We start from the raw sequence: 105,376 nt of genomic DNA, 5'->3' as shown, positions 1-105,376 counted from the left end.
GTTTAAATATTTAAAGAAGTGAGATTTAAACACTAATTTGAAATTAGTTATTGACTGTGTGCAATTTAAAGTTAATTGACTGTTCTAAAATAGCTGTAGTTTAAGTGCTAGAGATTCAATGTTAATGTTGAATTGTTTAGTCAAATTCAACTGTTGACATTTTTGTATTGTTTATTGAAGGTTTTCACCTAATGAAGAAAGGTTTCCACATTGCTCAAATAAAAGAAAAAAAGGCACGGCCTCCCAAAGTCTGTATCAGTTCGTCAACGATTCAGCACATTCCTGCTTGTCGTTTGTCCTTGACCGATCACCACTTCTGACCCAGCCTGTCCTGCTTGACCCGATTACGCCAGATCTTCAGCCTGACCTAAACGACCTGACTGCACCATCTCTCTAGTTCCTGTCCATTTTCACTGCCTGCCAACACGATGAAATAAAACCTGTTTTGTTTCGAACCTGACATTCGCATTTTTTTCTGTACTAGACGGAAATATATGCATTCATGGAGTGTAAAGTCATTTTCCCAAATAATGTTAAAATGCAGTATATCGTTAAAAATGCAGCATACTGCAGCTCCTCACTTGCCTGCTCTTTACTGTGAATTATGGTGATACAGGAATATACAGTTTTTCCTGGATTACAGACTATTAAATATTTTTACATTACCAAGACTGTAAAATAAGTCTGGTAATGGCAATCCTGCTGACGGACTTTTATTGTATTTTCTATAAATACAGGAATCAACAGTTTTTCTGGATTAGGGACTATTACTGTGAAACATTTTTACATTACCAAGACTGTAGAAGAACAGTATATAAATGGCAACCCTGCTGCCAGCTCTTTACCGTTATTTTACGCTGACATTTTTTACAGTGTATATTATTTTATCCCTGATGTCCTTACACAGCTCTTTGGTCTTGGCCATTATGGAGAGGTTGGAGTTTGTTTGTTTGAGCATGTGAACAGGTGTCTTTTATACAGGTAACAAGTTCTAACAGGTGCAGTTACTTCCGGTAATGAGTGGAGAACAGGAGGGGTTCTTAAAAAAGAACTAAGAGCTGAAATATTTACTAGTTGGTAATGTATCAAATGCTTATTTCATGCAGTTAAATACAAATTTATGATTTAAAAATTATACAATGTGATTTTCTGGATTTTTGGATTAGATTCCGTCCCTCACAGTTGAAGAGAACTTATGATACAAATTACAGACCTCTACATGGCTTGCAAGTGGGAAAACCAACATCGGCAGTGTATCAAATACTTATTCTCCCCACTGCATATTTTTAAATTCGGTGTTAAATACAGTCCTTGGTTAGACATGTGTTTGTAGGGCATATAGAAGTTCAGTCTTGAACGATGCTGACAAAGAACGTTACACAGAATCTCGTCGAGACTACATATCCCATCTAGCCTTGCGGGCGGCTCGGAATAGACCACCCTTTTCAGGGCACGGGTGTGGAAAATTATGCATGTGGTAAATAACATTCGAATACGATTAAAAATACGTACAGATATACAAATCGTTAGACGTATAAGTAAATTCATGAGTATATATATTGATTTAATTACTATCTCGAAATAAGTCTCGCAAAGGCTTTCATTGAAGCCTCCGAAAGAAATAGATGGTTGCGTCTGTAACGTGCACATGTTGCTGCTTTGCTTTTGCTTTCTGAAATAGTGAGGGGGGAAATCGCTTCAGCAACCACCGGGCATTCAAGCCGTCCAGCGAAAAACTCGCGCACGCAGAGCCCGCCACCGTGACACTTTCCTCGTTACCATCAACATCGGCGTCATCTTGTCACGCGGTTCGTTCGGACGATTCCTTTGGTACAGGCTGATTTTTAACACTACGGGCCAGGCAGAGTAATATCGGATGTGGTAAGTTGTGCACAGTTGTGTAAGCTTATCTTCTCGTGATAGCTAGCCCAAGCTAAGGGGCTAATGTTAGCACGCTGGGAAAAGTCATTGGGTGGCTAAATAGCTTCAAAAGCTAGGTGCACGCACGCTAACAACTACGCAGTCGTCTTATCTGCGTTCTTGCTTGAACACTGCACTAGTTAGGTTCATCGCTACGACAAAATCGCCTAGGCTAAAGTGTCTGTCGGGTGAACAACCAGGTATTCCCTGTATTTATTTATTCCTTGTGAAGGGTTCTTCTTGGTGGCTGGGAAACAGTTTGCTGGGCACATTAGATGTGGTACAAGTTATGCCCGTGCTAATTGCCGTCTGCATGGAGAACTGTCTTGTCGAAATGGCCCAGATAGCTGGTTCAGCGTTTAATTAGCACGTCGCGGCGTAAATCGAATCGCGACAGAATGCAGAGCATCTTCTAATGTAGACCTTGCCAACTTGGGCATGCCTGTGCCGTGTATGCCATTTCCTACCGATCCTTGAAATGACTGCTTTATCACGTCGCGGTGAAAAGAAGACCGGACCCTTGTCGACATGTGTACCCGAGAATGTGCGGCCCACACGTTCGTGAGCCTTTGTCATTCAGCAGGCAAGCAAGCAGGAACCCCCTCCCCCAATGCTCTTCTTCAGCTTGGAACGCTCACCCTTAACCTTTTATTAGGCCGATTTTCGGAATGCCCGGCATCCCTTGGCACAAATCAATTGTGATTGAGGAGCATTGTTTGCTGGAACTCGTTGCAAGTTTTAGTCCAAGGATGAAATATGCAGACAGCACAAGCAGGCATTGATGGCGTGGTTTATAGCTCTTTCAGTGCCACTGACTATGATTGACGTCCGATGGTGTCTCCTTTCATTCTACTGCTGGGAAGTGAAATTAGTTTGTCACTAGTAGACGTCCAATTCATTTGAACGGGGGAGGGTTGGCAGCGAAGGAACAGTGGGCTATCCCAGGCCCTTAGTTAAATGAATTGGACGTCAATGATACCCAATGAGATGACTTTACCGGAGAATAGATCTTTTTTTGGAACACTTGCGGTGAGTGGCGTGACAAATTGGCGTTGCAGTTGAATGTATTGTACAGTAGAGTCCAAGTACCACTTTCCACGCGGCCGTGTCAGAAGGGGCGGGATGAGCAAGTGCGCGCAGCCAATGGCGTGACAGCCTGCCTGAAGAGTCCGCTTTCCTGTAGAATATTTGGGCCGTGCGTCACGCCTCCTCCGCCCCTTTCTCTCCATCTGCCATTTTGGTTTTGTTCCCGTCTGCAGTCGTAAAGCCAGCCCAGCCGCTATTGCACTGGAGAGCCATCGAATTGCAAGCACATAGTGACTCGACATTCTAGCGCGAGCAGGCCAATCTTTCACGAAGCTGTTTTTTTCTTCCCCTCGTCTGTCCCGCCCGTCGACATATTTCCGATTGCTGACATCGGAACGGAGCGGGTTCGCGTCGGAAAGGCCCCCCGGAAGGATTATTGGTAAGAAATGAGAAATCAATGGGGCGCGAGTGAAGCGGTTAGAGTCGAGTTAGTGCACGTTTGACGCCCATTGTGCTCTCAACGCGAACATAGAGCCGCATCCGTTCGGCCAAAAAAAGTGATTTGCTTGCCGACCGATCAGCGCTTGGTGTCGTTGGCTGGCAGGCAGGAAGCTAGCTCCGGTAGCGAGCTGGTCACATCGGGATTCGAAGGGAGCCGACCGAGGCCTATAGGCCGAGGCTGTCTTTCCAATGGCGTTGGCTTGCTTCTTAACTTATTCATGTTGCCACTCCGTCCACTTGCCAAACCGAACGACTTAAGTGATTAGTGACACGCAGCCGGTCTCCACTCGCCGGCCTGCACGAATCCTGACGCGCTTTCTGGGGCGTTGTATTAAAGCCTTTGAAAAGGCTTCTTCACGGGCTTTTATCGCGTTGCGCAAATGAGCCAGCGTCAAGGAGTGTACAGTCGTGCGGCACACTTTCGTTTTCAGCTGACATCCACTGTAATGCTCAGCCGAACTGTGAATTTTGTACTGTATGCCAACTGGCTGCTACTTTTCCGGATCGTAAGAGGGTTCCAAAAATTGCTGAACACGGTAAAACTGCCTTCGCCCTCATTGTATAGTGGCGATGATTCCGACATACTGCGGACATAAGTTTCTCTCCCGGGCGATCGGTCAGGCGGAATCCTTTACGTACCCGGTGGCATTTGAACTGGCCACGAGCCCCAATGAACTCGTCGTTTGATTGTTGATGCTTCCTGCTCACAGCCACACCTGCTAGTTATATTGTCAAGTGTTAAGCGCAGTGAAGTTTCAATGATTCAGCGCTTTTTACTAAAACAGTGTCGCAGTTCCTCTTCCAAATCCAGGTCTCATACACTACACAATAGACCACCGTTAAACAGGGGAGACCTGTCTGAGTATGAAAGCAGCACATAATGCTGCTATTCATAGCTCTCCCTAGGTTCAATGTGTTGTCTAGCAGATTTGTTGTTGGCTGAAAGCCAGCCCAGCTGCTCTCAGGATGAGAAATCCTTTCTCACCAGAATGACTTGAAGCATTTAGGTGTCCACCATAATTATGGAATCGCACTGTTTGTGACTTGGTTGTCATTTACTACATAATTTTTCTGCAATGAAAATGATCAAAATTGCCAGTCAAATTTTTCTGCATTGAAAATGATTTAAAATTCTATTTTTGGTCACCGGCAGATGTCCAGCTCGCCGCTGTCCAAGAAACGTCGCTTGTCAGGAACAGAGACGAAGACGGGATCCCACTGCTCCTCTTCAAACTCCGTCAAAACTGATCTGTCCCACACACCCGCCAACGTAAGCTTATTCTCATACTGCCCTGCTAATATTTCCAACTTATGTTGGTTTCTGTACTAGCAACACCAATACCAAAACACAGCAAATCCAGCAAGGTTGGAGTTGTTGTGTTTTGGTAATAGTCTCGCTTGTAGAGTTTAGAGTTGTGACAAAAAAACTATTCGCCTGGTACTCATTCGTTAGGACAGGAAACACTAACGTATCAATAGCAAGCTCAGTTGATACAAAATCCGCCAGTAATCTAGAGATACATCGATTTTTGTGCTGTGCATTGGATATCGCTTGGCTAGAAATCTTTTATCCGAGGCTTCACAATGTTTTCTTTTTTGAAACACCTTAAACGCTTGCATAGTGTATTCCTTTTAAAAAGAACCGTGAATGCTCATGTAACAAGTAGTGGAATGACTGCAGTCACTGACCAGTTTCAAAATAAAAGCCTGATAAAGGACTGCCTCATGTTACACATAATTATTGTGCTTCTATTTTGAAGCTGGCCAGCTTGTTTCTGAGACCTTGTGGCGGCATGTTTGACCCCCCCCCCCCCCCCCCCAAAAAAAAACAAAACAAAACCAACAACTCTTCTTATAGGCAATAATATTTAAGATATTTTTTGTGATCGTAAAAATACTTACATGATTTTGTTGTTTTAAAAAGAAAAACTAGGCAATTTTCAGACCAGTACATTTGTTACCCATTTCCCCCATCTAGCAAAGCACCAGGCTATAATTTGGCTGAAATTGTGCACTTTTGTAGCAGATCAAATATGACTGTATTGTATTTATTTTTGTTTCCTACAGGGTCATAAAGAAACAATAAATTACCTTGGTTTAGGAATGTATTTATTTAAAGAATTGGTTTCTTCATGATTGTCTTGAAAAATCTTTTTGTCTAAATTGTCTAAAAAGTAGCTCTTTTTTTCCCCACTCAATGTTGTACCGATTTGTTTCCCTGAATCAAATACAATTCCAAACTAAACTAAATCGTGATTGAACCGTTATGTCTTTTTAAAGATCATATCGCAAGAAGCGTATCGAATCAGCCTCATGCCAAAGCTTCACAACCTTAGAAACCAGCATTTGCTGTATTTCCTGGCAGGGTAATTGCTAGTAAAAAAACAAAAAAACAACAAAAAAAAACATGTATTTTCATAATCTTTTGGGCCTTTCCCCACAGGGCATGGCAAAGAATGGCAATGATGCTGAGATTGATGAAGGCCTGTACTCCAGACAACTGTAAGTCTTCCCCATTCTCCTTCTTGTTTTGTTATTAAGAGTTATGAGATACCTCAGTCAATATCGCCATAATTTGCCAAGACCTCCCCATTCCATTTACAATAATACCAATAAAAAGAAAATGTTAGATTACGTACGTAAGTTTGCATCTTCTCTCCAAGCTGCTGTCTTTGCAGTTGAATAAAAAAAAAAAGTCATTATAAAATGATCAATTACTTTGTGGGACATCATTGTACAAATGGTAGGTCCACAATCTTTCGACCAGTTTTCATGTCAGAATTTCACTATCTTACTACATTTAAAAGAGTCATTTTGATGGACACCAAAGGCACTTCATGGTAGCAGTGACCCACATATTCCCTCTCTAGGTACGTGTTGGGCCATGCTGCAATGAAGCGCATGCAAAACTCCAATGTCCTCATCTCTGGTATGAGAGGTCTTGGAGTGGAGATCGCCAAGAACGTCATTTTAGGAGGAGTTCGAAGTGTCACTGTGCACGACCAAGGAGTCGCAGAATGGCGAGACCTCTCTTCCCAGGTGAGTGGACTCATGCATGCCGAGTCTTCTTTAGTTAGTTGCTTTACATGTTGAACTGCAATGTGAATTTATTTGGGAACTATATGAGAAAATCTATAAATATACAGCAAGCCCATAATGATATGCATAGCGAGGTCACAAAATTCCCGAGTCACGAGTTGGCACTTGGGACAATGCTTTATCAAGTTTAACCAATAATTACATTTAAATGACTGAGCCCTTTTTTTAAATTCATGACTAGACTTTGCACTGCTTAATTAAAAACAAAGCCGCTACTACAGACGTTTCAATTACTGTGAAAGACTGACCTAGCTTTATCTGTGGGTGGCCTCCGCTTGAATCCTAATCACACTAGGTCTCAGGCCAGTTTTAGGACATCAAAAGAGGCTTTCTCTTTCTTTTGAATCACAAGCAACTCCCCAGTTAGAAGTTAAATTTTGATTTTTCTTTTTTTTAACTTTGTAGTTGGTACAGCTAATATTCTACGTCTTTAGAAGAACAGCATGCATTTGGTGTCTTGTTAAATTTATCATGATTGTGTTTGTTTTTGCATTGTTAGTTTTATATTCGAGAGGAGGATTTGGGGAAGAACAGAGCAGAAGTTAGCCAGTCCCGTTTGGCTGAACTCAACAACTATGTCCCTGTGGCTGCATATGCGGGTGCGCTCACAGAAGACTTCCTGGCAAAGTTCCAGGTATAGGCCTTGTTGAGAACTCAAGGGTAAGGAATGGACACATCAGAGTGTTAATGTTCATCCTTTCGTAACTCAGGTTGTAGTGTTGACCAACTCCACTCTCGATGAGCAGCAGAAAGTTGGCGAGTTCTGCCACAGTAAAGGCATCAAGATGATCATTGCAGACACTCGAGGTCTTTTTGGGTATGAGCCTTCATATCCTTCATTATTGACTTCATTGAGATGTTTGGTGCTGTCTGACACATCTATCCATTTGCAGTCAGCTTTTTTGCGACTTTGGCGAAGAGATGATTGTGTATGACACTAATGGAGAGCAGCCTCTGAGTGCCATGATTTCCATGATCACAAAGGTTTGTCTATTAAATCTGCTTCGTTGATCCAATGCTTATTCATTTTTGTAATAATATCAATGCAAATTGAATTGCCAAAATAATATTTGCTGTAGGACAATCCAGGTGTTGTGACTTGCCTGGATGAGGCACGGCACGGTTTTGAAAGTGGAGACTTTGTGACCTTCTCAGAGGTTCAGGGAATGACCGAACTTAATGGCTGCCAACCGGTTGAAATCAAAGTTCTTGGTATAGCCCATTTCTATTAGTGATATTGGATTATGAAAAACATCACTTCACTGACATGGTCTATCTCTGTCCAGGTCCCTATACATTCAGCATTTGTGACACAACAGGATTTACAGATTATGTGAGAGGAGGAATTGTTTCCCAGGTCAAGATGCCCAAGAAATTCACTTTTGTAAGTAAATTTGATAATAAATCTATAACAATGGAGCTGTTCATTAACATTGCTGATACAATTAGTTTTTTTTTGTACTCAAGTAGTTAAAACGGTTACGTCAAAGTGAAATGGAAATATCTTTGTGGGTGTAGAAGTCCATTTCCTCTTCCATGGCTGAACCAGAGTTCCTAATGACAGACTTTGCCAAGTTTGAGCGTCCAGGACAACTACATTTGGGCTTTCAAGCCATCCACGCCTTCCAGAAAAAACACAGCCGCCTGCCTTCACCTTGGAACCAGGTAATTTACTTGTTTGTAGTAGTCACATAAGGACTCCAAAGCATTAGTAATATTTGTAAAGTGTAGTATTTGTAAAGACCTTTTTGCTAAGCCTTTTTCGCTTAATTTATTTTGAGTGATTCTACTGGCTCTGCATTTCAGGCTGATGGTGAAGAAATGTTAACATTGGCCAAGGAGCTGAACGCTTCTCAGTCTGGATCAGCTAAAATAGAACAGCTTGATGAGGCGCTCATCAAAAAACTGTGCTATGTCTCTGCTGGTGACCTGGCTCCTCTCAATGCCTTTATCGGTGGTCTGGCGGCACAGGAAGTTATGAAGGTTAGTTGGGAGTGGTTGTCTTCTTTGAAGTCTTAATGAAATATAGTCATCCGCATTGTATTTAGGGTTTTCATTGTGGACTTTTTTCTTTCAGGCATGCACAGGGAAATTTATGCCCATTATGCAGTGGTTGTACTTTGATGCATTGGAGTGCCTGTCAGAAGAGGAAGGAGTTGTACTCACCGAGGAAGAGTGTGCTCCTGTAGGTATTATTAAATCTCACACAAATTTGGATTCCAACTGTAGTGTAATTCTAACTAAGAATTTTTGGTAGAGGAACAGTCGATACGATGGACAGATTGCAGTATTTGGCACCAAGCTGCAGGATTTGCTTGCCAAGCAACGCTACTTCCTGGTGAGTCTGCCATCCGTTAAGATTCAGTCTACTGCCATTAATGGCTTCCTGTTGCTAAAGGGCAAAAAATAGGTAGTTGAATATAAGTAAGGAAGACGGTGTACCTCTAAATTTGTTAGTTTACACATGTATGTTTTGTGACTTGAAAAATGCTTTTGGGTTGTACTGAATTATATTGATGCGACTGAATTAATGATTACAAGGAGATGAAGATAAAATGACTAGACGACTTATACATGTAACCCAAAAATTGTTAGATATTATCTTTTTGGCTGTTTTCTAGAACTGGACTTTTAATTTTTAGTTCAATAGCACCGTATCCTGCAATTAACGCAGTTAAACTTTTCAGGTTGGAGCCGGTGCCATTGGTTGTGAGCTCTTGAAAAACTTTGCCATGATTGGATTGGCAAGTGGTGAGGGTGAGGTCATTGTGACAGATATGGACACTATAGAGAAGTCTAACCTAAACAGACAGTTCCTCTTCAGACAATCAGATGTTACGGTAAGCAACTGGTTTTGTATGACAGTTCATTCCTCTTTTAAATGTGAATTCTACATACAAGTTTACTGTGCTTTGTTTCAGTTCAATTTCGGAAGGTTTTGTATCAGTGTAAAAGCATGATAAAATTGTTCTCTGTGCTGTAAATAGAAAATGAAAAGTGACACAGCTGCAGCAGCAGTCAAACAGATGAACCCTTCTATCAAGATCACTGGTCACCAGAACAGGGTGGGCCCAGACACCGAGAGAGTCTACGACGACGACTTCTTTGAAAGCCTTGATGGAGTAGCCAATGCACTGGACAATGTTGATGCACGTAAGTAACAGAGCTCTTTCACGTTAGACCAAGAGGATCGGGGTCTTGATTGGGGAGCTACCTTGCAACAACACTTACAAATGACTTGCTGAATAGCTTCAGTATTCACACTGTGCCAAACCAACTTTCCGAACAGCATCACGTGGGCGAAAGGCGCACTCATTGATTGGACAAATTCAGAAGAAGAAATGCATCCTTCAGAGGGGAAAGGGGGGAGCGTGGTGTGACGCTGCACGTAATGTAGTATAAGCGCACCCTGCTCCGCTTGCATTCACAAGCGAAACAGGATGCACTTAAAGCGGACAGAGACCCACAATTGAGTGGACCAGAGTCTGTTTGGTCCGAGCTAGCATTCAGATGTATGTTCACATTTACAAAACGAAGTGGACTATCTGAGAAAAAGAACTTAGAAGGACCAAACAGTGGTAGTGTGAAAGCACCTAAAGTTATTTCTTCCTTCCCTTCCATTATTTCATATGCCTTTTTCTATTTTGCACAGGTTTGTACATGGATAGGAGGTGTGTGTACTATCGTAAACCCTTACTGGAGTCTGGTACTCTGGGTACCAAGGGAAATGTCCAGGTCGTGATCCCCTTCCTCACAGAGTCGTACAGCTCTAGCCAGGATCCACCTGAGAAGTCCATCCCCATCTGTACTCTAAAGAATTTTCCAAATGCCATCGAGCACACACTGCAAGTGAGTAAACTTTCTCAACAGTAGTTCCTGAAACAGTTTGTGTTAATTGATCTGGTCCCCACTTGTTCTATTTAGTGGGCCCGCGATGAGTTTGAGGGCCTCTTCAAGCAGCCACAAGAGAACTCCATGCAGTATCTAACGTAAGTCTGTTTCTCTGGCATTACACACTAAGTGCTGCAGGGTGTTTTGAGTTTGCACACCTTCTGCTAAAGTGTGTGGTCATGTAGTAAATGAACCTGGGAGTCTTTTGCACAGAACCTGCCTCTTGAAGATCCCAAATGATGAGTAAATGGATTTTAATGGCAGACTTCAAGTAAAAACAGGTGCTGTGGGATTTGCACTTGTATCAGCTCAAGTTCTGTTTTACCGTGGTTTGAAAAGGTCTGGGGGAAACCCCTGGCAATTTGTTTTCATTTATAAATCATTGGATTTTTTTATCAGCAATTTTATTGAGATGTATCAACGTACTAATGGAGAGTAATATTTCAAAATGGAAACTAGGTTTATCACTAGGTTTATGGGACTAATTGAAGATGTGCAGCATGAATCTAACCAAAATTGCACAAGTGCAGCCATTTGGACACCCTTGTCATTTTGTTGATTGGAATACCAGTAATTTAATATCAGTTTAATTGGAAATCCAAATTAGCATGTGATCTTATCAAGACTTAAACCTCATAGAAAGAAAATGTATTTAAGGTGGCCGTTTGCCCGTTGTTTATCTTTGTATCTCCAGCACCATATCGTTCAAGATTGTGATTTAAGCAAGGCTACGGAAAGCTTTCTGACATTTCAGCTGTCAGTTTCAACTGTAAGGACCATAATGAAAAATGGAGGACCACAAATACAATTCTAATCAAGTCGAGAATTGGCAGGCCAAAAAAAATATCGGATGCCAAGCCGATGGATAGTATAAATGTTCAAAGCCAACCTAGAGACAACAACCAAAATGCTGCAGATGGGGTCATTGTTCTGTGTCACTGGCACGGTGGTGCGAAAAGAAGCCTTTTTCGCACATATGTCCGCAAACAGATTCGCTTGAGGTATGCAAAAGCACGTTAGGATAAGCCAGCTTCATTTTGGAACCAGGTACTCTGGAGTGATTAAAGAAATAGTTTTTTGTGGGTTAATAAGGGGTAACAAGTTACAACAACATAATAAGTTATGCATGGTGATGAAAGAACATTTTTGCACTTGCTGCCCACAGTAAAGTTTGGTGGTGGATCCATCATGCTGTTGGGCCTGTGTGGCCAGTTATTGTGCTGGGAAACCTGTTAAAAACGAGGGTTGCATGGATACCACTCAATATCAACAAATAATGAAAATGTTTAACAAGTTAGGCCGAAGCTAGATCTTTCAACAACACAATGACTTATTTCTGGAAAAAGTACAGTGGTAGTCTTCCAAAGGCGCAAGTACAATGTTCTGACTTCTAAGAGGGCCATCCCAGTCCACAGGCCTTAATATCGTTGAAAATGAATGTGATGATCTCGAGCAAGCTTTCACTGCTTGGCAACTATCAAACTTAATGACTTTAGTGGAGATGTTTTGTAAGGAATAATGGTCCAACTTGCCTCTTTACAGAATCCATAAACTCATTAGAAATCATAAGAGACGTTTAGAAACTTATTTTGGCAAAAGGAAGATCTACTGAACACCCCAATCACCCTTTGGTTTGCCGCTGCATAATCTTTTATGCAAATTGCATACCTAAGAGTTTATAAACTTGGTTTCACTTCTGAAATACTACCGTCAGTTTTTTGATATGCAAAAATTAAGTTGCTGAGCCGAACGCCCAATGATTTATACATTAAAATAAATCCCCGGCACCCAAAGTTTTTCGTACCATTAATTTACACGCATCTGTATGTTTTGCATACTATACTGAGAACCAGGTCACATTCATGTTGGAGAAAGACTGAAAGGGTGCGCAAACTTTGAAGCTAAGTGGAGTCGATCAAAGCATGGCCACCTGGTTCAAGTCCTTAGATTTCATTCTGAAAACTGCCTTGACTATGAAAAGTGTGGGGTGGGGGGGGGGGGGGGTAAATGTTAAATGTTTTTTAACCCTTTAAGGTCTGGGCCTATTTTGTCTGATTTTGCATGCCTTTGAAGTTGCCTTTATATTTCAAAGAAAGAATTGTTTACGATGGCCTGGTTTGGTCCCTTTTTTTGTGACACCTTGAACTTCATGTCCAAACTGTTGTTTCCTTCACTGACCAATTATAAATCATCATTTTGGGCCCAAAAAGACCAAAAATTCCAAAATCGTTTTGTCAAAATTTTTAATATTGATGTCCAATTGACAACCAAACTTGCGTAACGAACAGTTTTGAAACTTTGTAATATTTATTCAACATGTTAGGATGAACATTCAACCAAAAAAATTTAGAATAAATAGTCTTATATTTGACAATTCAACATAAACAAAAGGTATAGCCATAGGCGTTTTCTGCCTTTATACATGCTCTAGTCAAAACAGGTTATATACAGCAGACCAAACAGTGAAGAACAGTGAAAAAATATATACCATCTAACACAAGTGTTTAGAGGCCATCTCTTTATGAGTTTAGGTATTGCGGCCCATCACTTGATGAAAACTATGTACACACAATCAAGCTTCTTGAACACACATGTATATACATAAATTGAGAAGACTGATTGTGGGGGGGGGGAAATATATATATTTAACATTGGGGGGAAAAGTATTTTCAAAAATATTTACAATAAACAAGTTAAATTTTTTTCAGGCATGCCACTCCGAAAAGCAGTTTCGTCCTGGAATTAGACACAGGGCTACTACATCAGACAGCCCATACTTCGGTCCTCTTTCCACCCTTCCATTTTCATTTCACTTTGCTTTCATTGTCACTATAAATGTACATGAAGAAAAAGTCAGTATTTCAAGTATAAAATAAAAATATATACAGTAATAAATAATAATGGAAATCTATATGTATGACAATAGAAAGAATACCATAGCTGAATATGTGCTACATCCCTAATCTTCATATAGAAAGAAGAACACCACAAATTATAAATTCCTGCCTGGCATACACACAGTGCATGTACGACTTTGATCTGATATGCACATTTTATTATTATATACACAAACACACACTTATATTGCATCAAAATTAACTTTGTCTTGCAATATCAAAAGAAACTTTCAAAAGAAACTTTTTCAGCATTTAAAAAAAAAAAGTGAGTTGGCTTACCTCTGCTCGTCGATGGCGTCACCCACGTGTTCAAATCCGTCACTATCTTCTCTCGAGGACTCTTCCGAAGAAGACGATGATGACTAATTTGGACCATCCTCTTCCTCAAGTTGATCAAAAAGCACAATTGCTTGCGCTAAATTTAGTTTTCCGTTCATTCTCAAAGTCACACAAAGTCGCTGCTTGATCCAAACGGCCGTCGCTCGCCACCTCGCTGCTTCAGAGCACTCCTCCCTCTCGTTCGGTGGAACCTCGCACGGCAGTTATATTTATTTAAAAAAAAACGCATTTTGTGCTTCCACTGTGACTTCGAAAGGGTTCGTTTGATTTGCGTTTTTTTCATGGAGCTTCCGTTTTGAAAAAGGACAAGAAATGATCGAAATATAGACATAAACAAATGATCCATGCAGCGTTTTAATGTTTTTTTGAGAGGACAACAAAACTATAAAACTTAAATGACAATATCTCACGTTTTAGTTGGTCGATTGACTTCAAATAATGAGAGTAAACCGCAACTTCCGCACTTTAAAACGAGACCAACCAACGGCATGTGGGTGACGTAATTAAAACGTGAGGGCGCTTCAAAGACGACGTGCGCTGAGGACGCGCCGGCGCGTCCTTCGACTCTCAAGGGTTAATATTGCTGCTCAATATGGTATTTTCTAATACAATAGAATACAAATTCTAATCAAAACCAGAAAACTTCTTTTACAAGTTCTTTTTGACATGTTTTTTTCCTGATGTATTGCCTGATTGTTTTTGCAGAGATCCTAAATTCATGGAGCGCACCCTGAAACTTCCAGGTGGTCAATCCGCTGAGTTGCTGGAGGCTGTTTACAAGAGCCTGGTGACAGACTGCCCCCACAGTTTTGCCGACTGTGTATCCTGGGCACGCAACCACTGGCAGTGCCAATACAGCAACAACATCCGACAGCTATTGCACAACTTCCCTCCAGATCAGGTTTTCATCTTTGCACTTCTCTTGAACATTTGTCAGATGATGCAAACAATTTGAATATGATAATACACGATGTCATCTTTTACATTATTTCACTTTATTTGCTTTCAGCTAACAAGCTCAGGTGCCCCCTTCTGGTCCGGTCCAAAGAGATGTCCTCATCCCCTTGAATTCAGCACTAGCAATGTTAGAATGCATTCATTTACTCTGCCACCTTGAATGCGTCCCTTCTTTTCAAGCAGCAGTCCAAAATAAAATGGGGATTTTGGGATTTGTCTTGCAGGACCTGCACATAGATTATGTAATGGCTGCAGCTAACTTGTTTGCCCAAACGTACGGAATAGAAAGCTGCAGCGATCGTGCAGCCATTATCAAGATGTCACAAGAAGTAAAGGTGCCCGTTTTTACACCACGTTCAGGGGTAAAAATCCACGTCTCTGATCAGGAGCTACAGAATAGCAATTCTTCTGTTGGTAAGTAGGCATGATTGGAAATATTAAGATTGTTGGAAGGGTGTCTTTTAAATTTTTTTTTTTTTTTTTTTTTGCTGTAACAGATGACTCAAGACTAGAGGAGCTGAAGGTGCTCCTGCCTCCACCTGAGTCTTCTCAGTTCAAACTCTGTGCCATTGACTTTGAAAAGGTACCCTTTCTGTCCTTTGTTTTACAGCCGACCTAAGATGTTTTTGTTGGTTTTTGAAGCTGTTGATTTGTGGTCCAAATTAATAGGATGATGATACCAACTTCCACATGGACTTTATAGTGGCGGCATCCAACCTGAGAGCAGAAAATTATGACATCCCCCCTACTGACAGACATAATGTGGGTGCCCGTCTCGCAGAAAGAGACATACCTTTTCTAATTTTAGACTGGGTTATGTGTGATTGTACATATCCTTTCATTATCCAGAGCAAACTTATAGCTGGCAAAATTATACCTGCCATTGCCACTACCACATCTGCTGTGGTGGGTCTGGTCTGTCTCGAGCTCCTCAAGATTGTCCAAGGGCACAAAAAGCTGGAGTCATATAAGAATGGTTTCATGAATCTGTCCCTGCCGTTCTTTGCCTCTTCTGAGCCCATCGCTGCTCCCAGACATAAGGTAGGATTTCTGCATGAATTAATTTGGCATTTGTAGCTCGTATGAAAAATGTCCACCGATAATTGGCTCCAGTGATGATTCAGCCATGCTAATACTGATGCACCAGACAGGTGTAATTCATGTCTGGATGCAAGTGAGTTCGACACAACTTCTCACACTGATGGTTTCAGTGTGTGCTGAGGAGACTATTTACCTGCCTACTGTTGGGTGTGTGGCCAAACGTGGTGACTAATTATCCCATTATGCCTTTTTTTTCCCTTAACAGTACTATGAAACTGAATGGACATTATGGGACCGTTTCGAGGTCAGTGGCCTGCAGCCCAATGGAGAAGAGATGACACTGCGGCAGTTTTTGGACTATTTCAAAGTAAGGTTTGCTATAGGGCGTTAGTGTCTACTTGTTTGATTGCATAAAACTAAACTGTTTTCGTTTTATAGAATGACCATAAGTTGGAGATCACCATGCTTTCTCAGGGAGTGTCCATGCTCTACTCTTTCTTCATGCCTGCTGCCAAACTCCGAGAGAGACTTGATCTACCGTGAGTGGAATGTCATTTAATCAAGGGTGGATGTTGGACCTCCCACAGTTAATCTAGTCACAGCGAATACTCATATGATTAAAAAAAAAAAAAAAAAAAAGCTTGTGCAAAAAGTCTGCCTCAAATATTTATTGATAATTTTTCCACATGAACTTTGACTAGCAACACATCTTGGTGTAGAATTAAAAGCCATAAGCCTGTTAAAGGCAGAATTGCAAACAAATGCTATGAAACTCGTACAATCTGAACCACAATAACACATGTCACCAACACAAGGTGCCTATATCTAGTATAAGACGATAAAGAATAGCATTTCTAGTTAAAATGTATTGTAGTGGTACCTTGACCACAAGTCACATTTGTGTACAAGCTGCCAATGGCCAACCTCAGTCACTCAATAAACAGCCCCTCCGGTCCACAGTGTTTGACAGTGCCCACATCATTCACCATGCACACTCTCAAATACTACAGCAGAATGTGGATGATGACCCAATTTTCTCAGAGTAACTGCACCTCACTTTTTTCATAATTATTCGATATTTATTCTGCTGCTGCTATCTGATTAATAAATGTAATAACTGGTAGTCCCTTTAACTGATTGGTTGCCGTTGGTGGCAAACAAAATTGGTTTTGACGTTGACTTTCAGCATCCCAGGTAAAGTGGATTTGACATCGACGCCAGCCAATGACTTAAATGTAAACATATTGTACAGTGACAGCCTCAGTGATCCTCTCTTATGTGTCCTGTAGGATGACTGAGATTGTGACCAAGGTGTCTAAGAAGAAGTTGGGCAAACACGTCAAAGCTCTGGTGTTCGAGTTGTGCTGCAATGACGTGTCGGACGAAGACGTGGAAGTGCCGTACGTCAGATACACTATTCGCTGACTTCCACTTTTGGACTCACCTATGGGAGGATGGGGTTTACTGGAGGGAGATGGTGTTTGTTATGAGGGGTTGAGGTAATTTTGGGGACGGGAGAATTGGGTGGTTCAGGATTTCTCTATAGGATGAATCTTTTTTGTTTTCATGGCCTGTGGTTTGTGTGAACCTGTGCCTCAGTGTACATAGCCCCATTGAGCTGACTCGCTGGTAACTGCGTGTCAGGTATCCACTTGTCCTCAGTACTTGGAGACAGGGCTATTGCAGGAGGCAGGAAGCCTGCATATATACTGGACGTCCTGATATCTGAAGGCTCAGTCAAAGCCTGAGTGAAGTTGATACTCAGCAGTCGATTACATGTCGCGACTGTCTCCCTTTTACATGTCTAAAAGAACCCCATCCACTTCTATCCCCCAAAATAAAAATAAATTTAAAGTGGTACATGTATTTTATTCATTTGATTGCACCACCTGTAATTCTATAACACGTCATTTTTATTTTGTGACCGCCAGATTATCCAATGTCACCTCATTTGCTTCCCTAGCACAAAGCTATCCCCCTCGTCAAGTTGAATTGATAGTAGGGGAGTTCAGGCATTTCACCTCAGTCAGCACTCCTTGCAGTTTGTGGAGCGCTCTTGCACATGGAATCAGATTTCTCTATTTCATGTCTTTTTTTTTTTTTTTTTTTTTTTTTTGTATTTTACGTTAATTCTCGGGGCTGATTAGAGCTCGGACAACATGTAGATGATAAACATCTCTCTACCATGTACACTTAATGGCATTACAGTGTAAAAGCAAGGTAATGTATCTTTATGGGAGCACTTAGCTTGATAGTAAATAAATGTCAAATCAACATTCTACCTGTGCGTGTTTTTTGAACCCTCATTATGAAGTGATGACTATTTGACCCGTGTTTCAACATTGACTTCTTTTGCATTGCACATTAGCTTGATCAAGGTTCCAGATAACCCTGCCTGTTTCAAAAGAACATTTTGAAATTCATAGCATTTCAAAATGTTCAGTCAAAATATGGCAACCAGTGTTGTTGGGTGCTTATTTAACCTTCAACTGCAATCTTTAAAAGTAGGCAAATTAAGGCTTTCAGACACGAGTTGCCTGAATTCCTGCAGTACAGCCGCCCTAAAATGTCTTTTCAGTTTATTTGATGAGGTGCTGTTGACCTTGATGCCCATCTACACTATCAGGTGCATACACTTCTAAAGACTTGACATAGTATTTGCTGCATTCTCATGTCTGTCAAATCATAGAGCTGCCACAATATTGCTGACACAGGTGATAGTTTTCTACATATCACAGTGACTAACCAGACCACATTGTACTTGTTTATCGGGGTAAAGATACAAACCTGGGCTCCCATTATTGGCCTGTTGAAGAGTCAAGAGAATTAAGAGGGGGGTAGGGGCCTTGAGTAGAATACCTTTTTTTTTTGGAGAGCTGCATCCTTAATTACTAGCAGTAAATAACTTATCGAAAATCGACTCTCACTTCCCTTCACAAATCAGTCATCCATTTGTCAGATTCAAGTAATGTGTGTCAGATTTAAGCAAATTACTTACCCTGCCTGAGCAGAGCGGATACATTGTTAAGTACAGCCCAAAAGGATGTGGTTGAGTGAGATCGCGTAGCGAAGGAGTTGCACTTCTTTCTGCGGAACTGCGCAGTGTTAGGTTCACTTTTTATTTTTAAGTAGAAAACTCTCTGGTATGAGCTTGGGCATACCTCTTTTTTATTTATTTATTTTTAATTATTTTTTTGTGAACGTGATGGATTTGTGAAAAGGATTTGATGTCAAAGAAGATGGAAATGGAAGACGGCTATGAGACCAAGACATCTTGGTATGATTTGCATGTTTTTGTTTCACATAAATTACCGTGTCTTCTAACCTTGTCAGTAAATGGATAAACCTAAGGAGAATGTAAGAACAAGTACTGTATATTCTTGGTTTTACTCCAAGACATTAATTTAGGAATATAATTTAAGGTCACAAAGAGAAATGCCGTCCACCCCTACCATATGTGACCATGCAGGAGTAAGTCCATTGTTGCCCGAGCACCTCAATGTACCGTCCCATAAAAACAATAAACTGTGATTATTGTCTGGTTTTAGAAGAAGAGAAAACAAGGTTTGACCCCTGACCCTGTGATCAGAATTATAGAGGTGAGTTAACTGTTTGACCCCTTTGCTACTAGAAAATGTCAACGACATTTGTCAACTTCATTGGTTACCACAGAGTAAAGGAGTGGACAAAAACTGTCAATACCGCTGATTTTTTTTGCTTGTTTCTTTAGTGAATTACCGTTAAATGGGTACAACGCCATTTTAGATCCATTGGATTTCTGCATATACACCAGAAGCGAGCATTGCTCTTGTATTTTACTACACAGGCTCACTTTCAACACTCTTCCTCTTTGAAAGAGTCACACAGGAAATGAGAGGGCTGTTCTGCGCAACAGATCTTGTTCCACTTTTCTGAGCTGTCATGACTCTGCTGAGTGCCCCATTTAGTTTGTAGGTTGAAAGTAAATACAAACTAAAAGCTCACCATTCCAGTGTTAGATTTTTGGGATACTGTATATAATATTTCAAAATTGTTTTTTGGATCTTTAACCTGTATATAGTAACACTATTTTGGGGTGTGGTTTAGTTAAATGAGATAGTGTAGTTCAACAAGTGAGCATGCCCATTTATAGAGTGGGTTGATAAAAGAGCACTTAGTTTTTATACCTTTAGGAATAATGGCTGAAAAGGTCTCATCTGAACAAACATTTCTCACATGGTTTGGGAGATTTTTGGTATTGGTTCAATGACATCACATCAATCTTATTGTCATATTTTCAGAAGTGTATTAGGCTCCAACATAACAAAAAAAAAAAAGATAAACACTCAAGGGCATTATGGAGCATTAAAAATAGCAGGGAGCACAGAACCTTCCAGTTCATGCTATAGGAAAAATTGTTTGATCAGAACAACAATTATCAAAAAGATTAGAGACTGAAGGCCTGTAAATCGAGGCTCATGTTGTTTTTGGGGTGTGGACACTATTTTCTTTAATTCATTCCTCCATTTGTTGCAAGCAGAGCACAATGAAATTTGGTATATTCATTCTAGAGGATGTATAATCATCTATCCTTGGAGCCTGATTTTGGATTTTTGTGTATCAGGGCTAATTACTTATTGTTGCCTTTAAGTGAAGAGTTAGAGGGCATGCGTGCTCTTTCTCACAGCCCTCAGTCTGCAGTAGCACATTAATTTTTTATATTTGAGGGTGTGGGGTCTATTGAATTGGAGGTCACATTAACTCATTCGTGGCACTTAATGATCCCTGCCAACCCTCTCAGTTGAAATGGATTGAATTTTTGTGGCCACTGGCCATCAATGGCAGTGAATGGCTGATAGAAAGTTTGGAACTAGTCAAAAAAAAAAAAAAAGCACAAATTTTGTCATTTGAAGCAGGGGTGTGTGGAGTCTGTGGACCATATCCACTGTATACATATGCCTTTTTTGACAGGATGAGGAGGAGGAGGAGCCGCAAGTACAGGATGAAATGCTGCCCCAGCTCATGAATGACTCAGAGGTGAATTTTCCACAGGGGTTGTTTGGCCCATTAAGCAGCCCTGATGAATTGCATGGGTGTTTTTTAATGGTTTAAACTCACGGAAGTCAAATATACAGTGTATGACAAAAGCGTACACACCTCGCATTTCTGCAGATATTTAATATCTTTTCATGGGACAACACTGACAAAACAAAACTTTAACACAATAAAATGTAGTCTGTGTGCAGCTTATATAATAGTTTATTTATTTTCCCCTCAAAATATAGACATTAATATCTAAACCCCTAGCAACAAAAGTGGGTACACCCCTATGAAAACATGCACATCCCTAAATGTCCAAATTGAGTACTGCTTGCCATTTTCCCTCCAAAATGTCATGTGACTAGTTACAGGAGTGCTGTCCGCATTCCTGCAGAGATTGAAGAGGTGGGGGGTCAGCCTGTTCTTATTTTGTGGGGAAAATAAATTAACTTTTATATAAGCTGCACACAGACTACTTTTCATTGTGTCAAAGTTTCATTTTGTCAGTCTTGTCCCATGAAAATATATGCTTAAATATCTGCAGAAATGCGAGGGGTGTTCTCACTTGTGTGTTACACTGTAGATTTAATTTGTCCTTGTAGGAGCCTAGCAACAAGCGGGTCAAACCTGTGGTCAAGTCAAACAGCCTAACAGGGGTCATCTCCCCGGTAAAGACGCCTGCTCTCAAACGCTTTGGCCAGTCCATTTCGGTAACTGCAGTAACACTCATTATAGGTTACTAGTCAGGTTGAACATAGGCAAGCGCTTATTTAAATGTTGCTGCTTCCAGCGCTCCATTAGTTTTCGTACAGAGGTGCGGCCCTTGCCCACGCCACCCTTGCGCTCTCGGACAAAGGGCACATCTTTTCCACGGAGACGCAACAGCCAGTGTTGGAGTGACACTGTAGAAAGTCACAACCTCACCGCCAAGGAGATCAAACGACAAGAGGTGAGGAGAGAGTTAGAAGCTAAATCAAGTTAAACGTGTCATGTTATTGATGGCTCTGTGAAGGATTGTGAAAGAGGATGTTAGCTGGAACCGCAGGCTCTACTTCCTCTGTTGAAGGGTCATCCTCAAGATCTTATGTTGGCCCATTTGTGCATGACATGTTATGCAAGTGTATGTGTGTTTCCACACCTAATCTGCAGGTGATCTATGAGCTGACTGAGGGGGAGCGACAACTCATTGAGGATCTTAGTCTTGTTAAGAAGGTACACAACTGCAACTGCTTACTCTTGAAAATGTAGTGTAGTTTTACGTCTTGGACAGACACACACCCAACCCAAAAACAAAAATTAAGTAACATTTCAGTCTTGAGTGCTCGATGAGGTTTTAGGAATAAATTTAAAATTGAGTTTTGAAACTGCAATTAAATGAAAAGTGCGTGTAAAATCTGTCTTTTATTGTCAAAACGTAAAAAGGAAGAATATCGATTCTGTAAAAAAGATAGCTGAATAGAAATACAGAAAAATAAATAAATCACCGGTACTACTACAACAAAATCTGTATTCATGTAAAATGAACATTGCCTTGCATTTAAATCTGTACACAGTCACACACTTTCACATTAATTGACCTTAGTCTCTGTGATTGTCACTAGGTGTATTATGAGCCCATGCTGAAGCTGGACATCATGTCCGAGAGCGAACTCAGGCAGATTTTTGGGACTCTAGACTCTCTCATTCCTCTCCATGAAGGTGATCATAATTTTTACATTGCATGCTTTTACACACACATATACATATACAGTATATACAGTGGGGAGAACAAGTATTTGATACAAGGCCGATTTTGCTGGTTTTCCCACTTGCAAAGCATGTAGAGGTGCAATTTGTATCATAAGTTCTCTTCAACTGTGAGGGACGGAATCTAATACAAAAAACCCCAGAAATGTTAGGAATCTCGGAATGGAGGGGATCTTTATGCAGACACAGGCATGGTGTGGCAATGAATAAAAGTGCTTTATTGTGTCCAACACCAAAAACAGTGGAACTTCCTGATCGGGGTAGTCGAGTGGGCGTGAGGCGATGAAGCTCGGGAAGGAGGCAGGCGTGAAATCCGACAAGGGGCGCGCAAAAAACAGGACCTGGGACAAGAGCAAAAAATGTCGTGAGCCGGTGAGCAGAGAAATAAGTAAAGAATGCGAGATACAACTGACTTAGCAAACAGACACGTTGATCGGGCGACGAGGTGGCGGCGTCCACTGCTTTTAAAGAGGGCTGATTATCATCACCATCACCTGTGGCCGCTCACCCCGTCTCGTGCAATCTGTAATCAAAATAAAAACAGGCACACCTGCAGGAGGTGGGCCAGGGCTCAGGAGGGAGGAGCAGGAGCCCTAACAGGACCCCCCCTCCTACGGGCGCCACCTGGCGCCCGACGAAGACTTCCAGGATGGGTGCGGTGGAAATCACGGATTAGCTCGCGGGACAACACCCACCGGGCTGGAATCCAGGATCGCTCTTCCGGGCCATAACCCTCCCAGTCCACCAGATACTGGAGCCCCCGGCCACGACGGCGGACATCGAGAAGCCGCTCCACACGGTAGGCAGGACCCCCATCGACCGAGAGAGGTGGCGGAGGCGGCTGAACAGGGGGGGCCAAGGGACTCGTGGAAACCGGCTTGACTTGGGAGACGTGGAAGGTAGGGTGGACTCTGAAATGGGCAGGGAGCTTAAGGCGCACAGCACTAGGGTTCACCAACTTTGTGATCTCAAAGGGGCCAACAAACCGGGGGGAAAGCTTAACCGACTCAGTTTTCAGTGGCAGGGACTTTGAAGACAGCCACACTCTTTGGCCGACGGCGTAGCTGGGTGCAGGTGTGCGGCGACGGTCAGCCTGGGCACGGGATTTCTCAGAGGCGCGGAGGAGTGCAGCGCGCGCTTGCTCCCAGACCCTGGAACAACGATCTATGTGTCCTTGGACCGATGGGACGGCGAGGTCACGTTCCTGTGAGGGGAACAACGGGGGTTGGTAACCCAAGGAACACAAGAATGGTGACATACCCGAGGAGGCATTTGGCAGGGAGTTGTGCGCGTATTCGACCCAGGGCAATTGATCGCTCCAGGTGCTGGGGTGAGCCTGAGTAGTGCAACGGAGGGCCGCTTCGAGCTGTTGGTTAGTCCGTTCGCACTGGCCATTGGTCTGTGGGTGGTAACCCGAGGAGAGGCTCACGCTCACGCCCAGGGCCGCACAGAAAGCCTTCCAAACTTGTGAGGTGAATTGTGGTCCGCGGTCAGAGACTATATCTGCCGGAATGCCGTGCAAACGGAATACATGGTCAGTGAGCAGGGTTGTGGTTTCTGTGGCTGACGGGAGCTTGCGAAGGGGGATGAAATGGGCGGCTTTGGAGAACCTGTCCACGACGGTGAGTATCACTGTGTGACCCTTGGAAGGAGGCAGACCGGTGACGAAATCTAGCGCTATATGAGACCAAGGGCGGCTCGGAATGGGTAACGGGCGGAGAAGTCCAGAGCTGGGCTTGGTGGTAGTTTTGCTGCGGGCGCAGACTGTACATGCCAAAACAAAGGATCTGGTGTCCTCCGACATTGACGGCCACCAGAACCGCTGGCGCAGCACAGCCATCGTTCTACGTATGCCGGGGTGGCAGAACAGCCGGGAGGAGTGAGCCCACTCCAGCACCTGGGAACGGAGAGCTTGGGGCACAAACAGGTCAGGTTGCGGGCCAGTTCGGGGGTCTGGGTGCTCACCATGGGAGTCCTTCACCTTCCGCTCAATCTCCCACTCCATTGAGGCGAGGAAGCAGGTTGGTGGAAGAATGGGGGCAGGTTCCTCCTTGGGTTCGGTGGTCTGGAACTGGCGTGACAGGGCGTCTGGTTTGGCGTTTTTGGAACCTGGAATGTATGAAAGGGTGAAGTCAAAGCGGCAGAAAAACATGGCCCACCTGGCTTGTCGTGGATTCAGTCTCCGGGCGGACTTGAGGTACTCCAGGTTTTTGTGGTCGGTGAGCACGACAAATGGCTGGGATGCCCCTTCCAGGAGGTGGCGCCATTCTTCCAAGGCCAGTTTTACCGCCAAGAGTTCCCTGTCCCCGATGCTATAATTGCGTTCAGCGGGAGAGAGCCTGCGGGAGAAAAAGGCACATGGATGTATCTTGCCGTCGGCGGGCTGGCGTTGGGATAGCACAGCACCCACGCCTATCTCCGAGGCGTCGACCTCTACCATGAACTGCAGCGACTGGTTGGGATGAGCTAGCACCGGGGCAGAGGTGAAACGGCTCTTGAGGTCGCTGAAGGCGGAGTCTGCAGTCTTGGACCAAAGAAACGGCTTGGCAGTGGAAGTGAGGGCCGTGAGTGGAGCCGCAATCCGGCTGTAATTACGGATAAAGCGACGGTAAAAATTGGCAAAACCGAGAAACCGCTGTAGCTGCTTTCGGTCAGAGGGGCGAGGCCAGTTCAGAACTGCAGTGACTTTTGCCGGGTCCATGCGTAGCTCCCCCTGCCCTACGACGTAGCCGAGAAACGTGGTCTCCGGGACATGAAACTCGCACTTTTCTGCCTTGACGTACAGTCGGTTCTCAAGGAGCCGCTGGAGCACTTGACGGACGTGGTTCTCGTGCTCTTGAGGTGTGCGGGAGAACACAAGGATGTCATCCAAGTAGACCACCACAAATTTGTTAATCATGTCCCCCAGGACGTCGTTAATGAGGTTCTGGAAAACCGCTGGAGCGTTTGTGAGTCCAAATGGCATTACTAAGTACTCATAATGGCCCATGGGTGTATTAAAGGCGGTCTTCCACTCGTCGCCCTGCCTAATACGGACAAGGTGGTAGGCGCTACGTAGGTCGAGTTTCGTGAAAATAGCAGCACCTTGGAGGGGGGTGAACGCGGAATCAAGAAGGGGAAGAGGGTACTTGTTTTTTACTGTTATCTCGTTCAGGCCTCGAAAGTCTATGCAGGGTCTCAGGCCACCGTCCTTCTTGCCTATGAAAAAGAATCCCGCACCTACAGGGGAAGACGACGGGCGAATGGCACCAGTTGCTAAGGACTCTGTAATGTATTTTTTCATCGCCTCCCTTTCTGGTAGTGAGATGTTAAAGAGGCGACCTTTGGGAAGAGCCGCGCCAGGAAGGAGGTCGATAGCACAATCATAAGGACGGTGCGGGGGGAGCGATGCTGCGCGGTCTTCATCGAACACCTGCCCCAGGTCGTGGTAGCATTTTGGTACCGCGGACAGGTCAGGTTGTCCCATGCTCTGGACAGGACGAGCAGGCACTAAAGTGGATTTCAAACAGTTAGCATGGCAGAAGTCACTCCACGCAGTTAGCTTGGGGTGTGTCCAGTCTATGGCAGGGTTGTGTGTTTTTAGCCATGGCAGGCCGAGGACCAACGGTGTGCCGGGACTATGGAAAACTAGAAAGGAGCTCACCTCTCTGTGGTTTCCGGACAAGATGACGTCGACGGCTTCTGTTTTATGACTCACACTAAAAAGGAGACGCCCATCGAGTGCTGTGGTTTTTAACGGGGCAGGAAGCGGATGCGTAACCAGCCCCAACTGCTCCACGAGGCCACGATCCATGAAGTTATCGTCAGAACCACAATCCACAAGGGCGGTCACTGTGCGGGACTGGTCCTTCCAGGTGAGTGTGGCTGTGAGCTGGAGCCGGCTTGAGGAATGATTGGACATGTGGCTCACGAGTAGTCCCCCTTTTCTGGGTGAGCCCAGACGCAGCGGGCAGCTGCAAATAAAGTGCCCACCTTGACCACAGTAAATACATAATTGTGCAAGATACCTGCGTGTACGCTCCTCCTGCGACAGCCTGGTGTTGCCAAACTGCATTGGCGCGGTCCTTTCAGCAGGGGGTGATGTCGTTGGCGCCGTGTCAGTGGCCAGGACAGGAAGCGGGGATGGACGCGGGAAGACTGTGAGGGGCAAATGCGGGTCGTCCGGCCGCACCCTGCGTTGTCTCTGGCGTTCACGCAGGCGATTGTCAATTTTGATAGAAAGGCTGATGAGATTGTCCAGGGAATCTGGCTCGTCCCGGGTGGCCAATTCGTCCTTGAGAGGCTCGTTCAATGCGCGGAGGAATACCTCTTGTAGGGCCGCGTCGTTAAAACGACTCTCAGCGGCCAACGTCCGGAACTCCACTGAGAATTCGGCGACGCTCCGAGACCCTTGGCGAGCCGACATGAGCCGTTTGGCTGCCTCTTTGCCGCGGACTGGGTGGTCAAATATTTTGCGCATTTCCTCTGTGAAGGACGCGTACGAGCGACACACGGGGGATCCCTGCTCCCAGACTGATGACGCCCAATCGAGAGCCACCCCGCTTAGGCAGCTAATAAGGTAGGCAATTTTCGCTCTATCTTCGTGGTATGTGTGTGGCTGTAGCTCGAAAACTATGCTACATTGCAACAGAAAGGCGCGACAAGTGCCGAGGTTGCCATTGTACGGCGCCGGAGCGGGGACATGAGGCTCTCGGCCCGTAGCAAATGACGCCGGGTTACTTGCTGGAACGCGGCTTGGTGAGGCGGCGGCGTGGCGAAGAGGTGACGGGGCTAGTTGTGCTTGTATGGCCCGGAGTGAGTGGGAAATGGCCGTTACCTTATGGAAGAGGAAGTCAATGGCTTGGTGTTGGTCCCGGAGTGACCTGGGAGAGCCGGAAGGATTGTCTGCTAGATCCATCGTGGCCCGATCAAACTGTTAGGAATCTCGGAATGGAGGGGATCTTTATGCAGACACAGGCATGGTGTGGCAATGAATAAAAGTGCTTTATTGTGTCCAACACCAAAAACAGTGGAACTTCCTGATCGGGGTAGTCGAGTGGGCGTGAGGCGATGAAGCTCGGGAAGGAGGCAGGCGTGAAATCCGACAAGGGGCGCGCAAAAAACAGGACCTGGGACAAGAGCAAAAAATGTCGTGAGCCGGTGAGCAGAGAAATAAGTAAAGAATGCGAGATACAACTGACTTAGCAAACAGACACGTTGATCGGGCGACGAGGTGGCGGCGTCCACTGCTTTTAAAGAGGGCTGATTATCATCACCATCACCTGTGGCCGCTCACCCCGTCTCGTGCAATCTGTAATCAAAATAAAAACAGGCACACCTGCAGGAGGTGGGCCAGGGCTCAGGAGGGAGGAGCAGGAGCCCTAACAAGAAAATCACGTATGATTTTTAAATAATAAATTTGCATTTAATTGCATAAAATAATATTTGATACATCACAAAAATCGAACTTAATATTCGGTACAGAAACCTTTGTTTGCTATTACAGATACCAAACGTTTCCTGTAGTCCTTGACAAGGTTTGCACACACTGCAGCAGGGATTTTGGCCCACCCCTCCATGCAGATCTTCTCCAGAGCCTTCAGGTTTCGGGGCTGCTGCCGGGCAACACTCTTTAGTTGCCTTGGCTGTGTGCTTTGGGTCGTTGTCATGCTGGAAGACCCAGCCACGACCCATCTTCAGGGCTCTCACTGAAGGAAGGAGGTTGTCAGCCAAGATCTGGCGATACATAGCCCCATCCATCCTCCCCTCAATACGGTGCAGTCGTCCTGTACCCTTGGCAGAGAAGCAGCCCCAAAAAATGATGTTTCCTCTTCCATGTTTCACGGTTGGGATGGTGTTCTTGGGGTTGTACTCATCCTTCTTTTTCCTCCAAACACGATGAGCCGAGTTTAGACCAAAAAGTTCAATTTTGGTCTCATCCGACCACATGACCTTCTCCCATTGCTCATCTGGATCATCCAGATGGTCAGTGGCAAACTTCAGACGTGTCTGGACATGCACTGGCTTTAGCAGCAGGACGTTGCGTACGCTGTAGGATTTTAATCCATGACGGTGTAATGTGTTTCCGATGGTTTTCTTCGAGACTGTGGTTCCAGCTCTCCTCAGGTCATTGACCAGGTCCTGCCGTGTAGTTCTGGGCTGATCCCTTACCTTCTTCATGATCAGTGATGCCCCACGAGGTGAGATCTTGCATGGAGCCCCAGAACGAGGCAGATTGACCGTCAACTTGAACTTCTTCCATTTTCTAATAATCGCTCCAACAGTTGTTACCTTCTCACCAAGCTGCTTGCTTATTTTCCTGTAGCCCATCCCAGCCTTGTGCAGGTCTATTATTTTATCCCTGATGTCCTTACACAGCTCTTTGGTCTTGGCCATTGTGGAGAGGTTGGAGTTTGTTCGTTTGAGCATGTGAACAGGTGTCTTTTATACAGGTAACAAGTTCAAACAGGTGCAGTTACTTCCGGTAATGAGTGGAGAACAGGAGGGATTTTTGGATTAGATTCCGTCCCTCACAGTTGAAGAGAATTTATGATACAGATTACAGACCTCTTACATGGCTTGCAAGTGGGAAAACCAGCTAAATCGGTTGTGTATCAAATACTTGTTCTCCCCACTGTATATATAACGGCGGAAAACACTCGAGTGACTTGAAGTTCCGCTCTGAGACCCCCAATTTGGCCAAATTTAATATTGTCCCATATGCATGTTTGATACATCATTGGAGAGCCTAAAATCTCAATTTTCTGGGGGAAGAGAAAATATGAACAGGAGGGCACTTTAAAAAAAATTGAAACCCCTAAACCCTAACTCAAGGTGAGAGCATGAGAGATCATAATTAAAGACACTATGATGTCAACGAGATACTATTGCATACTTACCTTTTTTTCGATCCAAAAACTACGTGTATCATGTCTCACTGAGTGTCAAAACACAGCAGTGAACGGCCACAGCCGGACTTTTGGGGGATTTTATGGGTGAAACGCTGTAATATAACATGGGTCGCAATGCAGAAATCGCAGACATCAAGGAGTCGTTGAGATTTTCTTTTCAAATATTTACCCTTTTAAACGTTTTTTTTTTTTTCCCAATTTTTCTTTGGAGCGATTATGATCTAAAAGTTCACGGAAAATGCGACAGTAACATACCTGTCAAGTTGTACGGTTTCGGCGTAATTTGTACAAGTGAGCACTGATTTTTAAATGTGTACGCCGTACGCTCAAAATCTGTACGTTTTTCGTGCATTACATTTTTTTTTTTCTCCGTTCGGATTTTGTAACCGTTTCGGCAAAGAGACAACGTGCAGTACTATGCATTACTACGTTGGTTGAATGACGCGAGAAAAGTCAGAGACACGGAGAGAGAAGAGTGTTTGTTGTGACGCTGTAGCAAACGCGATGCTAGGCTAGGTGGCTCCAGTATTTCCTGACTGTAGCCGGCAGCCTACAGTCTACACCTACAATAGATATCACATCCCTAAGTAACTAACCTAAGTAAATTTTTATCTAAAATACTCTTAAATCTGCAAAATCTTGATTTGAATCTATCTTTAAATTATGAAACAGTTTTAAATTTTTCCCATGTCAAAAGTAGACAGAAGGGAACTAATGCAAAAACGGGAGCAATTTTAACAACTTTAACAGTTGATTCACAACATTAAATAACTTCCAAACATAGCAAAGTTTACTATGTTGGGGGGGGGGGGGGACAAACATGAACGGTAACACCAGTTACTTTGCCAAGTAACTAATTACGCTTACATTCAGTTAACAGAGTTACTAACTCAATAACTTTATGGGAGAAGTAATTTGTAACCGTAATTAATTACTTTTTAAAAGTAAGATTAACAACACTGGTCATAAAGATGAATTCTGCAGAATGAAAAGTGCCGGAAACGGAGATTTTCTGCTGATCACTTCTCAGAATTCGCATAAGAAATGTTCCCTGACTCAAAGATTGCATCGGTAAGTTAATTTTAACAATTGACATTTTTTATTTATAATTGGACACTCTAATGAACTACAAGTCCAACTGAATTGCGAGCTGAAGTGCCATGAAGTGCAACCATCAAAAGATATGATAGAAATTGCCAAAAGTGCTACATACAATTATAACAAAAGTCAGTTAAATTTTAGTAATCATGATGTAGCTGAAGATACTGATTGTTCTTTGATTGCACCAGGTTGAATGTGACAATATTATCAATAAATTCATATTTTAAAAATTGAGTTTTATTTTTGTTTCATATTGCACGCCATATACAAAGTTGCAAGATTAGTCACCAATTTGTAAGGGCATACGTCACTATTTGTAAGATTGCGGCCTCGGGTTGACAGGTATGTAGTAACAAAAAGCAATAGTTATGAGGTAGTGTCTGTAAATAGGTCACTGATATCTATTTTTGTCATTGTGACATTTGTTTAAAAGTTTAAAATACGCGAGTGAAAAATTTTATAAAGTGTTTTTCTTTAAATATTAGACATTTATTAATGATGCTAAGCAAAAAATGATAAATATTTCGAATAATAAATATAATTACTTACCATCTTTTTATGGCTGCGTTGAAACAAAAGCGGTTGCGCGGTGTCTGTAAACAAGGGTCTCCAGGGTAAACCGGACAAATTAAAAATAGTTCGGGGGCTTAATGCGCCATGAAACTGCTATGGCAGCATATAGACATATTGTTCCTTCAAACACAACAGTTCTTTTGGCTTAAAATACAGCAGTTTCTTTTAAAGAGGAGTGCAAGAATAGAAACTGCTTTTTCAGCCTTGTATGTGTTTTCCGCCATATACATATATACACACACACACATTTGCTACACGCAAAAAATGCTGTTTGGATTTAACAGACATTCATTTCTGTTGTGTTGACATTTATTGTATAATGCTGAGCTGATTATCTTGCATCATGAGGGTGACATTTCACTTCATGTTTCTTCTAGATATGTATATCACAAAATTGGATGTTGTTTCTCCTTTTTCTGAATTGGGTTTGATGATGACTTTTAACAAACTTCTTTTTTAATATATATTAGACAATAGTTAAATGACCTATTTTCCATGACTTAACTACATATACAGTACATTTATGTGATATCAAGTTTAGAAGTCTAGAAAATTGAAGGCGTTTATGTACGCTTTGTTGTACTTTTCTATACTTGATTTTCACACTCAGCCACACCCTATTACTAGCAGCCCCATCATAAATTGATTTTGAGACCGCTGTGTTGTATTGTTTTGACACAACCAAAGGCTGTGGCTGGTGAGTGTATAAAAAAGCCTGCCTGCATGCATGCAACTTCCTGTCTGTTTGCAGTTATGTTGCTAAAATAGCTAACCACATTTAGAAACAGCTCATGGTTAAATGCTTTAAAATATGTATACATTGTTACAATGTAAAGCGCTTTGACCGCCTTGAAAGGTGGAAAAGCGCTATACAAGTATAACACCATTTATTGTAATACCACTTACACTGTGTGACTAAAACCTGAGCATTGCATCATATATATCCTTCATACTTCATGATACATTCTGCAAATGTGCTATTAGTATTTTAGACCATTGTTGAAATAAGAATTCACATAATTGACCAGCCTGCTTTTCCTCTGTAAAAGATCTGCTGAGCCGTCTTGAGCGTCTGAGGGGATCGAAAAAAACTGTGGGCGAAGTGGCTCCCACTCTCATGAATTGGGTTGGTACATGTTCTACTGTTTTTAGTTTATATGCTATGCACTCAACGTCTCAAAACAACAACCGCCATTCTGTTCCTTAACTTTTCGCTTCACCTCTTTACACTAAGCAGTTTCCTTGCCTGGAGGCCTACGTCACATACTGCTGTAACCAGGTAGAAGCTAAAGCCCTTCTGGACCACAAAAAACAAGAGAAGCGTGTGGAACAGTTCTTGCGCCTCTGCCAGGAGTCATCGTTTAGCAGGAAATTGGACCTTTGGAACTTCCTGGATCTCCCTCGAAGTCGTTTGGTGAAATACCCTCTTTTGCTCAAAGAGATTCAAAAGTGCACACCAGCTGAGCACCCAGATGAGTTCACGTTGCCTAATGCAGTGAGTAAATATAAAGATAGACTAAATGAAATACTAAATGGTATATACTAATTGGTTTAATGCTTTTACTGGACTGACTTCTGTGCAGGCAGTGTGGTTTAATTTCCCGCTAAGTGAGTGTGAACAGTCTTTGTACAGTATATACCAATGAATGACTGGCAACCAACACTGGGAGTGGTTAGCCTACAGACAGAAGTCACCTGAAATAGACTCCAACCTAGATGGGGAAAGCAATCTGGAAAATGGATGATATTGATCTCCATAAGACTTACAGTGCCTTGCAAAAGTATTCGGCCCCCTTAAGCCTTGCAACCTTTCGCCACATTTCAGGCTTCAAACATAAAGATATAAAATTTTAATTTTTTGTCAAGAATCAACAACAAGTGGGACACAATCGTGAAGTGGAACAAAATTTATTGGATAATTTAAACTTTTTTAACAAATAAAAAACTGAAAAGTGGGGCGTGCAATATTATTCGGCCCCCTTGCGTTAATACTTTGTAGCGCCACCTTTTGCTCCAATTACAGCTGCAAGTCGCTTGGGGTATGTTTCTATCAGTTTTGCACATCGAGAGACTGACATTCTTGCCCATTCTTCCTGGCAAAACAGCTCGAGCTCAGTGAGGTTGGATGGAGAGTGTTTGTGAACAGCAGTCTTCAGCTCTTTCCACAGATTCTTGATTGGATTCAGGTCTGGACTTTGACTTGGCCATTCTAACACCTGGATACGTTTATTTTTTAACCATTCCATTGCAGATTTGGCTTTATGTTTTGGATCATTGTCCTGTTGGAAGATAAATCTCCGTCCCAGTCTCAGGTCTTGTGCAGATACCAACAGGTTTTCTTCCAGAATGCTCCTGTATTTGGCTGCATCCATCTTCCCGTCAATTTTAACCATCTTCCCTGTCCCTGCTGAAGAAAAGCAGGCCCAAACCATGATGCTGCCACCACCATGTTTGACAGTGGGGATGGTGTGTTCAGGGTGATGAGCTGTGTTGCTTTTACGCCAAACATATCGTTTTGCCTTGTGGCCAAAAAGTTCAATTTTGGTTTCATCTGACCAGAGCACCTTCTTCCACATGTTTGGTGTGTCTCCCAGGTGTCTTGTGGCAAACTTTAAACGAGACTTTTTATGGATATTTCTGAGAAATGGCTTTCTTCTTGCCACTCTTCCATAAAGGCCAGATTTGTGCAGTGTACGACTGATTGTTGTCCTATGGACAGACTCTCCCACCTCAGCTGTAGATCTCTGCAGTTCATCCAGAGTGATCATGGGCCTCTTGGCTGCATCTCTGATCAGTTTTCTCCTTGTTTGAGAAGAAAGTTTGGAAGGACGGCCGGGTCTTGGTAGATTTGCAGTGGTATGATGCTCCTTCCATTTCAATATGATGGCTTGCACAGTGCTCCTTGAGAAGTTTAAAGCTTGGGAAATCTTTTTGTATCCAAATCCGGCTTTAAACTTCTCCACAACAGTATCTCAGACCTGCCTGGTGTGTTCCTTGGTTTTCATAATGCTCTCTGCACTTTAAACAGAACCCTGAGACTATCACAGAGCAGGTGCATTTATACGGAGACTTGATTACACACATTTGGATTCTATTTATCATCATCGGTCATTTAGGACAACATTGGATCATTCAGGGATCCTCACTGAACTTCTGGAGTGAGTTTGCTGCACTGAAAGTAAAGGGGCCGAATAATATTGCACGCCCCACTTTTCAGTTTTTTATTTGTTAAAAAAGTTTAAATTATCCAATAAATGTTGTTCCACTTCACGATTGTGTCCCACTTGTTGTTGATTCTTGACAAAAAAATTAAATTTCATATCTTTGTTTGAAGCCTGAAATGTGGCGAAAGGTTGCAAGATTCAAGGGGGCCGAATACTTTTGCAAGGCACTGTATATAGGGTTATAAAATCAAAAAGAAGTAGAGGTGATAATGATTTAATGTAATATATATATCGATCTCTATTCTGTATATACTGCTGGTCAAACGTATTGGCTCCCCTGCAATTCTGTCAGATAATGCTCAATTTCTCCCAGAAAATGATTGCAATTACAAATGCTTTGGTAGTAATATCTTCATTTATTTTGCTTGCATTGAAAACACATAAGACAATGAAAAATAAATAATACCATTATTATTTTACGCAAAACTCCAAAAATGTGCCAGACAAAAGTATTGGCACCCTCAGCCTAATACTTGGTAGCACAACCTTTAGACAAAATAACTGCAAACAACCGCTTCCGGTATCCATCAATGGGTTTCTCACAATGCTTTACTGGAATTTTTTACCATTATTCTTTGGCCAACTGCTCCAGGTTTCTGGGATTTGACGGGTGCCTTCTCCAAACTGCCATTTTCAGATCTCTCCACAGGTGTTCTATGGAATTCAGGTCTGGACTCATTGCTGGCCACTTTAGAAGTCTCCAGTGCCTTCTCTCAAATAATTTTCTAGTGATTTTTGAAGTGTGTTTTGGGTCATTGTCTTGCTGGAAGACCCATGAACTCTGAGGGAGACCCAGCTTTCTCACACAGGGCCCAACATAATGCAGCAAAATTTGTTGCTAGTCTTCAGACTTCATCATTCCATGCACACGGTCCAGCAGTCCAGTGCCAGAGGCAGCAAAGCAACTCTAAAACATCAGGGAACCTCCGCCATGTTTGACTGTGGGGACTTTGTTCTTTTCTTTGAAGGCCTCGTTTTTTTCCTGTAAACTCTGTTGGTGCCTTTTCCCCAAAAGCTCTACTTTTGTCTCATCTGACCAGAGAACATTCTTCCAAAACGTTTTTGGCTTTCTCAGATAAGTTTTGGCAAACTCCAGCCCGGCTTTTTTTTATTTCTCTGCGTCAGAAGTGGGGTCTTCCTGGGTATTCTAGCATACAGTCCCTTTTCATTCAGGCGCCGACGAATAGTCCGGGTTGACACTGTTGTACCCTCGGACTGCAGGACAGCTTGAACTTGTTCGGATGTTAGTCGAGGTTCTTTATTCACCATCCGCGCAATCTTTCCTCGAAATCTCATGTCAATTTTTCTTTTCCGTCCACACCTAAGGAGGTTAACCACAGTGCCATAGGCTTTACACTTATTGATGACACTGTGCATGGTAGACAGGAACATTCAGGTCTTTGGGGATGGATTGAGATTGTCCATGCTTCCTGACAATTTTGCTTCTCAAGTCCTCAGACAGTTCTTTGGTCTTCTTTCTTTTCTCCATGCTCTATGTGGAACACACAAGGACACAGGACAGAGGTTGAGTCAATGTTAATCCATTTTAACTGGCTGCAAGTTTGATTTATTTATTGCCACCACCTGTTATGTGCCACAGGTTAGTAAGAGGTGCTGTTAATTACACAAATTAAAGAAGCATCACATGATTTTTCAAAGTGTGCCAATACTTTTGTCTGGCCCATTTTGGGAGTTTTATGTAAAATGATAATGATTCCCCCCCCCATTCTCTTTTGTGTTTTTCATTGCAAGCAAAACAATGAAGATATTACCACAAATGCATTTGTAATTGCAATCATTTTCTGGGAGAAACTGAGCATTATCTGACAGAATTGCAGGGGTGCCAATTCGTTTGGCTGGCAGTGTAGCTATTTTATTTGTTTCCTGCCTTGTTAAATATTTCCTGATTATTATTACGACAAATCATTAACATGATCACTGTCTACTGTATTCACGTGTACAGTATTTGATAACTTGCAACAGATAATTATCAAGAACTTGTTTAAAAGGTCATTTGAGCAAATTTGTTATTTTGGGCGTGTGTATGTATTGAACTATGGGTGCCCTTCAAATTAGTAGGCACAAAGAAGTAGCTCTTCAGTTTCAAAAGGTTTGTGATCCCTGCTGTCGATAGTAATTGTGGCTAGTGTACATCATGCCTGCTCTTAAAATATTTGTGTTCCTTTAATTTTATTCTTAGTTGGAAGTGATCCACAGCATTGTGGCAGAAGTGAACAAGAAGACAGGCGAGGCCGAGTGTCAGTTTTACCGGCGTGGGCTTGCCTATCTCGAGGACTTTCAGAGACTTCCAGAGATCCAACTGTCACGCTTCCTCTATTGCCATGGGGAGCTCAGGAGCAATAAGGGCCTGGTAAAAATCTATTTCTAATTCATCTCATGGTTCATTAGCTCACTGTTTTCCAACCAACATTTAGAGAAATTTGTTTCAATCTACTCACAATGCCTCACCAGTGTAAGTCCTTTTCATTGAACACAAAATGTTGACTTTACAAGAATTTGTGATTTAAGAGGTATATATGAATTTGTGAACGTGTCAGAAATATAGCATGACTTTATCGGTAGCAAGACAAGAGTGCTATGACTGAGTAATGTGGTTCATTTATGGTATCATTAGAGTTTAAAGATGACACATAAATTGTGAGACACATACAATATTTGTCTCACCACTGTGCAGGAAGTGCACATCAGTTCGCCACCACTATTTTCTCAGTCAATAAGGATTGCCTTCAATATAAATGCCTAAAATATTAATCAACTTTTTGAAAACAGGGCTCAGAAGTGTGGCTACTTTACTTAAGTAGGGGAAACATTTACACATTCATTTAAAACAACGCTACATTTAAAAAATGCTAAATTTTATTTTTAAATCATTTTTATGTGTGTCGCCACCGTTAGAAATCCAAATTATTCAAAATATTACCCAAATAATCTGTGTGTGCCTATGTGTCTGTTTGTGTCAGCGGCTGCATGTATTCCTATTTGAGCTGGCTCTGGTGCTGACCAGACCGGGAGAAGACCGAGAAGGCGGTCATGTTTTCCAAGTCTACAGACAACCTCTCCCCAACGCCTCCCTAAACCTAGAGGTGATCCCAGATGGGGAGGGTGGTGGAGGGGGTTCGTTCAGAGGAGCGTTTACAGGGGGCAATGACAAAGGTGAGGCCACACATGTACGCGAACCGTTTACTTTTTGGCATGTTACACTATCCTTACCCACTCTGCCCTCTGCCCCTATAGTGAAGAACTGTTTTCGTGTGAGCAGCAGGGGGCGCTCCAAGGCCCACTCCTACAGTCTACAAGCCAATGATTCCTTCAGTAAGCAACAGTGGATCACGTGTCTACGCCAGGCCATGGTCCAGTCTCGAGACAGGAAGGCCCAGGGCAGACAGTTGTTGGTGTCTCCACACCCTGACCCCACCCTGTGTCACATAGCCGACCTCAGCCTCAGTTGTGATGCTGACATGGCGGACGTCACCAGCCGCTGAGTGATGAAAGCAGCCATTGCAGGGCCTCTTGGCTCTGTTATAGGCGCGCTCACTAGATCTTTGTTACCATTTTGAGAACCTCACTGAATGGCTGTATGTTGTATAGTTTTGGAACAATGTTACTGGATGTACATTAACCATGTGGGTATCGTTTTTAATAAATAAAATGGCACTTAAAAACCAAAACTTTGTTAAAGGACTATGTGTAGGTGTTGTGTTTAGCCTAAATATATCTGACAAGAAGGAGCGAGAAAAGATTAGAGATGATAATCCTCCCTCCCTCACTCCTCTTTCTCACTCTTCCCTTCTCTGCCTTCCTCTTTCTATTGACATCAGTGACAGGGCAGGACACAGAGGTAGACTTTCATTTCTAGCCTGCACACACACACAGTGAAACAGTAGACATCCCCCCATGCATTTTTAAAAGCTCAGCAGGTGATGGGAACAGTTAGGTCGGGACTGCTTGTTCGCAGATGAGCTCGGGCAAGTGCTCAGCAGGTGAGTCCAAAATGTTTATGAACTGAGACTAACAATATTTAGCCGGCGCTTATAACCTTATCGGATAAGAGCATCATGTATTACTGAGTGTTTGTCAAACGATTAAACAATACTTTGATTTTAGTCAGAGCCTGATTCAATTTGTTTTGTATGTTCTCTCATTATTGTGTATTGCAGTCACAAAGGGTGAGATGGATTTATTTGAGATAAAGACTCTTCAAGGGGATGCTCATTTATACCTAATCCTGTTTTTCAGCTGCATTTACACGGAAAGGGGATAATACCCTGCTATACTTCATTCATTAGAAAAGGGTGACTTTCTGCAGTGACTCATATTATCTACCACTATATTCCCATCACCTTTGCACTGCATGTGAAAGAACAACCCCCCTGCTTGAGAGCCTTGTTGGTGGACACAAAAACATGCCCGGAGCCGGCAGCGCCAACGAGGAGGGTTCCTGTAAGGCCTTGTGTCGAAACTTGGTGTCCCAGAATGGCTTGCAGAGAGAGGCGGCTGATATCTCGCAGTCTGTCCTCTATACATCCCTGATGGGGCTTCTGCTGGTCGCTGACAATGAGGTGTGTGCTAAGTATTAATGAATACTGGATAAGATCTTCCCTTTGCTCTTGTATATTAATTTCAATTCAACTACATGAAGCTATACTGCAAGGACTAAAGACCGCTGCACGCACGTGTTTAAGCACCTGTCAACACCCCGCGTTTCTAATTGGATGAATGTTTGCGACTGACCTCCTTTTAGACTTTCTTGTTTTGCTAATGAGATAAGAAAGTTAAATCTGCCATAGTGTGTACACAAATAGACTGACTGACACGCCTACGTTAAGACAAGATGCACAGGGGTCAAATAATGCGACACACAATTGAGACACAGGTTAGCATGATTGCTCATCATTCTTGTCGTTTATTTTAGAAGGAGCTCATTGCATTAGGAAGTGGAAGGGCTGGTCTTAAAAATATTGGAAACACCGTAAGTAATGATTTTTCTTCCTAAAGCATTATTTGGGGTCAAAATGTTCACTTTGCTTTCTGGCTGTAGTGTTTCTTAAATGCAATAGTCCAGTGTTTGTCTCACACTCGTGGCCTGCGAGACTACTGTCTCCTGAAGTCCTACAGACATGACAAATTTTCCAAGGAAGAGCCAAGACTTACAGAAGGTAAATCCTTCATTCATTCATCATTCCATATGTTGTTTTGTTGTGCCCTACTGTTTACTTATTGTGATTATCCTCCATTCTAAGCTTTCTCTCAGGTGTTGTCTGGACTTTGGGATAAAAAAGAAGAGGACACGGTTGTAAATCCACGACAATTTTACAATATTTTTAAAGATGCTGTGCCTTACTTCAGCGGTTACAGGTAACCATACTGTATTTTTTTCTAATGTCTTTCTCTTTTCTATTGAGATGTTAGGCAAACACAGAAAGTACTTAAAATTATGTGCAAAATTGTATTTTTTTCCCCCCAGTCTTTTCACAAACCCTCGATTTTATTTGAACTATAAAAGACACGTAGGTTACTAGGTATCATGAAAAATATTTGGTGCTGATCCAAAGTATGATTTTGTTGTTGTTGTTTTCTCTCTGTGTTATTTCCAGTCAACAGGATGCCCAGGAGTTTCTCAGGTTCCTTTTGGAAAAACTACACACTGAAATCAACCGCAAGCCCTACATTAGACGGCCATTGAAGGACCCAGAGCAAAAATATGCCAGATTTAGGTGTGTGTGTGTGTGGGGGGGGTTCTTTATAAAATATGTCTCTTGAATTATATCCTCCATTTTAAAATCCTGGACAGGATTTCTGAGGAGGCAGCTGTCACATGGAAAAAGTACTTGGATCATGATGACAGCAAGATAGTCGGTAAGACACACACTGGGGTCATGCTTTCGTAAATGTAAGCAATATCTATCTGCCTTCGATCTCCTGACAGATCTGTTCTCGGGCCAGTTGCGCAGCTCGCTACACTGCTCCATTTGCTCCCACTACTCCAACACATTTGATGTGTTCTGCGACCTGTCACTGCCCATTCCCAAACGATGCACTGCTGGAGAGGTGACGTTGAAGGAGTGCTTGGACCTCTTTTCTCAGGAGGAGAGATTGGACAAGGAGAATTCACCAGTGAGTAGGGATTATACTATAATGAGGAAAAACATTTTCCTTGCAAGCCAGTCTGATTTACGGCATGTACATTCACGACAAATCAGTCTAGTCTTCTGTGGTTTGGGCTGGATTTGAAGACCGATGGTAGATGTGGGGCTAAAAAGCACAGACTGAATCTGAAAGGTCCAATTACAAAAGGATGGATGCTACATAAACACAAAGCAACTCGTGCATTCGGTTGTAGTTAATTTGTAGTTTAAAAACAATCATGTTATGCAGTCAAATCGAATGAGCGTACCAGTGAACGATAATTCCCGTTTTTGTGAGAAGAATCTAAGAGTACATCATGCATTGTTGTGTACAGTACTTGTTTTTGCAAAGAAAACGGACACTAAAAGTCTATTCAAAACATTTGCGAAACTAGGATGGCCTGTGACTTGGTCTGACAGAAACTCAGAGTCGATGAGCAAAGATTGTTTTTGGAGTTCTCTCTTCAAGCAATGGCAGGATGCTGAAAAAAGTGTCATCGAGTCCCCTACAGCAGCCACTTTGTTGAAAAAACGGGAAAAAAGACGAGAACGCACAAGTCCACAGAGTGTAAAAAAGATTTGCTGTGCTGGGATTTGTCGGTCCAGATTGGATCAGGTTGGCAGTCCAATTGAAACCACAGCAGACCTGACTGATTTGCCATGTATCTTGTACCTGGCGAAGGTCAGGCTGGCTTGCCAGGCTGGCAAAAGATACTGTGTTTTCCAGACTATAAGTCACTATGGAGTATGAGTCGAACTACCGTAATTTCTGGACTATAAGGCGCACCTGACTATAAGCCGCCAGCCACAAAATTTGACATGAAAACGGCATTTGTTCATAGATAAGCCGCACTGGACTATAAGCCGCAGTTGTCCTCATTGTATTATGGGATATTTACACCAAAAGATATTAACTGGTAACACTTCATTTGACAATGGCACCGTAAGACTGTCATGAGACCAAATGAACCACCATTAAGCTTTGAAGCAATTGGCTGCAAAGCCTTATTGTCACTAAAAGCTTCATTTGGCCATCACTGCTTCCTTGGGGTAGACAGTCAACCTCTGCTGCCACCTGCTCTCAACACTGTCGTCATCCAACATTCCTCCTAGCATGCATGGAGGCGCTACAGATGTAAATAATAGTCATGTTCTGTGCTAATTATTTCTTCAGTTACTGTCCCAGTTGTTTCATTAATTGCTAGTTATGGTATTTGGTAACATTTTCTTGGATAGTGGTGCCATAATACTGTCATAAGACAGTCATAATTATTACATGACACTGTCATATGCATTACTGAATGCTTATAATAGATGTCAGTTAGTGTCATCCAGCAAATTATCTCACTTTTGAATGGACGTAAAAGATCTGAGCTGGACATAAATGGAGTTAGTGACATAATATGCCATATGACACATATTGACATCTGTCATAAGCATTCAGTAATGCCCATGATAGTGTCATGTCATAATTATGACGTTCTTATGACAGTCTTATGATGCCGCTGTCAAATAAAGTTTTACCTATTAACCCAAATAAATCATCAAATAAGCTGCACTGGACTATAAGCCGCAGAATTCAAAATGAGGGAAAAAAGTAGCGGCTTATAGTCCGAAAATTAGGGTAGTCAATGTAATGCGACAGTCAAATAAAAAAAGGCATTGAGTCACACCGGACCATTAATTGAATTTTGAGGGAGAAATGTACCTTATTTTGTCAGCCATTTGTTGGGAAGTAGCTCAAACCTTCACTATTATTACTTCAGCAACAAAGAACAATTCAAAAGAATGGAATAGTGCCAACTTGGCATCGAAAACACAGCTTGCAGCCACGTTGTACACTGATAACTGTGTGACTGCGAATGCTAATGTAAGATTCCTTTTCATTAATAAAATCAAACCGCTCCAAATCGATAATCCTGTTTAATCGATATTATACGGGAAAGAAATTGTCATCTCTCCATGTGAATGTTAATTCAGATGTGACCTTTGACCTCTCTAATAACGAAATTTAAAACCCCAATCAGTGTTTATAATGTATATTTAAGTGGTGGATTTTTTGTCTCACTCATTTGACGTAAAAGTTCACGGAGGTGTGTTGACACAATGCATGGAAGCCACATTGCTGAGGCATTCCTGCTTATTTCACCAAGACGATGCTAGCCCACATTCCACACGTGTTACTACAGCCTCCTTTCATAGGCTGGTTTACTAGACCTGGCAGACACTATCCCATTTACAATCCACACCCATTTCCCACTAGAAATATGAAAGCGAAGCTGTTGACTAATTGAGGATTTATACATGCAGTACAGTGCCTACATTGTACAGCTGATGAAGAGAAGTTCACTCTTTGCTTGTTTGCAACTTTCTTCCAAATGCTGTGTGTTTCAGATGTGTGAGAGGTGTAACAGGCATACAGAAAGTACCAAGAAGTTGTCCATCCAGAGGTTTCCCCATGTTATTGTAATACGTATCCTTAATCGTGATTCCAATTAAATAACCTGCTTGCATCTATGAACAATATTCCTATGATACTTAACTTGTTCAATTAGATCTGAACCGCTTCACTACGTCACGGTGGTCGATCAGTAAAAGTACCGCCTATGTGTCTTTTCCACTCACCAGTCTTGACCTCGGGCCTTACGGACCTGTTGATTGTGGTAAGACTTTTGTTACACTCATGCATGTCCAGGCTTGGTGTGATTGGCTGTCACTGATTTAATTTTGAGCAGAGATAAGTACAAAAATATTTTTTGCTATTTCCTTCACTTCCAATTCCAATCAATCATTTTTGTTGCGAGGATACCAGTGTATTCCTGATTAAACAAGAGAATAAGAATATATTACAAATTGAACAAATGGTACTATTCATTTAAACTCTCAATCAGTATTTATCTCAACTGAAGGAGGAATCATGTGTGTTTCTGTATGTCCCTGAAGGACCAATATTGTATGATTTATATGCAATATGTAACCACGTTGGAACTGTCAACATGGGTCACTACACAGCCTGTTGTTCTGATGACAATGGATGGTGTTACTTCAATGACTCCAGGTGAGACCGTTTTGTCAATATTTTGTTTAAGGCAATAACCTTTATGTTGCTGTTGGTTTAGCTCATTTTACTTATCATTATTACCATCTTACATGCATCTTTAATGACCGATATTTCTCTCAAAACAGCAACATGTTCTTATGGTTTCTCTCTTACTACCCACAGTGCGACACCAGTTTCTGAGACACAACTTCAGACCAATCAAGCCTACATATTATTCTACCAGCGCACCATTACTACAAGGAAATAGAGCCCTGCCAGCTGATCAGAGACACTTTTTCATTCAGTGACAACAGAAGCAGGAAAGCCATGATCGCATTTATGAACTTCTCAACCCTGAGGAAATGTGTGCTCCAAAAGGCAGAATAAGGAAATCAGGACCATAGCATGGTGAATTGGGAAGAGGTGATTTTTTTCAAGGACAAAAATCTGAGGAGAGTGTGATGAGACAGCTGACATGCCTTAATACCCAAAATGTCAGGCTTGACCATGAAAATTCAAGCAAAGATCTTAGGAATGACAAGATTTCTACTTAATCTACCCAACCACTATAGCTCAAGATCTCAAAGACATGGAACTATCTAACAATTGTTACATAACATTTGTTTATATTGTTTCCAATTTTTGTGCCACCATTTTGTGGATATTTGTGTAAATAGACAAAAGAATAAAGGTATGCTTTTTTAAAATAAATGTTCTGAAGTGCATGCACATGAATCACATTTTACTGCTTGTTCTATTAGGGTGACAGATAAACAGGAACTAAACCAGGCTGGTTTTGGATGAGAAGGGTGTACTTTTACTCAATTATAGACAACCATTCACATTCATACCTACACTTAAAAATCAACAAGATAGTTCAACTTAAAATGTTTACGCAAAGTATTTGTGATGCTCTATTGAATAAAGTAACTAAACTTGAGCATTAAAAATGTCAACACCTCTGAGGTATGGAATGGACATTTCCAAAACACCAAAAAGGAGGACACTTTAGTGAGAAACGAAAGATCGCAACATTCAATTCAATCCAATCCAAATCAAGCGAACTCTCCACAACAATACAATTTTATACATGATAAGAATGATATTATAATACAGTGATATATGCGGTTCATCACTAGACAATTTATATACCGATGTGAAACATAATAAGATTTTTATTTGTTTATGCGAGAAGTGCAGTGCCACAAAGCATAGCATTCCTAGCTTTAATTAAGCAAACAAAATTTGTATAAAAATAAATGAAAAATATGAAAAATACAAATCCCAGTTCTTAATTGAACTTTTATGTAAATGTTAAAAGGAGTTATACTCTTATAGCTTGTATGGTTATACTTGTATAGACAACTTTCCTGAGCGAAACATGGGCACTGTCATTTTTGATCATTTCTGCTCCAAACTTGTGGTTTAGACAGAACAACATGAAGTGCGGTTGAAGTAAGCAGTGAGTTGACAAAGTTAAAATTGCAAAATGAAACCAGAGGAACCCAAGGAATCAAAAAATTGATTCAGCATGACGTAAATGAGACTCCGACGCTTTCTGTGCTGTGCGTGAACTCCTGGAAGCGCCTATATATATGGATGGACGTGGAAAGTTTTGAACAGCTTCAAAGCGCCAGTGTGGATCTACCTCGCCATACGCCTTAAATCGAAACCAGCTGCAGACAATAAGTTAAGGATGTGCTCTAAACGTAAGGATCTACCTAAAAGATTGTACGTTTGCTCTTATCACTTTGTTGATCATTCGTGGACAAAATTATAACAACCTATGCAGCCTGTTTTAACGTGAGGTGTGGACTGATACACCGGCCACTTGAGTGACCAAAATTAGGGCAAATTACAAATACTACAGTTGCCGGATGCAGAAGGGCAGCCACGGATTTTGTTGTTACAAAGAAATACTAAAAGATATGTACATATAAACAAAATGTCATTCTTTTTTATTGTGGATATTCATCGCAATAAAACATTTAGACAACATGATTCCATTCCTTGTTTTATTTAAAACGATTTGTGCATTTGCAAAACAGATCGATAAATTACAATTTGTAAAATTAGAAAAATATTAACGAAGGTGGAGCATAAGTCAAGCCTTCCATCATCAAAAGAACTGACGTAGTCTCAATATATGTCCGTCTACGCACAGTAAGTTTTGTTGTGAGTGTAACCCTTCTACCCGTGTGACTGGGTTGTAAATTGTATAATTTTAGGGTTCGACTAATCTAGGTTCCATAGGAGATTGGCAGCGGCACTCAACAACATAAGACACACTGACAAAAGAACATGTAATGGAACACAACTGTATTTTTTGAACTTGAACAATTTATAAACAATAAATGCAATGAAAACTTTTTAAATTAAATAGTGACACCTAGAGTCAGTGAGGAAAAAAAAATAAAATTAAATTGCGATCGTTTGTTTTCCCCTTTAGTCTGGTGTCAGGCCTGACCCAAAAAAATGAAAAAAATCTGAGATCTCAAGAATAAAAAAAATCCAATGACTGCTGATGAATCCTTTTGTCCTACCGCCCTCAACGAACGTAGGCGGTCAAGGAACGTCAGTGTTCTCCTCTGTAAATTTTCCCCCTACGCCTCTGGTGGCGTTCGTTGTTGGGGTTCAGTCCAGGTCGTAGCAAGTAGTCTCTTCTCCACGAGTGAATCAATCCAAAAAAAAAACCAGCCAGGATAGTTTTGCTTCTATAACTTTTCTCTCGTTGGCTCAATATGTACCGTAGTCGTCTCCAACACGTGGAAACTTCGAGAAGCTTTCCTAACGACTAACGTTCCCGCTCTCTCTCTCGCAAAATGAGTGGGCAAGCAAGAGATGGCGTACATTTCGCCGTGGTGCATTCAGGTGCATTGGAAATAATTCGATTTTATAAAACATGAATTTCCTTGTTATTTAACACTGGGTTACACTCTCCCCCTCTGAACATCAAGGGTCCCTTCATGCACAGGTGACTCATTTGAACATTGTGAAAAGTGTGCTAAATCTCGAGAGAATGCAACCCCTAAGGCCTGAAAAAATGAACCAATGGCCAAAGACAGTGGCTCTCCCAGTTCATCATAAGTGAACCTTCTAGGAGGGCGTCTTTCTCTATTAGAGCGTCTCAATCCTACTGACTCTACAGTAACATCATCAGTTTCAACTTTATCTATGCTGGCCACAGATTCTAATGGAATGGAAGCTGTGTCAGGTAAGACAGGTGTAAATTCAGATTCAGGTATGTCAATAACAACATGGTCTGGAGAGTCAGCAGTTGCAGGTGGCAACTGATCTTTTTCTAATCTAGTGACATCATGTTGTATGATCATGTTAGAGCTGTCAAAGTCATGTGCTGATTTGTGTGAAACTGCTGTGGCAGGTGAGGGCAGATGAGGTTGAACATTTGGAAGCGATTGGAATACCGGTGAAAACTGGTCCGATTTGACATATGGGCCTTTTGTAACAATCTGCGGGTTCCAATTCCCAATGCAAAATTCCTCTTCTTCACTCATTTGATCCTCTTCACTGTCCAGTCCTTCAATTCGGCCATCAGACTCATTCCTTTTCTTTGTTTTACTTCTTGTCCTGATATCCACTCTGTTGTCATCTTGGGAATCTAATTCACTCTGATCTGCGACAGGTAAGAACCCACATGGGAGAAGCAAATCTCTGTGTAGGGTGCGTTGAGGACCCTCTCCAGTTTCTGGTTTAACAATATAAACAGGACTGTCTTGGATGCGTTTCACAACTGTGTGAATGGTTTGCTCCCATCGGTTTGCAAGTTTATGTTTCCCTCTGATGTTGACATTCCTTACTAGGACTCTATCGCCAACAAAGAGTTCAGCAGCTCTTATCTTTTTGTCAAACTGTTTTTTATTCTTCTGACCCATCTTTTTTGCGTGTTCTGAAGCAAGAGTGTAGCTTTCTTGGAGGTTAGAACGAAGCGTCTGAATGTAGTCCGAATAGGATAAGTGCCAAGGACCAGATCAATAGGCAATCTGGGTTGTCTGCCGAACATTAATTCATATGGGGAATATCCTGTCGTGTCATTTTTTGTACAATTGTAGGCATGTGTTAAGGGCTTGACAAAGTCTCGCCAATGGTACTTGTCTTTGTCCTCAAGTGTGCCTAGCATGCCCAACAACGTCCTATTGTATCGTTCTACTGGGTTCCCACGAGGATGATAGGGAGTCGTACGGATTTTTCTTGCCCCAATCAATCCACAAAGCTCCTTCACAATCTTGGATTCAAAGTCTCTTCCCTGGTCGCTCAGCAACCGACAAGGAAAACCATAGGGGATGATCAGATTATCCCAAAGAGCCTTAGCTATCGTTTTGGCTTTTTGATCTTTTGTAGGCACTGCGACAGCAAACTTTGTAAAATGATCTGTCAACACCAGCACATTTCTTGTGTCTCGACTATCTGGCTCAATGGACAAATAGTCCATGCAGACCAACTCAAGAGGATAAGTAGCCTGAATGTTTTCTAGTGGGGCAGCCCTTTGGGGAAGGCCCTTTCTCATGATACATCGAGGGCATTTTTGACATTTGTCTTTGATGGACTGAGTCATTCTTGGCCAATAGAACCTAGCTCGAGCAAGATGTAATGCATGCTCAAAGCCAAGGTGACCAACCTCATCATGCACACCTTGCAAAGCTCTTTCACGATACTGATGAGGCAGTACCAATTGGTGAACAAAAGAATCGTTGTCTCTTAACTTCCTATAGAGTACCCCATTACTCAACTCAAGCTTGTTCCATTGCTTTAGTAGAAGTTTAACATCAAGTGATTCAAGACTCGCTTCTTGGAATTTGGGTTTCACGCCTCTTTCCAACAAGGTTATGTCCCGCGCGATAGAGGGGTCAACCCTTTGTGCTCTGTGCCAATCAATATCTGTCATTGAGGGTAAGATATTTTCACCATACTCCCCAGGAATCGCTGTAAGGTCAATTGCAAGAGATTCCACGACAACAAGAGGCTCTGATAAAATTGAAACCGAATGGCGCAGACACAGTGCAGAAAATGTTTCAGGATCTACTTCATTTGGTGTATCACTGAGGCGTCTTTTCATGTCTTCAATACGGTCTCTTTCTTTTGCAAATACTTCATCTTCATGAGGTGGCTCTTGGGGTCGCCGAGACAACCCATCGGCATCTTTGTTTCTGTGACCGGCTCTGTACTTGATGGTGAAATGGTAAGTTGACAAGGCTGCCAACCACCTGTGTCCAGCCGCATCCAACTTGGCACTTGTTAGGACATATGTTAAAGGATTATTATCGGTCAGGACAACAAAAGAAGAACCATAAAGGTAATCACTGAATTTTTCACACACAGCCCACTTGAGGGCCAAGAACTCAAGTTTGTGTGTGGGATAGTTTTGTTCACTCTTGGAAAGTCCTCGACTAGGATATGCGATGGCCCTTAGGTTGCCTCCCTGCTCTTGATAGAGCGCAGCCCCCAACCCATCACGACAAGCATCTGTATGCAAAATATATGGAAGCTGTGGGTCTGCAAAAGCAAGAATTGGTGCTGAAGTTAGTTTCTCTATTATCGTCTGAAACGCTGTCTCACACTCGGGAGTCCACCGCTCGGCCAGAGACTGGTTGGAAGTGCAAGCTACTTGGGATGGCTCACGTTTGTAAATCTTCCCTCGTTTCTTTGGTGGGTGATAAATGACGGTGAGACAATTAAGGGGTTTCGTTATCTTAGAGAATCCCTCGACAAAACGTCGATAGTAACCCGCAAAGCCCAGGAAACACTTCAGGTCTTTGAGAGTAGATGGGCGTGGCCAAGTTTTCAAAGCTGAAACTCTATCCGGATCAGTATGAACTCCACGAGCATCCACAACATGACTCAAATATTTAACTGAGTCCCGGAAAAAACAACACTTTTCTGGTGATAGTTTAAGCCCGTAGTCTCTTAGACGTGTGAGAACTTTCATTAGTCTGTTTTCATGTTCTTCTAATGTGTCTGAAAAAACGATTAAGTCGTCTAAAAAGACAAGCACTTCGTTGAGATGGAGGTCACCCACACATCGCTCCATTAAGTGTTGGAAAGTGCCTGGGGCATTTGTGACACCTTGTGGCATCCTATTAAATTCATAAAATCCAAGGGGGCACACAAAAGCTGTCTTGGGTTTGTCCTCTTCGGCTACCTCAACTTGATAGTAGCCAGACTTTAGGTCCATAACGGAAAACCACTTTGCCCCGCTGAGAGCTGTAAATGTTTCTTCAATATTCGGTAGGGCATATGCATCTCTTATCGTTTTCGTATTTAATTTGCGATAGTCAATGCATAACCTGATTGAGCCGTTTTTTTTTCTTGACCAATACAACGGGTGAAGCATAAGGACTTTGAGACTCACGAATGATTCCGGCATCAAGTAGTTGTCGGAGATGCTCTTTCACTGCCTCTCTGTCACTTGGATGAATTGGCCTTGGCCTCTCTTTGAAAGGGGTTTCATCTTGTAATCGGATTTGATGTTTTACAGCTGTTGTGTGGCCATATGACATGTCATCAAGAGCAAAGACTTCAGGAATGGATTGCAACTTTTTTCGTATTCGCTCCTTCCATTCTTCAGAGAGAGGAGACTCATCAAGATTGAAGTTGACTCTTCCTGGTTCGATTCGGCTTGGCGAATTTTGGACTTGACCAGGTGCTAATGGGGAAACCTGCTGGGCTGCACAAGCTTGGGCAACAACAGTATTTGGACGCAATGTCACACTTTGTTCGCTCATGTTACGGACAATGATAGGAACTTTCGTATTGCCTTCATAGTTGATGTCCACCAAAAGTGACTTGACAAAGAGTCCCCCTGGTAACTTGTACTGCTCATGCTGTTCAAGAACAAAGCTTGTGTTCTGGTTCGTTCTTTTTATTCTTACATTCCCCATAAGACATAGCTTCTGCTTTGCAAGAAATTTGACTGGCTTCTTACTATGCAACATGACAGGATAGGCATGAGTGTCATTTCTTTGGCCCCGGGCAACGTGTTGGAGGATCATTGCAAACTGTTTAGAACGTAGCCCGTGAAAAAATTCAGGCCCATTTTGATCTGACAATTGTTCGTTAAGCTGTAAAAGTACATTGGTCCCAATCAACAGCGGAATCTTTCTGTTAAAGTGACATTCAGGAACGACAAGTGCTAGTGAAACCACTTGCTGTTCTTTTCCGGCCAGACTCTCGGGGAACGTAATATGTGTTTGAATATAGCCCAAGTACGGGACATTCTGTCCTCCAGCTCCCTCAATTTCAAGAAGTGTCTGTATAGGTTCTATAGGGAGATGAGAAAGGTGTGCTTTGTGGAAAGTCTCAGAAAGGGTTGTTACTTGCGAACCAGAGTCCACTATTGATTCACATGACATGTTCTCAACAAGTACAGTGGCTGCACACCGTGGCCCAACAAGACCTTGAGGCAAAATTGGAACAGGATTAAAAATGTCCATAGGCTGCATGGGCATATGTTTTGCTGTCTAACATCATAACTTTTGGGACCTTCAAAATCACTGTTGTCAGCTCCTGGATGTCCCACAGCAGGAGCTGTGATTAGTTTAAAGCAGGAGAAGTTGAAGCTTGTCGTGCTGAGAATTCTGCTTGTTTACTCCTCAAAATTACGTTCTTTTCTCTGACGAGAGTGGGGTTAGCCAAATTCGTGCAGTGGGCTGCTATGTGATTGTCTTCCCCACACTTAAAACAAAACCAGGCACGAGGCATGCCAGGGATTCTGGAAGAAGTCCGTGATTGTCTTGGTTTAACAGTTGCAGCACACTTGTGATCACTCTCATTTGATTTGAAAGAATAGGTTTGAACAAGCATTTGGACTTGTTTGGTCAACTCAGCTATTTGGTCAAACCCAGGCATGCTAAATATGGTATGGGCATGTGCAGCAGACTTTGTTGCACCCAAATGTTTTTTCATGCGGTCTAGTTAGGATGACCGTCGATCTTCCTCGGTCCTCAACATCAGGAGAAAATCAGGGAATGAGGGAGGAGAACTTCGTTTCCCTTCAAGCTGCAGACCAATAATTAAGCTCTGGTCCCAACATCCTCGAATGAATTGTTTCAGGAGTAATTCGTTTACATTTAAAGCAGAAGCTCCCCCTCTAGAAACGACTCTGGTGAGAAGGCTGTGGAGACGGCTCAAGAAGGCAGAAGGTTTTTCTTCATTGTTTTGGTTGGAGCCAAGAAATACAGTAAAAAGTTCTTCCCCATCTTCCACAACACCAAAAGCAGATTCAAGCTGAGCTACATAAGTGCTTGGTGATGCAGTGACCCCTAGAGGCTTTACAACTTCTAGAGCAGGACTAAGCAAGCTTTCAAGGATTTTTCTTACTTTGTGTGCATCAGTCAAAGAAGAGTCACTGAGTAACAGATCAACTTGAGTGCGCCAAGTCTCATAATCAACCTCACCATTGGGTCTGGGTAATCGCCCCGAGAAAGTGCGGATTTTTGCATGTGAAAGAGGCATGTTAGCTGACTGAGTGCGAATGATATGCTCAACTACCACTTTCTGTACATGAGAAGGGTTGTAAATATTGTCATCTATGTGAGGTGTGTGGGGGTGAAAAGCACTTGTGGGCTCAACTGGTTCACTTTGGTCACTTTGGTCAGTGTAGTGAGTGGCACTATCAACATTTTGATCATTATCTGGTTGTGTATCAGTCTGGGATGTGAGGCCTGCCTGTAGTTCACTTGAAATGAAGCTGAGGAAGCCTACTTTCCCATTACTTCCGAGAAACTCAAGTTCTTTCAGGTACCGGCGTGCAACTTCTCTGCCCATTTCCCCCTGAGCGACGTCTCTAACAGTTTTAGAAGACCAATTAACATTTGGGTCGAGAGGGCTCGCAAATTCACCTAAGGTTATGGGATCAATTTTCAAAATAGCCTGTTCTGATTCATAGATTACAAGTGTTCTGCCATGAGGCTGATGTGGCTCATCTGGAACTCTAATGATCTTAAATATTTTGCCATTCTTTACAAATACATAAAAAATGTCTTCATCAGTACAACTTTGTTCAACTCCTGTAACGTACAGGGTTTTCTGACCATCAACTTGAAAACGTGCACAAAGATCTATTTTTTTCCCCGAAATATCAAACAGTGTATCTTATGGTTGGAGGTAATAAAAGCCAATATACCAATCTCCTGGCTAGCTCGCCATAAATATGTAACCCTTCTACCCGTGTGACTGGGTTGTAAATTATTATTATGTAAATAATTTTAGGGTTCGACTAATCTAGGTTCCGTAGGAGACTCGCAGCGGCACTCAACAACATAAGACACACTGACAAAAGAACATGTAATGGAACACAACTGTATTTTTTGAATTTGAACCATTTATAAACAATAAATGCAATGAAAACTTTTTAAATTAAATAGTGACACGTAGAGTCAGTGAGGAAAAAAAATAAAATTAAATTGCGATCGTTTGTTTTCCCCTTTAGTCTGGTGTCAGGCCTGACCCCAAAAAATGAAAAAAAAAATCTGAGATCTCAAGAATAAAAAAAATCCAATGACTGCTGATGAATCCTTTTGTCCTACCGCCCTCAACGAACGTAGGTGGTCAAGGAATGTCAGTGTTCTCTCTGTAAATTTTCCCCCTACGCCTCTGGTGGCGTTCGTTGTTGGGGTTCAGTCCAGGTCGCAGCAAGTAGTCTCTTCTCCACGAGTGAATCAATCAAACAAAACCCCAGCCAGGATAGTTTTGCTTCTATAACTTTTCTCTCGTTGGCTCAATATGTACCGTAGTCGTCTCCAACACGTGGAAACTTCGAGAAGCTTTCCTAACGACTAACGTTCCCGCTCTCTCTCTCGCAAAATGAGTGGGCAAGCAAGAGATGGCGTACATTTCGCCGTGGTGCATTCAGGTGCATAGGAAATAATTCGATTTTATAAAACATGAATTTCCTTGTTATTTAACACTGGGTTACATGAGGCACATCAAAAACTTGTAACACTTGCATTTATGCTTTTACATAATTGTACCATCCTACACGTACTGATTAGCAACAGGCTAGCAGCAGATAGTATGTGTTGCAGCCATAGCAGTACGGTAGTTGTAGTAAATAATTTTAAACATCATCCTAATTACAGTCATCATCGTAATAACCAGTGTTGGGCACGTTACTTTAAAAACAGTAATTAGTTATAGTTACTCACTACTTCTTCCAAAAAGTAACTGACTTAGTAACTGAATTACTCGACACGAAAAGTAACTAGTTACCAGGGAAATAACTATTTCCGTTACTTTAAAAAGAAGTTGTTGTATGTCAAAGAATTTGAAATTTTCTGAGCAGTATTCGAGTCAGTTGAACTGAGAAGAACAGACAGGTAGTTGTGTTATAGAACCTTTAATATTTATTGCACCTCACTAGAAACAGATTTATACTACACTTGAAGTGCAACAAAAATAAACATTTGAATTGCTTACCAAAGATGTCGACAAAAGCTTTGCCCCGGGACGTAAATTACACTTTACTTGCACTTTCTTTCCTTTAATTTCGACCAACTTGAAATAGTGTTTATATCTCCACCTCGTAAAGGACAAATTTTCCTCTGAATGCTCTGCCATCATATCCCTCTGCATCTGTTTTGCGTGTGTGTGTTTGCCGCACGCACTGTTTCGGTGTTGTGCCGAAAAATAGCCGCCCCGCGTGAAATGTCCCCCCTGACGGGAACGCTTATTTAAAACGCTTTATTGATGTGAAAACATCAAATGTTTTCATGGACGCATTACAGTGATTGATTTACGACTGTAAAATCAGTTTTAAATAAAGTACACAAAAGTTACTAGTGTGTATTTTAGTAACAAATTGTGCACATAACCATCTTTGAACAGAAATGTATTAGTCTACAGGTTTTCACGACCATATCCCAATGACAATCACAGAGGTATGATATTTATTAGTTCAAGCAGAGTAAAATAATACATATTCACGGTACAAGAAAGTCGTTTCCATGTCCATCGATTGGTAAGAAAAAGCTTCTTCGTGCGAGTGACGTGTGGGCACTCAATAATAAAATAAATAAATAAAATAAAATAAACGCTCAAATAAGCATTTTAAATGAATGTTCCCGTCAGGGGGGACATTTCACGGGGGGCGGCTATTTTTCGGCACAACACCGGTTTGTGTGTGAAAACACCAGCTCTGAAGTATGTGCGCGATTAGGTTCGAGCGTTGACGTCACAGAATGGGGGATCACGTGAGATTTGACAACAACGCAGCCATATTGGAAGCAGGTCTGGCTCGCGGGACATTAAACTTTAACTTGCCAGTTCGATAAAGAGACAAACTCGTTACTAAGGCAAATAACAGATATGTGATCAAACTTAAGGATGTGAACAATGTTGACTCTTATGAGCAAGCCGAAGACAAATGAGTAAAGATGTCGACGTGCTTCCACAATTACGCGAAATGGACATTCTGCCGTATTTACTGTTTGGTGTATGTTACTAAACTCATCAGCGATTCTGAAATTACAAATCGCTACAAAGCTACGAACAGTTTTGCTGCGGATGGGTGCAGGACCTGCACATTATGGCAGTATCAAATGGCAACTCCATCGTTCTTGCAAAGGTAGGCTATGTGTGTTTACTATTTTCATTGCCATGAACCTTAACGCACCCCAAGTCTTGGATGACAAATAAACAGAGCAGAGTAGACTCACTATGGCTGGTAGTTTCTTCAATTTATTCGAAGTAAGTAACGCAACGCTTTTGACCGTCAGTAACGGTAACGGCACTGTAACGGCGGAAAAAATAATTAGATTGCCCCGTTACTGAAAAAAATAACGCTGTTATGTAACGGTGTTATTTATAACGGTGTTATTCCCAACACTGGTAAAAACAATATCAAAGACAACAAGTCGTTTCATGTGCAAGATTTTAGCTTTAGTATTTTTTGAGCACCGGACACATGAAAAAGCAGGGATATGAACAACATACCTTCCTTAATAGCAGCGGTTTGTGGTGGCACGGGCTTGGTTCCACATCTACCTTCATGAACATGTTGTCCTACCATGTCGTGATGATGGCAGATGGATGCGGTATTTCCAAATTGTCTTTTTTGAAGGATTTTGATGAGTGATGGCACTCCAGCTCCACTGTTGTTTTGGATGGAGATGAAAGTGAAAAACGGAACTTGCGAGCAGAAATGCGGAAGTAAAGCGGAAGTACCTCGGAAGGCAAGGCAAGGCAAGGCAAATTTATTTATATAGCACAATTCAACACAAGGCAATTCAAAGTGCTTTTCATCACATGAAGATCATAAAAATCACATTTAAATCAACACAACGTAGAAACGAAGACAAAAGATCGCATTTAATCACAGAATAAAAATAAATAAATAAAATAAAAATAAAACAAAAACTACTACTACTAATAATAATTGAAATCAGCAATGGAGATAAAAACAAGAGGAATAGAAAGCAGGTAGATTGAAATATATAGACAGTTATAGATATGCAGTGCTAAACAAAAGCGTTTTTAGCCCTGATTTAAAAGAGCTAACAGTTTGAGCATACTTCAGACGTTCGGGTAACTTGTTCCAGAGGTGAGGAGCATAATAACTAAATGCTGCCTCACCCTGCTTGGTTCTTGTTCTTGGAACGTGCAGAAGACCGGTTCCAGACGACCTTAGGGGAAACTCATCTATTGATGATAGTGTTGACCCGTCATGTGATGACGCTTGCACACAGTGAATACTGCATTGTTTCTGAAGTTAAAACGTGACATTTATGAAACTTGGGGGAGATATAAAATAATATGATGATGCGATAATACATTTAACCATTTTTATGCTTTTCAGAGTCGTGATAGCTTGACGCCGCTACCAGTGTTTGGATGCACATCTGCGCAATCGCGCATGCGCATGTGTGATAGGTGGAGTTAACGAAAACGGCCCGGAAGAGGAGAAAGGCGGATACAGAAACATCAAGCGGTAACTCTTTTAAGCGACAGTTTACAAATTTTACAGGTGGCCTTCGTGTTTAACCTACGTAAAAATGCGCTAGTGTTTCGTGGTTTCCTCGTGTCGGAACGTAAATGCCGATGCCGGCTGTATAAACCGATATCCACCATCCCAACATTAGCCTTACCGCTTGCTAACGTTAGCTGGATTGACAGGCCCAGGCTCCAGTACACTTTGAAGACGGTGACGCCGAACCTTAGTAATATAGAATTAACCTTCCGGATGAAACCGACTGCAACTTCAGCACGTCCTGGCAATCACCGTACGATAGAAATTGGCCCACAGTTGTCAACACAACAGATGCCACTAGTTTGGATTGGAAGCAGGACCTCGATGGCCTTGTGTCATTTAAAAACAGCGATTTTTGCCTGTTATTGTCTCTGACGATGACTAGGAAGTAGATCGATATCATAGTTAAAAGACAGAAGATATGTATTACTTATGCCTTTTTGGCCCTGTTAGCTTCAGCCGCACATGTAAAATGTACAAACCGGATTCCCAAAACGTTGGAACACAAAAAATTGTGAATTAAAATTAGATGTAAACTAGTGGAAATGCCAAATATATTTTTATGCAGGGTATTATATAGATGAAAGTTTTAACATTTTAAACTGAGAAAACGTATAACTTAAGCGGAAAATATGTTGATTTTAAATTTCTTGGCGTCAACAAATCTCAAAGTTGGGACAAGGTCATTATCACAGGTCTGATGCTCCCCTCTTCTTAGAACAGCCAGCAAAAATCTGGTGACCAAGGATACAAGTTGCTCAAGTTAAGAAACTATGTCCCTTCCTTGTCTAGTACAGGCTTCTGTTCAACTGTTTTGAGCCTTCTTTGTCACGCCTTCCTCTTTATAATGCGCTAAATGTTCTCTATAGCTGAAAGATCTGGTCTTAAGGCTGGATATTTTGATACCAGGACCATTTTCCTATGCAGCCACGTTGTAATTAATGCTGGGGTGATCTGGCATGTTGAAAAAAGCAAAGTCTCAGAACAAGACAATGGAAGCATAAGTTCTAGATCCTGAATATACCTTTCTGCATTGCTTGTGCCTCTCCAGATGTGCATGCGGCCCATGGCACACGCACTCATGCATTCCCCTGCCATCACAGATGCAGGTTTCTGAACTGAGAGCTACCGATAACAACTTGGGTTGTCGTTGTCCTCCAGTTCAAATGACATGGCATCCCAGTTTTCCATAAAGAACTTAATATCATGATTCATTGGCCCACGAAACCATTTTCCACTTTGCCACACATCATTTTGAATGACCCCTGGTTTAGAGAAACCACCTGCGCTTCTAGGTCCTGTTTAGAAATTGCTTCTTATTTGCACTATGATGTTTTACCTGGCAACGACGGATGGCACAATCAATAGTGATTACCGACAATAGTTTATGAAAGTATTGTTGAGCCCATTCTGTGATTTCCATTGTAGTCGCATTCCTGTTTGTGGTGCAGTGCCGTTTAAGTTCACGGAGACCATGAGCATTCTGTATGGTTTTTCAGCCTTGGTGCTTACGCTCAGAGATTGTTCCATATTTCTCAATCTTTGGATGTTAGGCACAGGGGTTTTCAACCCAGTCCTCAAGGCACACTGTGGGTCCTGGTTTTTGTTCCAGCCGATCCAGCAGAGACAGTTGAACCAATGAGGCTTCTGCTAAAACAAGCCACACCTGACTGCAATCAACTGATTGCACTTGTAAAACACCAGATTGGGGAAAAAGTGTTGTCATCTTGTTTGGTAAGAATGAAATCCTGCACCCACAGTGTGCCTTAGTGGAATAGGTTGGGAACCCCTGCTGTAGATGATAACTTCAAACTCTTTGCAAATTTCCACTATTTCTTATAATGCTGCGCAATATTGGGGTAACTGGTCATACCCATCTTGGAGCGACTGCCACTCTCATAAGCTGTTTTTTAAATCTCCACCATATCGCAATAGACCTAATTAGTGGTAATTGGTCTATCAACGTATAATTTTCTCCATTTAAACATTTGATTTGTAATGTTGTATTTTCTGCTGTATTTTGAATAATAATTTGAAAGTTGGCCCCTCCACATCATTGCATTCAGCATTTATTCATAATTTGTATGGCATCCCAACTTTTTGGAATCAGATTTGTATTTGGGTCCCATTTTAAAATTAGAGCCATTATTAAGGCTGCAGCTTTCGATAATTTAAGTAATCGATTAATCTATCAATTAGCATAGATTTCACTATCAGATATCTGATGGTGAAAATTGTAACATTTTTTAAAAAGGCTCTTAAATCGTTCAAACACATATCCCCACAAAAAATGCAAAAAATACCTCTAAACTAAATTACAAATGGATAAACAATCATATTAACTTAAACAAAAACTTACAACCTTATGTTGGTCTTAACAGGGGGCAGCTGGATCCAGCCATGTTAGATGAGTTATGCCATATTTACTGTTGCCACTCGGAGGCAGTGTATCCACAAAAATCAACAAAACTAAATGCAAACACTTAAAAAAACAAACCATTACAAGGCCACTTTGATTAAACGAATCCTCGAAGTAGCAAAAGTTGATTCAAAGCTTATTTCTAATCGTTTGCTCGAGTTAATCGATTAATTGTTGCAGCACTAGCTATTATACTACAGTCATTTAAATAATACTCATCGTTTTAAGTATTTTACTTGAATCATATTACGTGTCTTGTCAAAAATTTCACTGCAATGGAATGAAACAACTTGTATGATTAAGGCTAAAAACGGGCTTCAACCACAGAAAAGGGGACGGTCTATGTAAAAGACTCAATGTGGGGGCATAGGGGCAGTGCTGCCTAATATCTGAAATGGATCAATTACCGATTTCAGTGGCTGCCATTACAGGGATAGCTGTATTATCCAATCCATTTGAACCAAACATCTTAGTTCAAATTGATTGTACATCTACCGCCATTAATGGTGCCGAAACATTCACTGCTACCCTTTGCAGTTAAAAGGGATTTGGCGTCTATTGTCGTCAATGACAGTGAACGAGTTTAATGAATCTATCTTAATACCCACTCCAACCTTTAAAAGTATCAAAACTATTAGCCGGTGTTGCGGCTGTTTTCACACATTAAGCCTATTCCTCCATCTTGTTCCTCACTGACGCAATAAAAAATATTCTCTTTGTCTGAAATTTGTTCATACATTGGTATCTCTAGATATGAAGTTAATTCGTTCCAGGACCTTGTTTGTAAGTCGAAATGGTCGGATGTCGAGCAGGATTTTCCCATAAGAATACATTATAATTCCATTAATTCGTTCCACAGCCCAAAAACATACACTAAATCCTTAATAAATACTTCTGTTACTATTGCAGATAGCAATTACAAAGAGCAAAACAAATAAATTATGAATAAAAATCAGAATTACAATAACATAATAATAGTAATAATAACACCAATAATAATGTAACGAATCGGGTTCTAATGTGGCTGACTTTTTTTGCTGTATCTGAACACACCGCTTGGCTGGTGTGACGGTGAGCAAGAGAGCGCGGTTCTATTTTACTTTGTTTTGATGCTGGTGTCAAAACCAGCGGACACTAGGCGAGTTGATGGAATAAATGATTAGAAACCTGACGAAGCTGGTGATTTCTTTGTCGATGTTACCACAATATTGTCACCTTAACAAAGGGGTAGGCAAACTATTCCACAAGGGGCCGCAGTGGGGGCGGGTTTTCGTTGTAACCTATCAAAAGGTAACCTTTTCACCAATTTGGTGTCATACAAGTGCAATCAGTTGCATCTTGTTTCCCCGGACATATTATTGGTTAAACTGCCTGTGCTTGATCAGTTGTAACAAAGACCAGGACCCACTGCGGTCCTTGAGGACCGGTTTGCCCAGCCCTGCCTTAACTTATAAAGACTGGCAAACATAGGAGAACCGCCAGCCAAGATCGACATTCTATGGCCCTATTGTCGACCCAGTTCATGGATGCATACACCATGTTTATATTTAGCAATCATTGACATCTTCATTTAAATGGTAAGTGTCACCTTTTTTTTCTCCACCTGCACTAACCTTTTTGGATTGATTTCTCTCACAAGAAAATCAGCCGTGGGTCGGTCTTCCGGCAAAACAAAGAAACTGCGGCGCTGTCAAAAATCGTATTTCGAGCATGTCGTCAGATGTAGAAACAAATGGCGAGTCAAACTTTACGTCGGATGTCGAAAAGATCGTGTGTCGAAGTGATTGTATGTCGAGGTACCACTGTATCTTACATTAAGCATTTTAAACTGTCTCTAACGAAAATGGCGAGTAAGTAGTTAAGTCCTGTTCCTGACCTTGTCTTGAAATCTTTTCTGTAGATGGCTTCTATTAGGAAAAAGTTGGTCATCGTTGGAGATGGCGCATGTGGGAAGACCTGTCTGCTCATTGTCTTCAGTAAAGACCAGTTCCCAGAGGTGTATGTCCCCACTGTATTTGAAAACTATGTGGCAGACATTGAAGTGGATAGCAAACAGGTAAGATATATATTTAATATTAATATGTTAAAAAAGAAAAAGATTCCAAAAAATTGGGACCTTATACAAATTGTGAATAAGAATTGAATGCAGTGTCAAATTTCAATATTCAGAATAAAACAGACGACACGTCAAAAGTTTATTCTGAGAAAATGTATAATTTTTTAGGGGAAATATGTTGATTTTAAATTCCATGGTGTCAACAAATGTCAAACAAGTTCGGACAAGGCCATTTTCATCATTGTGAGGCATCCACTCTCCTTACAACAGTCTCCAAATATCTGGAGACAGAGGAGACAAGTTTCTCAAATTCAGAAATAGGAATGCTGTCACATTCTTGTCAAATACAGGCTTCTAATTGTTCAACTGTCATGGGCCTTCTTTGTCGCGCCGTCCTCCACCAAATGTTTTCTGTAGATGAAAGATCTGGACTGCAGGCTGGCCATTTCAACACCGGCCCTTTTCCCTACACACCCATGATGTTGTATTTAATGCTGCGTTGGGGCTGGCATTATTATGTTGACAAATGCAAGGACTTCTCTTGGCCTGTCGCGATAACAAATTTTAGTGGGCGATAAATTATTTCATAAATTATTTTGATATGCAATATTATTGCACCCCCCTCCCCCCAAATTTTATAACCAATTTACAATAACACAGTGAGAATACAGTATACAGTGCCCTCCACAATTGTTGGATTTATAATAGTGTTTTTTAGCTTCTAATATTTTTTTTTCTTTCTAAATAATATGGGGCCTTAATGGAAAAAAAGAGAAAAATCCAACCTTCAATACAAGTGCATTTATTCAGTGGGTAAAAAATCCCACATAAAGAAATAATTATTTGACATCAAATAATGTGTGTCACAATTATTAGCACCCCTGGTGTTAATACTTTGTACATCCCCCTTTTGCCAACAAAACAGCACCTAATCTTCTCCTATGTTTCACAAGATGCGAAAAGACAGAAAGAGGGATCTTCAGCCAATCCTCTTTGCAGAATCTCTCAGTCATCCAGAGACCTGGGTCCTCTCCTCTGTACTCTCCTCTTCAGCTCACCCCACAGGTTTTCAATGGGGTTGAGGTCTGGGGACTGAGATGGCCATGGGAGGAGCTTGATTTTGTGTCTGGTGAAACATTTCTGTGTAGATTTGGCCATATGTTTAGGGTCATTGTCTTGCTGAAAGACCCAGTGACGACCCATCTTCAGCTTTCGGGCAGAGGGCAACAGATTTTGATTTTTACCATAAAATGTCCGGGTATTTCAAAGCATTCATGATGCCATGCACCGTAACAAGGTTCCCAGGGCCTTTGGAAGCGAAACAGCCCCACAGCATCACTGACCCACCCCCATACTTCACAGTGGGTATGAGGTGCTGTCTACACGCCAACAAGCTGTTTGGGAGGCATGCACGGAGAAAACCTTTCCTCACTCACAATCATCAATGCAAACGTCTGGAGTTCGCCAAGCGGTATTGGGGCTTCAACTGGGACCGTGTGCTTTGGTCAGATGAGACCAAGATTGAGCTTTTTGGCAAACACTCTAAGTGGGTCTGGCGAGCCACGAAAGATGCGCATGCTGAAAAGACAAAGATTCCAAAAAATTGGGACCCTTTTCCCATCTTGCGAAACATTATAGTAGGAGATTAGGTGCTGTTTTGTTGGCAAAAGGGGGGTTGTACAAAGTATTAACACCAGGGGTGCTAATAATTGTGACACACATTATTTGATGTCAAATAATTATTTCTTTATGTGGGATTTTTCCCCCACTGAATAAATGCACTTGTATGGAAGGTTGGATTTTTTCTCTTTTTTTCCATTAAGGTCCCATATTATTTAGAAAGAAAAACATTATTAGAAGCTAAAAAACACATAATTATTATAAATTCAATAATTATGGAGGGCACTGTATATTAATAGATCAAGTACACCCATTTAAACGCAATAACTTTTTACTCTTAAATTCAAAAATACATTTTGAGAAATCACAACTAAAAACAATAGACCTTGCCTCTTTTAAGTAAAAGATGACAATACCGCACAGAAATACAGAATGAATAAAATGTCTTTTTAAAGAAAAAATACAATTGCACTTAATATCTTAAGCATTTAGGCACAGAGATATAAGGACAAGTTGTAGTAACACAAACAATTGCACTTCAACAGAGAAAAATAGAGTAATTTAGCAGCAGTAACAAAAGTTCGGCTTCAATAAGTATCAAACAACATTAAACAAAGGTAAAATGGTCTAATGTCTTCAGCAATGTAGCGGACTACACTTTCTGTAAGGGAACGCCATTTTGAGCGGTCTTGTTTGTATTTCTCACATCAAGCGAACACCTCTGTAATTGTCGATTGACATGACGAGGAAGGCTCTGCTTGTTGCGCTGCAGTTTTCTTACCAAGCAGTGAAAACTAAAGAGGGTGATAGTGTTTCAAATGAGCATGTAGATTTTTTCTGTTGGCCGTCTTTGTTGAAACAACCTCCAAACACATTTTGCAGACTGGTTCATCCTTTTTGGTTGCCTTGCCATTTTCATTGGGTTTAAAATCAAAATATTCCCACACCTGGGCTGTAGTGTTTGGTTTGGAAATCAGGATTTTCCGTCCATTTTTGTGTTCTTCACTCTGCTCGTTCATTACTGTGCGCCGACAGTGCACTCGGCCTCACTTCCCTCCATTTAATGATGGTCACTCAAGCTCAACTGTATAAAAAAAAAACATAACCAGAAGGCAATAAAACAGAGTGTGTCCTCATAGCTGCATATTGCGTAGTTGGTAACAAGGAAGCCGAACTTTTAACCGCACGTTTGCCGCATATCTGCTGCATGCGTGGCGCATGCACTTGCACGCAAGGCGATGAATCGCAGTGGGAAAATTACCGCCTTCATTTTTATTTATCGTGCGATAAATGGAATTATTGCATATCGCAACAGGCTTACAGCTATCTGAACACACTCTTTCGGACCACTGGATGACCTGAATTATACCTTCCTGCGTTGATGGTGCCTACCCAGATGTGCAAGCTGCCCATGTTACATGCACTCATGCAACCCCATCACATCCGAAATGAAGGCATCTGAACTGAGCACTGTAAATAACTTGGCTTGACCTTGTCCTCTTTATTCTGGAGGACTTTATTTAGACTACAAAAGAGCCATCCATTTTCAATCTGGATGGGCTAAAAATCAGATTTTGGTTGCCAGTCCGTAAAAGGCCTTATTGCTACCTGTCCAAACTTTTTGAGATTCATTACATTAGTGCTGTTTTAAATCAACATATTTTCCCTTAAAATTACAAGTTTCCTCAGTTTAAACTTTTTAGCTCTCACACACGTACAAAATTGTTTGGGATATGCTCCAGATACCTCTAATTTGGGAGTAGGTGGTACAAAGAGAAAAGTAAATGTAAAAAAAATGTAGGCATTTATGCTTAAAATGTCCGCCAGACTATGACAAATGCTGTCATACTAAATTCCAATTAACATTGTACACCTTATTATAGCTTCATGACCCACAGATTCAACTATTTGCAGATTTAGAAAAAAATGAATTTTTTAATATATATATTTTTTAGCCTTTTGTGTACCAACCCATGTTACCCTAGTAATTGCCGTAATATTTATTTTCATAAACCTTTGGCTAAAAAGAAGCCTAAAGTGACTTGCTGAAATTTGAGAGTGCACTCAATTAATGGGATGGTCCCTTTTAGGTTGTTGTCATCTTAATTTCTCTTCAGTCTCTTTGTATTGTATCAAAGCTATAGCAGCCATGGCACAGCCACATCTTCATTGACAGGCATGCCATGTTGTTTATGGTTCATGTAAAGAAGTACTTCAATACTATAGGCGACACCACAAAAAGTCGTTTCCCAATCAAAAAAAGTTTTCGTCCAATTGTTTCCCCCCCTTGCAATTGCTTAGTTCAGTAACATTTTGCCTCATGCGTGCAGTGGGACACGTGAAAGAAAGAGTAGTGTGGCTTTTCTAAGAGACTACTGTAGCCTTTCTATCTTAAAAGTTTTATTAGCTATTTCTAAGTGATCATATTTTTGGAGGATAAAACTTTTTTAAAAGATTAAACATCTTCTTATTGTAGGTCGAACTAGCACTTTGGGATACAGCGGGTCAGGAAGACTACGACAGACTGAGGCCCCTCTCCTACCCTGACACGGATGTTATTCTCATGTGTTTCTCTGTAGACAGCCCAGACAGTTTAGGTACTGTTTGTGCAATTTGTATTCTCTACCTTTGTCGGATAAATTTAGCGAATGTAAAAGTGGAACAACTGTTTGTCTCATGGCAGAGAACATTCCAGAAAAGTGGACACCAGAAGTTAAACATTTTTGCCCAAATGTTCCCATTATCCTTGTGGGTAATAAAAAAGATCTGCGCAATGATGACCACACCAGACGGGAACTTGCAAAAATGAAACAGGTTAAAGATTTTACAAGATTGTACTTTTTAGTTTAGTTTTGTTGAAATAGTCAAAACATAAACATTATTCCCAAAATATTTTGCAGGAACCGGTCAGATATGAAGCTGGCAAAGACATGGCAAACCACATCAGTGCCTATGGCTACCAGGAGTGCTCTGCCAAAACCAAAGATGGTGTGAGGGAAGTCTTTGAGATGGCAACTCGAGCAGCTTTGCAGGCTAAGAAACGTGGCAAGAAATCCACCTGCCTTTTGCTATAAGCAGCGGAAGAATGGGAAGTAACCCAGATGCAGAGCTCGCATTAAGAATTGATTGTTGGGGAGGGCCCAAAAATTTCTGATCACACACTCTGAAAGCTCAGGCAGATTTGACACAATTTGACTGTCATAGAAACATCGGTCCCTGGCCTGTATATAACATTTAACTTGGGTCTAATAAGGACTTTTTAAAAGTCAGATGGACTGATGGGGAGGGAGGGGTACAGTACAATAATTGTGGGGTTCTAATGTGCCATGATAGGAAGAAAGACAAAAAAAGGTCTAGCAGGCCAAAGACTAAGGAGATATCTGACAGGTCAAAAATTGATATAGAAAGGGTTTTCAATTAGGACAACGTCCAAGGGTTTTTAATTCTACAGTGTCACCTACACATAGTGCCTTGAGAGCACAAATGGGCTGAGTAAGAGAGGAAAGCATTCAGAACTTCGGTGAGGTAGTAGTCCTCATTTGTAGTGTGGTGTTTTTTACTCTGTTGTTGACCTATGTCCTGACTCAGGCGCTATGCAGGGGGATGCCTAAACCAGATTGTATGAGTTTTTCCCCACACAAATAACTATACAGTAGTGTATGAGTGTGCGACCATTGGGTGCTTTGATTTCTCCAGTGCGGGTCTGCATGCAGTGAATGTGTGTACGTTGGTATATTGTCTATGTACTATGTGCATTGAAAGGCATTCTGTGACACAGACCTAAACCCCTTATTTCCATGCCAAAATTAATCCTGAAAGCTGGTGAAAGGAATTTACAGCCTCTGAAGATAGATATTGAAACCTCGACTTTATGAAAGACCATATAAATAGATCGAGGTACTTATTGTCAGGTTAATCGTCTTCTGACTTTTAGGACCTTTGGTGTGGGTGCACATATAAGATTTGACTTAATTGGTAAAAAAAAATCATGACGTTGTTAATAAATTGACACAATCAATTTCAAGGACTTATGTCTCACAAGGCCATTAACGGACATTACGGTGTTTACTTTTGACTTGATCAGAATCCTTTGATGATTGTCGCTATTTTATTTTGACTTTCTAATGTTAAGTATAATTTTCTATGTTTTAACTCTTAATTAATCCTGCTATTATGTTTAGTTCACCCTCAATTGTAACCATAGTGTCATTTTATTCATTGAAGGGTTCAAGCTTGGGGTGCAAAGTTTGAAGGGCACTATTATATACCAGAGGTTTTGTTTCTTTGTCACCGCTCGGATTTTTTGTTTGTTTCCTCAAATAAAGCTGGTATTTGGGTTTTCTGTTTAAAGCAAGTGCATATTTTATTCAAAAGGGATACATACTTACAAATACTGTATTGATGTTTGTCGTTCACATTAGGATCTCCGAAGTATCATCTGGAATTTACGCAACCAGGTAAATCGTTAGGGGTCCATTTGCAAGCGAAACTGCTGTAACTCGTTATTTTTTTGTGAGAAGTCAATAAAGTCCAATCGTGACAGTGGCAAATGGACTGCATTTGCATTTAAATCTTCCGAAATTTGGGGCAGGGTGAGAGTTGCATTAAAAGGCACAAAATTTACTGTTATTCAACCTGTCGAGCATGTGTGAAGAATAATGTTTTATGTCGGAATTTATCGCGTAAATAACTAGCGCCAATGCAGCCCGAGAGGAAAGTGACGAATTCCGCGGAGTCCGCGCATGCGCAACACTAAAACTTGAGCTGGACGGCTGATGTTGTTTTACCTATACGTTCACAGCGTTTAAAGTTTTTATGTACGCAAGTGTCTTGCACAAGTCAGGTGTGCCTAACACCCAACCGGTTTAGAATAATTTTCCATCACTGAACCCATCATGGCTCGAAATGCAGTGATACGTCACATCATGGTAGTGAGTACCACCACATCGACCATAGATATCTTATTTAAGGCAAGATATCTCTTTCGGCGGTGTAGTAGGAACTTGGAGCCGTCTTTCGTCGTAGGACTTTGAAGGGCGGCCGACAAATTCTGGACGGATTTGCAAACCGTCTACACAACCCGTATTTCCATGGCTATGACTCGAACTGGATTTTGAGAGGAAGTTACATTTATTGTGTGCGGTAAAATCGGTCTTTGTCAGTCACGTGCCCAAACTAGCGGACACGCCCCCATGCGCCATTTTGAGTGTACCACGGATGTAAACAAACCAGAACAGGAGTAGCTCCGACGCTTCATTACTGCCTCCAACTTCATCGCTGGATATAAAAAAAACTCCCTCGTTTACGGTATCAGCGTTTGCATTTTAAAAACTATAAATATGAATCACTGACGTTTATGACAAACCAAGCCGTTTGAAAATGGGTCGAAAGCTTAGCAGTTTCATGAATGGAAGCTGGGCATAATGGCCTACGAGTGACGACGCCCGTCCCGTGGACAGCGTCCGTCGCCTATCCCCGCTGGCTCACAGCGCGCTTCTCTATCTAGCATTATATACGTGATTTCTTTGCAACCAACAGTTCAAGACATGCATATCGCTGATTGGATGGTGGTTGACCGTTCTTAATTTTCGTGCAGTTAATATAAAGCTATTGTCCAATCATGGATCAGGTTTGGAAACTGTTCCGCCCCACTGAAATGTTGCCTGCTGTGGCCATTTTCTAGTGTTCTACCGGAATTTAAAACATTCAAGTTACTGTGGGCCTAGGTGTGTTAATTTGATAGGAGTCCCCTTCATGAAAAATTGGTAAGTCTTTCGCCAAATTCCATCTGTCTGTTGTCATGTCTGCGTTTACTGAGAACTATCCTGGACAACTTGTTAGCCTACCTCAGGCTAGTTAGCTTGTTGGCTAAAAGATGACCGCCATACGTCATTGTTTTTTTTAAAGGCTCTGTACTTTTATCTGTAGCGTTCCTTATAGTAGTACAGAATCTCATCCCGTCTCTGATCCCTTGTACACTACTGCATCAGCGAAACTGGTGACAAAACAAGGGTAAAGGATAACCGAGTGCACACATCACGCAGTAAAACGAGTACTACCTTTTTCCCACTACCCCATTCCACAAAATGCTATGATGAGTTTCTGCGTTGTTTATATTTCCAAATCCTGTTATACCTTCAGGTTATTCATGCTGTTGAACAAAGATATCGATTAGCGTCAGTGGGTCGGTATGGATACTGAGCGGAGGTGAGCTAACTGTACTTGAGTCTACGTCTTTGGTAAGGAATGATCTGTCAGACAGGTCTTAACGAGTATCATCTGTGTCAGAGGTGGTCGAGGTGATCGCATTGGTCGATACGGCAACACACACAATGACCACAACTTTCGAGACATGGACTACCGTGGTTTTGGCCAAGAAGATGAGACAACCGAAGCAGAATATGATGTCCGCAATGAGGACAGACCTTACGTCCATAACGAATCATCTTTGAGCGCCTCTGAAGTCTTACCAGGTCAATTCCAAGAGGACCAAGGGTTTCATCAGAGAGAGAATGGAGGTAGTGAAGTCAAAAAGCTCCTGTGGCCTCCAGGCTCCAAGTCCTCAACTGATGTGTTTGATGAGGAGAAAACAACAAAGAGAGATTTTGAAAGGCTTCGAACTGGATCAGAGGGGAAAGGAAGGAGGAAATGTAGTAGAAACTTTGATGGCAACTCACATTTAGGGAGTGGGGAAGGAAACAGAGTTCGTCAAAGCGGTGCCTGTTTTGAACAGATGGAGCACAACTTTGAGCGGCAAAGAGAGGAGGGCAGATTCTCTCATGGAGCAGGAATCAGAAAGGTAAACCTGAACGCACATGTGCTTTTAAGTGCAGACTGTATTCTGCTTTGACATATTGCTGATGCTAATTTGTCATCTTTATTTTTAGATGTTTCCAAGTGAGCCTGAGGGACATGGCCTTTGTAGTTCTGAATCGGACCTGTCTTATGATGAAGTAGAGCAAAGGGACCAAGATTATCGAGCTGATCAAGACTACAATCAGAGGCCCAGCAACATTGTAATGCTTCGCATGCTGCCACCCAACGCAACTGCTAATGAGGTATGTGTATGTTGCCGGGATCTTTTTGTGTTTTCCTTCATGGTGATGTCATGAATGTGTGTACAGATCTGGGCAGCACTTCAAGAGCAGGGGATCCAGCCCAAAGAGGTTCGACTCATGAGGAACAAATCCTCAGGTGAGAAAAAGAAAATGTGTCCATTTTCCTTTTCTAATAGGTTTTATTTATTTATTTTTGATCAATCTTCCATTTAGTACAAGGTGTATCAATTTAGTCATTATCAGGGCTCTTTCGGTACTTAGATAAACATCCTCTTATTTCACTGTAGTTAAAATAAAGGCACATCATTACGGGTCTTTCAAAGCATACAATACATTGATATAATTAGTGAACCTTTCCAATCTAACACAATTCTAAACACTCAATAAAAAAATAACTTGCCCACTCACAAAAAGCTGTCATTTTTCATCACTTCCTTCTCACTCAGCTCTCTGATTGTTAAATATTCTGCCATATTTTTTTAAGTTGCTATAAACCTACTACAACACTTTCAAACCTTTTGGGTAACCTCATAAAACATGTTGTGCAGTGTGACTGTATGAGCTGTCGTAGTTGTGACTGAATACTAAAATCGTGTTTCTGCAACAACTTGTTAACATTAGACATACAAGACCCAAAAAGTTATTCATTTTTATCTTCCCACTAGCTTCATGTTTTCTACTTCACTGTTCACCTGTGCAGTGTGGTATCAGACTCCGCCACACACAACTGTTCTTTTTCTTGCTCTTTGTGATCATATTTTTTGTTGAGATAACTGCTATCGTGGCAGATATTAATAACATACCCACAATGGACCTTTTAATTTATCCCCCCCCAAGTTGCCAGTCTCTAAAATATTGTCATATATGGGTAGCACTTGGGTGCGTGGTTCAGACTTAAACGGAGGAGCGGGTCGGAGACTCTCTCCTTTTCATGACCCCACTGAGATACTGGACCTTGTGTCCTCATCACCATACAGTGAATCTCCAACTGACTATAAGCCTCTTCATTCCAAGGGAGAGCGGATGTCTATTTTGTTAGTGCTGATACAGGGTCTCGCTTTCCTCTGTACACAAAGCACTAACCCTTCACTGCGTTATGTTGTTGTTGTTATTCGGTAACCATGGCGCTGGGCGGTGTCCAGGTCAGAGCCGAGGATTCGCCTTCGTCGAGTTTAATCTCATACAGGAGGCCACCCGCTGGATGGAGACCAACCAGGTCACTCTCCCATACACACATGACACTCACATATATACACTGGGCAAGACAATGTATTGTCACATCACGCCTGATTCACCTTAGTTTATAGCATGTCATTAGCTCATGAAGAATCGTTTTGTCACAGGTAGGTAATTCTTACCTTGAATTTATACATGGGGAAACCATGTGTGAGGGTGTTCTTGGGACACAATTCTAAACACAATTTAGAATATTTGCCCCTCCAAAAAATAATAATGCTCTATCCTCAGTTTAGTACCAGTCTATGGAATGGCATTTATGGTTCTGTTCAGAATAGTAGAAGTTGGTAAAATGTGAGTAAAACTCAAAATCCTCCTAGTAACTTTTATAGCTTTACCTGGAAATGTGCCAACAACACTGGCACTTTCTATACTCATATCAAATCATGAAGAAAAAAATTATTAAATGTGTTTATTCGTTAAAAGAATGCCAAGACAAAAAATCAGGGGGTGCATGTTTTCTTTTTAAACTGATTATTATTTTTACTTTTCTGTATTTCATCACTAAATGCTCTGATGCAACTGTAGCAGAATGCCTGGTATGGCATTACAATATTGCACCAGAGTATGAGAAAGCCCGTGCTTCCAAAGAGAGAATACGAAAAATTAGAAATGTAACGTGGACTCCTCATAAACCCACACCGTTTTTAATGTAATAAAGTGAATTGAGTTTGAAAGAAAAATGAAAACCTATATTTTGTGCTCGTCTTTAACAAAATTATGAAACTTTTTACATTGAATTAGAATGTTGTGTTTGGAATGTATTTGGTTTATGGAAAACTATTGTGAGGATTTTGAGTTCTAATGGATTTTTTAAAAGCTTGCCATTATTGTAATCTTAAAAATATATAACAAAATACTATTTGATCTAGATCACATAAAATTAGTAAGTGATCACTATCTTTTTATTAATTTCAGGGGCTTAAGAATTAATAATTATTGAAGTAATAAACGTAAAATGACAGCAGCAAACAATCTTCCCTAAAGGTGAAGGTTGGAATCTGTGGTGTTTCCTTTCAGTCTAGTTTCTTTCTTTTGCTCTCTTTCTCCATCTCTCGTCCCTCTCATTCGCTCTCTGAGATGAGGCCTTACTCATGCTGTGTGGCCTAATTCTTGCTTATAGTCATCCACTGTTCCCCCTCCCTCACTCTATTTCTTTCAGTGCGTGCTCATGATTCTGGGACATCGAGTGTCCATGCACTATAGCAACCCTAAACCACGAGCCAATGAGGACTGGCTTTGCAACAAGGTTGTGTTTGTTTACAATCTCATACTTGTGTGAAAGTCATGATTCTGGTTTTAATTTCTTTTAACAAATAAGACTTGTTCAAACAAATCTCAACAGTGTGGAGTGCAAAACTTTAAAAGAAGGGAAAGGTGCTTCAAATGTAGTGCACCCAAATCAGGTAACAATGAATTAATCGGTTGTCTCTTGTAGAACATATTAAAGCATAAGGTAAAAATGACACTTCTTTTTTTAGAAGCAGAGCTGAAGTTACCACAATTGCACACAGATACATCACTTACGCTTCAAAAAGAGAGTGCCCAAGGCTTGCTGCCCCTTCCAACACCATTTCAGGCCTCTGTTTCTGCGCCCCATTCAGGCCAAGTTACACATCAAGCAGATGTTGCCAATGATAGTAAGTTAATTGACATTTCACAAAGACAGTTGGCGTAAATCAACTTGTGTGCTCACTCCTCAGCTACTTACCTTTAGAGTGCAAGTAGAAGCAAATGTGATTCAATGTGTCATATTACAGTGTTATTTTTCCCCTGACTCTAGCTCTGATCCTGAGAAACCTTGGACAGCATACAACAGTTGAAACCATTTTATCTGCATTGGCCTCATTTGCCACTCTGTCACCTTCCAACATTCGCCTCATTAAGGACAAGAACACAAATCTCAACAGGGGCTTTGCTTTTCTGCAGCTCTCCACCATAGTGGTAAGTGTTGCCACACAATATGGATGAAGACGTTTGTGATTTGTGATGCCCTGTAGTCACCAAAGTCTATGTGTCGTCATTAGGAGGCATCTCAGCTCCTACAGATCTTGCAGGCTCTCAAGCAGCCACTTTCTATTGATGGAAAGGTGATTGTGGTGGAGTTTGCTAAAGGCTCTAAGCGGTAAGTACATGGTACCTCCGCAGCAATAAAGATAGTTTTAGCTACAAGTTAATTAATTTCCTGAAATGGAGCAGTATCTGTTTCTTCACAAGAAATTTGGTATTAGATATACAGTGGGACCCTCATGATATGGGTACAATCCATTCCACGACCATTTTCGCAACGTGAATGTGCTGGTATCATGGATTTTCTTTCTATGAAGTAATTGAATTCCAGTGAATCCCGACAACACGTCCCATGAACAACCCCCCCCCCCCCCCCCCCCCCCGTTGCCCCTATATAATAATTCAAAGGATAATTTTTAAAGCTAAATAATCTACAAAACCAATTTTTTCAGTATAAAAACAGTGTATGTATTTACAAGTAATTACCATGAGGGGTGAAGTCCAGCGATGTAATGAAAGTGCGAGCCAGACGAGCAGGAGGGGAGAAAACAGGCAGCCATGCATACATCATAACATTAAAGGAAAGGATAGCATAACATGAACAAATACCGTATTTGGGCAGGGTATCCGCGGGCTCTTAAAAATCTTAAATCCAATAATGTGAATTTAAGTCCTTAAAATGTCTAATATTATCCTAAAATCTCATGAAAGGTCTTAAATTAAATTTGGAAAAGTCTTAAAAATATATTGACCTTACTTTAGAACATGCATGAATTTTAGTCTCGTTTTTAAATGTTTAGGATTTTGAGTGCTTCTTGAGTGCTTTTTGAGTAACTTCAAAGCAGAACTATCGCTGATGCCTGGTCAGAATTTATCGAACACAAGCAGGTTTTGGTGTGCGTGTCTTAAAAGTCTTTAAAAGTCTCAAATTTGTCTTGTAGAACACTGCAGAGACCCTGTTGGTGTAAGTAAACTGGGGTACATGATTAATGTTCACTTGTAAACACAAATGTTTTGGATGCACTTTGATACAAAATTATATCACCGGAGACAACGAAGGTAAGCGGTAGGTAGGCAGATGGGGGATTCTGTTGATGCGAGATTCTCATTCTCAGGACATTGGGGGGAACAAAGTGAAAGAGACCACTTGCATGCCACCTGGCGGGATGCCGATGCATTTGTACAAGCCAAGCGAGAGTGAGGCTTTTCTGGATTTCGCTTGTATCGTGAAAACTTGATCGCATAATGACTCATTTTGTCTCCTGACAATGCTTGTACTGTGAAAAGTTTGTAAGGTGAGGTGCTCGTATTGTGGGTCCACAGTAGTCGCCGAAGGCTCGCAAGCAATCCAAGGTGTACCCCGCCTCCTACGATATCTGTCAGGCTCCAGCTATCCCATGAACCTATTGAAGACGGGCGCTATGGAAAATGAATTGATGTAGACACAAAGTGTGAAACATTTTTTTTTCTCCTTGTCAGTGACGTGTTTGTAGCAGATAGCAGTCGAGTGAATGCTGCTTCCGTGGCCAGCACTGCTATTGCTGCAGCACAGTGGGCTGTTACACAGGTAACTTGGAGCCGACTTTTTGCGCACACAATCCCAAGTGAAAAAACTGAAGATGATCCAAAACTTTTTTTCCCCCGAGGATTAAAAAAAAAATGATCTGAGACGTTTACAACTACTGTACCGTCATGTCTCTATGAAGCGTGCAAATCGTCAATATGGCCAGATACATATTAATGTGTCTACCACTACTTCCTCCTAATTTTCTAATTATTGCATCTTTGACCCACAGACTGCACAAAATGGTGGTGAAATGTATCAGCACGGAGCGGCAATAGCATATACTAAGGAGGGTAATGGTTACTCTTTGCCAGATGGGCAACATTTTCAAGTCCAGGCAGACACCAGGGTTGCCGTTCTGCCAAGTACAGGAACACCTCTGAGGGGGATGTATTCGGCATCAGCTACCCCAAGTAAATATCGCATGCTAATATATTTTCAATCTGTTTCTTAGAAGAGAGTTTGTGTATTCATATAATGTACCTGATTGACAGCTGCAGTGATTCCAGGTCAAGCGTTAGCATCTGGAATAGCTATCATGCAGCAGCCTCAAACTCAGACTCCTAATGCCCAGGTATAGTTAGTCTGCCACTGCCATGCACCAAATTTCATTACATGGTCATTCAAAAATGCGTTTTGTCTTTATAGGTTGAAATAGTTGGAAAACCCCAACCAGCTGTATCCAGCCAGCCCGCAACACCAGGCACCGCTCATGAGCTCCAGCGATATCGTATGTGCAATCTAAACATTTTTTAATTCTGTAACTGTTTACTAATCCATTGTTTTGTCTGGGTTTTTTATGCTTTAGCTGTACCAGATGTAACCACATACCAATATGATGAAAGCTCAGGCTACTATTATGATCCACTGACAGGACTCTATTACGACCCAAACTCCCAGGTAATAAATTGCAAAATACCTGGGCTGTACATTCAATAAAGCAAGGGAACAACAATTCATTTAATTAATGACTCTTTTTGCAGTACTATTACAACCCACACACTCAGCAGTTCATGTACTGGGAAGGAGAAAAGCACACATACATTTCTGCCACTTCTGGACAGTCAAATGCAGAAGGTGTGCCCACTGGTGATGATGCACCCCCCACAGACATGTTTCCTAATCTTGGCAGCAAGGAGAAAAAAGATAAGCCCAAAAGTAAAACTGCTCAACAGGTACTCGACATTTTTCTGACTGATTAAATATTTAATGCGACAATACACATGATTCATCACCTGTTTTAGGAGGGCAAAAGCTTGATTACATTCAAGTCAATGAATCTATCCCCTTTTGGGCTTGTGTTCATAGATTGCCAAAGATATGGAACGTTGGGCCAAGAGTCTGAATAGACACAAGGAAAACATGCGCTCTGTTTCCTCTTCCCTTGCGACTGGTTCCACTGATCGTAGAGAATCTGCCAGCGCAGATGCGGGTTATGCTGTTCTTGAGAAAAAGGTGTAACATGCTTACTTACGCATGCAGTAACTCATATGTGAACCGCAGGATGAAAATGGAAACTAAAAAGAACTGAAGCAGAAAATGGCTAAGCTGAATAAATAATGTTAGTATTCCACTGATTTTTTTCTCCATCCCACAGGGGACGCTGTTAGAGCGGCCTCAAATCTTCCTTGACCAGCTCAGACAACCAGAAGTATGTTACCTGTGCTTTGCCTGTCATGCCATTTTTTTTCTAGCAGATAGTTTTACCTCAGGATGTGACCCAGTCTTTTTTTCCATGTAGTCACCCCCTCCACAGCAGCTGGGTCTTGTTCCAGCCTACAGTGGGGAAAGTGACAGCGAAGAAGAAGGAGGCGAGAAAGGTGAGAAGGAAGGGAAGATGACTGACTGGGTGAAACTGGCCTGTCTGCTGTGTAGAAGACAGTTTCCTAGCAAAGAGGCCCTTATTCGGCACCAGCAGCTCTCTGAACTACATAAGGTTTGTTCACTGTCATGTTTGGGGGAAAAAAACTAATAGCAGTTGGTGCCTTGAAAATATGGGTGACCAAAATTTGAGTTTTTCGAGAAACCATTGTTGTAAAACACTCACTCGCTCATGCACACCAAAAAAATACCTTAATGTTTGGACTATAAGGTGCATCTGACTAAACTGAATCCACAAATTTTACAAGAAAATAGTATTTATTTAGGCAGGACTGGACTATAAGCCATATTTGGCCATTTTGTATCATAATAAATTTACACCAAAAGACATGCTCAGACAAGGGCTTTCTCCGTATTTAATAACGGACATGTTAGACTTAGCAGAACACGTTGACGCAGGAAATTCGGACCCTGAGCACGTGGCCTACAAAACACAGCAGTTTATCGCAAGAAAGAGCTCATCCAGAACCTCAGCAATCACTGCCATGTTGGGAAGGAAGGAGCACAAGCTTGACTCCAGAGCCATGTAGCTTGACCCTCCCACCGAGTTTGATGAGCCAATGACCGATAAAATTATTTCATTGGGTACAAGGGGAACAAGAGTGCAAGAATGCAATAAATAAATGTTGAAATAAAAAGTGAAATAAACGTTGAAATAATGTTGAAAAAAACAAATTTGAAAAAGTGTGGGGGGGGGGATATGAATATTAATTATTTGATAATTTAATATTAATTTAAATAAATGACGATTGAAATGAATATTGAAATAGAAGCATTTTAATGATACATTTAATAATTTATTTAATTGTTTTTTTTTTTTTTTTTATCTTTGCATTCTGGTCCTCCATATGTAATGACAGCGTGAAATTAAATTAAAAAAATGATATTTAACAACAACTATGAAGTTCATGTCCCCCCTCCCCCCAAAAATTCCATAAATAAGTCGCTTCGTTACAAAAGTAGCAGGGTTCAAATGGAGAGGGGAAATGCGACTTAGTCCGAAAATTATGGTATTTACAATCTTTGTTGTATTTTGAATATATATAATGTCTGTTTGTTAATGAGATGTATCCTTTTATACTGGGCTATTTCAAATATTATAACGCATTAAAGGGAGCCACGGATAGACTTGTAGTTCTTAAAAGATAAACGTTATTATGAATTAAAATAATTTGATATTGAAGCCCCTCTTGATGTTAGCGTTTTTCTACGAGTTGTTAAATTAGTTTAACTAGTAGGTCACCATTGTTGTTGTCGCAGGGCTGTGACGTCACATGGTTATGCTGCCGGGCTTCCATAGTGTTATTCTAGCGACATATACATGTCATCTGTTCAATCCTTTCAATTTGAACCCGAGAGGAACATCAATGAGCATGACAGCACTGTTGATATTTCACAAAACGAGCTGCAAAATTAACCAGAAAGACGGGATGAGACGAGATTAGGAAAAAAAACGGATCTGCCAAAATTTGCTAAACCGGCGAAACGTCCTAGAAGAGGCGAATTTGACACCGAAAGTAATACTATCTATGCTGTGTTTGTTTAGATGCATACAGACAGAAAATATTAAAGATGCCTTAAGAAAATACTTAAACGTAGTAATATCAAATAAGGGTGGTTTAAATATGCTATAAGACTAATGTGGTCAACGGATCAACAATCTGCTTTAAAGCTGCCACAAGAAAGCACTATGCTCAAAAGCAGGGATGGGCAATTAATTCCACAAAGGGCCGCAGTGGGTGCGGGTTTTTGTTCATACCCATCATGAGGACAGCCTTTCACCAATCTGGTTTCTTACAAGTGCAATCAGTTGATTGCAGTCAGGTGCTCCTTGTTTCCACTGAAACCTCATTGGTTATACTGTGTGTGCTGAATCAGTTGGAACAAAGACCAGGACCCACTGCGGCCCTCGAGGACCGGTTTGCCCACCCCTGCTCAAAAGTATGAGAGAGAAACGCATGCAAAAAGTATTTTGAGGCAATGAAAAGGCAATAAAAGACACACTAATAGTAAGTATTCACCGCTTTTAACTGATGAGCGCATGTGTTGGACGTCTCGTTGCATTGAAGGAATTGCAGTGACCCGGTAGTATTCGTCGAGTGACAGTAACAATCTACGTCATCACCCCAAGTATTTATAAAACATGGCGCCCTGCGTAGGTCAAAACATGTACTAAATATTATAGATTTTTTAAATCAATGGCAATATTTTATGTGATTCTAATAACATATTTTTGTAAAATAGAATAATTGTGGCTTATTAGAGCCTACAAGTCTTAAGTCAGAGGTTCCCTTTAAGAAAATTGTGGGTACTTTTTGGTGTGGAGGCAGAAATTGATTAACGGTCTTTCAAATTGTAAAAACCTGAATGTTTAGAAATATATGATTTGTTCCCTGACCATGCTCAAACTCTATCTCAAGGCATTACTGTAATAGAGTAATTGGATATCTTAAAGGTTTAGGAATAGAATCTTTTTTTATTTGCATCTTTTATCTTATTTCCCTTCAGCAAAATCTAGAGCAAAGAAGAATGCAGGAAGCTGCAGGAAAGGAGGTGGGTAGAACTCCAGTATCTGACAAATAAGCAAGAGATCTTTCTTTTTGTGTCGATCACAGCTTGAGCATTGTGGCCTTTTTTGTTTGTTTTTACCGCAGAGACAAACAGATGAACTCCAAGCTCCTGATTCGAAGAAAAGGAAGACAACTGCCATGTAAGCACTGTGTTTCCACCATTTTCCCCCCAAAACACCCCCCCTCCCCAAACACTGCATTTTATTTTAGGGGGCAGAACAAGTTGCCACTACAACTACTGTGTGGAATATTCATTATTGTATGCATATACAGTCACTGGCCACTTCATAAGGCATATTTGTCCACCTGCTTGATAACCCAACTTTTGAACAGCACCAGATGGTCTTGACTACGTCTGCATGCCTAAATAAATTATTTCTGCGATTTGACTGGCTTATTAGAAATTTGCGTTGCCGAGCTGTTGGACAGGTATGCCTAATAAAATGCCTGGTGAATGTGTATATTTTATGCAAGTTCTTTGACCAGTCTCTTTTTACTCTTGCTTACTGTTTAGGGATGGGCTCACTGGCTCCAGTCTTGGTGCAAGAATGCTCCAAGGAGGAGTGAAAAAGGGACTTCTGTTGCGCAATATGCAAATGCAGTGAGCTGTGATGCTGCACTCGACTTGTCCTGCCGCCACCCTTCTTTAATATTATCACTCGTCCATACAGTGTATCACAAAAGTGAGTACACCCCTCGCATTTTTGCAGATATTTATATCTTTTCCTGGGACAACACTAACAAAATGAAACTTTGACACAATGAAAAGTAGTCTGTGTGCAGCTTATAAAATAGTTAATTTATTTTCCCCTTAAAAAAAAAAAAACTCAAAATATAGCCATTAATATCTAAACCCCTGGCAAGAAAAGTGAGTACACCCCTATGAAAAAAATGCACATGCCTAAATGTCCAAATTGAGTACTGCTTGTCATTTTCCCTCCAAAATGGCATGTGACTCGTTACAGGACACAAGAGGTGGGGGGTCAGTCTGTTAGTGCTCAGACCATACGCCGTACTCTACATCAAATTGGTGTGCATGGCTGTCACCCCAGGAGGAAGCCTCTTCTGAAGACTGTACACAAGAAAGCCCGCAAACAGTTTGCGAAGACATGTCAACAAAGCACATGGATTACTGGAACCATGTCCTATGGTCTGATGAGACGAGCGGGCTTTCTTGTGCACTGTCTTCAGAAGAGGCTTCCTCCTGGGGTGACAGCCATGCACACCTTGGGGTGATAGCCATGCACACCAATTTGATGTTGAGTAAATCGTATGGTCTGAGCAATAACAGGCTGACCCCCCACCTCTTCAATCTCTGCAGCAATGCTGACAGCATTCCTGTAACGAGTCATATGACATTTTGGAGGGAAAATTACAAGCAGTACTCAATTTGGACATTTAGGGATGTGCATTTTTTCATAGGGGTATTCTCACTTTTGTTGCCAGGGGTTTAGATATTAATGGCTATATTTTGAGTTGTTTTGAGGGGAAAATAAATAAACTATTATTTAAGCTGCACACAGACTACTTTTTATTGTGTCAAAGTTTCATTTTGTCAGTGTTGTCCCATGAAAAGATATGCTTAAATATCTGCAGAAATACAATGGGTGTACTCACTTTTGTGATAGACAGTAGGACGTTTATCACATTTGGTATATTTCACATTTGCCTTTTTTAAAATACATGATCTAGCAGTCAATGGCTGGCTATTTGCACAGAATTTCCCATTCCCCTCCCCCCAATTCTCTCTGCAGTGGCCAAGTCATGTTTGTGTTTGACAAACAAGCGTTTCCAATGCGTTGAGACAGTCTAATAATGTTGGATCATGAAATTTGAGTTTCACTCGGTCACAGTAAATAACATTTTCTAAAAACAGTCTATGCACCAAGAATTTTTGAGGGGATTGCTGTTTAATTTAGTGCTTTACGTCTTGTCATTCAGTGAATGACTGCAAATAGTACTGTGTACATGTGAATATTTCTACCACTGAGGAACTTGCGTATGTGAATGAAAATTGTTATTGTACAGTTATGAATCCAAACTGTTCTTCAGTCGTTTCTCAAGAAGATTGTCTTTTTAATGTTTTGTTTTACATCACTGTTGAACTGAAAAAATGTATATGATTGTACTTTAATTTGTTTCCTGTGTTTTTTTTTGTTTGTTTCTTTGTTGTTGGTTTTTTGGTTTTTTTTTTTAAAATGAGAAAACTAAACATGGAGAAAAAAATGTGGAAAAAAATTCTTAAACGCCTGGTCATTATGAATGCAACATCTGTACCTCAACAAGTTCGCCTGCATGTCCATCTACTCCTTCATTGTTTATACAGCTCATCCTCATTAGTGTCTGTAGGTGATCTGGAGCCAAGTTCATCTGGTTTGGGGGAGAAGTAAGGTACTGAATACCTCTAGTCACCGGCCATTTCTAGACTTGTCGTTTATACAGTACTGAATTCCAAGCAAAACTGGTGATTCCTTACATGTGAAAACATTTACATAGATGTGCTCAATTCCAATCTGCATTATCATTCAACTTCAAAGACCTGGAAGGTAAAAGATTACGGCAAATTAGTACATGTATATAAAACAACCCCAAGGTTTTTCCGTGAATTGTTTCCATGTCACAAACTGCAGTCTGGAGGTCCTTCCAACCTTCTTTCAATCCAATGTCAGAAATATTTTAATAAGACATAAAAATGTGACCTATAACTTTCAAACTTGACACAATGGATAAGAATTTTAGCAAAACAAAAACGAAGTTATCCCTTGTAAAATGGGCCAAACAAAACACGTCTAAAATTTTCAATTAGGGATCAAGTTTCGAGTTGAAAAGATTGTTTGAGCATAGGTGCACTCTCAAAACATGGGAAATTGTTTCCTAGATGTCTTCTGTAACACTTTTTTTTTTTTTTTGCCTTCTGTAACCTTGTACTGCGAAGTACAATGGGAACCCTGACGTATCAGTTGCGTCACATTGTGCGGCAGTCTGTTACCATGGCAACGGACAACACTCGCCGTCCTCATTTCTAAAACGGGGCCAATCCTTGACTGAAAATAAATGTAATCCAAAACTAACATTTCCTCTCTGGCTGAAACCGAATTGCAGATGACTGAACCAAATGGACGAGGAAGATGTGTCGTCGGATGTGGAAAACGGGGAAGAAAACCAAGACGAGGACGAAGAAGCAATAGCGGTAATACGAATATCACTTGTGATTGAAATACATTGTATTTCAATGTGCATAATTGTATTAAATACAATTATGTAATTATAGTGTATGAAATTATGTCATTGTAGTACATGAAATTATGTAACTGTAGTACAGGAATAAAGTTTTCATTATTTTGTGTAAATGGAAGTTCTGGGAAAGACCAGACAATGTCGCTGTGAGTTTCGTTGAGGCTGACATGTTTGGTAGACTCACAAAAGGGAGTTCTAAAGTCGCTTTTTTCTTTTTTGGAGTAGCACTAAATAGCTACTCCATCGTCATTTGTGAACAGATAAAATGAAATTTGGTAGTTATATTAGAGCTTATTTATTTATTTTAATTTATAATTAATATTTTGTCTCGTGGCCAGTGGTGTCGCCAGAACACAGGCGGTTTTTGCTATGGGCAATGTGGGCGACCGCCCAGGGCGCAATCTATTTGGGGGCGCACAAGCGCCCTCGAGAAAAAAAAAAAAAATCGTGCCATGCCGGACTAATAAATTATATATTAAAAAAAAATAGCAGGCTCTCTGTATTGCGCTTTTGCTTGTGCATGCACGCACATGAACGCCGTGGCGCCGCCCGCTTTTTCTTCTTGCCCTCCCGCTGTAGCACTTGCGCGTGTACACAACTCCTCATCCTCGTGGTACTTCTTTTTCAATATGGAGCAGCGAGAAGTTAAAAACAAACTGAAGACGGGCGAATGGAAGAGGCAAGAATGCACCGGTAGGAGTGAGGTGTGGAAAGAATTTCAATTGATCGTGGAAGATACAACAAAAAACTGTGTCGGCTTCGTCGAATGCAACAAATATATACCCAAAACTTTCCAAGTTGGCAAGAAAAAGTATTGTGCATCCCTGCAATCACCAGCCGCAGCAGCTGCGAGAGAGTTTTCAGCGCTGCAGGCCGCGCAATAGATCAGCGGAGAACGTCACTGAAACCTGCCAGTGGACGCAATCTTATTCCTGCACGACGACGACCAAAAAATATAAACAGTGTAAGTAAGCCATAATATCCTGCTGTTCAAATCGCCATTTTTAGCCCGAGCCGGTCTATAGTTATTTCCCTTATTTCACAGGAATAAAGAGAAGGACATGAGGCCGCAAGTTGCAGACTGCAGTCAAGGCCAGCCCGCAGTTTAAAAGCTTTTATTTCATTTGTATTTTTTTTTAATAATTTATTTTTGGTATCGTTGTCACCGTTGTCATTACAATAAAGAATATTATTTCAAAGCATTTGTAGTTCTTTTTTTTTTTTTTTTTTTTTTTTTTTTTTGCCGCTGTTCCTTCTCGTCAGAGGCGCGTCCATGTGAGAACAATATCCCACACACTCAGAAATATATTTAACAAACTTTCCCAGTGTTATTTCGTTGTATAAATGCTTTTATAATTCTCATAAAAATATGTAGACTATTTAGATATTGAGTAAACTTGCATTTTTTTTCTGACAACTGTGAATTCGTTACGAAAGACACTTATTTATGCACACAAAGGCAACACAAATGCGATCCTTTTGAATCTTCTCCTCTGTGTGTCTGCAAAACCGCATTTTTAAAAAAAAAATATTAAACTTTCCCAGCGTTATTTCGTTGTGTAAATGTTTTTAAAATGATATAAAAATATGTAAACTATTTAAACATTAAGAAAACTTGCGTTTTTTTCTGCCAACTCGAAGAAATGAAAATAAATTGATGCGGGGTTTTTTTCGCGTCACTCCAACAATTTTTTTTTTTTTTAAATCAGGTTTTTTCGGGCTGGGGCCTGCAAATCTAGTTATCTGATCGGGTTCGGGCCGGGTCGGGCCGGGCCTCAATACCAGCGGGCCGTGTCGGGTGGGGCTGGATTTTTTAGGCCCGGACTAGGCTTTAGTCAGAAGAAAAGGCAGGGGGAGACGGGAGGGGGATCAGCTGCTCGCAACTGCAGAGTGAGTGATCAGGACGAGTCTCACTCACTCTCAGAGGAAAAGCAAGGAGGGGGGCGGGGGATAGACTATTTTAATAAAATAACGTAAAAAACGTAAAACATTCTTGTGTTTGATGTCGGCGGGGGGGGGGGGGGGGGGGTAGTTTGGATGTCGGCGGGGGGGGGGCTGATGGGGTGGTTCGCCCAGGGCGCGAAAGTAGCCAGGACCGCCACTGCGCCAGAATGCCAGGTGTGGATGGGCATTAGTCTTATCTGGGGGGGCAAAAAAAAAAAAACTACAATGCTGAAGTAGGTCGAAATCCAGCGTCTACTGCACCTTAAAACTTGTTTTTTTTCTCCTTGCGATAACTGTTGTTGTGATTTGGTCTCTAAACAAATAAAATTTTATTTGATTTTATTTGATTTAGTTGGAACACATCCAGCCCCTTTGAGCTCATTATTATAGTTATTCTTTGTTCCGCAGCCCCTTTGAGCTCAATTTGACCCCCTTAGAATGCTTCAAAATGCACCAGAATCGGCAGGCAGGTCAAGACAGGTGCAATCTTTGATACCGTGTAAAGACAAATTCCAAATACACTATGTAGCGCCCCCTAGCAGTCATTCTTTTCATGCCGACGCTTTGAGCCCTACTTTGACCCCCTCAGAATGCTTCAAAACTCACCAACTCAACAGCCAGAGTAACACTGGTGAAAACTTAGATAAAATGTAATTAAAAAAAAAAAAAAAAAAAAAAAAAAATCTAAATATGCTTAAATGTGTGTAGCGCCCCCTGGGAACAAAACCAACATTTAGTTTTTTTTTCTTTCTTTTTTTTTCTTTTTTCTTTTATTTTTTAAGGTTAAAGAGGAGGTAACAACGCAAAGGTTAAAACTCAGAATGCATCAGTACTATATGAATGGGATACCATACGCAGTGCCCAGACTGCTGTTAGTACTACATCCAGTTTTCTTTGGGTGGGCTGAGCGTGTCCACCCCTGCCCCCATCATAGGGACGTAAATGCATTCATCCTCTGAGCCGTATTCTTTTGTATTTTTTATTTATTTATTTGTTTGTTTGTTTGTTTTTTGTCTCAGTGCTTATTAATTACACCCTTGTTCAAAAGTTTTTAGACATACTCATTCAGTTGAATGTTGAATAGCAATTTTAGCTTGTTTTCTCCTAAAGTTTACTTTCAAGGGTAATTACTTCGTTTGAATGGTTATTCAATTGATTGACAATCAGTCCAGAGATGGCCATTTACATAATAACCATACGTAATCAAAATAAACGAAAGCATACATACTGTGGCCTACCTATATCTGTTGATTATCAAATTAATGCATACATTGTTTGAGGCTATTTTCAATATGACTCATTTACTGCTCCTGCAGATTTTTTTTTTTTTTTTTTTTTCCATAGAAGCACATTTTGGTTTATGATTAGTTCTTAGTAAGGGTGTTTGTATTCTAAAGTCAACATCCAATTTGGTAAAGAAAGTTCTAGGCGGGCTATTTAAGCAGCCGTTGGGGTGCTGTCATTTTGCGGCATCGCAATAATGTAACTACGTTTGACTCTAAATGTTAACAAATGAAATGCACACCACAATGTACTACACAATGCTCATGTATATGAAACAAAAGAATACAGTTGTGGTCAAAAGTTTACATACACTTGTGAAGAACATAATGTCATGGCTCTCTTGAGTTTCCAGTTATTTCTACAACTCTGATTTTTCTCCGATAGAGTGATTGGAACAGATACTTCTTTGTCACAAAAAACATTCATGAAGTTTGGTTCTTTTATGACTTTATTATGGCTTAACAGAAAAAGTGATCAAATATGCTGGGTCAAAAATATACATACATGGATCTGAAAATGCGAATCATTGACTTGAACAAGTCAGGAAAGTCACTTAGAGCCATTTCAAAGCAGCTGCAGGTCCCAAGAGCAACAGTGCAAACAATTGTTTGTAAGTATAAAGTGCATGGCACTGTTTTGTCACTGCCACGATCAGGAAGAAAACGCAAGCTATCACCTGCCGCTGAGAGAAAATTGGTCAGGAGGGTGAAGATTCAACCGAGAATCACCAAAAAGATCAGCCAAGAATTAGAAGCTGCTGGAACAAAGGTGTCAGTGTCCACAGTCAAGCGTGTTTTGCATCTCCATGGACTGAGAGCCTGCCGTGCAAGAAGGAAACCCTTGCTCCAAAAGCGGCACCTTAAGGCTCGACTGAAGTTTGCTGCTGATCACATGGACAAAGATAAGACCTTCTGGAGGAAAGTTCTGTGGTCAGACGAAACAAAAATCGAGCTGTTTGGCCACAATGCCCAGCAATATGTTTGGAGGAGAAAAGGTGAGGCCTTTAACCCCAAGTACACCATGCCTACCATCAAGCCAGGTGGTGGTAGTATTATGCTGTGGGGCTGTTTTGCTACCAATGGAACTGGTGCTTTACAGAGAGTAAATGGGATCATGAAGAAGGAGGATTACCTTCAAATTCTTCAAGATAACCTAACGTCATCAGCCCGAAGATTGGGTCTTGGGTGCAGTTGGGTGTTCCAACAGGACAATGACCCCAAACACACATCAAAAGTGGTAATGGAATGGCTAAATCAGGCTAGAATTAAGGTTTTAGAATGGCCTTCCCAAAGTCCTGACTTAAACCCCATTGAAAACTTGTGGACAATGCTGAAGAAACAAGTCCATGTCAGAAAGTCATCAAATTTAACTGAACTGCAACAATTCTGTCAAGAGGAGTGGTCAAAGATTCAACCAGAAGCTTGCCAGAAGCTTGTGGATGGCTACCAAAAGCGACTAATTGAAGTGAAAATAGCCAAGGGACATGTTACCAAATATTAGCGCTGCTGTATGTATATTTTTGACCCAGTAGAATTGATCACTTTTTTCTATTCACCCATAATAAAGTCATAAAAGAACCAAACTTCATGAATGTTTTTTGTGACAAAGAAGTATCTGTTCCAATCACTCTATCAGAGAAAAATCAGAGTTGTAGAAATAACTGGAAACTCAAGAGAGCCATGACATTATGTTCTTCACAAGTGTATGTAAACTTTTGACCACAACTGTATAACTTACAAGCAATGATTTATCAGGCAAGGCAAACAGCGGGATGTAATGGCAAGCAAAGGATGCCGAAGTTAGCTTATCATTTAGCACTCTGTGTTTGCTATGAGCTCAAGTAGTCATGTGATAATGTCTGTAGAATGAGCTGAAACCTAAAAAAAACAATTATATTTACATTACAAATACAGACAGGCAATCAAAGGACATTCCAGCAAACTCATGGTGGTGTTTTAATAGCACTTGGAAAGAATTAGACAGTTTACAGGTAAAACGTGATTCATTGTATTTAAAAAATCATTATAGGAAAGCCGTTCCGCTACTAATTAATTTAAGACAGTGGTTCTTAACTTTGCTAAAGGTACCGAACCCCACAAGTTTCGAATATGGATTCACCGAACCCTTCGGAATTAGATAATAAAGCAAATTTGTTTTTGTTTTTTTCAAATTCAAGATAGCCAGCTAATAATTTTGAAAATTCCTGTCCGAAATTCTTCTCGTTTTGACAACATGTTTTGTAAACAGGTCAAAATTTGAGACCACGCTACCCATTGGTCTGTTGTATTCCCTCATATCAAGTGTGAATCAACCTTCCACTGAGCAAACCAGTTCCCCTTTCCAAAAGATCGAGGACTAGCAGTTAAAAGAAATGGATTAAGCCTGTAAATTGGGAGCAAATCAGTCCAAAACCTTATCGAAAAAGCCACTTTGCCTAGATTTAATCAGCATATGAAAATAGGGCTTTGTGTTTCTTTCCCTTCACCAAACCCCCTAGAGTTACTCACCAAACCCCTTGGGGTTCAATCGAACCCAGGTTAAGAACCACTGATTTAAGATCTCGAGGTATCAGTGTAGTAGTGTTTATATTCCTAAATTTGCTATTATTCACAGATTCGACCCTTGGATCAAGATATCATAATCCCAGGTCTTTCTTTGCTGTGTCGAACAGGAAATGGATTAAGACACGCATTCATTAAAGTCGTTTTAAAGGACAAGTAAGACAGCACAATTACCAACAATAGAAAATGTGCTGAATCATGAACCTTCATTTTTTTGTGCTTGGACTCCTCAGACGACTAAGTGACATGGCCGCGATCAGCAGTTACGTTCACCTTCGCTTCATGGACGTGTCCAACAACCGTATTTCTGACCTTTCACCTCTGTCATCCCTCACTCAGCTTCTTTGGCTTAAGGCAAGGTCTTACCAAGAAAAAATGTTTGTCACCCATTCTTGGGGATTTTTTAAGTGTCTTAAAAGTACCACAACCATGCAAAAGAATGACTTAATCAAATGTGAATAAAATGTAAATTCATATATTCATCTTCCGAACTGCTTTTCAAACAAAATACAGTAAAATAGAATTAATTTAATTACATTATGTTTCACCAAAGGGCGTAGGCTTAGTCTGAACATTGGTAGGGACGATATAACAGCATAATCTGCATGTACACTTTTTGCTAGGGATAGGACATTAATAAGACCAAACAGATTGGGTGAACGGGGGTCAGGGCTACTTTTTTCACAAATATCAACCTAATTAATTGATATCCTGAATCATGGGTGCTCATTTAATCGATCGTAACGCTAGTGTGGGTAGCTTGCGGCATCCAAAAAATACATATATTTTTTTTATGTACATAGTAAATTATGATTTTGTTGTGTGTATGTTGTGTTGTGTGAGCAACATATGAGGTTATGCAGCACCCGTCTCTCTCTAAGCAGCTTTCTGCTCACATTTTTCTGATTCTGTAGTTTCCAGCAGAATTCACTAGATATCTTACAGTTTATTTATGTTAACAAATGAAAATACAAACAGAAGGGCATTTCTCTCTAAGCAGCTTCTTACTTGAGTTTTGCAGGTTAGCAAGTTCACACAGTTTAAAGTTATGCTAACTCTGATGCCGGTCAGACTTTCAGTAGCAAAATTAGTGGTGTGTTTCCCACCGCGACAACATTGGGGTATTTTTAAATTACTTACTGTGGCAGCTGCTGGTCGAAAAAAACTTCTTATATCCCTCCTCTTCGAAGGGGGCAGAGCAGGCGGCATGTTGTCGATAAGTATTTCTGTCGGGGTGGTGTGAAGCCTGAATTATGCTCCTGCGTTACAGTGACGGCGAAGCGACTACGGCGTCAATGAGCATTCGCTAGTTCTGCGGCAAGGTAACACGTTGCTCTGTAATTCACTGCCAAGCCACAACAGGGGTGTGGCGTTGTGTTTGTACGGTTTTGGGGGATGCTTGTTGGCTTCCTGTAATTTTCTTCTGGTTACACAATGCCAACAGAGAAAAAAAAATAAACAATGCAAGATGGAACGCTTGAATGTGGATCTTTACGAATTATTTGCCATTTGGCCTTCTTTATAATGTCTTGACGAGACATTGTAGAGGTTGTCGTACTTGCGGACCTCTTTGATGATACTTTCGTTGGCTTGGTCCATTTTTTCGTGTAGCACAACAATGTTTGAAAATAGCGGTGATTTCGTGCTGAACCGGAAACAACAGTCTGAGCGGACCAATCACAGTCCACTTGTGTCACGTCTCCACGCGTTGACGCGAAGTCAGAAAATTGAGAAGATGCCCGTCAGGCTTCGGCGAAGAGTCGTGAATCGGGTCTGCCTTGGTGGCGTAGGTCTGCCGCAGAAGCATAACTCAGCCTTGAGCGTGAGCGTGCGTGTGTTTGTCAGGGCTGGGTCGAGTTATCAGCCAATCAAACATGCGTTTGAGGGGGGGAACAGACTGGCATATTCAGAAAGTGAAAAGGGCTAAATGTAAATTTGAACATAATAAAAATAATTCACTTAATAATGGCAGGGTCAATTTTATCCTTACAACATATGGGAAGACAATCTATAACGGAACTCATTACATAATAATGCATATAAAATTGCTTAAAAGTTGGTGAGGACAATTTGAGCATCCTGAAAAGTTGGTAGTGTTATGTCCCTACCGTCCCTGTGCAAACCTACGCCCTTGGTTTCACCATTTTAAAAATGTAATACATGCAGTTCGTTTTACTAAATGTTGGCCTACAGTTCGTTGTATCTAACTTTAAAATACAGTACACTTAAAAATGTTTAACAATAAAGTATAATTTTTACTCACTTTTGTGTTAATTATTTCAACTGATTAAATATATTTGGTTTTATTTTCTCACATTTAAACCCAGAAGTAAAACTGCATATCGCAGTGATTTACAACAATCCAGTTAGCGGTGGAGTGCTAAGATTTTTTTTTTTTTTTTAAGTTGTACTTGGAAACCAAAATATATTTTTTAGATGTCATAAATTCATAAATTAAAATTGAGCCACTTCTCTAATTTAAATTTAAACTGCACTATTTCTTAGATTGACAAGAATTATGTAACATGCTTCCAAGGGCAAACCTTTTCTCAGCTGGTCTACCTGCAGTGGCTGAGTATGGCAGCAAACCGGCTCACAGAAGTGGAAGGTCTTGTTGGACTAGCTTTGGAAAGTCTAAATCTTTCAGGTTGGGGTTATGATTTCATCTGAAAAAGTCACATAAACCTTGTGTGTAAACTTGTCTGAAGGTCATGTGTGTCCTTTATTACTTCTGCAGGGAACCGTATCGAGAGATTAAATGGTCTCGAGAGTTGTCTTTTTTCTAAACTGGGGACTTTGGAGCTCAGAGGGAACCGCTTGACTTCAACCAATGGAATCAACCTTCCTAATCTAGAACGATTATATCTGGTAAAAAGCAAGTAATGATCCATCCATCCTTGATTAAAATGTGTAGTCTGTAACAATTAAAAAAAAAAACAAGGCACTCAAGAAATAAAAAAAATAAAAAGCCTTTATTAAATCATGGCTTTGTTCAGACTTTGTCTTGATGAAGGCCTACACGGCCGAAACATGTCGGCATGTATAAATCTGTATAAAGCCGTGATTTAATAAAGGCTTTTTATTTTTCTAATTCTAGAGCAGGGGTCGCGTTAACCGGAAATTTTCCGTCGTTGACCGGTTTTTTAAAACGGTGACGGAAAAACCTGAAGTCCGTCAGTCATTTTGACAGGTTGCAATTCACACCCCAGACCACAGGGTGGCGAGTTAGCATATTAATTAGCTATTGTCTCTCTTAATGCATGACGTCGTTGGCTATTCTGTCAGAATATTGTAGCGTAACCGGGGTCTGGCGGCGGCACCGTGATTGACACATCAACGCGAGGTTCTTATTGGTGCACCCGGTGTGCCAGCACGTCATCCAATTGATGGACAAGATTGCCGCCTGTGTATAGACCCCAATCACATGACGTCACAACTCCGCCCCCCTGACCGGAGCCGCCATATTGTGTGTCAGCCCGTCATGTTTATACATTACCGCTACGTACATGCCTCCTATTACGGCGTGTTTTTCTGCTCGTTAATATTAATAATCAAAATGGTGAAGGCGTGTGTGGCGGTTGGTTGCTGTAACAGAGAAGATAGACGGAGAGACTTGAAGTTCTACCGTATTCTGAGAGACGCGAAGATGAGAGCGAGATGGACTGCTGTAATAGGGAATGGGACGTACTACGTCATTGTTTGGACGCGCCTCCATGCTGGCAATATGATTCACTTCCGGGCCGGCAGAGTCAATGCGGATTGTAACGTGTGGTAGTGCTAAGCTAACTCTTTCGGTGTTTTAGAAAGAAAATATGGGTGCTTATTGTTGTGTTACCGGGTGCAACAGCTTCTCCTACGACTAAAAAAAGGGCGAGGAAAACAGGACTCACTTTTCACCGTTTTCCTGCATGGAGGACCAAATATCAGATCACGAAGGCACGACGGATGGCTGGGGCGCAACGGTTCGTTGGAAAAGCATTTCTCTTGATCATATTTCTGCTGGAATGAGAGTGTATTCCCCTCATCTCTACTCTTGTAAGTTGAACGATTTATCCGTTTTGGTTTCAATACGTTTTTTTTTTTGTTTTTTTTACTGTTGTGTAAATCTGCCTCGGTAGCAATGCTAACCTTCTCCTCACCTACCTGTTGTGTTACTAGGAAAACCTGCATATGAAATGCTGACAACACATCCCGATTGGTCACCATATCTCTTCTTGGGTTATTCTGAGGTCAAGCGCACCACATCGGAGCGTTATGAGAGGTTGGAAAGGCGAAGAGTGCACGCTGAAACTTCAGTTTGCTCTGCTCTTACAAACACGATCCCAAGTGTTGTTGTGAAAAGTCAATAAAATATGAATACCAAAACATGACTTGAACAACTTCTTGACAAACTGTAACTGCTTGTTGTTTACTTCAGGTCTTCATAATAAACAGGTGTAATAATTACAAAGTCAGGTGACTTAATTTTGTTATTCTATTTGGAATATGCATTGACAATTTTTGGACAGTGTTGTAGACAAGAACTGGGACTGATAAGTTGCAATAGATTTATTTCAAGTAATGCAATTTCTCCAATACGATATTTGAATTGACAGTTTAAAATCGTTAAATTAGTGCAAACAAGGCCCACCCTCTGACGGTGGCAGCAAATATTATATAATTATAAGTAATACACAAATACAAGATCACAATAAACGTGTCTTTGTCAAAGCAGTTTAAAACACTATTTACTGGCCTTGGGTAAATTGCCAGACAGGATAAATATGTGCTTTAAAGTTCTTGCATTTCCATTTTAAGTATTGCAAGTACTAGTCTCCAACACAGTATTTGAACTGACAGTTTAAAATCCTTTTAGTACAAAATGGCCCACACTCTGGCAGGGGGCAGCAAATATTATAATACATAATACATTATAAAAAGCTATATACTATATAAATACAAGATCACAACAAAACCTGTATTTTTCAAAGCAGTTAAAAAACATCCAGTGGCCTTAGGTAAATAAAGGTGTATAAATATGTACTTTACAGTTCTTGCATTTCTATTTAAGGTATTGCAACTTTTCCAACACTATTTGAATTGGCAGTCTAAAGTCTACATAAGTGCAAATAAGAATATTATAATTTAAAAATAATAATAGAATATATAAATTCAACATTACTATGAAACGTGTCTTTGTCAAAGTGGTTTAAAAAAAAAAAAAGAAAAAAAAAAAAACGTCACTGGCCATAGTTAAATAGCCAGGCAGAATAAATATGTGTATTAAAGTTCTTGCATTTTCACAAGTTAAAAGCCCGCAGTTCATCGACGAGAAGGGCAGACCCAGATGGCGTCTGCTACAGGGGCTTGTTTGAGTCCAACACAAGACAAATGGAACCACTCCATTGAACAAATTTTCTTTGTCAAATGATCCAAGAAGAGAGATGGTGACCAATCGGGATGTGTTGTCAGCAGGTTTACCTAGGAACACAACAGGTCGGTGAGTCGTAGTAGGCGAGCATTGCTACCGAGGCAGATTTACACAACGGTGTAAAAAAACAAAAACGTATTGAAACCAAAAGTGGATAAAGCGTTCAACTTACAAGAGTAGAGATGACAGGAACACACTCTCATTCCAGCAGAAATATGATCATAAATGCTTTTCCGACGAACCGCTGCAATCCAGCCATCCGTCGTACCTTCGTGATCTGATATTTGGTCCTCCAAGCAGGAAAACGGTGAAAAGTGAGTCCATTTTTCCTAACCCCTTTTTTTGTCGTAGGAGACGCTGTTGCACCCGGTAACGCAACAATAAGCACCCATATTTTCTTTCTAAAACACCGAAAGAGTTAGCTTAGCATTACCACACGTTACAATCCGCATTGACTCTGCCGGCCCGGAAGTGAATCATATTGCCAGCATGGAGGCGCGTCCAAACAATGACGTAGTACGTCCCATTCCCTATTCGACAAGAAATCTGGGCACCAAACGATCACCACAGACTATGTAGTAGTCTTTTTATATCTGGTAAGATGCATTTAATATATATTTAGAAGATTTTGGGCTGACAACCACAATTAAGATCATTGTGTGACGTTGGTGCAGGGGCACCGTATAGGGGGGAAAAGTGGTACTGATTCTAAGGGCCCGTGGCCTGAGGGGGCCCACAAAGAAAATTAGAGCATTAGGTAATCGTTTGCAAATTTAAATGTTAATCATTATAATTTTAAAAGGTATAAAACGAAGGGTTTCTTTTTCTTGTTTTGTTTTTGGCAAAAAGTAAACATCCAGAGAGGATATGTATTGCCAGCAACCCCCCCCCCCCCGCGTATTTTCATTAATTGGTTTCGTCCGCCCTTCCTTTGATCAGACCGCGCGCAGGCTGAGCAGCGGTGCACATTTACACCAGTCAATGACTCTGAGTATTGTGTAGAGGGGTAGAAAAGGCCAACAGGATGTGAAAAAGTACTTCACAAAGGAAGGTTGGTGTAAATTGTGTCAGTGTAGTGCTGAAAATTAACCCGTTATTTTAGCTCACGCGACGTCTATTAGAAAGCTCAGAAGCAGGTCTCAGCTCACTCCGTAAGAAATACGGGATTTTCCCGACCTCAGTGAGCGACATTGACCAATTCAAGAACATGAATTCCAAATAATGACGGTATTTTTTGGTATCATACAGATGTTGAAAGTTGGTGTGGATTTTTTTTTAATCTGGCTGAATCCAGTTTGTCAAGAATTTATTGAATTTAGTTTGTCATCAATTAAATTTAGTTAGTTAACAAGGAAGGGACCTGGCTTCGGAGCTGTAGCCTATAGTGGAGATTGTAAGTTTTCAAATGGGGCTAAGCCTACTCCATAATGAAATACTGTAATTGTTTGCTAGCTAGTGTTTGCTCCACTTTTAGCTTACATTTAATTAGTACAGCAGGTTAACCCTTTCGCAAGCTCTCCACACCAAAACAGTTGTCTCTGCCCTCGCCTGTTGTAATAGGCACAAGCACAACTCCTCTTGCTGCGTCTGGCTCAGCAGCCCTGTCTCCTGACACCCTTTATGAGCCAGCCTCATCTTTACTCCCAACTGAAGGAGGTGAGGAATCAACTTGACCACTGCCACACCACACATAAAATATCAGTGGCTAAGAGACAAATAGTAATAAGTAATAATAATTAATAATAATAATTATTATTATTAATTAATGATACATAATTAATAATTAAATTAAGATACTAGAATAATATAGAAGATATTGTTATATTTGTCATTTTATGTACACTACAGAGCCAGGACCATCTTCAGTAAGACACCTGAACTCTGTGTATACTGCTACATTTCCCCCTAACTTGTCCTCTCGTGGTCTCCTGAATGCAATTTTTAAGATGCAGCTGCAAAGCATTTTTGGAGAAGTGTGCATCGCTTTACGAATATTTTGCACACTCCCCGTAACGGTTGCAGGCGGCGAGAGAGCTTTTAGTAAGCTAAAACTCATAAAAAATTATATGAGGTCCACTATGTGTCAGGACAGGCTTTCTAGTCTTGCCATGTTGTCCATTGAAAGTCAGTTGGCTAGGAAGCTAGACTTTAATGATTTGATCACTGACTTTGCTATCAAGAAGGCTCGGCGCTGGGCTCTTGGTGACTAAGGCTGAGCAACCTGCAATCTGCTCGCTTTGTTTGTAATTGTGAGTGTGATTGCTTGTGTGTGTGTGTGTGTGTGTGTGTGTGTGTATGTGTGGTGTTCGCTTTGTTTGTTATATCATTCTAAAGATTTTTTTTTTTTTATTGGCGTTAATGTATGCTGTAGTATTGTTAGAATAAAAGTTTTAACTTAAGTCATTCATTGTGGTATGTGAGAATATTTCTAATAAAAATATATTTAGATTGTAAAAGATGGGCTTCAGTACATTTCTTAAAGATGATATCAGTCTATTCATTATTGCTCTATACGCTGTATGTTTACATAAATATATTTTCATCTTAAATTAATGCAGAAAATGCACAAATTAGTGTGTAAAGATTCACCAGAATGCAGGAAATTACATAGTTGATACTCTAAATGTGTGTGTGTGTCCCGGCACTGGTGGTGGGGCCCAAAGTGATATCTTTTCATGGGGCCCAAAATCCCTGGCAGCGCCCCTGCGTTGGTGATTGGGGTCTATATCGTTGCCTCCTTTTCTTTGGGGGCGGAGTTGTTGGCGGTAAGCAGAGTAAAAAGGGAGAAAAATACCACGACTTCCGTGTCTAATTTTTCGCCGCCAAGCAAGCGTTACAATATTAATTAAAAATGAATGAAAACTAAATACTATTGAATATGTCATCATTATCATTTTAAAAATTTAAGTGACGGGTAAAAATAGACTATGACCGGATTTTTATGACCCTGTCAGTCAAAATGACAGACAACGAAAATGTCTAGCGCAACCTCTGTTCTAGAGTGACTGTTTTTTTTGAAATGTCTCTTTTTTGATCCCCACACCGAAGAGCACCAGAATGCACCTCATCTTATACTGTGTGGCCTGTAGTTTTGTTACTATATTCTTTCTCTGCATTTAAGGCCCAGAATGCAATTACAAGTCTAGAGGGCTTGGAGAAATTAGAGAGACTCACTACTCTCCATCTACGTGACAACAAACTTGGTACTCTTGAAGGACTTAATGCCAACATGAAGTGTCTTCAGTATCTTAATGTCAGGTATGGTAATGACAGCACAATACATACATTGGAAACAACATTCCTATATCTCACTCTCGCACAGAAGCAACGACTTCTTGGATGAGACATGCCTGCGGGCCCTTGAACTCGTGTCAAAGACTCTGCGAGTGCTTATCCTCTCGGAGAATCCATTGGACGGAACCACAGACTACCGGCCATATGTCCTGACTCTCATTCCTAAACTGGAGCGTCTTGATAAAGAGCCTGTCTCCCTGGAGGAGCGGGCTGAGGTGTGGAAGACAATTCAGGTAAACAATCTTATTGCATTACAAACTATTGCATTGTCATGTAAGGCTTGCTCCATTATTGCTTCTTCTGATGTGCAATTATTTGTGTCATATAATTACAGGAACTTAAAGAGGAAACAGGCTAAGTAAAAAATTTGCAATAGTTGCTCCACTTCCCGGAAAAGACTGGTTTGGGAACGGTTGCCGATGTGGAAACCCTGCCTTCATTTTGCAAATATTGTTGTGCAATTCACTACAATGTGTGTTTATTTTTTCCACACACAGTATTTCCCTGAGTGACTAGGCGATTTTTACAGCGCTTCCTTGTGGGCCCCCATCCAGCCGCATTCTTAAAGAGACAGTAGAGCATTGCAGCGCGGTCGCCATCCACCGAGTCAGATGGTGTTTATGGTCCATCGTTGAAAAACGTGCTGTTATTCCATTTACATACGTCGTAACAGAGCTTGAGCTAAAATGTGAAAATCACCTTTGCAAATTGCATCATTCTGTCTTGCAAGAAGAAGGTGCAGCCGTACTACAGTAACATGTACTTTTACAACAACAAAGCATCACTTGTTCTCTTGAGACCGAGACAATATACAATCTATGCAAGGGTTTTGGTCGCACCAGAAGACCTTATGAGAAACTCGTGGGGCTTCTCATTCTTCAAATATAGCTCAGGGGTTATGAGACGTTGTGATCTCATTAAATTGTTGCTTAGGTTTTTACAATTTTGTATTTTTATTAAACAACAAATAACAATCACTGTAACTTTCAAGAAGGACGCATAGCAAAAAAAAAATATATATTAACACAAAACAGAAAGTATAAAAAGTAAAATATGCTGGGGGTTTAATAAAAAAATAAACTAAAAAATTAAATTTAGAACACAAATACTTTAGAGCCTTTGGATTATTATTATTTTTTTTTTTTTTTAGTTTTATAAAGATTTATTACAGTCATTTCTTTTTTAAAAAAGCAATATAAATAGGTTTTGTTTTGGAGAATTGGTGACCATTTACAAAGTTATCTTGGCTAATAAGCACATTCGTCTCGATCACGTGATACATTCTCTTCTTGAGCATGTATATGCCAAATATTGTGAATAAGTGAATAAAACATTCTTTACGCACGATTACACGTTTTTGTACGTCATATTATGTGATCTTGAAAAACATTCACTCAGAAAGCTAAATTTTCGATGGACAGCAAATCTGTGACGTCAGAGTCGAACCACATCGACCTCACGCTCTCAGATGGTTCTGCTCTTACCTCAATTAGAATACTTTATTTGTCAATATTTTTTTTATGTATGCATTTGACAAAAGTGTGGCTTAAGCATTGCTGAAATAGCACTTAAATAATGAATTTTACATGTAATGACAGTTATTCAAGATAAGTTTTCTTTAGCCATTATTTTATCCATCCTTCAATCCAGCCTAGCAGACGTGTTTTCGTGTATATTTGGCTATACTTCCAAAAAGTTCTAACTCGTGCTCCTTCCCCCGCCAAATGCTACGATCCACCTGCAAGACGCCTGACATAAGTAGACCCTCAGCAACGCTGACCGTAAATGCTCGTCGTTGGCTAAAATAATCATTTTTATAACTGCGATGACAGATGACAACAATCACTTTAGCGAGCCGGAAATAGTCGACCATTATTAACACCGTTGCCGGAAGTCCCGCCTTCTCCCGTGCATGCAAGTCCATTGGATTGGCTTTGTGAATGACACATATTTCCTCCAAGTAAGATGTTTGGTGGGCGAGGCTTAGCTTAGAAGTGACTTAAATGCCCTCCCCTCGTCGTCGCAATGTTCCAGCTGCACTGAAGGTACGTCGTCGGTGTGGGCCAACACCAAACCAGCTACACCAGGAAAGACGTGAGATAAAAAAATTAGCGCCAAGTCACATTTCTTAGGCGACTGCTGTACTCAGAAGAAAGGCAACTCAACATGGCCAGCTACCACAAACCCGACGAAAAAACTCTGCAGGGGCTTAAGGATGCCGCCAACAAGCTGAGAATTCACTCCATTAAGGCAACATGCGCCTCCAACTCTGGGTAAAGTTTGCAAATTGGTTTATTGGATTGTTTTGACGTAGCATTCGAGTCAGCGTGTCATGCTAATGTGCAGGAGGCTATCTGGGGGCCTTGTACCACGTGCTGCAGTTCAATTAGTAGGCGTGTTAAAATCACGTGCTGCCAAGCAAAAAATAGAGTATTCCATCCTTTTAGACGTATACTTCGCCGTTCAGGTTGCGTTAAAGGTGAAACGGACCAATTTTCCCACTGAGATTCAAGCTAACATAACATAAGCTAACATAAATTACACGATGAGTCACATGCTGCCCAAGTCTTGGATGCAACAATGTATTAAAACTTTGTAGTCTATTATTATAGTCGCCAAAATTCTCTACAAAATCACCGAATCAATACCGGAGTTGCACATCACTCTTCATGGCATAACTTGAATCTGTTGCCATAAGAGCTAGCTATCCATTCCATGTTCTTTTGAGCAACAGTAACACATCAAAGTTTCTAATTTGCACTCATGCAGAGATATTTTTGTGACGCAGTTGACAAGGCAGAAATGCTCAACTGTTCAAGAGCACCAATAAGCCTTGCCGTTGGATGTGAATGCACTACTTCCTGCTTGGAAATACTCAAACAGGTTTTGTTGGCTATACCCTTATTTCCTTGTCACCAAACTTTTTCCCTCAGTGTACACACGGTCATCCCTGTAGTTCTTTTAGTGAAACCTGAAGGGTTTCGATAGCTGTAAGTGAAGTCCAGAATGGAGTGACAAAGAAACTGGTGGATAATGTCTACTCTTTTTCAAATGTGGCGTGGGAGTTTTCATTTGGGACACTGCAACATCCCAGTTAAGATGGTGTTCACTTGTGCAACCGTATTTAATCGTTTTTGTTTCCTCTCAAAGTATAAAATTCTAAAGAATTTGAACAGGTGGAAAAAGTGATGAAATCATGAGGGTTGTCAAATGTCACAATGGAGCGCCCTTCTCTGTAATTGCCTCTTAATTGTAGAGAGCCGAGATCTGCAGTCACACACCCGGAAGCTACAACTATAGTTTCTTTGCACTTTGATAATTCAACACAATTATGCAATTTCATCCCCTTTGTATTTTTTAAGCTTACGCTTTTAATTGCCCTTATTTCCCACCAGGTCACAACTCTGCAAAACCACAGTGGGTAAATGAATTGTTTAAAGGACAAGAGGAGAGTAACCATAAAGATGATTATTTTGGCATGTTGCAAGTTTGGTTGAAATGGCGTCATTTGAAATGCAACCCGCACAGGGAAGCTGTGGTGCTGTTGAGTACAGATGATTTCAAAATGATTTCAATAGCCTCACCACAATTTCAGCATTCAAGTTTCTTAAGTTTGCATGTGTTCATTTTTTTTGAGGTCCGGAGTGGAAACTGACAATTTAACAACTTTGTGACTTACTAGTGATGTTCTCACAAAATATTTAGGGATGTTTTATTATCATTTTTTTAAATGACTAAAGGGCTCAACTCAAATGTTCTTGCTGAATACTCTAACATGTTCAAACAATATAACACTAGGTTTAATGACTGCACTGCTTCCAAAAGCATCCATTTTTGTAACGTGCATGTTTTGTGTAATGTGAAAGTTTCTTAGTTTTTAAAGAGTATATTCACATTGTCACATTTTCTCCCTCCTCAGCCACCCCACATCGTGCTGCAGTGCAGCAGAGATCATGTCGGTGCTTTTCTTTCAAACCATGCGCTACAAAGCTACCGACCCTCGCAACCCGTGCAACGACCGCTTTGTGCTGTCAAAGGTTTTTGTGCATATTTTTTTTTAGCTCTGTATTACGTGTGATGTTGGAACTGTCACTGATATACCTGCTTGCATCAATTTCAAGGGTCATGCCGCACCAATTTTGTATGCCGCCTGGGCCGAGGCCGGTTTTGTGAAAGAGTCTGAGTTGCTCAACCTGCGCAAGTTTGACAGTGACTTGGAGGGACACCCGACCCCAGTAAGACAAAAGAGTGCAATGGTGTACTGTACACTTTCATTACATGGAGCATGACTGAGGCAGACATTGATTTGTGTTTTTTCCCGTTCACCAGAAACTGGCATTTGTTGATGTGGCAACTGGATCGCTTGGTCAGGGTCTTAGTGCTGCTTGTGGGATGGCATACACGGGAAAGTACTTTGACAAATCCAGGTGACTGTGTAACTTTGACATGTTTTTAAACTCTGTCAAAGCATTCTTTGCCGTGTAAAGTTAAAGTAAATTTAATCAACAGATGTTCAGAAATTGAGTAGTGCAGAACTACTCGAATTGGATAGGTCTAGTCATAGATATTATTGTTTACATGTGCTACTGTTTTGGTTATTTATCTGCTTTTGAAGCTCCTATGCACCTTGCCTATTGAATCAATCTGTTGTAGTCTTGTTGTCAAGTCATTTGACCACTTGGCCATAGCAGATAGTGAGTTAGAGAACTTTCTTTCAAAACACAAATTCCTATATTGGTAATTGCTACTGAAGGATGGACATACATCAAACTGTATTTTTGCACTGACATTTACAGTTACTGCCTTGGAGAAAAATTAAGATAAATGATTTTTCTTAATGAATAATTCGAATGTTCTATTCCATTTAGTTACCGTGTGTACTGTCTGATGGGAGATGGAGAATGTTCCGAGGGTTCCGTATGGGAAGCCATGGCCTTTGCTTCGTTCTACAAACTTGACAACCTGGTGGCCATCATGGATGTCAATCGGCTCGGCCAGAGTGATCCTGCGCCTCTCCAGCATAACGTGGATGTCTATCTCAAGCGCTGTGAAGCCTTTGGGTTCGTTGGCGTAGCATTAATCATAGTAGCATTAGATTCCTGATTTGAAGATCATTATCTTCGTCATTGGCTTTCATTTGAAACATTTGTTTTCTGATATTTTGTTTATGGTGAGTGGGAAATGCTTTCCATTAAGCACATACTTAACAAGCCAAAACAGGAGTGTGGTTTGCTTACTGGTGCACAACAATTGAAGTTCCAAATGCAAACTTGTTTGACTGCTGCCATTGTCACATTGTGGAGTTCAACCAAGACTAGGCGATAGACTGCTGACATCGATGCAGAAAGTAAACAAAGTATGGCATGTCAATGGAGCAATTACTAATCACGGAAGGCTTTCAGTTACAAATTGTATTGCTACAATTAAAACGGAGATGAGACCGGTGGATGTAAAGTGGTCCGTTGTAAAGTTCATATATATTTTTTTAATTAAAATATTGGTCTTAAAATTTAAATCATTATATTAAAACTACAATGAATAGCTCATTATTTGGTATGTTTGAAATACTGTGATTTAAAAAAAAAAAAAAAAAAAAAAAAAATCAAGTAAAATGAATCCTCAGAATGCTTCAGAAATCCAGGTTTTTATACCACATTTGTTTTTCCGCCTGTATTGCATAACTTTGCAAAACATATTCTCGCCGTTTTTAGCATCATGTATTGAATACAGTTTCACCTTTTTTACTGTGATTAGATAGATATTTAATGTGATTGTTTTTGTAGATGGAACACCTATGTTGTGGATGGACATAATGTGGAGGAGCTCTGCAAAGCATTCTGGAGTGCTAAGCAGTTTAAGGGGCAGCCCACCTGCATTGTTGCCAAGACATTCAAGGGAAAAGGCCTCAAAGGTAGGTGGTTTTTCATGTAGTGGCAGTTCAATGACTCTTTCTACTCTAAATTGATTAGATGTGATGCTCCTGTATATTCCCAGCAAGTTATGTTTATTTTTTGAATTACTTCCAAGGTATTGAAGATGAAATGAATTGGCATGGAAAGCCCATCCCAAAAGACAAAGTGGATGGAATCTTAAATGACCTTCAGGCGCAAATCAAAGACCCTCACAAGACCTTGTCTCCTGAGCTGCCAAATGAAGATGCACCACCACCTGACTCAAGTCCCATTCTCCTGTCCTCTCCCCCAGAATACAAAAAGGGTCAAAAGGTATGTCAATGATTGTTTCAAAATTGTTTCGTTTTTGGATGTAATAAAGGGCAAACTCAACAGTGGAAATAATATACTGTACTTGACAAGTTAAAGATTGCTTTTCTGTATTACGTTGCCAAAAGGGTTCTTCATTTTCCACTCTTTCAGATGGCAACAAGGCGTGCGTATGGTGTAGCGTTGGCCAAACTGGGCAATTCGAGCACGAAAGTGGTGGCTCTTGATGGGGACACCAAAAACTCCACATTCTCTGAGACCTTTATGAAATCTTTCCCAGATCGCTATATTGAATGTTTCATTGCTGAACAGAACATGGTGAGATTCAAACTTTGAGGCAGACACTGGATGATACCATCTTCCTGTTTTCAGTTACTCAGTTTAAAATGATGAAACCTCTGACAGTCTTTAATTTGTCACTGGTTGTTATGAAAGATGATTTAACACTCTTACCATAATCCAAATGTTATGATCCAATCCATTACAATTTTTGAAAAGACAGGAGCCTAACCCAAGGTATATTTTCTTTGCTTGCCTGCTGCAGGTGGGGATAGCTATTGGTTGTGCTTGTCGAGACCGCACGGTGGCTTTTGCTAGCACTTTTGCCACCTTCCTTTCCCGTGCATATGACCAGATCCGAATGGGTGCCATATCTCAGTCCAATGTCAACTTGGTCGGCTCTCACTGTGGTGTCTCTATTGGTGAGGTTATATGTCGACTATGGTTACATGATTGAAAGTGAATTAAAAAAAAAAAAAAGATACGGCACTAAATGATTGTTCCATTTGTAGGTGAGGATGGTCCTTCTCAGATGGCACTCGAGGACTTGGCAATGTTCCGTGCCATACCTACATGTACTGTGTTTTACCCTAGTGATGCTGTAGCCACTGAAAGAGCTGTGGAGCTAGCAGCAAACACAAAGGTTGATTACAATGACCTCTTTTCATATCCTCAAATGACCATTTAACATTTATTTCCTCAGGGCATCTGTTTTATCCGAACCAGCAGACCTGATACTGCAGTTATATATTCTGGAGATGAGAAGTTTGAGATTGGTGTAGCCAAGGTAAATACTTGTTTAGCCAAATGATATTTATGAGGGGCACATTGTATGATAATTAAAACGCATCCATGTCAACAGGTTGTGCGCCAGTCTAAAAGTGATCTTGTGACTGTGATTGGAGCTGGTGTCACTCTGCATGAAGCTCTGGCTGCTGCTGATATGCTGGAAAGTGAAGGTAAGCTTGTACTGCCCCCTTGTGGTTCTTTGTAGAAAGTGATGTATGGCAATCCTGTAAGTGATTATATAAAGTTTCAGTAAATTATTCAAATAACCTCTGGATTCATTCAATTTTGTCCATGTTAAGGGAAAAACATTCGTGTGATTGACCCATTTACTATAAAGCCTTTGGATGCGGCCACCATTTTGGCGAACGCAAGAGCCACTGGAGGACAGATCATCACAGTGGAGGACCACTACAAGGAGGGTGTGTGTTATTTGCCTTTGATTGTGTCTCGGTGAGTTTTTGGGTTTGTTACACTTCGATTCGTTTTCCAAGGTGGTCTTGGTGAGGCAGTATTGTCAGCAGTGGGCCAGGAGCGGGACATTGTTGTAACCCGGCTGGCAGTCACCAGTGTTCCAAGGAGCGGGAAGCCCCAGGAGCTTCTGGACCTCTACGGCATCAGCGCGAAGCAAATCGCCAACACTGTCCGCCAGAAATTTGCCAACTAAGACAGCAACTTCTTCACAGCTTAATGTTCATGCTCATCTTTTTTTTCCCCCTGGCACAGTCTCATAAGTGTTTTAACTATAGTCATAAAGTTTCCAGAATTAGTTTGTTTAGCAACAGTTCTATTGTTTGCAGATGAAATTGGGAGATGCCGTGAGATTGCCCAGAATATGCTTATTTGTGTTTCTTCACATTCCTGTATATCCAAATATGTTTGCAGAACAGTTTTTCAAATAATGGTTCAGTCAAAAAGCAAAGTCAACAACTGTTTGCATTTCAAATTTGAGATATGACAATGATGCATTCAAACCTTGCATGTTCCATGTGTCGCATTATGTAACTTGGCTAATATTTTCCATCAGAGTTCATCCTTAGTCAATTTGTGATGTTACTGATGTTTTTGAATGTGCCCAATTAAAATTGATCAACCCAAGCTCTTATGCAATTTATTTTGCAATCAAAGTGAATTTGTTTACAACTCTGAAGTCTGGATACATTAATCATGGAAGCTCATAACTCATGAACATTGAAAAGTTTGTAACTTATCAAACCTTTTTGGATAAATTTGTTAGAAATGGGACAAAGAGCTTACCGCTTGTTGCTATTGTTGGTCACGCAAAGGGTTTGGTCCAATAAGTGTGGGTCCATGTGTGTGTGTACCGGTGTGTGCATATATGTACGGCATACACAAAGGGATAAAGAAATGACTGATTTTCCCTGTAAGGCAGACATGTCCAAAGTCCGGCCCGGGGGCCAAATGCGGCCCGTGGTCAAATTTCATCCGGCCCCCAGCCTTTTTCATAAAATCAATAACATCTGGCCCACACACAGACTTTTAATAAATTGGTCAGTAGTACTGCAACTAGCATATGAAGTTGCTTACACGCGAAAT

The 105,376-nt window shown here is 41.1% G+C and overlaps 7 protein-coding genes and 1 non-coding gene across 15 annotated transcripts; all 8 read left to right on the top strand.

Annotated features, from left to right (window-relative positions):
* The first annotated feature begins 1,643 nt into the window (after positions 1-1,643).
* Positions 1,644-17,494, top strand: uba1 (ubiquitin-like modifier activating enzyme 1). Of its 3 annotated transcripts, none has more exons than XM_057829813.1 (26): positions 1,644-1,881; positions 4,601-4,717; positions 5,891-5,949; positions 6,318-6,486; positions 7,046-7,180; positions 7,257-7,363; positions 7,440-7,530; positions 7,626-7,758; positions 7,833-7,930; positions 8,065-8,211; positions 8,353-8,529; positions 8,624-8,731; positions 8,804-8,884; positions 9,234-9,386; positions 9,534-9,699; positions 10,199-10,395; positions 10,471-10,535; positions 14,379-14,574; positions 14,683-14,757; positions 14,855-15,044; positions 15,128-15,213; positions 15,300-15,392; positions 15,480-15,671; positions 15,937-16,038; positions 16,110-16,210; positions 16,961-17,494. In XM_057829813.1, the coding sequence occupies exons 2-26, from the start codon at positions 4,601-4,603 to the stop codon at positions 17,094-17,096; spliced, it is 3,174 nt and encodes a 1,057-aa protein (XP_057685796.1). In that variant the 5' UTR covers positions 1,644-1,881; the 3' UTR covers positions 17,097-17,494. The 3 variants fall into 3 exon arrangements, with proteins under 3 accessions (XP_057685796.1, XP_057685797.1, XP_057685795.1); XM_057829814.1 differs by lacking the exon at positions 1,644-1,881 and adding an exon at positions 2,014-2,120; XM_057829812.1 differs by lacking the exon at positions 1,644-1,881 and adding an exon at positions 3,153-3,385.
* Positions 15,738-15,856, top strand: LOC130912580 (small nucleolar RNA U6-53/MBII-28). The gene has a single exon (XR_009062633.1). It is a non-coding gene; the product is annotated as a small nucleolar RNA U6-53/MBII-28 (small nucleolar RNA).
* A 593-nt stretch (positions 17,495-18,087) lies between the features above and the next one.
* arhgef3l (Rho guanine nucleotide exchange factor (GEF) 3, like) lies at positions 18,088-37,891 on the top strand. The gene is made up of 13 exons (XM_057829821.1): positions 18,088-18,948; positions 19,094-19,142; positions 19,220-19,270; positions 20,622-20,687; positions 21,293-21,400; positions 21,481-21,639; positions 21,840-21,902; positions 22,292-22,388; positions 32,050-32,126; positions 32,238-32,495; positions 36,425-36,595; positions 37,206-37,398; positions 37,480-37,891. The coding sequence occupies exons 1-13, from the start codon at positions 18,899-18,901 to the stop codon at positions 37,725-37,727; spliced, it is 1,590 nt and encodes a 529-aa protein (XP_057685804.1). The 5' UTR covers positions 18,088-18,898; the 3' UTR covers positions 37,728-37,891.
* A 167-nt stretch (positions 37,892-38,058) lies between these two features.
* On the top strand, positions 38,059-44,095 carry usp21 (ubiquitin specific peptidase 21). Of its 2 annotated transcripts, none has more exons than XM_057829823.1 (12): positions 38,059-38,225; positions 38,482-38,804; positions 39,161-39,214; positions 39,284-39,401; positions 39,486-39,600; positions 39,840-39,959; positions 40,037-40,101; positions 40,172-40,359; positions 42,765-42,843; positions 42,926-43,033; positions 43,314-43,428; positions 43,594-44,095. In XM_057829823.1, exons 2-12 carry the CDS (start codon positions 38,649-38,651, stop codon positions 43,676-43,678), a joined length of 1,203 nt encoding a protein of 400 aa, XP_057685806.1. In that variant the 5' UTR covers positions 38,059-38,225; positions 38,482-38,648; the 3' UTR covers positions 43,679-44,095. The 2 variants fall into 2 exon arrangements, with proteins under 2 accessions (XP_057685806.1, XP_057685805.1); XM_057829822.1 differs by having other exon boundaries at positions 38,060-38,225; positions 39,158-39,214.
* A 12,124-nt stretch (positions 44,096-56,219) lies between these two features.
* On the top strand, positions 56,220-66,834 carry LOC130912051 (rho-related GTP-binding protein RhoA-C-like). The gene is made up of 5 exons (XM_057829827.1): positions 56,220-56,350; positions 60,709-60,864; positions 64,961-65,081; positions 65,168-65,298; positions 65,385-66,834. Exons 2-5 carry the CDS (start codon positions 60,709-60,711, stop codon positions 65,556-65,558), a joined length of 582 nt encoding a protein of 193 aa, XP_057685810.1. The 5' UTR covers positions 56,220-56,350; the 3' UTR covers positions 65,559-66,834.
* Positions 66,835-67,024: 190 nt separating this feature from the next.
* On the top strand, positions 67,025-79,541 carry rbm10 (RNA binding motif protein 10). 3 transcript variants are annotated; one of them, XM_057829816.1, is made up of 23 exons: positions 67,025-67,791; positions 68,626-68,691; positions 68,773-69,283; positions 69,372-69,542; positions 69,609-69,678; positions 70,685-70,758; positions 71,941-72,027; positions 72,124-72,184; positions 72,260-72,418; positions 72,562-72,722; positions 72,806-72,903; positions 74,268-74,355; positions 74,585-74,765; positions 74,847-74,926; positions 75,001-75,082; positions 75,161-75,252; positions 75,336-75,527; positions 75,661-75,807; positions 75,950-76,003; positions 76,094-76,288; positions 78,742-78,786; positions 78,888-78,943; positions 79,318-79,541. In XM_057829816.1, the coding sequence occupies exons 2-23, from the start codon at positions 68,675-68,677 to the stop codon at positions 79,406-79,408; spliced, it is 2,712 nt and encodes a 903-aa protein (XP_057685799.1). In that variant the 5' UTR covers positions 67,025-67,791; positions 68,626-68,674; the 3' UTR covers positions 79,409-79,541. The 3 variants fall into 3 exon arrangements, with proteins under 3 accessions (XP_057685799.1, XP_057685798.1, XP_057685800.1); XM_057829815.1 differs by lacking the exon at positions 67,025-67,791 and adding an exon at positions 67,798-68,249; XM_057829817.1 differs by lacking the exon at positions 67,025-67,791 and adding an exon at positions 68,258-68,496.
* A 762-nt stretch (positions 79,542-80,303) lies between these two features.
* On the top strand, positions 80,304-97,905 carry lrrc23 (leucine rich repeat containing 23). Of its 3 annotated transcripts, none has more exons than XM_057829826.1 (8): positions 80,304-81,993; positions 87,882-87,985; positions 88,063-88,183; positions 90,383-90,476; positions 90,567-90,697; positions 96,361-96,497; positions 96,562-96,766; positions 96,868-97,905. In XM_057829826.1, exons 1-8 carry the CDS (start codon positions 81,919-81,921, stop codon positions 96,889-96,891), a joined length of 891 nt encoding a protein of 296 aa, XP_057685809.1. In that variant the 5' UTR covers positions 80,304-81,918; the 3' UTR covers positions 96,892-97,905. The 3 variants fall into 3 exon arrangements, with proteins under 3 accessions (XP_057685809.1, XP_057685808.1, XP_057685807.1); XM_057829825.1 differs by having other exon boundaries at positions 90,335-90,476; positions 96,565-96,766; XM_057829824.1 differs by having other exon boundaries at positions 80,307-81,993; positions 90,335-90,476.
* A 642-nt stretch (positions 97,906-98,547) lies between these two features.
* On the top strand, positions 98,548-104,917 carry tktb (transketolase b). The gene is made up of 14 exons (XM_057829819.1): positions 98,548-98,806; positions 100,453-100,570; positions 100,655-100,768; positions 100,863-100,960; positions 101,402-101,593; positions 102,317-102,444; positions 102,561-102,757; positions 102,908-103,072; positions 103,299-103,460; positions 103,551-103,676; positions 103,737-103,820; positions 103,896-103,992; positions 104,122-104,241; positions 104,314-104,917. The coding sequence occupies exons 1-14, from the start codon at positions 98,700-98,702 to the stop codon at positions 104,484-104,486; spliced, it is 1,881 nt and encodes a 626-aa protein (XP_057685802.1). The 5' UTR covers positions 98,548-98,699; the 3' UTR covers positions 104,487-104,917.
* Positions 104,918-105,376: the final 459 nt, after the last annotated feature.

The sequence above is a fragment of the Corythoichthys intestinalis genome, chromosome 2 (genome assembly GCF_030265065.1).
Source record: "Corythoichthys intestinalis isolate RoL2023-P3 chromosome 2, ASM3026506v1, whole genome shotgun sequence".
NCBI lineage: Eukaryota > Metazoa > Chordata > Actinopteri > Syngnathiformes > Syngnathidae > Corythoichthys > Corythoichthys intestinalis.
This window is presented reverse-complemented; position numbering and strand designations above follow the sequence as displayed.

Bases quoted from the DNA above. Each gene is read 5' to 3' on its own strand.
- uba1 (XM_057829813.1), top strand. From the start codon at position 4,601: ATGTCCAGCTCGCCGCTGTCCAAGAAACGTCGCTTGTCAGGAACAGAG. The intron at 8,885-9,233 runs GTGAGTCTGCCA...TAAACTTTTCAG, and splicing joins CCAAGCAACGCTACTTCCTG to GTTGGAGCCGGTGCCATTGG. The intron at 9,387-9,533 runs GTAAGCAACTGG...TGCTGTAAATAG, and splicing joins TCAGACAATCAGATGTTACG to AAAATGAAAAGTGACACAGC.
- arhgef3l (XM_057829821.1), top strand. From the start codon at position 18,899: ATGTCAAAGAAGATGGAAATGGAAGACGGCTATGAGACCAAGACATCT. The intron at 21,640-21,839 runs GTGAGGAGAGAG...CCTAATCTGCAG, and splicing joins AGGAGATCAAACGACAAGAG to GTGATCTATGAGCTGACTGA. The intron at 32,127-32,237 runs GTTGGTACATGT...TACACTAAGCAG, and splicing joins CTCCCACTCTCATGAATTGG to TTTCCTTGCCTGGAGGCCTA.
- usp21 (XM_057829822.1), top strand. From the start codon at position 38,649: ATGCCCGGAGCCGGCAGCGCCAACGAGGAGGGTTCCTGTAAGGCCTTG. The intron at 39,215-39,283 runs GTAAGTAATGAT...TTCTGGCTGTAG, and splicing joins TTAAAAATATTGGAAACACC to TGTTTCTTAAATGCAATAGT. The intron at 39,960-40,036 runs GTGTGTGTGTGT...AATCCTGGACAG, and splicing joins CAAAAATATGCCAGATTTAG to GATTTCTGAGGAGGCAGCTG.
- LOC130912051 (XM_057829827.1), top strand. From the start codon at position 60,709: ATGGCTTCTATTAGGAAAAAGTTGGTCATCGTTGGAGATGGCGCATGT. The intron at 60,865-64,960 runs GTAAGATATATA...TTCTTATTGTAG, and splicing joins TTGAAGTGGATAGCAAACAG to GTCGAACTAGCACTTTGGGA. The intron at 65,299-65,384 runs GTTAAAGATTTT...AATATTTTGCAG, and splicing joins AACTTGCAAAAATGAAACAG to GAACCGGTCAGATATGAAGC.
- rbm10 (XM_057829816.1), top strand. The intron at 72,723-72,805 runs GTAAGTGTTGCC...TGTCGTCATTAG, and splicing joins TGCAGCTCTCCACCATAGTG to GAGGCATCTCAGCTCCTACA. The intron at 74,766-74,846 runs GTAAATATCGCA...CCTGATTGACAG, and splicing joins TTCGGCATCAGCTACCCCAA to CTGCAGTGATTCCAGGTCAA.
- lrrc23 (XM_057829824.1), top strand. From the start codon at position 81,919: ATGGACGAGGAAGATGTGTCGTCGGATGTGGAAAACGGGGAAGAAAAC. The intron at 87,986-88,062 runs GTAAGACAGCAC...TGGACTCCTCAG, and splicing joins AAAGTCGTTTTAAAGGACAA to ACGACTAAGTGACATGGCCG. The intron at 96,767-96,867 runs GTAAACAATCTT...ATATAATTACAG, and splicing joins AGGTGTGGAAGACAATTCAG to GAACTTAAAGAGGAAACAGG.
- tktb (XM_057829819.1), top strand. From the start codon at position 98,700: ATGGCCAGCTACCACAAACCCGACGAAAAAACTCTGCAGGGGCTTAAG. The intron at 100,571-100,654 runs GTTTTTGTGCAT...ATCAATTTCAAG, and splicing joins ACCGCTTTGTGCTGTCAAAG to GGTCATGCCGCACCAATTTT. The intron at 103,821-103,895 runs GTAAATACTTGT...CCATGTCAACAG, and splicing joins TTGAGATTGGTGTAGCCAAG to GTTGTGCGCCAGTCTAAAAG.